Below are 133,088 nucleotides of genomic sequence, written 5' to 3' on the forward strand. Positions count from 1 at the left end.
ATTAGACAGATGACTACTGATTAAAAAAACTAAATGACCAATAATTGCATAAAAGTTTCTCGCAAGCAGATCATTGAGACTATTTGCAGCTTTTTAAATACCCACATTAGGGCAAATACCCACAGACAAATAAAGTCTCTCAAATGCGCATCTATTAAAAAACGAAAACTGTGTAAGATTTAAGGTTCATTGGAGACTTTCGTGAAGAAAAACAAGCTTAAGAAAGTGTCTTTTAATTATAATTATCGATAAAAATGAATGACGATAAAAAGCCGTACAGTTTTCGTCACTCATGTCGAAAAGGTCACCAAAAAATTTCATGATTAATAAAGTCAATTGGTGCGCGGCTTGGTGGAGGGCTCGACGCCGCGCACAAAAGGAAAACTCACTTAGCATGAAACCCTATCAGTGACGTCTCAATCTAGAAGAACTTTTACTTGATTACAGTTTAGATTGATAAACTTTTATTGCAAACTTTGTAAAGACTGTAACAAATAGTTTTAGTTATACCACATTTGTATAATTGTCGTATAATTTACGAAAAATTACGACAAAAAACATCGCTTTTAAAACTGAGCAACTCGAAACAATTTCTTCCAAAAACTTTTATTATAAATTAAATGCCTATTTGTGTCAAATTTGTTCCGTTTTTACTATCATAATTTTGCAGTTTAATCGTTTAACTACTAGAAAAGTCAAGTTTTTGGCTTACAGAATTGAAAGCTGCCACTGTTCGCAGATGCTTGGATACCCTATTTCAAATCTAATGCCAAATTTGCAAACATTTGCAAACTTTTGCTCAATAATGCCGAATATGTAAAAGTTTTCAAATTATCTCTTCACAAGATCAAATTTGGAAAATTTTGGAAATTAATGTTATGTTTGCAAAAATTTGCAAACGATGGGCTGAGTTTGTTCCGGTCGGGCTCTGCTTAATTTATCAATGTGGGTTATTTTCCTAACCATTTCTCAGAGATTGCTTAATTTAATTGAAAAATGACCAAAGCACACCTTGTAAACGATTTGTGTGGTAAAATCACCTTACAAGGCCAACTGCAAACTATAAGAGACACAAATATTCAGACCTGTTTGCAAATATTAATGCATTATTTTACCAAAATTTGCAAATTTCTTTATAAATAATGGCAAATTTGACATTACGATTAAACTAGGGTAATTCAACCAAATAAAGGGTGAACTGGCCTCAAACAGCAGTCCTGGAATTACAAGTAGTCGACTTAAAATTAATGGGATAATTCAACCCTTCATTGTGAATGGTAGAGAGCATCAAAATTGGTTTTAAAAAACAAGTAAATTCATAATACAAAGTTCCTACTGAACATCTCTAAACTCAGTTCAACTGGGTTTTATTAACTTTTAACCCAACTTTGTTAATATAACTGGAAAAAAATAATCGCAACAAATTGATTGAACGGCAGTGGTTTGCTGCTTGATGAGAGAGACTAGTTTTGCTGAGCATCGATTCATGCATAAAGTCTTAAATTCACTATCTCACTTCTCTAGTGAAATAAAATCTTAGGAAAATTAATCAATTTCGATCAAGTTTGTAGCACTGCCAACATATTTCAAATCTTAATCAATTTTTGAGTTAAACTTGAGAATTCGTGTAGACTTAACTATTTCGCATAAAAACTTAACAAAACAAAATAGAAACTCTTCTATTCTTTCAAAATTGAACAAAAGTTGATTCAAGTTCTGCCTAGACTTAAAAGCTGATTTATGACGTATAAATTTTAAATCATGACATAATCGTTGCTCAGATGCAGTTTTGATTCAAATGATCCAGTTTGTCAAAATCAGCCCCAAATCCGAATTGTCATTAAATGCAGGCCTGCAGTTGGATTTTTTTTAATCTTTAAAAATGTAATTTTAAAGTTATAACCACAACAAAAACGTTTGGTTAAATATTTACATTTTCAAAATCACCTCGTAAATATATGAATCGTTTGGTCTTTATACTTCAGTACAAAAAATTCCTAAAGCATCTTACACCTTCTACATGTATAAGTATCATCTAGAGATTGTAATTTATGACTGCGGCCTAGCAACCAAAGAAACAGCTAAAATTTTACGTATAGTTTCTGACTAAAATTAAATCAAATCATCTGCTAGAATAAAATCTCAATTGTTGATCTGAAAATCTTGTCGGCGATGTTAAACTTCAAAAAGATTGTCGGCGATGTTAAACTTCAAAAAGATAAACGCTCCAAAAAGATTTCATCAAAACATCAGATCAATATTTTTTCAGCATTATTTTTCAAACTTGATCCTCCCCAATTTTTTAGAAAGAACAAGAATTAATGTTAGCAAATACTGCTATTGGTTTTGTTCCTTTTTTCTCCGCCTATTTTGTAAAATTTATTCACTCAAGGCTGTTTCTGAACAGCTCTCAAAATAAACCATTCTATTCAAATTACGCACTCTTAATAATATTATACACACAAAATTACATGTTCCATATCCCACCATAACTAATATATGAAGGCGCATCTAATTAATTAAATTCAGAGCAAATAAATGCGGGAAAATACATGGAAAACAAACAGACGAGGGAAAAATGAGTTGAGCCAACAGCAAACAAATTTGTAAATATCGGAGAGTATTTTGAAAGAAGAGTGCAAATATTCGAAGCCGATCATGCCTAAAAATAGTTTCATTGTTGCCGAAATTTCTATAGAATTTTATGCGCTGCTGATTTTTACAACGGTTAGGCTGACACTAGACATTATCAGGTCAACTTCAGTAAAAAGGAAAAATTGTGATGCTCCTTGCTAATATATGAATCATTCTCCTGAAAAGATCTTACAAACCTTGCCGTGATTCCATGCGCCCATTTTTCATATTCAAATTGATTGAAGTCTTAAAAATAAGTTATGAAACGTTTGAACATATTTGGACTTTTTCCTAATACAGAAGAGTTTCCCGGAGTTTCCCTCTCCAATCAAGATAAACAAAATGTACAAATTGTATAAACAACAATTGAGCCCTAAGAATGGCAAAAAATGTCATCAAAGTTGATCAAATTCCCATTTTTTAACTTTAATCTCCAATCTTAAATTGATCTCGCAAATTATATTTAAAAAGTTTATCATAGCGACAAAAATTCAGATACGTTAATCAATTAACAATAATCTTCTGGACAGTAAAATTAACCATATATGATCTGGACTTCCGTACACGTAGATAAACGCACTGATTGCTTAAAGTGATGCCAATTACCTGTGTTTCATGTTTGAGATTGTTGTCTCATTCAGTTACTCATTCAGTTAAAGTATTCATCACCTGCCAATTCTGGCAAGATCTTAAATTATCCCATTTTTTGCTCAACCAAAATAAAAACGTCAAAACGTTGTTCAATATTTTGAATATTTTGCATAATCAGAATAATTCATAGCCAAATTCAGCTTGATTCTTTGTTTAAATTAGCCCAAATCGGACTTGACTTGTGCATTTTAGAGTAATATTGAGTCAAAATCTGAGAAGTATATTTATGTGAATTAAACCATCAAGTTAAATATCCACATGCTTTTAAATTTTAAATAAATTAAAAAAAACTGTCAGTATTTTTTATTATATTAATCTTAAAACTGTGGCTGTTCGTTCTTATTTGTAAAACTAGGATTTTAACGCTCCTATTCGTCTGTTAACTGGTATTTTCTTGTGGTGATCGATAAAAAACTTGGTTTAAAAAATTCTGAGAAAAGTTTCCCTGAAGAGGCCAATTTGTTCTATTTTTGAACGCTTTTCAGGATCAAAAATTTGTTAATCCCCTTCGTTTTCGCTCTCTTTTTTGAATAATTTATTTTGTTCTCTTGCTCTGTAACTTTTGGGCAACTAGTAATCACTTTGAAGTTTTTCTATTATTCCACAGTGTCTTATATCTGTTTGAACTTTAACTTTTTTTGAGCTAACATTCTAGATAAACAATTCAGCTGGCCAGACACGATCTTTAATGAAAAGATCAGGGGATTGGTAAAAATCTATTACAACGAAATCAAATGAGTTGAGATCAGATCAAAAGTCTTTTTGTCCAACTATTTTTTAATAGCAATGAGTTTTAAAAAAGCGAGATTCTGAGAATCGTTGCACCGATTTTTTTTTTAAAAAAAGAAAAACTGATCGGACTATTTCTCTACTTTAATTTAATTAATGTTTATGATTGTAGTTACATTTCTTTGTTTTATTTGCTCTAATAATGAACTCTCTTCTTAAATTGGAAAAGCATTTTCAACGTAACATAAATGTACTATATTAACTCAATTTGTCAATGTTCTTGGTGTAAACATAACTTAATTTGCCAAAAAGCTGAGGCAAAATTATGAGACCCTTACTTATAATAAGTAAAAATCGGTCTAAATCCCTTTCTGAAAATTTCCGGCCTAAGTATTATTCGGTTTTCCTTTAGACAAAATTCAACTCTTCAAACAAACATGAAACGTTGAAAACCTGCAGTAATACATTTGTGTTGTATATTTTTGAATGGCTACATTTAAAGGATACAAAGACCTATTTGTAGTGTGCATTCATATAATTATTTAAGCCATTGTAGTTCCTTTGAAGTGACATTTGTCTAATTTGTAGAGTGAGTTAAGACATCTCATTTTGATAAGCAGCCAATCAGTTTGAAAAAGGTACAGTATCAACTAACCGAAAAGAGTTTTAACCGAATTGTAGAAAATTAACAAATTGTAAGAAAACTGAGACGACACTGAAGTTAATCAGATTAGCAAACTATCTAAAATTAGCACTAAATTTATCCCCAATAAGATAATAGGACAATTAGAAATTGTAATATTGCTTTCCTGGAACTCAAATTCAGTTTCCTTTTTTTTTCTTTTAACAAATCTTGCTATAGATTTCTGATATTGGTTATAGAATCACAAATAATGGGCTACCTCTATACATCAGGTTAAAAATATATTTGATGCGATCATGTTTGATAATAATTTTGATAACCATTTATCAAATTCAATACTTATATTGAAAAACATATATTTTCTTTATCAATTGTCGTAATTTGAGCCGAAAAATTTTGCTGTCACTTTCAAAACTTTTTGATTAAAGCATCAAATATTTTTGTTATCAAAATCATATCAAAAATTTTCGAATATCAATAATTTTGGTGTCAGAAATAATTGTGATAACAGAAATAGTAGAAACCTTGCTTTTAATAAAATGCTATTTTTAAAAAAGATCGGCTGATGGTTGTTTTCGGCTAATTTGTCATCTTTGCATATTGCTAGCATAACAGTGTCAAAGATAGGAACGGCTATTAAGATCAATGAAGGGTGGCTCTCTAAAGAAAGGGGTTTTAAATTAACCCTTTCTCTTTCATTGTCACGACACAAAACAAATGACATTTATGAATATATAGATTTCAAGGCAAACACACACCGACACTTCAAAGGAACGCCTTTTTCACTAATACACACGAATAAGCTCTTTTCACGTTTTGAGGTATTTAATCACAAAGGAACGTGTTGAAAAGATTAATCTGCTCTGAGAATTTGCTTGAAACTTTAAAAGGGTGGAATTGGATAATTTCAGAGTAAGCTAATTATGAAAAAAGCAACAATTGAAAAAATTTATTGGTTCTCTTTGTAGGTTAAAGACTCAAAAATCCAGTTAAAAAAGGTGCCGAAAAAACTGTGTACAAGAAAATTAATGTAAAAGTTTGTTTCCGAAATAAAAAGTGTTTTTATGTCATGCTGCTGCGCTTTTGTGAACATGCTGCTATGACATATTTGTTCCAGATATTTTCATCAGAATATTTGGGTCCGATAGGAGGAGGAGGTAAAAAGCGACCTAAGTTATAAATTCAGCAAAGTGAAAAGGGAGCACCATAGTCTGATCAGAGACCAAAGTCTGGACAACGTCTGGATAAATTTTGCACAACATTCTAAACAAGGGTCTCATGAAGGTCTGATCAAATACTAAAGTCTGTCTTACGTTGGTCGGATCTGAGCCGCAAAAGAGCGTAATTGCAACGCAATACGTGTGGTTTTCATTTGACGTATGCTTTTACTGCTGTTCTTGTTGACTCGCAAACAAGACTGAAAGTAGTTCGCAACAAACTTTGAGAAACAGTTGCAAAAGGACATTGCCAAAACAGCAACAAGGTGTGTTTTTTATTCAAGCTAAAATTCAGTATTATGTAAATTAATGGTGTAATTTGTACACATTTTTAGTGACTTGAACATGTATTAGAGAATGGTATGATCAGAAGTAGCGTTGGCTGCACTAATAATTGTATCACAAATAATTGTGTCAAAAAAGTCACCAAAAGATGGGCTGCCCAAAGATATGATAAGATGCCGTTCCGGTCTTGCATTGTCTGATTAGCGCACAGAGACGGCGCACAGAGATTTCACTATTTTTGGTTTGGACGATGGCCTAATCAGAAATTATTTCAGCGCGGCACGGTAAGAAGACAAATTGAAAAAAGAAGACTAATTGATAAGACAAATTCTGGAAAAAGTTTGGTCATAGTTTGCTTGAGTTTCGCACCCCAACCTGGACATTTTTCTAGTTCTAATCCACTTCGGTCTAATAACACAAATTTTAAACTTGCATATATCGCGCCGAAAAAAAAAGAGAGAAAAGTTCAAACGTTAATAAAATCCACGTAAGACAGAGACAATCATGGTTGAAAATGGAGCAAAAAATTGTGACAAGTTTTTGAAAAATACTGCTTAGGCAGTTAGTGATTTAGAAAGAAAAAATAAGTAAGATTTTTGGATGATTTATTCAAATATTTCATGACAAACTTTGGTTTATGCTAGTGTACCAAAATACTTAGTAAGATTTTTTAAAAAAAGCAACGAAATGCTAGTAAAAGTTTTAATAATTGCCAAAAAATGTCCACTTTTGTACTACTTGCTTCAAAATTGTCATAAAAGTTCAGGTAGACTCAGACTGGGAGCTTTCCTTAACCATTCCATTGAAATCTCGCTCTCTTTCTTTTAAGAAATTGCTGGAATTTTTTGGTTTATGAACAGTTACACTTACATTATCTTGAAAAAACAATTTTTTTCTGCGTAAATTTGTCAAAGTGTCTAAGTAAACAAAAACGTTTAGGGTGTTTGGAAATCTAATAAACTTTCAACAAACAAGTTCCCGTTCATCTGATTGTGTCAATTGCAACCCAGCACATAACTAAAATTTTGTCTAAACTCGGACGGTTTAGGCTTTTTGACAAGAAATCTTGTTCCATTTAATCTTAAACTCTTCAAATGTTGTTTTCTAAATGTAAAAAATCAGAGCACATGTTGCTATTTAAATTCATTTGGTATTTCTCTAAAAAATATTAAAATTTTTAAACTCTAGCAGGCAAAAGCCAAAAATAATGCCTTTTTGTATATTAATTATTTGGGAGTCAATTTTTGATTTCATGGACCACCTGTTGAGAAAATGAAACCTTAACCAACAAAAGTTGGACGAATTGCTCTTGAAAGACTGGCGAGGTTATCAATTTAGGAGAGAAGTAGGCTAGAAAAACTTTTCATGTAAAAACTCCTGACTTGGGAGGTGTTCTTACCCGCGATCTCCCGGATAATAGTCGTTAATAAAAAGTCCCGGATATCATTCACCAGTAAAAATTGCGCATCGGTAAACAAAAACATCTTTTTTTTCTTCTGGATGATTTTTCACCGTTTGCGCACAAAGCTTTAATGTTCATTAACTAGTTGGAAAACTGTAGTTTTTTTGATTTTTGTATTAAAAAATTTGAATGCGTTTTGAAGTTATATTTGATATTTGCATTAAACTAGGTGTTTGTGGCCACATTTGCTGCCATTGTGCTGAACAGTCTTTTGCAGAGAGTGCCAGACTTTAGTAATTATAAAGAAAATTAGGCAAAGCAGCAAGCATGTTGAAAAAAATTTGACCGTCGGAAAAACTTCATCGAAGAAAAAATGACACTACGTTATTTTGCAGAACTTAGTATCAGCTTGCCTCAAACCAGAACCGAGCGTTTTTGGTTGAGGAATTTTTTGGTTAAATCCGAAAACTAACACCTGAATTGAACAAGTCTCAAGCGTTCAGTTTTTTTAAAAAAAATACCTCTCATTTTTTGCTGACATAAAACCCATGCAGTTTTTATCTCTAGAAAAGAACCTTAGAAGATACTACGAACAAAGTAAAGCAGTTATTCAGGAAAATAAGAAAAAAATAGTTCGAAACAAATATCAGTTTATCAGAAAATAGGAAAAGATTAGCTAGAAAAAAATGTCAATTTACCAGAAAATAGAAAAAACTTGCTTGAAAAAAGTATCAGTTTATCAGAAAATACAAAAAAAACTAGTTTGAAAAAAATTATCGGTTTATCAGAAGAAAGAAAAAAAACTAGTTTGAAAAAAAATTATCAGTTTATCAGAAGATAAAAAAACTAGCTGGAAAAAATATCATTTTATAAGAAAATAGAAAAAAAATAGCTTGAAAGGTATTATTTAATCATATCAATTGGCGTTCTCAAAATTGGTTCAAATTTTAAAAACCAAATTTCATGAATTTTCATACTCGAGTTCCTGAAATGCAAAACGGGGAAAAATTTATTGATGTGATCTTCAATTGCGTGCGACACTTTGACCCGCCCCTAATTCCGGTCAGTTTTTGGTAAAACTGGAGTAATAATATCCAGGCTGTTAAATGGTACATTACTTACACCGTGTGACCTAGTTAATCAGTCATAACTGATAGCTTCCCAGTACTAACTAACAGACTAGCGCATGCGCAAAAAAAGAACTCAGGTAGTCGAAATCATCAAACTACATTTATTAAATGAAATAAACATTCTGACATAGTCATTAATCAGTTGTTTTCTCGTTTTCATTTTTTTTCAAAGAATAACTGTTAAAATTATAACCACAGACAAATTTCTAGAAGCTCTTAATCAAATAGGTTGAAAAATTCGATTGGTCGGCTCAAAACATGAACAATTATTCACAAACACAGAGGAGAGAATGTGTTTATAAAACCATAATTTAAATTTGAAAATATCTACAAATATCGCTTTTTATTCTGAAACCTCAAAGCTTTGATATGTTTCCTTTAATTGGCTCTAGTTTGAAATATGCGCTGCCTTTTCAAAAACATTCCCTTAATATTACTGATAAAACTTTTCAAAATTTACCTTAGTTGAAAATCTGATAGTCGGTTTGAAATCAATTTCGGCTGTTTGAACAGTTCTGTCAAAGCATGCAATTTAAGAAACTAGTACTCTATATATGCAACTACTCCTGGACAGGGAAGAAGAGTTAGATTCCATTATATTTGAATAAATAGCTGGGAAGAGTAATCGAGTGTTCAAAATTGGGTTAACTAGTCTATACCCAGATAGGATGTACCAAAGTAATATTCCCCAATTACCCCTGCATTTATTCTTAGGTCTTAAAGTTACCAAATTGGGTTTAATTCTGAACTGAAAAAGTTTTATAAAGCGTTAGATTCCATTAAAAATGTTTTTCGTTGATCATTTCTCATTCAATTTGTAGAATTTGAAAATTTTGGGATATTTGAGAGTCATGAAGCTATAAACAAAACTACATACTTGTTCTGCGATAAGGATGAATAAATTTTAAAACGATTTCGTCAATTCTGGCCTTGTTTAGTGTTAGCTAATTGGAACAATAATCATATGAAAAATAAACGGATGATATTTTTATGTGGTAATAGTGTTCAGGGTCTTTTTTCATGTGGCCTGTTGTCATAACAATGAGTAATTTTTTGTTTGCCTGGGTTGTCAATCAGGTACCTTTCATTGATTTCATACTAGGATTATATATATATATATATATATATATATATATATATATATATATGTTTATATATATATATATATATATATATATATATATATATATATTTATATATATATATATATATATATATATATATATATATATATATATACTGTAACAAAATAAGGTCATATATAATTTCCATGATTATCTGTTAAATCAAATAATTATAAAAAGGTCATAAATGGTTTATTTGGTTTTTTGAACGCTTGTTAGAGTTAAATTGTGAATTTAAAACTTAATTTTCCTGCAAGAATTTTATATGATCCCCTTGGTTTGAACTTTTGAAGCATGACCATGACTATGTACAGGGTCAAAAATACCTCTTAAACTAATATTAGATTATCTAATCTGTAGTCCAAGTAATATTGTGGTAACGTAAAGCCCATAAAGGGGGTGGTATTTTACTAGGTACCAGTGTGCGCAAAGGGGGGCAAAAGTTGAAAAGTTCCCTTAAATGTTTACAACATCATCATTTTATCATCTGTTCCAATAAAGATAATTCTCTTGGTCGATATAATTTCACATAAAATGGCCACTTTCGACGAACTCTCAATCTTGCAAAAATTGGCCTTGGTTTTCTAATCTTTCTGTATTATGACAACCCTGGACAAAATAAATTTGTACCAAGAGTAACAACCAACCACGATTTGAATTCGATTTGCAAAACAGATACTTCCAACAATATTAAACAAATGATGACCACAAATCGTAGGTAATTACCACAAAGCACTCAACTCATTGGTCACTACTTCCCAGGTTGAGGTGCTAGACCGAAAGTCGATATGTCCAGACCGAAATAAACGCACAAAATGGGGTGTCGTGCGTTCAAATTTACACGGCCTGGAAACACAAATGAACGCACGAAAGTCTGGATATAGGTATTTTGAACGCACGAGAGTATTAACATAGGCAACTTTGAACGCAAAAAAAATCTGGGCATAGACAGCTTTGAACGCATGAAAGTCTTATGCTTTGCAAATTAAAAACCCACAAGGAAGTTCGAATTGCTGGCAATGAAAATCTTGTAAGCGGGTGCTAAATTGAACATACAATTTTTTTGTGCAATAATTTTTAATTGGAAATCAAGACTAGCCAGTGTAAATTGGGACATGGACAGTATACTAGCCATCCACGAAAAAAAACCAAATTTTCCTTAGACTGATTTAGCGCTGATTTTCTCGTTCACCAACCTCTGGCCATGCAAATGAATGGGTTTTTAAAACTAATGATGCAATTAAATGATCAAAAAATGAAATTGATAGCGTTAAGTGGAACCTAAAATGATATCAACTAAAATGTTATCAACCGCATAAAATGCATTTTTTACTTTGTTTGGCTTTCTCTCATTCTTCACTTGCAAGAACAGGACACATTACCTCAAACAGTTTTGTTCAAGAAGGAAGCGAGTGTGTTTTCATTGGTGATTTGGGCTGAACTTTTTATAATAACAATGATCGTTTATGAACCAAGATTTTCTAATTGTAAATTTTTTCTCTTTAAATTTTTTTTTTAAATTGAATAAGGTATGATCCGTTTTGCAATTCACTTTCATGAAGGTTAGATCTATTTAATTCTTTCTGCTCGTGTTTAAGACCACGGCCTAACTACTTCTTTGTACCCGTGCTAAGCAGACGCACACAAAAAGAGCTACATTTCATTTCGAACTGAAATTAGGTAAGCGTTTTTTGAATGAAATGTAAACTCAATTGAGGATAGAATTTAGCTGAAAATGGTTCGATCTCGGACATGCGTTTTGAATCTATAAACCAGTTACGTTGTCATCGAAAGCTCTGATCTACGCATTATCACAAAACAAAAATTATGATTTTTACTCAAGGCCGTTTTGCTTTGGATTCATAGCCTTTTTAAAAACTTTTGAGACAATTAATAAGCAATTTTTTTTTAAAATTTTAAGCATTTTAAAAAAAAATATTTTTAAGCGATTTTTGAGACGTTCAAGCGATTTAATTGATTGTGCAAACTTACAGTTGACTCTGAGCAGAGTAGTTTGCATGATTGAGCCTGCTCTGTTTTCAGCGTGACATTCATACTGATCAGCGTCTTTCACCCTGACATCAGCTATGATCAGAGTGCCATTGTCCTGAATCTGCACACGATCAGCTGAAAAGATAATAAAGCATGGTGACGTCTTAACAAACAGACGTACCAAAATGTAGAAATTTCAACGAATGTGATTGGTTGAGAAATTTAAAACACTGTACCTTTATGCGTTCAATTAGCCTAAATTGGACATAGCCTAATGCTAGATTATAATTTTTACCGCATCTGGCCATGCCTCGCGGGCCATGGCCATGCCTCAGCGGCCCGTGGGACTTGATATGTATCTATCACAACCGAACTTGAGACCAGTTTCCCTCAAAAAAATTATAATTTTGCCTTTTCGGCTTATCGCAATTTCTGAACTATTTTACGTTAACGCGCATATCCTATTTTAAAACATGGAGAATTTGTTGAGCAATCAGCCAATCAGAAAACATTATTCCCATTTTCTCGATTGTGATTGGCCAGCAATAAAATTTCTATATTTTGGTACGTCTGCCATTTTCAATCGCGCCATAAAGCATAGTATGAACATAACTTTCATTTTTGTCGGGCATTAAAATAATAATTCACTAATAGTTAAAAATGTGGCTCAAATGCGAATTAATTTGCGCCTTTTCGGTTCAGAGGGTCCATATGTTAGCAAAGTATTTTGCTTAACTTTGTTGAAACTATGTATAAAAAATTGAGAGAAATAATTTGACTTAATTTCGAATAAATAACGTTAGAAAATTTGTACCGAACGCGCATGATTGCACAAGAGCCCTTCGTAACACCATAATTGTGACGGGTATCACAGACACGGAAATATTTGCAAAAGAGGTCAAAGTTATTGACAATGACTTTCCCGAAAAGACAATTATAAACTTTCAAAACAGCTTTCAGAAAATCACAAAATCTTTCAGAAAAATATTGGACAAATTGAAAAAGCCAATACTAACTACAAAACAAACAAAGCTGTTGCGCAATTTCATTTCAAATTGTAAGTTCTAACTTTTGCGTAGTCTGAAATTTAGTCTTTTGATTGCTGTGAAGAGAATACGATTTTTCAAATTATTTTTCCACAATTTATTGCAAAAATTGTTTTGAGTTTCTCAAACTCTTCATTTTAAAATAAAACAATATGAAAAGTCAATTGAAATATAATAATATAAACACTTAAAGAATTTTGAAACAATCATAAACTATGAAAAAAAATTATTAATTTTTTTTGTAAAATAATATCTGGGAGGACCAATGTTCTTAAAAAATACTAGAGAGAGCTATGTAGTTTAAAATTATCATGGGCAAATCATGTAGTTTAAAATTTTTAATTGAATGCTATGAAATCAAAAGTCTTTTTAGAAAAACGGTTTTTAAAAGCAGATACTATCTTTCTTTCCCCGATAAGTTCTGCGTAGCTAAATGTACACGAGAAATTTTAAGGGCATCTTTATATGTTTTGCCATACCAAGCGGCAAGGTTAATAAAATGACGAGCAAGAAAAAATTGTTTTATGCGGAATTAATTGATTAAATGATTTTACCTTTAAAAGAGCAGAAAAATACTGGGAATAACAGAAGGAAATCGGGTAAATATATGACAAAGGAAGAATAATAAACTTTGTAAGTTTTGAAATTCCCTAAAAACCTTTAATTAAAAAGTCAACCGCTGATAAGCGTCGAAGATATTTCATCGAAATTATACTTCGGAGTCACTATAGAGAACTGGATGCTATTAAAATTGATGAAAGCGAATAAGTTAATCAAAAGTTGAAAAATGAAAAAATAAGTTAATCAAAGTTTCGAAGTAATTGTTGCTAAAATATTTGAATTTTAAGTTCCTGTATAGAACGATTGCAAATAGTTCAAAGGTTTTAAACTTTCAGTTAAACTTAGAGTTTTATTTTCAGTTTTTACAATTTTTGCATTTTTTGCATATTTTTTGCATTGATAATTTTCCATTGTTCTTTTAGTAGAAAATTTGTTGCAACTTGTCCAAAATAAAATAAAAATTTCAATTGTTCCAGCTTCTATCTTGATTGAGATTTAAACTTGTAAACTAATTTAGCTGTCACAATTTGGCGAAAATACGTACAAGCCAAGCAATAATATGAGTGCTTTTTTGGTAACAATTCTGACCAACAATCGAAAAAGAAAAGAAAACGCAAACAAACCAGTTAAATAATTCGATAATAAGAACATACCCGGCAGATTGCCGGAAAATAGCCGCCGTTGATTCCAGTAAGCAAGATTGGGATTGAAATAACAGAAGATATTGAAAAAAAAAAAGATTTTTGTACAAAAACATTTTTTAAGTCCGATTTATTTTGATGGCATTTCGTAGTTGAACATACTTCTGTTTCTTAGAGAGAGGCTACAGGGGCTACAATCAAAAACAATAAGCAATAGAGATGGTAAATAAGACTTATAGGAACGACGTTCAAATAGCGGGCATCTAAAATTGGGCTTTATGGGTTTATCCCGTTTCTATTTCTGATATCCATTTTTGTACTAACTCTGTTCATTTTGAATTGCTTTGCTGAGCAACTGATGTTCAAAATCACTTTTAGCAGAATGAGAGAAGAGAGAAACTAGCCTAGAGAAGTCAAAAAGATTTCACGAAAAGGCGGCAAAATGAGGTAAAGCGAAACATTTTTTTATTCGACGAAGTAAAAAAACATAGCAGGACAAGTCCTGAAATACAATTCAAAGAATTGAATGAAAAACTTAAAAGTACTCTGACTGACCAGCAGATCAATTGAAAAAAAGCCAGCCAAAACACAAACAAAAATCGTATTAAAAAATTGAGAAACTAAAACAAACAAACTAAACAAAAATATACTCATTACTAAAACTCTTGAAGCTTTTTTCCCTTAGGCAAAATTTCATCCCTTTAAAAATACATGTTTCAAAAATATGTTTAAGACCATATTTTGTTTTTGAAATCGGTCCAGTATTATATCTGCATGACCTGAAAAAATTCATTGGCCCTTGAAGATCGATTAACTCAAAAACGACCGAAAATTATAAAAAATGAAATCGATTGCAATATTTTACTGAAAAATGCGCTATTAATATTTTCAGAACCTTTTCTGTGTCTCTAGAGGCTATCCATTGACCCAATTCCAAGCATTAAAAAATTAATTGGCTCAAACATGGATAGGCAAAAATTTTTAGAAAAAATCTCAAATTTCAAGAAATAGAAATTCGTTCTTAAAATGTTGAAAATCGTTCAATTGCCCCCTAGCCGCTATCTAATAACCTAATATCAAACCCTGGAAGAGGTAGCTGACTACTGAGGCAAGAAAAACTGAATATAAAACAAATCTTTTGAAAAGATTTAAAAATTGCAAATTTTATCAAAAAACTTTTAAAATTCGAAAAGCTAAATTGTTGATAACAAAACTATTGAAGCCAACAACCATTCAGTAACTTTTAATCAGACAGTGGATTAGGTTTTCTGGCATTTGAAAATGGGCAAATATCAAAAATTAACAAAAACTTTAGGAAACCTTGATAAACTTGCAAATTTTATATGAAAAAATGGCAAATTTCGAGACATTAAAATGTTGAAAACTAATTCATTATTACTAGAAACCATGCAGTGCTCTATTATCAATCCACAAAGGAAATTTCCTGGCCCTTGAAGCTGAAAAAACTCAAAAAATGACAAAAATTTTCAAAAAACTTGAAAAAAATTGCAAAAATTAGTATCATTTTGCATGTTTGTATTTGTAGTACCAAAACATATAGCTCATTAAATGGTCATAACAAGTTATATTGGCTCACAAAAAGCCTTCATCCTTTTTCAAAAACTTCAACAAAAGACTAAAATAAAAAAATCAAAAAAATTACAAAAAACATGAAAAATTGCAACTTTTTGGAGCCCAAAAACACCTAAAAATGACCTTTTAACCTTGAATTAAGGTCATTCCAGCAGCTGCACCACTCTAAGCACTTGAAGGGCTACTGAAACTCACTTTGGGCCTCTAATGCAACTTAATGCCTGCTGGGCTTTACCTGTTTATCCCGTTTTGAAAGATCAAAGTCATTGAAAAATGTGTGAACACATCTTAAAAAAAAAAACACAGCGCCCCAATACAATTCAAATTCTTTGAATTGTAAAAAAAAGGAGCGCTATAATAGCCGGCTGAGAAGATGAGGGCGGCTATTAATAATATATTGATGATGGACAGAGTTCAATAAAAGTTCTAGGGAAGGTACTCTAATGAACAGCTAAATTTTTTGTTCTGTCAAATCTTTAAGTACAGGCAGAAACTAATCGGTTAAAAAAATGCTGTCAAAAATTGATTTGAATATAAACTTTAACGTCCTTAGCACGATGAGGAAATTAATGATGTTTCCGAATAGCAAAAACTGGCAAACGGGAAAATATTAGCATTCAATTCGAAAGAAAAAAAATGCTTTCCAAAATTTTACAAAAATAACTCTGAAGCTTTTCTTCTGTTAACGCACGAATCGGCTGCAGTGTAACATCAACATCGAGCACACTGCAAGTTATCTGAAAAATGATTTCATGAGAACAAATTCCACGTCTTAATCAACGTTTTTTTGGCCACGAGCTCTTGGTTCACTTGAAGTCTAGCACGTCTTGCTTCAAATCATAGAAACTACCATGTGAAGGTTAACTTTGATCAAGCCGTTTCAGTCAAAAGCAAGTCTTGGTCAGTAATTGACAATTTTTGTATGTCACGTGCAATTTTTTTCAAGCCATGTCTCTTCAGTGCCAGATTTTCATACATGCATGTTCAGACTTAAAAATTTGTTAGGTATGTTTTTCAAGTAAAAATTCGACATTGCTAAATTCATTTTGAAATGCTGACTTAAATTTCTAACCACTGCCCAGATCTCGATTAATGCCAGATTTTCTCAATGAAGTCATCGAAGGCACTAAATTTCACATCAGTTCTTTAAGTTATTGATTTGGTGTTGATTGAATGTTTAAGTAACAAGAAAGCATGATTTTCAGCTTTGTTTAGTTCTTCGCGCGGTTGAAAGATCAACTAGCTGAAAGCGTACAAACATCCGTTGCAAAATTACTTCTTGAAACAAGTTGAAACAGAAGCAAAACAAAAGGAAATTTTTCATATTGTTCGAAATAACTTCCCGTTTCAAATAGTATTTGAGGAAAAGAGTGCACGCTACAAAAGAAAACTATATTTAGACTCACATTTTCTATTATTAACTCAGAGAAAATTAACTTAATTTTCAAAGCTTGTTGTAAACTTTGGTTGAACAATCCGATTCAAATAAAACATCTAAAAACCACAATTGCGAGCTTTTTTTGAATTAACACTAGCAGGCCCGCAAAAGCATCACCAGAAAATCATCTAAAAGAATAGAAGGTTAAAAAATCGGTTTTTTGCATCACCTGGGGCTGGAACCTATGCCCCTCGTTCAAAAGCAATAGGTATTACGTTTCGTCACCGATGTGTTTAGTTTGAGTATATTACACTACGTGCCAACAATTTTTTGTTCAACCACGTTTTCTGCTTTACCATTTTGCATATTTAAGGAGCGCTAAGACATGTACAGATAACGATACTCTACATGGTGGCATAGTGTAACTCATGTTCTACGTTAGGCTGCATGTATAAGGAGCGTTTATAACATGCGATGAAACGGAGCTTAAACATACAAAAGAGAAAAGGGAGTAGAAAGAAACGAAAGACAAAAGACAGGAAAGAAAGAAAATGAACGCAGAAAAAAAGAACAGGAAAGAGATAAACAAAAGAGAGAAAAGGAGAGAAAATAGAAAAAAAACAGAACAGAAGAGAAAAGACAGAGAAATGAAACACAAAAAAGAAATAATGAAAGTGGTAAAAGAGAAAAACAAACGAAAAAAACCAAGACAGAAAAGAAAAAGAGAACAGAAAGAGTAAAGAAAAAGAGAAACGAAATCGAGAAACGAAAGACAGAAATGAAAGAAAAGGAAAAAAGAGAAAAAGCAAAAGAGAAAATAGAGAAAAAGCAAGAGAAAAGAGAGAAGACAGACAAAGAAATTCAGAAAATGAACAAAAAAGGGGGAAATAGAAAAACAAAAGAGAGAAAAGACACAGCGAAAAGCAAAGAAGAGAAAAGCAAAGAAGAGAAGAAAGAGAGAAAAGAGAAAAAAGAAGAGAAAAGAGACAGGAAAAAAAGAAAAGAAACGATACAGAAAAAAGAGAAAGAAAAGAAAGAAAGAAGATAGAAAGAAAAAGAAGGCAGAAGAAAAAGAAGAGAAAAGAAAGAGAGAAAAGAAAGAACAGAAAAAAGAAAAGCAGAAAAGAAGAACGGGACACAAAGAGGAAAGAAAGAGAGAGACAAGAGAGACGAAAACGACAGAGAGAAAAGAGAAAAGCAAGACAGAAAACCGAGGCATAAAAGAAAGGCAGAAAAGAAAGAAACGCAAGAGAAAGGAAAAACAGAAAGAAAAGAGAAAACAAAAAATTTAAATAAAAAACGAAAAAGAGGATCGAAAGAGAGAAGAATGCGAAGGAAAGGCAAAAAAAGAACAAAAGAGAAAATGAGAAAAGAATGAAAACATGAGAAAAAGAAACAAAAAAGAGAAAGCCAGAATAATAGAAAAACCAGAAAAGAAACGAGAGAGAAAAGTAAGGAAGAGAAAAGAGCAGAAAAGAGAGAGGGAAAAAAGAGAAGACAAAAACAAACGACACAAAGAGATAAGCAAAGAAAGAGAAAAGCAAGTGAGAGAAGAAAGACTGAAAAGAAAGAGAACAGCAAGAGATAAAAAGAAGGAAAGAAAAGAGAAAAGAAAGCAAAAGGAAGGAGAAAAAACAAGAGGAAAGGAAAAAAATCAGAAAAGAAAAGGCAGACAAATGAAAAAGAAAATACAACACGGAGAAACGAAAGAGAAAATCAGTTAAGAAAAGAAAAGAAAAGCAGGAGAGAAAGGAAAGAAAGAAAAGAAAAAGAAAGGCAGATAGAGAAAAGAAGGAAACAATAGAAAAAAGAACAAAAAAAGAAAAAGAAAAGAAGGACGGAAACAAAGGACAGAAAAGAAACTCGAAAAGCAAGACAGAAAACAAAGAGAGAAAACGAAGAAGAAGGACTGACAAGGAAAAAAGCAAGAGGTTAAGAAAAAACAAAGGAAAGAAAATAACAAAAAAGAGTAAGCCAGAAAAAATAAAAGAAAAAAGGGAAAAGAAACGAGAGAGAAAAGTAAGGAAGAGAAAAGAGCAGAAAAGAGAGAGGGAAAAAAGAGAAGACGGAAACAAAAGACACAAAGAGAAAAGCAAAGTAGGAGAAAAGCAAGTGAGAGAAGAAAGACAGAAAAGAAAGAGAAAAGCAAAAGATAAAAAGAAGGAAAGAAAAGAGGAAAGAGAAAGGAAGGAGAAAAAACAAGAGAGAAAAGGAAAGAAATAAGACAGAAAAGAAAAGGCAGACAAATGAAAAAGAAAATACAACACGGAGAAATGAAAGAGAAAATCAGTTAAGAAAAGAAAAGAAAAGCAGGAGAGAAGGGAAAGAAAGAAAAGAAAAGGAAAGGCAGAAAAGGAGATAGAGAAAAGAAGGAAACAATAGAAAAAAGAACAAAAAAGAAAAAGAAAAGAAGGACGGAAACAAAGGACAGAAAAGAAAGTGGAAAAGCAAGACAGAAAAGAAAGAGAGAAAACGAAGAAGAAGGGCTGACAAGGAGAAAAGCAAGAAGTAAAGAAAAAACAAAGGAAAGAGAAAATAACAAAAAACTAAAGAAAAAACCGAAAAGAGGAACGAAGGAGAAGAATGGAAGAGAAAGGTAAAAACAAAAAGAACAGAAAATCAGAAAAGAAGGTGAAAAAATGAGAAAGTAAACAAACAAAAGAGAAGAAAGGCAGCAAAAGAAGAAAGGCAGCAAAAGAAGAAAGGCAGCAAAAGAAGAAAGGCAGAAAATCAAAATCCAAAAGAACACAAAATAAAGAGGGAAGAGCAAAGAAACACAGAAACGAAGACAAGAGAAAGAAAACCAAAAGAGAAAAAAAAGAAAAGAAACACAGTAAAGAAAGAGCAAAGAAGATAAAAAGATAAAAGAAGATAAAAAGAGAAGTCGAAAGCGGAAGAGAAAAGAAAGCAAAGAAAAAGGAAGAGAAAAAGACAGAAAATATATAGGTAGTGATACGGAAAATAAAGAAAAAGAGAGTAAAGAAAGCGAGAAAAACAAACCAGAAAAGAAGAGAAAAGAGAAAGAAGAAAGAGAAAAGCAAGCGAAAAAGGCACAAAGAAAAGACGGAAAAGAAAGAGAAAAATAAACGATACGGAGAAAAGAGACAAAAGAAAAAGATAGAGGAAGAAAGAGAAAAGAAAGAAAAGGCAGAAGAAACACAGAACAGAAAGAAAAAAGCAAGAGATAATCGAAATAAAGGAAAGAAAGAAGAGAATCGACAGACGGACGAAAAGAGAAAAAAATAAATAGAAAGCAAAAGAAAGAAACAGAAGGGAGAAAAAGACAGAAAAGAAAGAGAAAAGCAAGACCGAAAAGAAAGATAGTAAAAAAACAGAAAGGAACGACAGCAAAGAAGAAGCTAAAGAGAAGCGGAAGAGGAAAAAGAGAAAAAAGAATGAGAAAAAATAAACTAAAGAGAAGCGGAAGAGGAAAAACAGAAAAAAGAATGAGAAAAAGAAACAGACAAAAGAAAGAGAGAAAAAAAAGACTGAACAAGAGAGAGAAAAGACAGAGACACGAAAGAAAGAAAAGACAAATGAAACGACGGAAAGAAAAAGAAAGAAAAGAGAGAGAAAACAAAAAACAAGAGAGAAAAGAAAGGCAGAAAAGAAGAACAGAAAAAAGAGAAGGAAGAAAAAAGAAAGACAAACCAAAGACAGAAAAGACAGACAGGAAATACAAAAAAGTGTGAGAAATGCAAGAGAGAAAAGCAAGAGATGAACGAAAGAGAAAAGAAACAAGAGAACAGACAGAAAGAAGAAAAAAGCGCGAAGAAAGATAAAAGAAAGAAACAGAAGGGAGAAAAGAAAGACAGAAACGAAAGTCAGAAAAGAAAGCGAGAGAAGAAAGACGGAAGAGAAAAAACAAAAGAAAGGGAAAAGAAAGACAAAAGGTAGACAGGAAAAACAGAAGAGAGAAAGAAAATCAAGAGAGAAAAACAAGAAATAATCAAAGAAGGGAGTAGACAGACAGACGAAAACAAAAAAACAAATAGAAAGATAAGAAAGAAACAGAAGGGAGAAAAAGACCAAGTAAGAAAAGTAGGAGAGAAAAGAAAGAGAAAGGAAAGAAAGAAAAAAGCAGGAAAGCAACAGAGATGAAAAACAAAGGAAAAAAAGATACGAGAAACTAAAGAGAAGCGGAAGAGGAACAAAGAGAAAAAAGAATCAGAGAGAGAGAGAGAGAAGACAGAAAAGGAATACAGAAAAGAAAGAAAGCAAAGCCAATGAGAGGGGGAGAAAAGAAAGAGCGAAAGAAGAAGTACAGAAAGAAAAAGAAAGACGAAAGAGAAAAGCAAGAGAAGAAAGACAGAAAAAAACAACAGAAATAAGCACAAAAGAAACGAAAGATAAAAGCAAAAAAGAAAATTAGAAAGGAAAAAAGATGCGAGCAACTAAAGAGAAGCGGAAGAGGAACAAAGAGAAAAAGAATGACAAAAGAAAAACAGAAAAGAAACAGACAAAAGAAAGAGAAAGAAGACTGAAAAAGAGAGAAGACAGAGAAACGAAAGAGAAAAAAGACAAATGAAAAAACAGAGAAGACAAACAGGAAATACAGAAGAGAGAGAAAAACAAAAGAAAGAGATAAACGGAAGATACAAAAGAAAGAGGAGGACAGACAGAAGAAAACAGAAAAAAGCGAATAGAAAGAGAAAAAAGCAGAAGGGAGAAAAGAGACAGAAACGCAAAACCGAAAAGGAAGCCAGAAAAGAAAACGGAAGAGAAAAAAACAAAAGAAAGCGAAAAGAAAGACACAAAAAACAGAGAGGAAACACAGAAAAGAGAATGAAAAGTCAGAAATAATCGAAAGAGAAAAAAGAAAGGAGATAATAGACAGACAGACGAAAACAACAAAAAATCGAATAGAAAAAGGAAAAAAGAGAGAAAAAGACAGAAAGGAAAAACAAAAAAAAGAGAAAAGCAAGAGAGAAAAGAAAGACAAAAAAAAGCAACAGAGAAACGAACGACTGAAAAGCAAAAGTGAAGAGCAGAAAGGAAAAAAAGATACGAGAAACTAAAGACAAGCGGAAGAGGAACAAAGAGAAAAAGAATGAGAAAAAGAAAGACAGATAAAAAGAACAGAAAACAAAGAGAGACAAACAGAGAAAAGAAAGATAGAAAAGAAAGACAAAAGAGAGAAAAGACAGAAAAGAAAGAAAGGAAAACGAAAGAGAGGGGGAGAAAAAAAGGGCGAAAGAGAAAAGAAATACAGAAAAGAAAAACGAAAGAGAAAAGATACAGAACAAGACAAAAGAAAGAGAATAGAAATCGCAATCTTTGTTTAGAATTTAAAAACGCTACACAAAATCTTGACCGTGTTGCAATTCTATAGAGGTAATTCAAAATTTCATCATCATTTTTCATCATTTAATTGGAAAATTTTTCATCTTCGATTTCATTTCGGACTTCATTTCATTCAAGGACCGTTTTCGTGTGACAAATTTTTCGGCGATGTAATAAATTTTTATAAGCAGGTTTTCAGTCATTGACCTATTTTGGCACAGGCAGGTTTCCGGACTAGGACAGCTTTTTGGTCAATGACCTACTTTTGCATCCACGGCTAATCATTCATTGACCTTTACGGCATAGGTAGCTTTTAAGTCACTGACCTATTTTTGCATCCGCAGTTTTTCGGTCGTTGACCTTTTTGGCACAGGCAGCTTTTCGGACACTGGCAGCTTTTCGGTCAATGACCTATTTTTGCATCCACGGCTAATCAGTCACTGACCTTTACGGCATAGGTAGCCTTTCGGTCAAAGACTAATCTGGCAATAGCAAGCATGCATGCAAAACGATGTGGCGCATGGTGTTCAGTGGTTCTCTGTCGACGTTGAATTAATAGCTGCTGAACAGCAAGGGATTTAGCCTAGTGGTTTGCGAACGTTTTTATACCCTGATCGAACTCAACAGACACCGGTTCGAATCCACCTCGCAGCGCTCAAAATGCATGCAAAACACTGGGCTGCATGTTTAAGGGACGCTAAAACATGTGAAGATTAGGAGCTTAAACATGGTGACATAGCATTTGAGTTAGAATTAATATATAGATTACATATTTCTACCTGTAAGCAAAAAAAACAACTTTAAAAAAGTCGCTGAGATTTAAAAATCAAATAAAAGAAAAAAGTATTGTTTTTAAAATGCATAAAAATTCAATTTCGATAAGCATCGTTCGTTCGACTGAAAACCATTAGGATTGCGACAGTCATATGATCAAAACAGCTGACTATAACTGCATTTTTACTAATTTTTACCTACTTTCTCACCAGAACTATTTACAAAAACCATTAGCTTGAAACACTAATGTGCAAGTTTTACAATGCCAGATCTCGGCAAGGCCAGTTTCTCCTGTATACTTGGCCGGATCTTAAAACTTGAAAATTTGTGTTTCAAGCAAACTTACGCGTGACTCCGCTACGGTCACTTCGAAATTCTGACTTGTATTACGAATCGCTACATGATTCTTGAAGACTGTCAGGTTTTCTCAATGAATTTAGCAGAGTCATATAACCAATAAAACTATCATTACTGTATCTTTCCGCAGACACGTGTACACAACTAACAAGAATGATAATTGTGGCGACATTACGTAATTTGTGTCATATATTTCTCCCCCCGTATGATACCCAAGGTGGTCTGATCAATGCTCATTTCCCGAGTCGAAAATGGAAGTTAATCTTGTAATATCTTGCAATATTCTTGCAAGATTCTCACAAGACGTTGTTAAATCTTACAAGATTCTTACAAGATTAACTTTTTCTTACAAGATTGAGTGGGGTCTAAAAAATGAGGGAGGGTAGCAATACAGATGACTAACTAACATGATTGTATCTTTCCATAGACATGTGTCCGTTCCCAGTAGTAAGAGGGAAAGGGCAGTCCACCAGCAATGCAGTTCACTCTCACAGTCTCACCTCTCAATACTTCCACTGTTTTCGGAAGAGCACGCACAAAGTAGGGTTTCTCTAAACACGTGAGCAAAAATCAAATAGCCCAATTATTCGCAGATTTTTATCTTTTAAGATCTGAATTTTAAAAAATTATTGTAAAAGACCTGACAAATTGTCTTATACGGTTCAATATTTGCCAGGAACTATATAGGAACTATCAGGAACTATATTTTTCCAACAAACTTTGTCACAAATCAAAAGTCACAGGAAATTTAAAAAGTTTTTACCCTCATTAAAATGTTGAAAACATTAAATATGTCGGAGAGAACGGGAATGAATTATTGCCGAAAATTGCCACTGGAATGTCGGGTGTATCATTTAAATCATCAGCGTATATTTTTTAAAGTTTTCTTTACTCAATACTGGATTTAATTAAAACAAAGGAACTATGCACAGGAAACAACTTAGAGTGACTCTCTGAAGAGTTAAACTGGAGTATAGTACCTTGTATTTTCAAAACCATTATTCAAAAAAAATCCACAAGAAGTTATATTTTAGGACAGTCGTATATTCGATAGCATTCCTCGCACCTACCTGAAGAAAAGGTTCAAAAGACGGTTCAAGATAAAGTGAAAACTTTCATTAAAATTATCAAAAACTGCATTTTCTGCTGCTTTTACCCCAAAACTGTGATGAAGACTTCTAGAAGAGTGAGCATAACAGCAAAGCAAAAACAGCAAAGTAAAAATAAATATTTAGTTGCAGGGAACCAAAAAACTTTACAAAATTTTCAAATTTCTTTTTTTGCTCTTTTTAACATCGAAGACGGTTTACGTTTTCTCCAATCAAAAAGAACATCAGGTATTATTTGTACACAGACAACAAAGGAAACTGTCTCTATCAGTGTATGCCTCAAAAAATACTAATGAGAACAAAAAACTAGCTGCAAAAAATTCGATGGCTAGTTGTTGACCCTTTGTTGAAAACTGGACAATAAGCTAATAAGGAGAAATAGATATAATTCGTTGAGGTACTTTCACTGCGGTCATTTTACTTCTTGATACCGAAATTTTCATTTTATTTTTAAGCCCATTGGTTTTAGTAAAATCAACTTTGAAGTTTTTGGGTGAAAATTTTTAAACATTTTTTTGCTTTTTGAAGGCTGGTTTTTTGATTTTTTTAATAATTTAGTTAGTTGTATCCCCATTAAAAAAACTGGGTAATTACCGGGGGGCAAAACTCCATTTCGTTGGTTTTTCGCACTTGCCTGAGCATCCATACTCAAGAATATTGCTGTTTTTCGCAATATGTATTAAGATAAGGAAAATAGGCGACTGCGAATAAATCTGAAGCGCTCAAATTTTGAAATATAGGTCGGTAGTTTTGGCTTTACGGTGTACGAAAAATAGCGACAAATGTATTGACCCCTAATCAATTGATCAGGGGTATTAAATCTTTGATGATCATTTGGTTCGGTGCGATTAGTTGTCAATTTTTCATTGCTATTGTCGCTTGAATTCGCAGTCAAAATTAGCGACGAAAGAAGGGCAATTTGGTCGGTGATATTTGCATTGTCGCTGATTTCGGCGAATTTCATTAAACTGCGAAAAACCAACGAAATGCTGAAAAAAATACCAGTTTTCTCTGTTTTTAATTCCTAGACGAATACGTTGACCTCTAATTTTGCGCTTCAAAGAATGTTTTTATGATAATTCTTTAAATAGATGACATTTGGCCCTCAACTCTTTGATTTTGAGATATTTGTTTTAAAAACAGACGTGCTAACGATTTGTGGGGAAACGCAAAAAAGAGCGAAAAGATTTAGAGGTACTTTGACAGCTGTTATTTTGTTTCCTATCCACTACCTTAGGTCATGACCACAAAAAATTTGCTCCTCATAGCTTTAAAAATTAGCAAATTCGGGGAAAAGTATTTAAAAACAAAAAAAGCCATAATGTCACTCCACCTCGTTTTGGCAGCCCGTAAAAAATTGACAGAAAATTTTTATAGAGAGGCTCATTTTAACTCGTCCACATTTATCGTGATTTTTTGTGCATCTTTTCAACGCTGTACATTTTTATTATCTCATTCTGAGCAGCTACGGTTATTTTCGTCAGCATTATATGCCATGAACTGCCGCATTCTTTTTATAGAATTATCTGCAAAGTTTAGTCTCTTTATAATGTTCCTTTTCTCCTTGAAACAAGAAACTAAAAATACTTAAAAGTATACCGCTAAAGCATGAAATATTTTTAGTTCACAAAACTGTTCATCTTTCATATTTCATTCATCGTGAACAAACTGCTCTTGAAGATTTCTGGCTGAATCTTGAAGCAGGAAGAAAGAACTTCGAGAACTCTTTGAGAAAGCTTGAATGAGAAAGACACACAAGGCAGGTTTTTACAAAAGAGAACATTTTTGGCGACTGGGTGGGGAGGGGAGGGGGCAGAGATATGAATTAAACGCACTTGAAAGAACCAACTATTCAGCATTCATGGATCACTGGAAAGACTTTTTAATAGAATAATAAGAAAGACTTGAGTTTCCTAAGTATTGCCCTGCAATTTAGGGGAGGGAAATTATTAGTTGATAGTAGTTAATAACGGCAAAAGTAAAAAGAGCATAAGAACATTACACAGTGCATATGCGATTAAAGTTTATCTGATAAGCGAAAATTGAATTTAAAAGTTAGACAGTTGGTTCAATGCAATCTCATGTTGAAGTTGACGTTTATGGAGAAAAATCTTTCTTTCGCGTTCTTTCTCTTTTCTATTTCTGAATAATGATGACCACACTTGCTGTCTCGTCTCTTGAGATTTAAAAAGACTTTTAAAATTTTGCCTAATTCATTTAAATAAAAAGAAATCTTTCCCTTTTTCTTTCAAGCTCGCCTTTTCTTGTTGAGATAAAAGAACATTTTTTGTTCGTTTTTCCTCTCTTTCGTTTTCCGTTTTCTGGCGGCTAATTGAAGTAAAAAAAAGTTCATTCAAAAATGGCATCAAATTTGTTCCTTTCAAGGAAAATGTAAACATTTTCCTTAATAAACGGTTAGAAACTGTTTCAAAATATATTGTCAGTAGTTTTTCAAAAAAAAAATTAAGATTTCATTCATGTTTGCTATTATTAAAAAGTATTTCGATAGAAAAATAAACTCATATAAAAACATGAGTAATAAATTTGAATGCTGAAATCAAAATGAGTTCCTAATTTTGCATTTTTCATTTTGCATAATTGAGATAAAAATTTCTTTGTCAATTTCCAAACTGAAGATCAAAATTAACGCTTAATTACGCATTATTTAACCCTGTCAAAACATCCCATTTTGTTCCTGTTTAATAAAATTTCATAAAAATTGGATAAAACTCAAAATGCGAATTACCAAACAATGACTCACTAAATCCTCAATACCTGTCAATTTTCATTATTTTAATTCAAAAGTTGAAATTGAATTAACTTCAATTTATTTCAAGTGTTCACATGAGCGTGAAGGACAATTTTTGTCTTTTTGCTCTTTTTGTTCACTTTTGTTCACACTTTATCTCTTTTCTGCTCAATTGTCTATTCGAATGACATTTTATCCTCTAAAGGGGATATTGCCTCTTTCCTCAAAATCAAGATCTATTTCCTCTTATGGGCTTTTCGAGAGCTGAGTTGAAGCTAAAAGTTGGTCACTGACTTAAGTTGAAGGTTTTTGTGAACATTGATTGACAATTTATTAAAAAGATTAACCTGTGTGATGTAACTTTATTATGTAATAGATGACGTAACAAGTAAGCAATGAAGTTTATTTTATGTAACAAAAAAGTTTTCACAATTTAAACTGATTGCGTGCGCAACTAAATATAAAAAATGTCCGCTAACAAATTTACGATAATATTAAGTTTTATTTGAATAATAAGCCAATATTTCCAAGCTTATAGCGGGTGCAGATTTTTTTCGACCCCCAGTGTGCTCGTTTCAATTTTTGACTTCATGATTTACTGTATTGACACGTGCTCTGTAACTGGAGAGCACATAAAATACTGGAGGAGGGAGGGAGGGGAGGGGATGGTTATTCGAGGTCACAACATCTATTTCAGAATTATTAATTTCTACCTGTAGTAAGAAATTGTTAAGCAATCAATAGTAAAGCATTATAAAAAGAAGTATTTTTTAAAAAAAATACTTTTTGGGTTTTGGTGGGACTCGAACCCGCAACCTATTAAAATTCACAACTAACCATCGACGACAACATTGAAGCCAGCTTGAGCTGTAGCTTCAAACTCATCGTAAGTAGCCACACAGTAGTAAAGGCCGGAATCTGATTGGTCAACTACCATTAATCCTAATCTCCACTCTCCATTCCATTTGCCGCTAGAGGGCGGGTAAACTTCGTACTTGTCTGAAACAAGCAAAACATGACGATTAATTTCTTCTAATTTGAAAAATAATTGAACAAAATAATTGCAACGGAAGATATTTGAAATAAACGTAAAATTCGATGTTAGTAATTCTTTGTAGACTACAATTTTAAATCTGTCAGATTTTTGACCTAAGTCGAGATATTCGCCGTTTGAAACTAAAGAAAAAAAGGGGAAAGTGTTAAAAACAATAGTACTGTCCATTTTAGTATGATAAGAGTGGAAAAATTGGAATATTGGTGAACTCAAAGTGAAATTTGTCAAATTTCCACCCTTCCACTCTTGTACCTGACATCTAAAGGCAAAAAAGATCCAAAGCCTCTACCCGGGTAACACAGGAGGAAATGTTATTCAGAAAAAGACCATCCTCTGATCAGACCACATAAAACGCAAAGGTGCACGGTCTGGATCTTAAAAAAATACCCCCAAATCATGACAATAGTCTCACTGAATTCTGATCAGAAACGATTCGAGTTCACAAAAGTGTGTAAAAGAGTCGATTGAGAACTGAAAGAGTAGGCTTTAATTGCATCAAAGTCTGACGACCTCAAAGCTCGAAAATCTTGAAAAACTTTTTAGACACTCTTTTGGTTTTGTTTGTTTGTTCCACTTGCGGTTCAAGTAATTTCAGGTTAATTAAATTTAGGGATAGAAATATCTGAAAGCCACCAAACTTTAGTTGTGGTAATATATATCTGATTGGTTTCAGGTAGAGCTACCTGATATAATAAATTTTCTCGCCAAACACGGTGTTGCTTTTTTCGCTTAATTTTTGTTGCAAAAATAGAATTAGTTTTGCTCATTAAACATTTACAAATTACTGAGGAATCAATACCATATAAAAAATGCCCGTATGCATATGAAACGATAAATCCGAGCAATTTAAAGATTGAACCAATTCAGAGGTAATTAAAAGCCGTTTTCGTTTATCATTCGGTTCGCATAAAATAACAAAAAATTCTCTTTATTGATACGAAATATAGAATTTATTTCTTTGCTTCTGAAGTATAATTCTGTTCAATTATGAAAGACTTCAATATCAAAAGCGAAAAACACGAGAAACTTAGAGTTATGAAACGCAAACGAACATTTTTTGAAAAAAAAATTAAAACTTGGTTTCTCTAGGATTCCTTTATTCTGAAATCAAAAGTAAAAAATAAAAGCAATCTGCAAAACTTGTTGATTGTGTTTGAGTTGATTTGTCAAAAAAAAGAAAAACGGCTGTGGATACATAGCTTTTCAAGGAATTTGAACATAAGAGTTTGCACAAATTTTGTTTAATCAAATTTGTTGTTAACAATGGAGAATTTTTGTTAACTCTTTTAACGATTTTTGCAAACGGGTGCCTTATTATTTGAATTGGAACAATTAATGAGGAACAAGAACTACAAAAAAAGAAATCAATATCTTTTAATTATTTTGTTCTCTGAATTAGCATACTTTTCATTATCAAAGTTTTTATGCTTTTGCCCCTGATCCCAAAAAAATCCCTCAATTTGAAATTATTGTAGAGCTTTTTTTGTTTGCTCCAAATCTAATTGCACAATCTAAAACAATTGCTTATTTTTATACTCAAAAAACCATCTCCTTAAACAGAAATCAGCGCACATGAAATGGGGCTCAGTGTTAAGAAATTGCATGAGGTCTTACAAGTTTAGAAAGTCATTTCTTCGCAGTTGAAAAAATTTTTTGTCTAAATTTTGCAAACAGAACAAATTTAAAGTTATTTGTATAAAAGTCTATCATTAGCGTGCCTGGATGATATTTTCAGAAGGAAAGTTAACATTGCAACTTTACACATATGACATGATGTAATTTCTGGCCTATTTAAAATTGTTTTTCAAGTATTAAAATACTATGTTTTCTGTGGTTTTATTTATTACGTTAACGGCTTCGATGTATTGGAAGATATTCTAAATAAAATTGTAAATTTTCCGGAAAATTTTTGTAATTGTGACATCCCAATCGAATTATGATGGACAACCCAAGGTATTCTTTCTTTCGTATCATTCAGATTCTGCTTAGATGCAAATTATTTCATCTTTAGCCAGAAAATATCCAATTGATTCCATTAAAATTGCTGTGAGTAAAAATCAAAACTACTAATCATTTCTTTTTTCAGTATTGAACCATTTGAAAAATTATGATCAAAATTTATGTTTTCAGTGACAGTTTAAGAAATGAAGACAAAAACAGTCAAAACATCACTAAAATTTGTTTGTCGCATTTCTTATGAAATTTAAGTAATTTTTAGATTTTACGCTTAATTGCGGCAAACTTTTTAAGCAAATATATTAACTGGGTGTGCTTCTGTTCTTGTTTTTGCTACTACTCTAATATTTGTTCAATTTCTAATGATAATAATAAACCAGTTTCATAACTAAAATTTCAAACTTCTTTTTGATAAATATCGTGATGCAAACGGGTTATCTTCACCATGTGAAGTTATAATAACAAAACCAAAAAAAATTAAAAATAATAACCATACGGTAATAATTCCGTCTAAAAAAGACTGCTTCAGTACCAAAGCAAGCATCTGAAAATGATAATTCAGTTCATTTCAAAAGCTCTTAAATTATCATAACCTAAATTGGATCTTTTCCCTTTGTGCCCCCCCCGCCCCCCAGCATGTTATGCAACCCCCAGTTACGGAGCACGTGTCATTACATAGTAAATCATTAGGTAAAAATATGGCACGTGCGTCTGGGGGTGCAAATAATATGCACTCGCTAAGCTGGGCGGGTGGGGGGGGGGGGGGGCACAAACGGAAAAATCCCCAAAATCATAGTACTCTAATTATTTAATATTCTACCCGTATTTTAATGTAACCTACCGCCATTCAATAATCCTGAAAATAGAAAACATTAGTTCAAATCAATTGACCTTCAAACAATTCAAAACTGAGAAGTTTGACAAACAGGCTAATTAGAATGCAAGCAAATATGACATTTATACTCTTTGCGTGCAAGCATTGGTTAAATCGTTGACACCCCCCCCCCCTCGGCTCCCACCTCTCGCCATCAATTCAAGACTATTTTAAGTAATTTTAATCAGTATATGCTTCAGCGAAAAAGATAACAAGGGTAACGATTAAATCTCTATTTAGGTTTCCCTTAATAATACCCAGAAAACTTGACACTTTCTAAATATTCAAGATTAATGTTACTCAAAGGCGCATTGTTTGAAAATTAAGCAAAGGAGGCTAAAATGGGGGGGGGGGGGTTAGGAACCAAATTTTGTAAGAAACGACAAAAAGTTGAATTTATGTGAGAGCGTTGTAAGGTTGTGATTTTTTTTAATTCAGCGGAAAAAGCTTACATAATAATAATAACTCAATATTTTTGAAAAGTGCCTAAATTAGTTAAGAAATGCGATATTTCAGACCATTTAAGAGACGATTATGAAAGAATTTTGCGGTCAGCAGTATTTTTCATCAGCGCATATCATCTCATTTCTTTCATAACATCTGAAAAAAGTTACCAATGGTGAATTTTGATCGAATGAAGTAGCAGCTTTGAAACACGGATCCAAAATTCAGTTTGGAGTTTAAAATTTTGCCTTTTATCTTTCGGTTCACACCTTTGAAACCCAAAAATGTCAAAAAGTTTTAATGATTGACTTTCACAGCTAGACACGAAACAAATTCTCGTTCAAAAATGTCGTTGCCGATATTTCTATTCTACTCAAAACATGTAGTTAAAGCTAATTAGAACAAACGCAATTCTGTCAAAATGGCGTATTTTGAGCCAATTAAAGCTACAAATTTGACATAAAATACGGACAAATAGTCTTTCGCTATTATCTGTTGTAAAACCAGGCTTAAAAAGGAAGCTATCAAGATAAAATTCCGGTCGGGGACATTTTGTGCGCCCACAGTAAGGCGTACAACTAAGGAAAAGTTGGTTTGATTGACGCGTGAATGAAACTGGGAAAAGAGCAGTCAAAATACTTTTGCGCATTTCAAGTTATTTCACGTTGTTCTTTTTGCTGTTCAGACCGATTAGATTGTGTTCATGCTTTGATAGCGATTCCATTGTAGCCGCGAATTGAAGAATTTGGGATTTTAATGGATTTGAAAGAGCTTAGACGCAATTGATTTACGCTAAATCGCTCCAGTTTATAGGAGACGTTATAATACTTGTTAGTATTTTTGACTATAACCAAACTGTCCCAAATAACAATGACTTTAGAAATGTGTCAGCTTAAATATTCATTTACAATACAAATAACGTCTGAGAAGTATTTTTTAAGTTTTCCTAATTTGGGAAAACAGAAAAATATTTACAAGACACAAAAGGGTGGATGTGGTAAAATGAGCAATGAGCCGCTACTATATTTAAAACAGCGCGATGCATTTTCGGAATTCAATTTTAATCAAAGCCCAAAAATAGAAAAATATATTATTGAGAAATTGCTTAGCAAAAAAAAACAATTTCTTATACCATAGTACTTTTTGCTGCCGAAATCAGCACCTCCTTTTAAACTTTTTCCGCACTGCAAAAACTTTTCTCTCGGAACAGTGAAACAAATCAGTGAGAACAGAATAGAGAGAACCGGGCTCTCAGTCGCTTATTAGCAAACTTTTTTTAGCAAAATGACCCATCAATTCACATCTTGACTTGTGACCTTGTGATTCATTATACACGAAGAACTGAAAATTTTGCTCCGACAAAACTGGCAATTTGCAACGTGCGGACCATGCCGACAATCTCGTACGTAATAAACCGAACATAGAGAACATAGCAATTTTTTACGTTCTTAGACTCGAACCTATCGACATACAATCTAAACTCGGGTCTAAATTTTCCTTATATCTAAGTCAAAGGACACCATCGAAACCAATGAGATCAAAGCTTTTGTAACATTTGAAAAGGAACTGTTGATTTATTTCAAATTGGTGTCGTTCTTGTTCCGTACTCTGGATAACGAAATTGTCGTGGTCGATGACACTGAACAAAAGATTTCAATAAGTTGAAATTCGAATTAAATTTTGAACTGAAATGTACAAAAATTAGCTCATATTTAAAGGACAGAAAAATTAGCCTTTTTCAAAATATACGAAGAAAAATTAGATTAGCTGAAAACAAAGTACTTGGTTGGCATGTAAATAGATCTAAATTCAGAATGCCGGCATGATTTTCTATTTTAGGGGTCTTGATCAAAATGTTACATTCATGGTTATACTAATTCCTTCATGGGAGTCTGGAAGAATTAGGGTTTCACTCACTTCATCAGTTGGAGGTTAGAGGAAGTTTCAATGAACTCTGAATCAAGTTTCTATGGGCAGGTGAATTTTACTTCTGACATCTGACTGATAGGTCAATAAGATAAAAATAAATAATATCAGGGCAAAAAATGAACCCAGATTAGTTTTATGGCCATTGCACATCAACAGAGCTGTAGATTTCGTCAGGAACGTTTTTCGTTTGTGTTCTGAATGTTTAACAAAGATAACTTCTTAATTTCTGTAGGCTCTTTCGAAACCATCTAATCACACCCACAATAGGTTCTCCAAATCTATCTGACTGCTTTCATCTTCTTGTCGAAGTTCACGAAGCCTCTGATGATTCAGGTTGTGGTTGCTCTACAGCTGACTTTGCTGTAGAAGCATATTCTTATTGTGTTGGTCGCACATCTGTGATTCTGAGTGAGATGTGGTACTCTCAACTGGTGATTGAGTTTCCACATTGTCCTCAACTAGTCAGACAATTTGATTGTCGGTCGTTAAAATAGTTAGATTTGAGTTTTCGGGATTCTTGAAATGTGTTCTAGCCTCTTCTGAAGATGAAAGTCCCAGGCTTTTGTCTTTTGATTGGCCTTAAATAGAAAGGGTTCGCCTCAAGTCAAAACCTGCTTGTAGTCTAGCTCTGCGTTCCAGAGTTGTTCAACTGGAGTTCAGCTTCTCGTTTTTGAAACGTTGCGTTGTGTCATCAGTGTGCCTTTTGCTTGAATGTCCGAAATGACGTGTTGAGATTAGGACTCAGCTTCAACTAGCCCAATGGCGCTTGGATGATAGACAAGTGATTTCACTTTTTTTTATTTCCCATTAATTTTTACCTCTGTTTAAGGTTGCCACTACCAATTCTGGACCATTATGAGATACTAAATTCTTAGGTAATCCAAATCATGCAAAAATTTGACTGTGGTAGGATAAAATTTGGTCGTTTCGGACATTCTATGTGCCACTGTTTAAGCTTCTATCCGAACCAAACCCACTTCAACAATTACTAAATTTTTATCTTTGTTCTAGTGTAATTCCAGTCCATCTGGAGCGCATGCCAAACGCCGGCTGCTTGCCACGTAGTTTTGACCTATCGAAACCGACGCCCATCAGAGCTATTGCCTATCTTGGGATTCTATTGCAAAGTGATATTTGAGTGGTTCGTGATCAGTGTTTAGGACAAATCGTCTTCCAAGCAGAAACTGTTTCAATCTTTTGACCACAAAGACAATTGCCAAAGCTTCCCTCTCTGCTTTTGAATATTTTGGCTCTGCTGGAATCAGTGTTTTCTGGACATAGATTACTTGGTGTCTTTCTGGCCAAAGAACACCGCCGACTGTTTCTTCAGAGGCGTAAGTAGAAACTGTGACATCTCTTTGCGAATTGTAATTCTGTACACGGGAGATAGCACATAACTCATTTATTATGTTGATGAAGGTTTTGTTTGAGCTTGCTGCTCTTGCTATTCGATAACCTAACCAACTATTAGAGTTGTTTGTTGTTAGTTGGTGTTTTTCAATTTTGATATTTTTGACATGTTTGGAATATGGCTCTAATTCGTCCTCAGAGTTCGAGTATCCAAATAACTCTCCCTTTCTCTGGTTATGGAAATAGTGCTAAAAATTTTTTTAAGTTAGTCCATTGCAAGCAGATCAACTTGTATTTATTTGCAACCTATTTCTTTCAATTTGCAATTTTCAAAGAAAAATCGCAGAACTTATTTGGTCTTAGAAACCTCACTGCGTTTAATTAAAATATTCGATTGTTCGGTATCTCCTCTCTGCATTCAGATACAAAATGGTTATCAATGAAGAGTTCTTAAAGTTTTGAAGTTTTTCAAAAGGAACATATTTTTTCAGTTTGAACATATGTATTTAAACGGAACAGAGCTTTGCAAAATGAACTGAGTTTTTTGAAATGAACAGTTTTTTAAAAAAGATATTTTTAAAATGAACAGATGTAAATAAAAAGGAAGAGAGCTCTTTTTAATTGAACATATATCGATATGTTTAAAAAGGATATCTAAATTTGTCAAAATTTATACTTCAGTTGGAGTTTTCACTGTTGGATTATACTAAGCAGACACAAAATGTTGATTTTTATTGCTCATTTCATCATTCATATTTATATGATAGCGTTATCGCAAGTTCAATTTGAATAAATTAGTTGCTTCACAGCGCCAAAAATTTTTGTGAAACCTCACATTTTACCAGAAAACTTTTAAATGCTTCAATCTTGTTTTGATCAAGTTGACACAAAATTTTTCCCAATTTCTCAAGAGCTTCAAACAATAGAGGAAGCAATTAGCTGTTGAAGTTTGAAAAGAGTTCAAAGTCTTTTCAAAATTGATGAAAAGTATTTGAAATCACTCCAACTCTTGCCTTCCATTATTGACTTCCTCCTTTTAACAAGATATTGATTACTGCTTTTTGTATTCAAATTCTCTCACTTCATTCACTTGTTTGTACTTGTGTTGAAAAAAATGGATAAAGATATTTTCTAAAAGTATTTTTTAATTTCGTTAACGCATTCGAAATTTTTTTCTAGCCTCCCCAGTTAGACGATTGAAATATATATTTTTTCACTTTTTAAACTAGATATCTAGTTAAAGACAAGTTTCAACGCGTTACTCGATCGTTATATCCAATATTAGCTCAGCAACATTTTCGATAACTAATCATTTTTTTGAAAATTTATAAGACTATAAGCATTTTGTATAATTCGGGAAGAAAGTTACTAAATTATACTTCAATCTACTGATACAAAATAAAAACAGAAATACTATATATAAAGACAATTTTGGGCAGGGAGTGATGCGTCTATTCTATAGCTGATGGTTAACGTAGAGTTGAAGAGGGGGGGGGGGGGGGGGGGGGTTCGGTCATTATAGTTCGGCGATGCTTATTTTTTTCTGTTTTCAAGACGTGAACGCTAACATGCACCTTACTCCACACATTTGTAAAGTATGGCGATTGGTGGAAACTGGTTAATGGAATATTTTGATTATAAAAGTGGAATGAGGAGGGGGAGGGGTGGGGGAGGTGTGTGGGGGGGGGGGGGGGGTCTGGGGGGTAAGTTCGCCTCTTTGGCTCTTTAGCTAATTGAGGTCCCTCTACTTAGAAACCCTTGTGTGAACGGATAAGCCACATGCTGGGAATTTTTCAGGCAGTGAAAAGGCTTACTTCCGTTCATGTGAACAGATTTCAACCTAATTGCTATTATATTCATTCTATGTGTCATTTTGTCAATCTTTTTAAGTTATACTCTGTATTTTATAGACTCCTGTATATAGACTTCTGTATTATATAGACTCCTCTATATAGACTTCTGTATTATATAGACTATCATATATACTCTGTATTATCTAACCAAATATCATGAAATCAACTGTTTTTATGCCTATAGATTATATCGCTTAATTATTTTGGGGAAAATTACGCCGATCAAAGATTAGGAAAAATGGAGCGTATAAAATAATACCTATCATTTTAGCGAAACAATTAAATCTGTTCAAAATAAACTTTATAATCTAAGCTTTTACAATATATAGCTAAAATTGACAAAGAGGTATTTGACAATGAAAGGAAAGACTAAATATGAAAACCTATTTTGGGCAAAAATTGATATAGGTCTGGGGTATAAAGTTGGGTGGGGTGGTTATGATGGAGTGGGAGGGGGTGTGAGGTGGTGATTAATAATCGGTGGGTGTTTAAAAGCAAGCCCATTTGACAAAAATATCAAAGCGAATGTTTTGAGAAAACTTGTTCACGACAAAGGCTATTAGAAACGCCCACTTGTTAATCCACACATAATTTACATTTATCAGAGTTTTATGAGGTCACTTCTAACAAAACATAGCTTCAATTTCCTTGAAATAAGACTTTAAGGTAGAAAAGGGGAACAGCTTTTGAGCAAATATTTTGAGAAAAGTTAATCCGTAAAATTTAAGGGTCTATATTATTGATCGGAGTTTGGGAAAAGATTCAAATCGGGTTCAAAGAAGCATGATAACTTTGAATTGTTTAAGATAATTGTTCGTTTTCTAAAGCCTTTTCTCAATGGCAAGTAAAACTCTTACAAAATCCATTAAAGAAAAGTTAGTCAGCTAACTAACAAAACGAAATCCGAAAACCATGACACGATAGAGAAAATGATTAATAAGTAGTAAAAAATACAAAAAAAAGAATATGGAAAGAAAAATTCAACCAAAAACCAAGTTAAGTTCTTGAAGCTAGTGAGGAGTAGGTACAAATTTTTGTCTGCAATATTTTTGGAAATATGTTCTGGAAAACAAATTTGGAAATAGAACCAAATTTCTACTTCTTGAAAATGAAATTCTAACTATAAAATGTAAATTTTAATGAATTTTATTTCTATCCCGGGTCGAGTACCGAAACTTAAATTCTAAGAACTTGAAAGTTTCCTACAAGTTCTTACAAGTCGCCTTACAAGTTTTTCTGCAAAATATATTAGTTCTTATAAAACTATCAATCATCGTACCTGAAATTATACGAGAAAGCGATAACCGATCATCTTGTCAATATATTGAAGTTTCGGAAAAAATAGCGAGTTTCGACTCATCTTACATTAATGGTAAAAAAAATAGAATCTGTTAATTACTTTCAGCTTTTCCAAGTAAGAGTCGAAAATACTTTGAAAATATTAATTCCAAAAAATTGAAACCTTTTCCTTGTCGTCAAGTCAATTCAGTGAAGCTGTCTAGATTTTGTATGTTCTTCAATGTATTACTTTACAATATAATATTGAATTTTTTAAAAATATTTAATTACAAATTGCAACCTTTTTTTTGTTTTCGCACTTTTAAAAACTGACTGTTAACTTTTTCATACGGCCAATAAGACTTTTGTTTTTATTAATGAAGGAAACCAATGTTCAGATCCCCTAGAATATGAGTTCACTTGCTTGAAATATTGCTCGCAATTTTAGAAAAAAAAGCAACGGTTAAAAAAATTATTCTCAACAAAACGTGCTATAGGCGAAAAATTACAACAGGCAAAGAATGCACAAGTTTAAAGGAAAAAATGTGCTTTACAGAACCTGGATTCTGATAGGAGGTTCTAAACAGTCAAACTAAGAAAATTTAGCAGTAATTATAAAGATCAAAAACAAAATGCAATCTCTTTTATTGATTTTCAAGATTGGTTATAAATTTGACATAAAATTTGGCCAAAAACAAAAAACAGGTCATTAGTTTTTTACCTGATCATGCTAATGCTGATATTATGGGTGCTGTCGAAAAACCAATTGAACGAATTTTATATAAGAGAGACGAATCTGATTTATTTCGGTCAACTTGCTTAGTTTCTATTAATATAGGATATTTCAGACAACAAGAACAAACTATGTATTTCAGTTAGACATAACCTTCAGTCTTCTGAAGTTTTGGGCAGAGTTTTTGTTCAAATTTTTTTTGTGATGTATGAATCAAACCAATTAATTGCTAAACAAAACTTCAACAAACTGTTTTTGTACTGATTTTGTGTTTATTTAGCACTAATAAAAAACGTTTATTAATAATTCTGATGTTAGCTTTTAGGTTGAAAACTCTTAGTTTCTTTTTCAGTTTCATCCGATATTGCTCGAGATGGTGTTTTTAAAAAATACTGGATTTCCTGTAATTACAGTTTTATTATAGTTCCATAAAGTGTACATCATTTCCCGGGTCAAGGCGTCAACGGTCAAAACTTAAAAATGCAACCAAAAAAGCAATGAATGAGATGCATGGTTGTAAGATATGCCGTTTTTAGCGTTGAATGCGATGAAAATAAAATTCCCGTTCAAAATCCAACGCCCTACGTCAATTGACCGCCAGAAAATTACTGCAAGTTTTCTGCTGTAATTTTCTTTAAAAAATGCTGTTTTTAGCAGAAAAATTCACTGCTAGGAACCGACAAAAATTTGCCGCTAAAATCCGCCAATCCTGAAATTATCGAACGCATGTGTTTTTCATAAAGGTGAGTGAATCTGATTGAAATTTAACAGCAACAGCCTAGGAGTTAGTGATTGGTGGTGGAGCGGAAGATGAAGTGGCTGACAAGCAGGAGGATAGAATGGGAAAACCGGATTCCAATTTTTTTGGTAAGAATTGCGTTGAAACCAAAAATTTCCGTGCTAAAAGCCGCAAAATTTCAGCGCTAAGAACCGCAATTCCTACAAAAATTTACCGCTTTCACCGCATTCATCGCTAAAAAGATGCGGGCGTCTTGCGGTAACTTTTTCAACTGCTGTTCACCGCATTTTTTAAATTTTTTTCTCGACAAAATCTCGACCAGGTTTTTACAGAATTATAAAAGTGTACATTGAAAAACACTAACTAATTGTTTACCAAAAGTATTTAGAAGCCGATCTCACTTAAGCTTCAATTCTCAGCAATGGTTAATGGCTAGAAGTTTTACTCCATGCGATTATGTAGCAAGCATTAAAACAATCACTTGCACATTTTAAAATGCCGAAAGTCTGCAGTGCCAATAGTTAAAATGCCAGAAGTTGCTACATAGCCAGAAGTTGACATCCGTTGACTTTCGTCATTTTAAAACGTGCGCGTTTCGTGTTTTAAGCATGGTTAAGTGACTCTGCAGAACTCACTTCGAAATTCTGACTCAATATCTTGAATCGCTTCACGGCTCTCGATTCACGGCTCTCGATAAACGCAAGAAGTTCTCAATGACTTCAAGCAGAGTCACTTAACCATTACATAAAAAAATATATCTAAAAATCTTTTTGGCTGAGCACATTGTCAATTTTTAATGTTTTAAATAGACTTATTGAACAAATAATCGTGAACAAAGTTTCAACTTTCCAACCCCATATACCATTTTTTAAAATATTATGCCCCATATACAATTTATTACAATATTATGCCCCATATACAATTTACAATGTCATGCAGCACGTTGATATGAAACAGTAGCACGTGCGCGTGCACTCAAGGAGCTTAAGAGTTATATTTTTGCCCATTAAAACAGTGGGACAAAACAGATTCGAATTTTGTTCCGACCCACTGTTGTTCCGACCAATTGGGTTTTGTTTTTGTTCAGACAATTTTAGCCGATCGATATAATATTCGTAGAGAGTTGTGAGTGGTATCATTAGAAAGCTCGTCAAGCGTAGAAAATGAAATCTTCAATTTTCGTTTTTTTTTAAAGTGAGTTATCGAGATTTAGAGTTTTCTGAATAGTAGACATAATTCAGCTGTTTTTGTTCACATTTTCGGTATTTATGACAAAATTTTCGTCAATTTTGCTAAATTATTTTAAAATTGTTAACTCTAGTGTTATAAATTTTATTTCTAAAGGTAGATGAGGGTCGCTGAACTGTTTTATCCGAGTCTTTTGTCCAGAATTTAATTTAAATTTTTCCAAAAACTAAACAATTTTTCGTCAAAAATGGGAGCAAAATTGATTCCTTAGTGCACTTGCTTTAAACTTGCTGGACGTAGAAACCTTAGAACTCCAACGAAAAAAGAGCTAGTTATTCTCCTGCTGGCTTTCAGAGTCTTCTGGAACTATTACTTTGCCAGAATTTTGCAAATTTAAACTCCATAATTATACAAAAAAAATGCATTATATTATTTTTGACAAACTGTAAAGCTTTGCATAAAAATTGATCTATTTGCCAAACATTCAAACAACTGAGTTTTTTGTAAGAAGCGCAGCAATATCTGGGCTGGTCTGGACCTCACCATATCCTTACGATAAGAAAAATTTCAATGGAGCGTGACCTTTTTTTTTTCAAAACACTTCCGCTATCTAAATGTTTTTATGAAAATTACTGACAAAAATTTCAAATCAGAGCTCATTAATCAAATACACTATTTACAATAAACACGGCCCAACGAGATTATTTTATGACTTCTGAGTTAAGCTCATGAGTTTTGTGGATCTGACCATTTTTTTCGCAAAAGTTTTTGGACTTCTTGAGTTTTGCTTTCATTTGTTTTAATTTTGTAGCCCAATGACTTATTGTCCCCAATCAAAGATCCTGTTAGCGTCTTAGAAGGTTTAAATGACCCAAGACATCTCTTTTATTTGTTATCTAACGTCTGTTATGAATTTGAATACAATTTTTTAAGGAAAATATTGGTGATTTTTTGAAGTTTGTCACCATTTTATCTTATTTCTCTCAACTTCGTTTACAGCCTCAGAAGAAACAGACAGAACTCAATTTCCTGTGATAATTAAATTAATGCCGGTATCAGTTTCATTGTCAACTAATGGTTTCTTTGTTTTGACACTACGCCTTTTCAACTTTTTTTATTTTTGAGCATAATTTCTTATTTTATGAGTTCATTTTGTTTCCTTGTCGATTCATCACTTTATTGACAAGTCCAATTGAAGAAATTCAATTGAGGGAAAATTCACAGAGTTCCAAAAAAGCGTATCTGGATAGGTTAAATGTTTTTATTGAAACGATTATGGTTTTTGGGCTGAGACAGTGTTATCTCACAAAATTTTGTGGATTTCATTTTGTTTTTGACTATTTTTGTCTTTCTTTTCGTTGTTGTACGCCATATAGCTGATAACAATTTTTGTTGTCATATCTACATAGTCCATTTTATAAGGAAGACTCGTTGACGTTAAAGATGAGGAGAAAGTAACTGTTTGCAGTCCTTGCAGGTATTATCCTTTAATTATAGTACCTTGAACAGTGTGACGTCGTAAAAATTGTTTGAAGTTTTGGCTTTTTTTACTGTTTGTTGTTTGTTTGTGGGATCGTGACGGAGTCTCAATATTAACAAGCCCAATTGGCTTCCTGATGTGTTGTATGCAACTTAGTCCATCGCTCTTTGTTGAAAGCTTAAGTCTGCTTTGACTTTTGAAAAGATTTATTTTCGAAATATATATGAGTTTTCGATCTTCCTCATTTTTTAAATAGTTTTTCGGTCAAATTTTTGCCCCTTCTCTGTAAACACAGGTCACAACTCGTTTCCAGTGAGCTATAAATTAATCTTTATAACAGTTTTAATTTCAAAGATTGATATCTCAGCTTTTGTTACTGCTGTTACTACGAAATTTCATAAAATGTTTGAGATTTTTATCAATTTATACATCAAAGTATTTTTGCTTTCTTTTAATAACAACTTATAAAATTATTCTAAGGTCCACTTAGTTTCAAAATTTTGCGCAATTGAACAATGGATAATGTCTGAATTGCTTCCTATTGAGATATAAATGAACATCTTAGTGATTTCAGTTGGTATCTGATGACATTAATAACTGTGAAATTAAAGGTTTTTTAAAAAAAGTATTTTCGAACTTCGCACCTCTTTGCTCTTTTTGCCAACCTGTTATTCAGTGGCACTGAGTACATGTCCCGTATCTTTTCTAATGAAGTCTAGGTTAAGTTTTTTGTTTAGGTTTTATCTGATACGAGTCTGATTTTGTGATGATTTTAATTATCATAGACATCGAGTTTTGGTCGTAATTAATGTTTGTTTTTTTGTTTTTTATTATTGTCCTTTCTACTAGTCCTATTATCAACAACTTTCCTATCTTCTCATCATTTGGTAGCCAATTAATTCAAGAATTTGGATGAGCGGGGTCGGAACATTATGTGCGTACGCACATCACCGAGCCGCCTTGTTGTCTTTATTAGCGTCTGTGAACCAATCAAAACGCGCTTTTACACTCAATATAGCTTGTATATCCTTATAAGAGTACGGACAAAAATCATAATACCTTATACCATTTTAGAGGAGTAAACTAATGACTATAGATGTTCCTGGGAGGGATCGATTCCGAAAGTTGTCGTCAATATTGTACTTACTGGAATCGGGAGATATAGAAGGTGCCACTGGTGTTGACCTTTTGAATGCCAGAGCATTCTTTGAGTTCCTCGGATCCTGAAATGAGGCTGTGCAGCTGAGATTGGCAGGGTGACCTTTCGTCACATATTGTGTAGACTCTGCTTCCAACTCTATCGTATCTGCAAACAAATTAGCGTCTTTCCTATTACGCCCCCCCCCCCCACCACCAAAACATAGCCCTCCCTCATTATGATATAATAACCATGATTTCGGGGGGGGGGAGCACGTGCATTACGTAGTAATTCATTTTTTAAAAAAATGGCACGTGTGTCAGGGGGTTGCAAATAATATGCACCCACTAAGCTGGGGGCAAAAACGGAAAATAGCCATTTTTTTTTTCACCGCATTTCACCGCATTTCTTACGAAAATTCACCGCTTGGCTTTAGGTGTGCGGGAACTTACATGGAGCAGTTAGAAACACATCAGCATAATCAGATGGAAGGAGAGTATTTCTACAAATGTACTGTCCCTTCAGTCTCCCCATCACATTACTCCCTCCCCCTCCTCCCCCTGAGTCACGTGACCTGTCCCCTGTCCCCCCTCCTCCTCCTCCAGCAGACATATCACTTGAAATAGGCGGTCTGAAAAGAAAAACAATCAATTCTGTGTTTCACCAAAAAACCGATGATATTTTTTAATAAAACTAATTAACCCTTATTAAACAGATAACATCGCCAAGTAAACCATTACTCAAATCAGTGTGTTCTGCGTAAAAAGAAAAAAAGCAGAAAAAAAGATGAAATTTTTACAGGAATAAAAAAAGTCAAAATGTCTTTCGTTGTGAATAATTTTACTCAAATTAATCAAAGAAAAGGCACTGGATTTTAGCTAGGAAACTCGACCATATAATTTTGGTTTTGCAAGACTTTCTAAATCGTCTCATAGGCCGAAAATCATTAAAGTCCAAACCTGAATATTGTTATAAAATCCTTCAAAATCTCAAAGAGAGCTTGAAATATTCCCCTTAGGTATGAAAAACGTCAAATCTTAAAGAGAATCAGAAACAAACATAAAACAATTGATCAAACGTTTCGTCAGAAAGCATTCAGAAATGAGTTAAACTACACCTCGATGTGTAAGCATTTAACATTTTGGTAAGACTATCTAAGTTAAGACAGTGTTTGTAATTAAAATAAAAAGGAAATATAGAAAATGTTTAAATTTTGTGGCAACCTGCGTGATTCTTCCACACTGATGACGAGTGTCTCTCCTCTATCTGTCAGTCCAACCAGTCCTGTCTTGTTTGCTTCCCAAGGAACTTCCCACCTCAAGAGGGCGTCCGTATCACCTGAAAAAGGCGGAAAAGTTTGAAAACTTTTGAACACATATCTAAATGTTGTTTGTTACTGCCATGGGAACGTTTGCCTGGGCAACTAAAAAAGACACAAAACAAACTGAACAGTAAAAATTATAACTGCACTGCTCATTTAATCATTTAACCACTTTTGCATGCTCAAAATGCGCGCATTTAATTAGGCTCAATTGCGGATTAGAGATAATTTGAATGCGAATAATAGATACCTAAATTGAGCGGAAACATACTACAAGATTTGTTACCTACTTTTTGCACCGATTGTTCTTTTATTTCGCAAAATTGGCGGAACCCCCTTTTGCGAAAAGTAAGATACAAAGGATGTCATCTAATTTCGTTCGCTTTATGTAACTAATTTTCGAGCCAATTCTACTAAGGCGGAAATTTTGGGGTATACCTCTGCACTGTAATGATGATATAACCAGTGTAGTTGTTATACAGCATCCCTTAGCACGTTGCAGAAGAGATGCAACCAGACAAAAATCAGTCGTGATCAGATTTCAGGGAGTTTTTATTAACTTATTATTTTGTTAAAAAATTTTTTAAATGTGCAACCAGTAAGTAAGTTTTCAGGTGTAAATTTAAAACACCTGAAAAATCTCCACTGTAACACATTTATTTCAAATTATCTAGAAACAATTTTTTGGCGAAAAGTGCAAGTCAATAGAGACGTTAACCAAGACTTTAATTTCATTGTTCTCTGAGGAAAAATACCAGTTGTAAAAAAACGAAGCGGAAGAAATCCAGAAACAACACGAAGAGTCGTCTCGGTCAGCAACTACACTTCCAGAGAACCAGTGCACCTCTTAGTAAAAATAAGGATAAAATGAAAAGTTAAATAATCTTGAAAATCAGCCCGGAAACAAACTAATCCAAATAAAGTACAAAAAAAATTATTTCTTGTATAACAGATCTGCTCGTAAAAACCAAACTAATTCTTGATCAAATTGAGAATATTAAAATATTCACAACAATATGAAAGCTTTATTAAGCTCAAAAACTTCTCTAATTTTGAAAGAAAATCGAAAAACTGTAAGAAATTGATCAAAAGGTACAATTTATTTGTGATTCTGATTGAACATCAAAATGCTTTATGCTGACAAAGTTGTACTAAATTGGTGATTAAAAAAATCTTTTGCGCCAAAGTTGTCTTCAAGATCCCAAAAGAGGCAATAAAACAAAAACTTTGGGTGAAAAATCTATATATATATATATATATATATATATATATATATATATATATATATATATATATATATATATATACATATATATATATATATATATATGTGTGTGTGTATGAAAAACCTCCAAATAATGATACTACTTCTATCAGGGACCACGGGTAAAGAACAAAAAGCCTTCTCGATTCGTAATCGGCAATTTTGCTCAAAATTTAAACAACTCGTTTTTCACACATTTCGCTTCCTGCTTCAAACCTACTCCAGTAAAATTGATTTAAAAAGACATTTTTATAATATTCCTAGTCGAGTCGTAAAAGCTCCTCTAAAAGCCATAAAAAGTCAGAAATATAGTAATGCAGATGACTCATAATCAGCCAATTGAAATTTAATTTTCAGACCTTAGGCGAAATTAAACAGGTAGGCTCGCTCATCCAATAAAAACGTAATTCATAAGAACTAAGTCAAGGTTGAAAAACAACAAGGAGGCTCGGTAATGTGCTTTCGCACATTAAATTGCGACCCCGCTCATCTACATTTTTCACTTAAATGTCTACCAAATGAGGACGAGATAAAAAATTAACATATCGACATATCGTTCAACAAACTACTAAAAGAATAAAATTATCTACTCTGTGGCTACCATAATATGACTACCAGAAAAAACGGCAATAAAAATCAAATAGTTACAAATATTAATTACGACCAAAACTCCTTGTCCGTTTTTTGAAAACCACTAATAACCAAATCAAAAGGACATCAGATGAAATTTGTACTAAAAAGATTAACCGGTAATTTGGAACAAAATGTGGGACTTTTCCTCAATGCGACTCGGCAACAAGTCGACTAGAAATGAGCAAAAGCGGCAAAAAGTTATTGAAACGTTGCTTTTTTTCAAAAAGTATTAAATTCGAATTGATTGGAAACAGTAAGCATCAAATGAAATCATTGAGAGAGTCTTTTGTACCTCAATAGAGAACGACTGAGGCCTTTCATTATCCAGGATAGCTCATACGACTACAAAAAGAACGACAAACACAGGCAAAATTTGTACGAAAATTTATGCTCGAAAACGATGTCACCCCAATCAATAAAATATTACGGTGATCACTAAAAACGATAAAAAATCTTCGTTTGCTTTTTTTGCAGGTTACAAAACTTGTAATTCAAATGACGCTCAGTGTTGTGACAATGGGAAAAGAAAACAAAAACCTATAAAAAAGGGGCAAACTTGTAAAACTCACGAAAATTGGTTTTATGAAAACTGGTTGTTCCAAGAAGAAAGACCATTTGAGGAAAATAAAACCGTTATAAAGTGCAAATTGTATTTCAAAAGATAAATGATGTGAATTGTATATAGAGAAGCTTAGCTACTTTTTAAAAGAGATAAAATTGGCAGGTCTCAAAAATCTATCCCTTTTTTTAATAAACACATATATTTTCAAAATGCATAGCCGACAAAAGCTTTCGACTAAAAGAATAGACAGTTTGCCTTGCAAATACTCGTAAAACTAATTGCGACTGTAATTAATGAGACTAAATCAAAAGACCATAAAAAACATTAGAAACAATCTGAACTAATAAGTTTCAAAAACAACTTTACGAAACCACAGTTTTTTTTGAAGCCATTAAACTTCTAATATATTAACTGCGAGAAAATGACATCTTCATTTGCGTCCACTTTGATCATCATAACATCTTTTTGTAAAAAAACTATCACAAAAAGACAACAATAAGAACCACAAAAACTGAAAAGTATCTAAACTCCACAAAACTCTTCTTAAACAAATTGTCTAAGCCCTGGAGACATCATTTAAAAAGTTTAAACAACAGAAAAATTATTGTTTGATTCAACGAAACATTAAAAGAGCTATAAATAAAGAGGCTAATTTACGAAAATGATACAACATTGTAAAATACGAAAAAACGCAAACCAAAACAAAAAGGGATAAGTTGAAGAATACTATTACTCTTTTTTTAGAAATTTAATTCGAAAGTCAAAATAACCATTAGCTATCCACCGATATCTAATATTATCATTTGTTTATCTATGATTGCCTACTGAGACCTTAAATTACACAACATTTGGCATATGACAACAAAATTTAACAACAAATAAGGGGCAAAAATAAAAAAAAAACTCTACCAATTTCTGCAAAAGAACGGTGTCGCAGCCCTTCAAACCATATGTTATGAAAACAAAAAATATGTTCAGTTGCAAATGTTGTTAGGCTTTTTTCAGTTAGATTGTTAAATAATGTGACTATTTACAAAAGAAACAAAAACAACAGCAAAAATGGGCAATTATGCACAAAAATCGGAACATTTTGAACGAAAACTCGTAGTACCAAAAGCAAGAAAACATTCTGTTAAAACAATCGGCCACAAAATTAGTTTTTATTCCATAATGAGGAAAGGGTGACCTGTACTTCCTGAGAATAAGCAAAATGTTGAGTAAAATAAAACAAAAAAATGACAAGATCAAAAAAATCACAGAAATTTCCTCAAAACAAATACTTTCAATAACATAAGAGACATTAGGTAACAACCGAAGGAATAGAAAGGGTTCGCCTGCACCTCTTGTCTAAGCCCTGGAGACATCATTTAAAAAGTTTAAACAACAGAAAAATTATTGTTTGATTCAAGGAAACATTAAAAAGAGCTATAAATAAAGAGGCTAATTTACGAAAATGATACAACATTGTAAAATACGAAAAAACGCAAACCAAAACAAAAAGGGATAAGTTGAAGAATACTATTACTCTTTTTTTAGAAATTTAATTCGAAAGTCAAAATAACCATTAGCTATCCACCGATATCTAATATTATCATTTGTTTATCTATAATTGCCTACTGAGACCTTAAATTACACAATATTTGGCATATGACAAAAAAATTTAACAACAAATAAGGGGCAAAAATAAAAAAAACTCTACCAATTTCTGCAAAAGAACGGTGTCGCAGCCCTTCAAACCATATGTTATGAAAACAAAAAATATGTTCAGTTGCAAATGTTGTTAGGCTTTTTTCAGTTAGATTGTTAAATAACGTGACTATTTACAAAAGAAACAAAAACAACAGCAAAAATGGGCAATTATGCACAAAAATCGGAACATTTTGAACGAAAACTCGTAGTACCAAAAGCAAGAAAACATTCTGTTAAAACAATCGGCCACAAAATTAGTTTTTATTCCATAATGAAGAAAGGGTGACCTGTACTTCCTGAGAATAAGCAAAATGTTGAGTAAAGTAATACAAAAAATTGACAAGATCAAAAAAATCACAGAAATTTCCTTAAAACAAATACTTTCAATAACATAAGAGACATTAGGTAACAACCGAAGGAATAGAAAAGGTTCGCCTGCACCTCTTGAGGAAGAAATTTAGATCACTGAGTGGTTAAACTTAAAAATCACACCGCCAAAAGAATAACAATTGAATGCAAAAGACAAGAATTCAGTTAAATTTTATTAAAACTCTTCCTCAATGCCATAAAAACTTTGTATAAAAACTCGTAGTACCAAAAGCAGGAAAACCTTCTGTTAAAACAATCGGCCACTAAGTTAGCTTTAATTCTATAAGGAGGAAAGGTTGACCTGTACTTACTGAGAATAAGCAAAATATTAACTAAAATATTATAAACAATTGACAATTTCAAAAAAATTACAGAAATTTCCTAAAAACAAATACATTCAATAACATAAGAGAAATTGTGTAACAACCGAATGAATAGAAAAGGTTCACTTTTACCTCTTGAGGAAGAAATTTAGGTCTTTGAGTGGTCAAACTTGAAAATCAGACAGCCAAAAGAATAACAGTTGAAGGCAAAAGACAAGAATTCAGTTAAAATTTACTAAAACTCTTCCTCACAGCCATCAAAACCCTTTGGTTCTCTGAAAACAAACTGTATCTACATTTGGCCCCAAATTTACATAAATTGGAGTTGTCATTAAGGGAGCCCTTAATAGAAAATATTGTTAGTAGTTGGCATGAAAAAAACAAAAGCAAAATAAAAACCAAAAAGTCTCTAATTCTAAGAATCCATGATATTATCGAACCTCTACCTGATTTTGTCGCGCGCCCAGCAAACAGACCAAGTGTTCAAAAGTGTTGGCGATTTAGACCAACTGTTGAGTGGAATTCTTCAAATATAAAAAAAAAACAACAATGCATTTTGTATAATTATCAAGTTAAATCTGCAAAAAACTGCAAAATTTTATTTAAAGGAAGACTTCCATACGGCGCCTAAATGAAAATAGCGCTCATTTTGAGATTAGGGAGTCTGTGGATAAGGTTTCTAGGTCACTAACTATGGCAAACTTTAACAAAGTAGGCCAAAAAAGCATATTTTGTGCCAATTTTGATGAAAAAATTTGAATTTTGAAAATTTTATCAACAATTTTAGCCAAAAAAAACCTCAATCAAACAATTCAGCAACGGTTTTCTATCTCTAACGGTAATAACATTCTGCCGTTGAAAGTTTTAACTTATTTTGAACTATATTAGCGAAATTGTGCCAAATTTTAGCAAAAATTACTGAAAATGTGAGCAAAAACAAGCGAATGTCCACAAAACTTTAAACATCGATAACTCCCTGTAAAACACGAAAATCGAAATCTTTTTAATTCCGTATTCTACGCTGGACGGGTTTTTTAAAGATACCACTCACATTTCTCTACGATGAATATATCGGTCGGCCAAAATTGACTGAACAAAGAAAACCCAGTTGAGTATATAGTTCCTCCCTCCCCACTAAAGTGGGGGTCGGAACAACTACTCATTAACTTTATATTTAGCATCCGGTCGCAGCCGGATGTTAAATATATTGTTAACATCTGCTTGCAGCTTTCAAATTTGCGTGCGAATCAGAAGAATGGAACCGCTCGGGCAAATATAAACTCCATCCCAACGTTTCTTTGGAAAACTGGAAAGCATAAAAAAAATTGATTATTTTTTGCCACGTTGTTTGATCCAAGGTTTTAGTTCCTGCTGGCTGGTTATAAGCAAGCTCCGAGTCCTATTCAGTTTTGATTAAAAGATTTCACCATATTTTGTATCATTGATGTCTGCTCTGATATTATTTTAATGTGCCTTGTCCTGATTAAAGTGTTATGTCTAGGCAAAATTTGAGTTAAGTTTGTTTCTTGGTAAGTCTTGAGCAAAGTTGCCAGTATCATATTTTTTGTCTTTTTAAATAAGGTACGAAAATTATCTAGATCTTGCACTCAGTTATCTTCAAATTGAACAAAACCATTTGCTTAAGCAGCGTTTCTTTTTGTAAAATTGCTTGCAAAATCTCCAAATTATTTGATAGAATTTGCGACTGTTACTGAGTCTATGTTCTAAACCTTTCAGATCTGTGGTCTGAAAAATAAGTTCAAATCACTTTTTTTAAAAAAAAAATCAAAATTAATTGGATTTGGGCAATATTTCTATTTATCAATTTCACGATTCAGCAATTGTTTTTGGATTTTATTCCAGCATTCAGGCATAAATCTCTTTGGGGTTTTCAGTGTAGATATCTCACTATATTGCCAATTAAACAAGTTTCTTCGATTATAATTCTCTGTACAGTTGGAAAATATTTAGAACTGTTTACGGTCCAATTTTACTTAATCTTTTGATTTCGTATTTTACTCGGAGGGAAATGGCATGATCGAATTTGACTCAGAATATTAGTGCTTTTTGTTTTCGACAGGACTGTTAAAGCTAATGTGAAATAACAGATTTTTAAATTTCCAACCTGTCTTTTTTTCTACTGCGTTTAAATTATAGTTCAGTCTCTCTCATTTTTTACCTCTAAAAATGAGTTCAAACCAAAATGAGTTCAACTCGAAACGTCTTCCGATTTTGGCATGACATTTAAAACTGCTGTGAACAAAAAAAACTTTTTCAACCGAATTCATCGATTATTTCAAACAATTTAATCATTCATTCACTTTCCATGCCTTTCAGCCAAAATGTCTTTAAAAGGTCAATAATTTAGCAGAGTAGAAAGACGGGGGAAAAGAGCATTAAATAGGATTAACTATTCCATATAAACGAGTGGAATCCATTGGGGTGGAATGGAATAAAATGGGGAGAGACAATTTTACACACCCCCATTAATGAGGATTAGGCTTGCGGCTGGCCCTAATTTACAAGTCTTAATGCCAACGTAAAAATGAATTATTTTGGGGTGGTAGTGGTTGGGGGGGGGGGGGGGGGGGGGGGGTGAGTGTAAAATGTGATGAGAGAGAAATAGCAGTAGAAGGGGGGGTTGAGGGGTAGGGTATTGAGGTTAATGGTGGCTGCAAATTCTATCAATCATTCTCTTTTTTTTTGCAAAATACAATTTCCTAATTTAAGCCTTTCGGCTTTTGCCGTTCAAGATAAAAAAGAATTTTGCATCATTATGTAATGATTTTCTTTGAAGTCAATTTTACGATTGACAAAAAAGAAAAATTGTCGGTAAAGTCGTGAAATTTGTTTCCTTAGGTATAGACAGATTAGATGTCGGTACATTTCTGGTAAGAGAAAATTCCCATAAAATTAAATTCAGCGTATCTTATTTTGGTGCAATTTTAGTTAAGTAACAAGGTTAAATAGTTAAACCTCGATCAACCGCACTGACGAACAGCACTTTGGCTCATCTCTGTTCTCTTGCCCCCCCCCCTTTTTTTGGAAACACGAAAAAAGAAAATTGAGAAAAATCTAGACACTCCAAACTAAGCTTAGTTTGGAGTATGTACGTTTGTAGGCTAGCTTACAATTATAGTTATGTTTCTCTATCTTTAGCCTACAAGACACAGGTGTGTTTTTAAGGTTACTTTTTAATTAATCTGTTCTCGAGTTTCATTATAACCGATTAATTTTGCTCTCAAATATAAAGTTGCATATTACAACGCTGCGAAAGTTAAAATTAATCGAGGTTAGAAATATCTCAAGTTAAATTTAGCTACAGGTATTTATGGATAAAAGAAATAAGTCAGTTGAAAACAAAACCTGGCTGCTTTAAGATCGTATAGACATCACAAACAAAAAATTTTGGATGTTCAATTTACGAAGTGAAGCGTTCATTATTAGATTTTTACCAGCCAGCAGTTGATAAATTCAATTTGTGGTTCCCGAGAAAATTGAGCAAGGTTAATTTACTCGGACTGTTTACTTTTTACCAACAGAAAACAAAACAAGAAGCAATGCATGTATTCGTCCTAATAAGAAGAGTCCAAAATAGTCCGAATTTGCTCAACTTTCTCCTGCTATCATTCAGATTAAAATGAATAATTATTCATGAACTTTCTCTGTTTTCTGCACTATTGAACATGTAATAACGTCTAAAATTGAATGCAATAAAACGGAGGTATTAAAAAAATATTTCTAAACAAATTGAGCTCCCATTTATAATTGGCACTACTCTTGTTATCAGTATTTTTCAAAACATAACGTATGCTAAATTTTCTTAACCATATTTGTGCATTTTGTTTGAAGCGCAAGAGTGCAAAATTCTTTTGATCAGTTTTTTATTATGCATTTTCATAACCATGCTCAATGCATAAACCAGCATTTCTTTCTGTCTTATAAAATTTTTCTTTTTTGGGTTGGAGCTTTATCTGCGAGCGCACATTGTCGGTCCTGCTTGATTCATTTCCTGCCCTCCACAGTCTCTTAAACTCATACTACCATTCCAAACTTTGTGTTGACGAACAGCAATGTTCTCAACATTGTAACATAAAGTTATTTCTGTTTTTTTTCTGGTTTGTAAGGTTTGTAAAGAAAATTTTGAAAAAGGTTGAAACAAAAGGAAGAACAAGTTATGCCTGAGAAACGGTATCTGGTATAAATAACTAAAAAACTCGATTTAATTTCGTACGCAAAATGAATTTGCCTTAATTTATAACATAAATTTAAAAAGGGCCTAGGGTTCTTCATGTAATCAAACTCAATTTTTCGACATACGATTGGATTATACCGCATAACATCTATAATCTCGCAAGATTCTTTCAAGATCAAGCAAATAACCGACACAGATGCTATATGGTGACCTACTGACCTCTGCAGTAAAGCGGGAACATCTGATTGTAGTACTGTGACAGTTTGACCTCTCTGACCTCTACGTCCCACTTGTTATAGATGGCCACTTCACTGCAGACATTACTCACAATTGATAACAACACTCCAATTGTGACCACACCCATAACTTTTGGGTCAGGGTCTGCAATCGTGATCATCATCTTCATTTGTCGGTTTGTATTCAACGGCGGATGTTAAGACGTAATTGGTCAATCTTTTAACTAAAATGTGAATTTTACGATAAACAAATTTCGAAGTTATAGACTATATAGAGAGGTATAAATATGCGGCGTCAATGAAAAAGCTGAAAAATGGGATCAACTAGATTTGGAAAACAATCCAATTCATAAAAGCGAACATTGTGAGTGTTTGAGAATATATTTTTGACGGCAAAAACGTCTCTTTAAGTTGAAACTCGTTGAAATCAAGTAGGAAAGAATGTTTTCTGTAACCACGGATATTCCCCTTTTCGGTCAAACGCAAAAATTGTTTAACTTAAAACATTTTTGTTAGAGATTAATAATATTTAAAAATTGTCTATGGCGATTCAGATGACGTTGAAATTTTATTCAACCCAACATTTTGTTTTCTGGTGAATAAAATTAAAGAAAAAACAAAAGCTGCAAGACACCGGAATCGATTCGAATTTAAAGTGCTATTCTATTTACTAATGCTAATCATCTTGAACATAAAAAGAGAAAAAACAAAGAGAAAAAAAAACAGAAAAATAAATCAAGATCTGATAGCATTTCCTGAAATCCTTTATCAGTTGCGACTCCAAAACAATGATTTGATACAAAAAAAAACCATTTTCATTGTTCAAAACAGTTATCTGTTTTTACGGAAACAACCATAAACTGACAGAGCAGAACAAAACAAAATTTCAAGCAGCGTAATTGGAGGAAAGGAAAAGGAAATGAAGAACAAAAATTCAAAATCAATTAAAATTTTTACAAAATTGTCTACAAAAATCAATTTTTCGACAAGTGACCACAATACAGCTTTTTAAAAATTGTCTTCGCCATCAGTGACCCACAAAACACTTCTACTTTAAACAACAATGCCAAAAACAACTAAACAACACTAGGCAAAAGGCAAAAAAGGACTGAAAAGATATTTGAAAGAACATTTCCGTTGTTTCATTGCAAAACTGCACTACCTAATGCTCAATTACTTTTTTCCCAAAATTTGAGCCATTGAAAATTTATACATAAACAGGTGATCAGGAAAATTTAAAATGAAAACGCCAGAATAGAAGAGAGAAATAGTCTAAAAAAGTTAAAAAACAGTCAATGAGAACAAAATCTGATTCAATCTACTGAGTTTTCTTTATCAAAAACAAGTCGGGATTAGCACAATCATTTCAAAAAAGTCAAGAGAAATCGCAAAGTAACACATCATACTACAAAAACTACAAAAACTGCCAAGAAAGAGTCTTGAACGGCAAAATAACAAAATATGGATCAAAGTTTAAAAAGTTTGTTTTACGCTTGAGAATGTCATAAAGTTTTCTACACGTGCAATTTTTGGTTTAACAAGCAACTTATAAAACGATTAGTCCAAAACAAGCAAACAATAAATAATTGAACGCAAAAAAAGTATACAAAAAGGCTAAAACAAGAGGAAAAGTCGGAACTTTAACAAAAAACTCAAACTGTTAGCAATCAATTTATAACTTTACTGCAAAAAATAAGCAATTCCATTTGAATAAAAATTAACTCCCTTTGATATTGATGAAGTATACAAAAACTGGAAAAAATCGTCTCATTCATTCAATTGGCATAATTAGATCAAAAAGGCATTTAAAAGAAAATGTTTGCTTCCAATGGCCAAAAACGCCTCTAAACTTATTATAACAATTAAAGATATTTTTTAAAAATTCAACTTTGACCAAAAAAATTGCAGTTTTCGCCATAATCGCATGACACTCTTTCGTATCACTACGTTTCCGGTTTCTGGCCTCAATATTGATTCAATCCATGCCAACAAAGTTTGTCTTCAAAAATGTTTACAAAATTGTCTTCAAAAATCTATTTTTCGACAAGTGACCACAATACAGCTTTTCAAAAATTGTCTTCGCCATCAGTGACCCACAAAACACTTCTACTTTAAACAACAATGCCAAAAACAACTAAACAACACTAGGCAAAAGGCAAAAAAGGACTGAAAAGATATTTGAAAGAACGTTTCCGTTGTTTCATTGCAAAACTGCACTACCTAATGCTCAATTACTTTTTTCCCAAAATTTGAGCCATTGAAAATTTATACATAAACAGGTGATCAGGAAAATTTAAAATGAAAACGCCAGAATAGAAGAGAGAAATAGTCTAAAAAAGTTAAAAAACAGTCAATGAGAACAAAATCTGATTCAATCTACTGAGTTTTCTTTATCAAAAACAAGTCGGGATAAGCACAATCATTTCAAAAAAGTCAAGAGAAATCGAAAAGTAACACATCATACTACAAAAACTACAAAAACTGCCAAGAAAGAGTCTTGAACGGCAAAATAACAAAATATGGATCAAAGTTTAAAAAGTTTGTTTTACGCTTGAGAATGTCATAAAGTTTTCTACACGTGCAATTTTTGGTTTAACAAGCAATTTATAAAACGATTAGTCCAAAACAAGCAAACAATAAATAATTGAACGCAAAAAAGTATACAAAAAGGCTAAAACAAGAGGAAAAAGTCGGAACTTTAACAAAAAACTCAAACTGTTAGCAATCAATTTATAACTTTACTGCAAAAAATAAGCAATTCCATTTGAATAAAAATTAACTCCCTTTGATATTGATGAAGTATACAAAAACTGGAAAAAATCGTCTCATTCATTCAATTGGCATAATTAGATCAAAAAGGCATTTAAAAGAAAATGTTTGCTTCCAATGGCCAAAAACGCCTCTAAACTTATTATAACAATTAAAGATAATTTTTAAAAATTCAACTTTGACCAAAAAAATTGCAGTTTTCGCCATAATCGCATGACACTCTTTCGTATCACTAAGTTTCCGGTTTCTGGCCTCAATATTGATTCAATCCATGCCAACAAAGTCTGAGATCTTGGTGTCTTGCTAGTGATAAAGTAAAATCCAACTGCTATTTCCCCTTTGTTTAGTGACAGTAGCCAACTTACTACGAGTTTTTGATTTTTAATTTTTATTTTCAGATGTCTTTGAGTAGCTATAATTTGAGCAAAAATTGATATTCGATTGGCAAAATTTGATTTGCATTCCCAAACAAAAGTGTGCTACAAAAAAAACTATTGATAGCGAATTTTTTCAAAAAAAGAGTACATAAGGGCTCAATTTGTTTTTCTTTTCTACACCAATCGGTAATATTATGCCAGTTTTGATTTTTTTTTTCACGAAAAAATTCTTTTTGTATTCAGTAAAAATTATTGTACCAGTATAAATATTTCTCAGCAAATAGGTGAATTTTGGCTTTCAACAAGAGTATCTACTTCAATTTTTAATAAAAGAAGCGAGTTACGGCAAAATTTAAGGAAAAACTAAGATGGCGAAGTCAGAAAAAAAACAAAACGTGTATTTCTCAGCAATTGCGGGAGAAATTATGCATGTTTTTAAGGACAACTGTTTTCTGACTGACAAATTGACAAAACAGATGCCTAATATCGCTGTGCAAGTTTGAAAAAACAATTAAATTATATCTTTTTTTTTGTTCCATCTATCTGTAGTAGTACAGATAGATAGAGTAAGAAAGATCTTTTCAAATTTGCATATCGATATAAGCTTAACAATGCAACCGTTTAATGAATTTATCTCTTGTGTGTTTCATTGTAAAATGAAAAATTGCTTTTTTGTAATAAAATTGAGATAATGCTGGTTTTGACAACTCATATGTTCATAGCATCTTACAATCTGAAATAGAAAGAAGTTTTTCTGCAGTATATTTCTGAAATTTTTTGAAATTTCACCAACTTTAACTGCGTCACAAAAACGTTTGCTATCTATCTAGCTATGTTTGGTTTTCGAAAGAGATACTAACCAAAGACTGTTTATTGTTACTGTCACTAATGAACTCAAAGTTAACTAAAATTATCTTAGAAAAGCTAAAACTTAAAAAATGACGATATTACAATGTTTAAAGAATTGTGTAATTTTGAAGCCGCCAACCTTAAGGCTGTAAAGCTCCCAACTTTTTAAAGTGGAAAATGTGGTTAATAAACGTTTCGCTAACATAAATAAAAAGATAATTTACAACACAGAATTTAAACCACTAAAGAAAACAGCGCCCTCGAAAGATCAAAAATACAGAGTTCAAATTATAGGATTAAAGAACTGAAGAACAAATTAGGAGGGTAAGCCAGGGTGAAACTGGAACTGGGAAAAGTTAAACTTGGCTAAAAAAATAATAGCTGAGTAATATTGAGAGCGAGTTAATGTTGACATTTTAATCTGATGTTATTGCCAGGAATGGTTCCAAATTACTATTCCTATTACAACCTTTATAAAGCGAAGATCCATTTTAATTTATAGCCAATATTTCAAATTGATTTCAGTCTATTATAACCAGCCTTATAACTATAACTAGTATTTCAAATTGATCTCAGTAATGTCGATAGAAGAGACAACTATTATAACCACTCTTATTATAACTGGTAACCTTATAACTAACTAACCAACTCAAGGCTAACTTGACTGGAAATATTCGAGGAAGGGTAACTTTGTGGTGTTAATATTGTTCAGTTTTGTTTTTGAGAGTTGATAGGCTCAGACATAATTTGTAGTTTATTCGAAATATTCTTGTTCATACGGAGCCGTTTATACGTAAACAGGTAATATTGAAGATCAGCTTAAAATCGGGATAAAATAACCGATGTTGAAATTAGCAGAACTGGTGTTTTCAATTGCTTTTAATTACATTTAAAGTCAATTCTTCACAATGATTGCATTTTAATATAAAATTAAATTTGTTTATCCGCATTTTTTGAAGCACAGATCATTCATGCTTCTGAATAAAAAAGTTTGATAAATCCACAAAAATAAATTCAAAAATGTGTTTTGGTTTTGAGTTGCCTTAAAGTTCCAAAACTATTTGATTTCAAATTTAACTTCAAACAATTTTGAAAAAATTCCTTAAATCATCAAAACTGAGCGTAAATTTTTTAAACCTGGCCAAAATTTTTCCACGAAAAAACTGTAAAAAAAGCAAAATAATCTTCTCGGAAAAATCCCAGAATAAACATTTAGATCAAAACTAATACCGACAGATCGAAAACCTGATCATAGACACATTTTATCACCTATAACCAATAAAACTGAGATACTAAGATTTCTTAACCAGTCAAAGTCGTTTACGATCTTTAGCACCAATCGCAAAATCATAAATGGCAACTCATAAAATTTTAGAAACCATAATAGGATTGTACAAACGTATGTAGAGAGTATGGTTTGATCTGATATGTAAAGCTAGTTTCACAATCAGAGTATAAAAAAATTGGCTATTGTTTTTATCGACCGTTTTCTCAGGTTATATAACATCACAAACAATTGATGTTTGCGCGCCTATAAAGTGTTATAATATTAAAAATTATGATTTTGCTGGTCTAAGTTTTCGAAAATCTATAATTAGTAAAACAATTGTTTATGAAAAAAAAACGAGTTAATCTGTTTATAAAAAATTTTTGAAAACCAAAAATTTTGTTCACGGGTTGCAAGAAAATGATTGCTCTGTTTTTTGTTCTGTAAATTTTCAGCTTTTAAAACCTCGGCTATTAATCGGCTAATCATCAGTTTTAACGCATGACTGGTTAAGAGAGATAAGTGAAATTTTATTTGAAGTGAAACTAACGCCGCTCTCAAACGACAATCCTCTCTTAAGTTGATATGAAGTCAAGTCAAATACTGAGTGAGTGATAGAGAGAAAGAGTTGTTGAACTAAACCCCCCGTAGATTTTGCCCAATTTAAGCCACCTTTGATCCCGACAAATCCCCCATTCTCTAAATGGGAAAAGGGCCCTACAATCTGTTCCCCATAAACCCAAATCCCGGTTCCATTTCCACGTGTTTGCTTCCCTGCTTACCCACAAACAAATAATGCGTGTGTATTGTGTGTAGTAAACAACAATATGTTTCTGGAAAAATTTGGTTGAACAAATTTTGGTTTCTTTTTAGGGCTCTATATTTCGCTCTTTTCAGTATTATTTACCCAACAACCCCCCCCCCTTCCCCCCCCCCGCCTCCCTACTGCTTAATGGGTCTACAACCTATCGTCATTACCGTAAATCATTCTAGAGCATACGGCTCCAAAATTGGGCAAATATAATTAGGAAAACCAAATAAGTCTTCTTACCAATTTCATTTAAAGATATTCACAAATAAAGTACCATAAGAATAGAAAATAAAAGTAATTTATGCGCACAAGATTGTAAAATTATACTAAGGAAAATTAGAGTACTACATCATTTCAGTTTCGTAGCTGCAACTGAGAAGTAATGACAATATAATTTGTTCAAATTATTGTAAAGTCAACTGTCAATCCTAAATCTTGAACTACGTACATGGAATCATGTACGGGTTCTAGACATCTCCGAATGGTTGTCTTGTAAGATCTTACAAGGGTTTGACAGAATCTTAAAAAGGATGTATCGTCTTACAAGATTCACATTCGTCTAACAGGAAGGGTATTTTGAAAAACACAACAGGAAGTCACATCTCCCCAAACCGCAGAAACCATGGCAGTAATTAAACAATGAAAAAAAGCTTGTTAAGAAATATTTTGAAGCATTCTACATCTTGCTAACGTCTTCTAACGTTAGAAAGCTACAAATGTCAACATATCTTTGCACTCGCTAGAGTTTCGTGTGAGCATCAAACACAAGATGCATCAAACACAAGTAACCATTATATGTCAATATAAATAAATTGGTTAAAGTTGAAAAGCACCGTTAAACGAGATTTAGCAGAAAATCATAAGATCAATCACAAATTATCATGTAATCTGGAGAAATGAATGCAGATGAAAAATTTTTACACATTTAATTTTTTTAGTCCATTGTTTAGCTAAAAACAGTGTGAAGAAATTTTTTTGTCTGGGTTATTTTGGAAGTACTAAAAAATCATGAAATTGAATCTTTCTTTTGAATTTTATGTTCTGTAAAACAAAATTACCATACCTGATCTTAGAATAATGTTGATGTTTTCATTAACACATCATGAATAAAGTCGCTAAAAAGTCCTCTGTTACTAGATTTTTCAAACATTTTTATGGTACAATGAATAGGAAATGAATATCGTTACCATTTCTCGGAGAAATAAAAAAACTCTGGCTTGAGTTGACCATCTCTATCTGTCCGTATAATATTGGTTTTTTCTTTAGCACCTTCACTCGATTGAATGTTTGTATGTCTGCATGGCAATGATGACAGGAGTATTAACTCATCAGTTACAAATTTTTTAAAATACTTGTATCATTTTAACTTTTTTGTCAGCTTCAATATCAATCTTCAGGAGAGCAATTTCTCGTCAAACATTTTGTTGAAAATTTAAAAAAAAATGTATGTTTTACAAAAAAATAATTAGATGATTTGCTATTTTAAAAACAGCTTCCTCTTTGACGTTTTTCGAGTAGATTAAAACAACCCTCTTTCAATAGGACCAGCACGTTTGGTTGTTAAAGAAGATTCTATATGGATTGCTTCTATGCTGCTAAATAGATCTCTCAAATTAAACGAGTCTACTTAAAATTAACGAGTCACACAACTTATCGGAGTGCAATTTCTGTCCTAAAACTGTTCATTGTCAGATAAAATGTATATAATTTTTTCAGCACTTGAAATAGGAAATGATCGCATTCAAAAATTTGAAATTATGTTTTTTGTTTCGCACACTTCTTTGCGGTGTTATAATTGAAAATTTAAGTTTGAAATTGAGCAAAAAATTGTGAGCGTGACTGTTGCTATCGAAGTTATTGACACTATTGTACTCATGAAATCATCAGGTGGTGTAGGTCCAGCTTTGTTTTCATGAAAAATATCTATAGTGTCATTCCGCTTAGAACGACCTCCATTACACTTCAAAGGCAGACATGAATTACTTCGGTCAAGTTTGCCCGAAAAAGTAACTATATTCGTTTTTGCTAAGTTAACACATAGGATTTACAGGAACTTTGCCGAATTGGGTTACATTCAACAGCTAGGCTATTTTGAAGGAAAATTAGAAACCCAACTCGGTAAAATTGAAAAATTTAAGGATTGCGGAACTCAAGCAACAAATCTCGTAGCATGAATTCCGTTTTTGCACGTAACTCAATTCTTTTCAAAATTTATGTTTTAAAGGTTCAAAAAAAGGTTCACTTAAACATTCAATTAAGTAAGCCACTTCTCAAGTCACTTTTGTAATTGGCTGAGTTTTACAGTGTTCTGCTGTCAATGTTTATTAAAAGTTTTGTCATTATTTTTGCGTTGTAAAATTGAATTGTATGAAACTGTGATAACAAACAGAAATGATTAATAAAGATTGCTTGAATTGCTGTAATATTTTTTAAATTGATCATGAGTATTAAAAGTAAATCTCTTTTGTTAAATTTATGCTGGTAAAATTCTATGCGTGAAATGAAAACCGGAAAAATTTAACACAAGCAATATATTTATTTTCGACGAAATCAGGGATTCTTTAGCAAATTCTTTTAAGTTTATATAAGTTTTTATAAAAAGTTTTGCAATTAATCCTTACGAGTCTCGATAGGAGCTTTGTAAAATGCCCAACTTCTCATAAAAAAAAGCCCAAAAAAGAGTAAAGAAGCAGGTGACCTGATATTTTGTTTCCAAGAACTCATCAATTTCTTACCCAGATAATTCGAGTTCTTTTTTCCACAAGATAGCTTTCTGTAATCAAAATGAACTTAATCTGTTTTCTATCAGTCTGTTAAACAAAATTTTCGAACTGAGAATGCGCTAAGACGAAATATAGTCGAGCAAATAAATTACGTACGAAAGAAGTCTGAGCTTTACTCAGTTATAAAAAATATGTTTCTAAAAACCTGAAGATATTTTCACAGTTTTAAAAGATTTTACACCACCTGAAAATTATCCTGGATCAGGATAAAAGTTAATTCCTGACCAGTAAACATTATAAACCAAATTTATAAACAGTTATAAACATTATAACTTACCAGTTTGACTAGTTAAACTCACCTTGAGATTATTCAACTTTGTAAGCGAACAACTCAAAGCGTTAATTTGTCCTTTCTTTTGATAAATGTCAGTTTTTTTTCGTGGGTGACGTAAAATTCCAGCAGAAATGAATCATTAAAAGTATGGACAAATTACAACTTCCTTTTATTCTGGAAGAAATTTCAGCTAGTTGTGGAAAACTGACAGTTAGTCGAATAATGAACTCATTTTTAAGGGATTTGGTATTAGAGAGAATTAGAGTAACTAGCACAGCTATACGCGTTTTTCCCTAATCAGTAATTCCCCTTTACCGGGAGAACTGGTAATTTTGGTAAGATTTAAAAAGAGAGAAAAAAGGGAATGGTTATAGGGAAAAAAGGGAAAAGGCGGCCCTAATTGAACAAAAAATGGGTGTATTTAAGTAAGATAATGGAATTGAATAGAAAATCTAAATGATTTTTTCAGCCATTTTTCACTCAATTTCATCGTTAGAAGAAACACAAGCTCAAATCTGATTGGCTAAAAAGTCAAAACAGAGACAAGAAGTCGTCATTTTTTTATTATTTAATTTAATCGCAGTCTTCTTAGACTAAAAAATTAACGCTTTATGAATTTTATGAATTTTGACAGCCGTTTAAATTATAAAACCCGAATTATATACATTATAAAACCCCCATTATATACATTTCGTTACAGCTTAGTCTAGTTATAATCTGCCATGACGTAAAAAGAGAGTTATAATTTTTGTAATTTGAGGTCATTAAATTATAGATAAGCGTGGAATGCATACTATGAACAATGGATATTTTTGGAAATAAGGGTGCATTTATTGGGGTGTATGTTGACAATTTTACGATTTGTCTTTTCTCTAGTCTGTGAATGACATTAATGGTCCGAGGGAAGATTTCCAATAAAGCACTGGAAATTATGTCAATGAAAGTCGCTTAGGAGCATCAGGAATACGAGATGCTTCGGTTTAAAAATTAAAGTGATCCTGAAAGTTACAGAAAATTTTTGGGCAGTTTAGTCCTACAAAACATGATAATAGGAACCCAAATTTAAAGAAAAGCAAACGCAATTATAAATTTTGAAAAAAAATGTGATAGGAATGATGATAATGAAAATTATTGATATCACTTTTTTTATTTAAAATTGGAGAATCGAAGTTTTGCACAATCGGGGTTGATTAAAGATGATTATAAATGGTTCAGCAAAGAAACTTGCTTATTAGTCATTTTGGTTGAAAGAAACTATGATTTGTTTTTGAAAATAAGGACAACATCAATAAAAAGTACTACACTCTGAAAAACTTATGCGGGTAAAAATGCCCGCACTGAGTTTTTGGTCCAGTATTTTTCGGGTTAACAGACACTGGAATCTCAACTAAACCGACATTCAGGTAAATTTTTACGCAAAGAGCTTCAGGTATATTTATATCTAAGCAGACAAATTTTAATTTTTTTGAACAGAAAAAGAAAACCAAAAATTAGGGGCCAATTATTTCCCCTGAAAATATTAAAACAGCCCAACAATTGCTCAGAGAATAATTCAACGTTCCCAGTCAATTTTGAATTATTATCTTGCGAAATCTTGCAAAATTCTTGCGGACTTTATATCGTCTTGCGAGATTTTCTTCCCAAATAATGAAAGATCTTATAAAATATCCATCTGTCTTGCAAGAGTGGTCCGCGATATACAATAACTTTGCAAATATAGAGATAATTTAAACATGTCAGGACAGGACCAGCATGAGCCAAGTACGTCGTTTCTCAAAATGTTTCTTCTTTATTTCAGAAGTTTACTACCAATACGGGTTATTTTGTAAACAATTTGGAATGAAAAATTCGGTTCTGGAGTTCACACGAGGATAAAGAAACAAATCAAACCTTTTGAAAAATTCTTTTTTGTGTGTATTAAGTGCTCAACGGATCAATAAGATTTTTGCGTAGCTGGTTGATTCTAAAAAGTTCATTATTAATGCTCATTTATCTAATTAAATTTTGTGTCAAATTATCTCTTAAAACACACGCAACTAAATCTTCGACAAATTACGCTCAAAATGCAATATAAGGATCTTTTTACAATTAATGATCACAGAAGTCGGTTGCAGCGAACTTGCAAGAATCTTGCTATATAAGCATTCGTCATGCATTATCACGTAACATAACCATCGCTTTGCAAGATCATGCAAGATGACAATTTATTGCAGGAATTTTGCAAGATCTTGCAAATTAAATATCTGGGAGAGAAATATTAAGCTAATTTTGCCAGATTGTAACGCATAGTTTCAATAAAAATCATGATTATGTAGATCTGATAATTTCAGGAGAGCTCCGATAAAAGTTAGTTCGGTATGCACGCCCAAATATGCTTTGATTACAGCCATCTGGGCTATTGAGAGGTAGAATCTCGTGCACCCCACTCCCTTTTTATTGCACTTTCATTGACTAATTGAGGCTAGTTGTTGTTACTCAGGTCAAAAAGCCAATTCTGGCTGGGTTTATAAGAATTAGGGGTTAAAATTACTAACAACCACGAACAACAAACATTTATTGCAACTTTTCTCAAGTCCACCATTGATTAACGAATACAGCCTGGGAAATTTGTGGGATGTCATATAAGAAACCAATTGAAATAAAAGCGCAACTTTGTTGGTTTTACAGAACGTATTCAAAAAAATCTGCAAAGAATTAACCCAGTCCAGTATACCGGACCAGAACACCGGACCAGAAAGACGAAAATAGATTTTAGTCTTTCTTGATTTAGATTTGAACACTATAACGGTTTGGACTGTTAAGTTTAAACCTGGGAAATCTTTCTGCAAAAGTTTTGGATGTTTTCATAATTAGTCACTCGTTATGTTAAATTTTAATCCCGGCAACCCGTGCTGAGGAATTTTGTTTTCCAATTGTAAGAAACCGTCGTTTTTTAATCGTTTTCCTTATACAAAAACGATTAAAGCCCTTACGTGGTAATCGTCGTTTTGTTCGTTATTTCGTCGTTATTTTTATGTAAGAAATTCGTTTAAATTCACTCCTGCTACCTGAGAATTTTTTCGATAAATTGATTGAACTAGATTAAAAAACTTCTTTGGCGCAATGACCAATTTCTATTCAAAAGGTGGCTTTATTTTCATTTTAAAAATGCGACAGAAGTTTTGAATATTGATTTTCGATTAGAAAAGAAAAAATGAAGGTGTAAAGAAAAAAATCTCTGATAGATGTATCTGTTTTTATCATCTCTTGTCATTTCCGAAGACTCTCCTAAGGAACCCAACAGTAACCACAAGTATTTCAGAACAATTAATTTGAACAATTTTTGGAAAATGTAAAGAGTCTTTTCTATCTATATAATTGAAATAATTGGTAAATTCATCCGGCAATGAAATCGAAAAATGAATTCAATTTGGAAAAAGACGAGGATACGAGTTTATTGAACAAGAGTTTTCTAGACCTTATTTACATACACATAAAATTATCTATACAAATAAATATATGATTTATAATTATATAACCATTTTTATAATTTATAGTTATATATTTTCTTGTTTTGTGTTTCAATCATATCACAGATTCTACGGCTTTTCATATCAATGCCTCTAAATTGCGTGTAATCAAAAGTTTTCAGTAATCTTCGCGAAATTATTGAATAAACTCCTTACTTGATATCAAATCTGACTTTTGCAAAAAAATATTAGGACCAACCTAATTTTTTTACTCAATCAAAGAAAATACAATAAGACTTTTAAATCACTATTTAAAAAACAGACCATTGTTCCGACCAGATTCTATTTTAGGAACTCTCGGCCATAACAAAATTACAATTTAATTATATGTTTCTCTTCAACAAATGATTGTGATCAGAAACTAAAACTTATTGAGAAAGTCTGGGAAAATTCTAAAATAAAAATAAAAATAAAAAATGTAAAGGGCTCTATTGATTCAATTTCAAAAAAAACTGTAGGGTTACTGTGGATGAAGTAACCTTTGCTGATTACATGCGTTTTTGAATATTGAGTCCTCGAGAGCAGGGGAAAGACTAAGAAAAACTGAAAAATTTCTTTTAAATTCTTTAATTATTCATCTAAAATTCTTTGATAAAAAGACGAATATTAATTGGAAACTGTTCAATGCAGCTACATTAAGGAAATTTTTATTTAGATTTTCATAACATCACAATACGAAGCTGAACAGAAATAATTTGTTAAAAGTCAAAAGATATTTGAAAAAAGATTCCATTAAAAAAAATTTCGGGTTGACGATATATCTTATGTAAAATTGACACTAACAACGGCTCCAATTGACTAGAACATGTTAGCCATTCTGATTTTTCATGAAAGAATATATGAATAAAACTCAGAGAAACAATTCTCATAAAACATTCACACCATAATGAAAATTTTTGCTGCTGTGTGCTTATGCTCAACAGATGACGGATATCTAGGCGACAATTTTTAAAGTGTAAAAATACAGTTTTCTAATCCTAAACTCTAATTGTTACAAATTTTCAAGAAATGGATGATAGTGTTTACAATATTATCTGAGCCTGATCCTTTTTGCCTATTTATTTTGCTTATTTAATAATTTTTTTACAGTGGCATAGAAGAATGAGAAATCGGGGTATCAATGACAATCAATCATTTGCGGTATCAATGACAATCTTTCATACGAATGATAGGATCAGTTAATGATCAAAAAGATCAGAATAATATCTTTAAAAAATTGGGGCCTACTTTTTCTGAAATATTTTTCTACGTTTTTTTCTTGCTTTTCACGAATGCTTCATTTAAGAATGCTGCATTAATAATATGTCGCTTAGTCGACCTCTTCAATATTTGCAGTCTTCTTCTTTGTATTTTATTTATTCCGTTACTAATACTCAGAAGTAGCAATTTTCTATATTTTACAAAGCGGAAGAATTGACCAAAATTTTGCAAAAAAATGAAAACTTTAAATTTAAACTCTCGACCAGCAGCGTATTTTGAACAAAGTTATAGTTATATTTCGCTAGATAGTTAAAAAGTATACCTATGGTAAAATTTATTTCCCTTAAAATGCCTGTATAGTATGAAAAATATCTTCTAACTGTTTTGAAGAAAGAAAAAGTTTTCTGGCACCAATTGAAAACGTTTCAATACAACAAAGACCTTTCCTATTTTTTTTCACTTCTGTTTTTACTATTTTAAAAAATAGTTTTTGCTCCATGTGGCAAAAGCAGCAAGGTTACCGCGGACATTTTTTCTGTATAGATGTATATTTTGAATGTTGAGGCCCCTCGATAGCAAAGGAAAGACTAAAAAAGAGAAAAGATTCTTTGAAATATGTTATTTTGTTCACCGAAAAATTTTCGCTGAAAAGACGAATGAAAGCTGGAAAAAGTTTAATGCAGCAACAATAAGGAAAAAATTCTTAAATAATTAATTCCCTTCAAATAATTCCCTTTCTGGTTCATGGCCTATCTTAGTTAAATTTACAACTAATAACGGATCCCATTGAATATAACATGCTGGTCCTTTTGGATATATCAAGACAGACTATATGAATGAGAATCAAAGAAACAATTCACAAAGAAGTTCACAACTTATTTTGAAAATTTATCCTGATGTGTGCTTATGGTCAACAGATGACAAACATCGTGGGGACAATTTTTGAGCCGTAAAAATTCAAGTTGCTAATCTTATATTTTTCTTGTTTCCAGTTACATGAAATGGACGATGGGATTGGGAATTTTATCTGAGCCTGACCCATTTTTGTCAAATTGGTTTCAGCTATTCCTAGTTTTTTTGCAGTCGCATAGAAGAATCGGGTCGATAACAATATTTTGAAAACAAGATAAAATCACTTAATGTAATAGACGTCATCAGACTAAAATCTCGGAAACATAGCCAACATTTTCCGGATCTTTTATTTTTATTTTCTTCTAGCTTTTCACAAACGTTTTAATTAAGAGTGCTGCTTTAATAATATGCTATTTGTTTAATCTTTCTATAGTTTTTTGGTGCTCTTTTTAGCATTTTATTCCGTTACTCGAAACAAAAAAAAAACAATTTTCCATAATTAGCCAAGCGAAAGATTTTAACAAAATTTTTCAAAAAAAGTAATGAAAATTTTGAAACTTTTCAAGAACTTTAAATTAAAACGTTCGAACAACCGCATATTTTGAACGAAATGTATACTTTGCTAGACTTGAAAAGAGAAATGTACTTATGCTTAAATTTATTTCCGTAAAAAAGCCTGCATAGTATAAAAAATACCTTTTAGCTCTTTCGAAGAAAGGTTAAAATGAGATTTTCTGGAAATGTGGACGCTTCAATTCAAGACTGATTTTGAAATTTTTTCTACTTTGGTATTTATTAATCGCAAATTTTTTTTGCTCCGTTAGTCTTTTTGTGTTTGAGCATTAAATTTAACCTGTTCAATTAAAAGTTTCTGAAAATTACTTTTCTAAATTCAAACAATCTACCTTAATTTTGCCCTCTTTACGCCTTGTGACTGAGAAGGCTAATCTTTCCGACTCTTATCTGCTTTTTACTTAGTTTAAGGGAAATGGTACTCTTGACTTTCCTTCAAGACCTCCAAATTTGTATTATTTTTAAATCTGGAGGCCATGACGTTGTGCACAAATAAAAGAAGAGCACAAAATTCCTAATTTGTTTCAAAAATGTTTCTCGCGTTTAGCTTTCTATTTCTTCCAAAAAAAACAAAGCAGCAACTTTTCTGATTTATGATACTCAGCATTTCTCTAATAAAAGTGTATCACTGTGTTGAGTGTATAACGATATTCCTCTTAAATCAAGTTTTTTTTGTTTTGCTTTTTGTTTTGTTTTTCAAATATTTTGACGGGCGGTGGGAACAAAACGTACGATCTTCTTTTACCAATACACATTACCAATTCTCTTTGTTTTATTTTATTTTCAAAACCCAGGAATAATCATGGGTCGTTTTACATTCATTGTTACAATTTTTCCAAAACGGCCAGTTTTTTCTGCAGTAGGTGGCAGAGTCTTTTCAACCGCACTTCGAATTTAACCATTTTTATTATTTCAATTTTATTTTATCTGGAATTGGAGGCTATGAATTTGACTCATAAGGCTGATTAAGTTTTTAGAATACTTCCCGGACTTGGGTCGGTGTTCAAATCAGCTCTGAATCATAGTATTATCATTCTGATTTTTATTATTAGCAGAGTTCTGATCATGGCACTTTTAACTCGGTACATCATGACATTTTCATCTCGTTTAATGCCATTTATCTGGCCATCATGACTTATAAACTGCATTTACTCTGGCCATCATGACTTATAAACTGCATGTATTCTGGCCATCATGACTTATAAACTGCATGTATTCTGGCCATCATGACTTATAAACTGCATGTATTCTGGCCATCATGAGTTATAATCTGCATGTACTCTGGCCATCATGACTTATAAACTGCATGTACTCTGGCCATCATGACTTATAAACTGCATGTATTCTGGCCATCATGAGTTATAATCTGCATGTACTCTGGCCATCATGACTTATAAACTGCATGTATTCTGGCCATCATGACTTATAAACTGCATGTATTCTGGCCATCATGACTTATAATCTGCATGTACTCTGGCCATCATGACTTATAATCTGCATGTACTCTGGCCATCATGACTTATAAACTGCATGTATTCTGGCCATCATGACTTATAAACTGCATGTATTCTGGCCATCATGAGTTATAATCTGCATGTACTCTGGCCATCATGACTTATAATCTGCATGTACTCTGGCCATCATGAGTTATAATCTGCATGTATTCTGGCCATCATGAGTTATAATCTGCATGTACTCTGGCCATCATGACTTATAATCTGCATGTACTCTGGCCATCATGAGTTATAATCTGCATGTACTCTGGCCGTCATGACTTATAATCTGCATGTACTCTGGCCATCATGAGTTATAATCTGCATGTATTCTGGCCATCATGAGTTATAATCTGCATGTACTCTGGCCATCATGACTTATAAACTGCATGTATTCTGGCCATAATGAGTTATAATCTGCATGTACTCTGGCCATCATGACTTATAATCTGCATGTACTCTGGCCATCATGAGTTATAATCTGCATGTATTCTGGCCATCATGAGTTATAATCTGCATGTACTCTGGCCATCATGACTTATAATCTGCATGTACTCTGGCCATCATGAGTTATAATCTGCATGTACTCTGGCCATCATGACTTATAATCTGCATGTACTCTGGCCATCATGAGTTATAATCTGCATGTACTCTGGCCATCATGACTTATAATCTGCATGTACTCTGGCCATCATGAGTTATAATCTGCATGTATTCTGGCCATCATGAGTTATAATCTGCATGTACTCTGGCCATCATGACTTATAATCTGCATGTACTCTGGCCATCATGAGTTATAATCTGCATGTACTCTGGCCGTCATGACTTATAATCTGCATGTACTCTGGCCATCATGACTTATAATCTGCATGTACTCTGGCCATCATGAGTTATAATCTGCATGTACTCTGGCCATCATGACTTATAATCTGCATGTATTCTTCAAGAACAAAAACTATGTTAAGCCTTAAAAATTTTCAGAATTTTAAGAGTATTTGTTCAGAATTAGCAATCTTTTTAGATCATAACTTTGAATTGAAATTCTAGCATGGCAGATTTCGGACTTCAAGCACAATCGATAATTCTTGAATCGACAATAAGTTTGACGTATCTCTTCATAAAGTTTCTCTGATAAAAAACGGTTGATCGGGTATATTAGTTTGACCAGGACGTAACCAGGAAATTACCAAGAATTAGTTGGGATTAAGAATTAGTAAAGCCAAATTGTTCGAATAGAAATAGTTGTTAAACACAATCGTTCTCACTTCTAACACAAGATTAGTTTCGGCGCAAAAATCAACCCGTTGTTCTTCCTTGAATTACTGAACTCATTAATTAAATTTATGAGAATTGAGTTGCTGCTTTGGAGCGGCACTCCTTTTACACAAGTTCTATGTGGCTTCAGATATGACATGCTAGAACAATTTATCAATCAATTTTTTGTATTCTTGTAAAAAAAATGAAAATTTTTAATCTACGTGGGTTTTAATTTCGCATTCTTGATAAATCTTGTTAACATTTTGTCAAATTCTAGCAAAATCTCATAATTGAAAAGAAAATTTCATTAAAAACAGCCAAACATTTTGTTATAAAGAGAACTGCCAAAAAATGCTGAGAATCTCTTCAACTTTAAAAATGAAGCAAGAGTCGAAACTTTGAATCAGATAAAATTTTGACGGTGAGTGCTGAGTTTGTCTGAAAATTTTTCAATTGGATCTCTTCAACACAAATGACAGCTCGTACTTTACTCCTTGTTAGGCATACCATGACTGCAAAAAATATATCTGAATTAAAGTATTGAAAAACGTTGAACCAAAAGTTGACTACATGTTGACGTTTGCATACTGCTTGTAAACAAAAACAAATTTCACGCTTGAAAATTTCCTTCTAGCTGCGCACTAGTGATTTAAGAAAACATTTTACAACTGGCTTTTTTACAAATAAATAGTGTACTTATGTTTCTTTGGTTTCATTTTGTAAAAGATAGATTCAGTTTTCATCTGCAAATAAAACAATCTACAAAGATTTGAGTTAATATAAAACCAATTCATTTTGATCATCTCTAATTTTGAAGCCAAAAAGTGTCGTAATAAAGAATACGATTTGATTTCTCTGACTTCGTACATGATCCTTGTATTACCGTTAAGAAATTGAATTTTAATCTGACAAGGAGGCTCGGTAATGTGTGATCGCACATAAGGTTCCGACCCCGCAGTAGTAAGGTGTCTTACTGGGCACGCAACGGGGGGGGGACATTTGGGTGTTACTGTGTTCGCAACGGGAGGGGGGACACGAAAAATTTTTTCGAAAAGTTGATAGTTTTTGGCGTTTTGGGTTGCAGGTGTTAATGTTAATTTTTTGTGGACATCATTTTACCTGGTACTAAGATTATATCAAATGTTTTATAACCAAAAACTGTCATCAATAGGTTGTTGACTGTTTGTAGTATTCTTTGTGTCTGTTACTATCAGTCAGTACTCTCAAATACTCTTATAACCCTTTATTTGATGATGCATGAGAATAAAATATAGTAATAGGCAAGGAGGTGAGTGGTTGTTGCTATGCATGTGTTGTTGTTATAACTCTCTGTGTCATCAATCTATTTTTAGAATATAATGTATACTATGACTAACTACTATAGTCACTTCCGAAGGTCATTATACACGAGTAGTTGTCGTATTCCATTGTGATTGGGAGACCGATCGACCGAGAGTGTCTATGATTTATTTTTGAATAAGTTTACATGTTCAACTGTCTGCATTGGGTGGTTTTGTTATTACAGTTTAACACAGTACTTGTATAGCAATAGAGCAAAATTAAAAGAACTTGTTTGAGTTTCAGTTTGAGTTTGAGTTTGATTTGTAAACAAACTATGCCAGCGGTTGACGATTGTTCCTTCTTTTTTTATTTTTTCTCATGACAGTAGCGGTACAGAAAGACGTTTTGTAGCTGTCAGTGTAAACACTTGTTTTTATACTTAAAAAAAATAGACATTAAGTAAGTAAATAATCTGCTTATGTCTTGCGCTTGAACTAACAGATTTAAATATAATTGGATAAAAACGTCCGGGAAAACATATTGTACTAGCAAACTTCCAAGAGTCCTGCCATGAAAACATATTGAATTTGTCATTATGAAAATGTTTTTTTTCAGAACATACTTTTAGCCATCAAATGAGAGAACACTAGAGACGAACAAACAATTAAAACATCAACAAAACAACGAACAATGTTTTATTGTATTATTAGTAGTTTATCAAGGTTGAGCAAATGCAATTCAAAAGATTATAACTGTTTGAGGTTTCAGGAGACTAGTTTAGAGTTTACGTTTTTTTGGAGCAAGACAAGAACTGACAGGCTGCGTTTCAAGACTGTTGGTTGCCACGAGCCTACTTCATTCGGGTGTTTTGATTAAACTTGTTGAAATTGTTGTAGATGTTATCGAGTTTTCTAAGTTCTTGGTTGTTGAATCTGGAGTTTCAGTAATAGCTGGAATTTTCCAAAAGTTTTCAATGAGCTCCAAATCCTGCCAATATTCTTCCTGATTTTCGTAGATAGGTACTTCTTGAACATCGTAATCATAGAGAATTCTTCTAATATCATCTCCCAGAACGTTTGAGTCAAATATAAACTCACGAGTACAGTCCGCAACGAATTCCAGAGTATATTGAGCTCCCTTAAATGACGCTTTTTCACATCTAAAAGACTGAATGAAATCGAAAGTAACAACAGGTAATGCCATGTGTTTCACAGTTTTACAGTCTTTGCCTTGATACTCTTGCTGAACAATAACAATATTTTCTTTTTTTAAAGTCTCGTATGCAATTGTTCGACTGCTGGAAGAATATTTTTCTTTTAGTATAATTGCAATGGGAAACATTTTAAGATTTCAGTGATATCTTCGTCTGTTTACAATCGTATAAGTGGCCTTGAATAAATTGATGAAGACTGTAAAATATACCAAAAAAAAGACTGTTAGAAAAATCTAAGAAGAATATGGTAAATATAATGAGTTAATTACTGTTGACGTAATCTGATTAGTTGTTATCAACAAGAATTATCAAAGCTTAAACCTATATCAATACAATTTCCAACGATTGAGACAGAATATAAATATTTTACTTATAAATATTGAATCTAAAGAATCTGGTTTAAGCGAAGAACTGAAAACTCATTTTGTGGGTGGTCTGCTACCGTAAATAGAAGTGTTTGTGTTCTACAAACATTTAATTATATGGACGAGAAGATATTTTCTTTAGTGTCTGCTGTTTTTATGCTACATGTACTCAGATTATCTAAAATAAAGACAGATTTGAAAGTATCCGTGTAATCCCAGCCAGTTCTTATCGTTCCGGAAAGCTATTTTAAGAATCAATATAGAACATTTTAAGTGGGTTGTTATTTTATTTACAATACCTTATGTTCAAACTGATGCTATAAAACAGAAATAATAGACAAATTCTTCTTTGTTGTGTTTGACTTTCTAATGAAAGAGAGTTTGTATAAAAATGTCACTGTTTTACGAATGAACGAGGACAAACATGAAAAATGTTTTAATTACTTTTAACGCTTTCAACTGCAGCAGACAATTAGTTTTGTAATCTGTTCCTCTATGAATTAGATTGATTTAATTTTTTCATAGAGAAAATCAAAAATGTCTATTTTTTTCAGATTCAGTCGACTTCAATCTAACTCGGAATGCGTCTTGATAAACCAATAGTTTGTAGATATTATTTGAAAAACATTCATGAGAAGTATTTGTTATTAGCCACAACATACCCAAACAATTCAGTAAGACTTAACTATTTCTTAGCAGCAAGTGAATACTTTAGTCAAAAGGAAAACTTTGACTATGATAATGCTTTGAAACTTCGACCTTACGGAGGACTTATTGGAATAGATAACTCTTCTTTAGATTCATACCTAAACAACTCCAAAATTCTACGATTACACGCAATTTTGCATGACGCTGGCGGTTTCATCCAGGAGCTCTACACTGAAGCACCCGGCTACTCGTACATGCTTCCCTGGAAGCTTAATAGTTGTTTCACTGGACATCTGACAGGAATTCTTTTTTGTTTGTATATTAAAGTTTTCCACTCAAAAATTTATCACTTGTTGGAATGTTAAGCAGTAAAACAGTTGTGTTAGACCTTGAAGGTTTCCGTCACAGGAAAGAAAAATTTATTGTTAAAGAGTTTGGTATATGAACTGAAGATTACAACGATTGTGTTTTGTTTTCACCACCATCAAAATTTTCCGATTTGACAAATCCGCAGAAAACTTCAATCAGTTGGTTATCTAAAAACTTACATGGCTTAGATTGGAACTCTGAAAACTATCCTTACATTTATCTAACACAAATTGTCCAAAGCGTTCGCTTAAGAAACCCAAGAGCGGTTTACTACGCTAAAGGTTTTGAAAAGTCTCAACTTTTACCGGAGTTGCTCGATTGTCCAGTAATCGATTTAAATACTCTGAAGTGTCCTAAAATATCTTACAGTTTTTTTTACAGTTAACTGTGGGAATCATAGCTCAACACAACGTGGTATCTTCAACAATCATTGTGCATGGGAAAGAGCTTGTTTCTATTTTGACTGGTTGACAAATGAGAGAGGAATTGACGAAAGTGGAAGCACCCTTGTCAGCGAATTCGACTATTTGCGCCTTGATCACGAAGGAGGGGACACTGAACCTTTCAATTTGCAAAGGAGAAGCGATAAAAAGTGGTACTCAAGTTCGTCAGAAAAAAGTTGTAGAAAAAAGGGTGTTATTGACAGAGGAGGAAATTCGTTCGATTACACACTTGGTTTTTTACATCGAGCCTTTCATTCAGTGGAGAAAACAAAATGTCAGATTCTCAACGCAAAGTCTCGCCTCCGAAACTTCTATTGATATCGAAACATCCAACTGGTAAAGAAGTAGATCAAAATGACAAAATGCTGCCTGAAGAAATTCAGGAACTCCTGAACACGGACAAAGTCAAAAAAAATTGTGTACTATGAAAAAACTAAAAGATTACCCGCATGTTTCATGGTGCACATGAATGAATTTTTGAGTGATTATAGTTGTTATGAACTGTTCTATGTAAAACATTAAAAAGTACAATAAATTTTCATTTTATACACATTTTCTTTTGTGATGGAACAAGTAACAGTTGATCAAGTTGTGCAAGAAACTCTTTTCGAAAAGCAAAGTAGTAGAAAGTCTACTTGGAAATTTTGTAACCAGATAACATTACCACGGTCGGAAGTTGTGTTTTTTGTTCAAATGTTTGTAATTTTGATGCTAATAGTTCTTTGCATTGTGAAATTGACTGTGCTTAAACCAACTTGTGAGGAAACATCTAACAGGAAACAGAAAATATTAACAGGAAACACCTTTTATCCAAAATTTAAAAATGTTAGTTTTCTTTACCACGAAATGCAACCAATATACTCACAAGTTGACCAGCATTCAAACATTGTTTTCAAAAAATTCACAAACTTGGAGTTTTTGCAAAATACTGAAAATTGTTTGCTTATATTTGATGATTCTTTGAAGAAATTTTTAATGACAAAGAGTTTGTCAAGCTGGCTACCGCAGGTCGACACAAGAACAATAATGTCATTTATGTGAAACACAATCTTTACCAGCAAAGTAAATGGTCACGAACAATAGATTTGAATACAACTCATATCATTTTGTTCAAATCACCACGTGACGTTCAGCAAGTCGAGTTTCTCGGTAAGCAACTGAATCTTACTCATTTTTTAAAAAATTGTTATGAAATAGCAACAAGAGAAACAATTGGACACTTATTGATTGACCTGGATCCAAAAACTTCGGACTGTCTACGATTTTGTTCAAACATTACAGAGCCTGGACCGTCGGTCTTCTACATACCTTCAGACAAAGCCGATATTACTCACATATCAAATGAACGAGAAAAAATTCTTTATACTGAAGCGAATGGTACTTTTATCTGATTCTGAGTTGAGGAAATTTCTCCGCACTTACGACGACAATATTGTATTGGTACTGTGTGAATGTTTTTACAACGTAATCAGAGGACATGTAAAAGTTCAGATTAACGATTTGGAGCAATATGAAAACGTGATCAAGACTATTCTTCGTAAAAACGTTTCAGTTGAAAAGAAAAGAGCCATACTACTCACAAAAACAAGTTTTGATTTAGTTCGGCTCATTATTCATTTTTGCTACCAGTATTTGAGTCAATAATAAAAGAGAAGAAAATGACAACTGTTGAGAAATTTATTTTAATTCCCAAAAATGTTTATATGAAAACTCAACCATACCAAACCCGGGTCTTAGAGAATCCTGACATTAAACACAAATCAGCACAGCTCTCTATTATAAATAGAATGAAACCAAAGGAACACATTGAAGCACAGTTCAATGACAAACTGTCGGAACAAGACTCTGGTGTTGATGATGATGAAAATCGGCTCAAACATTCAAATAGACGGGCAGATCAGGTCCTAAAAACATTGTCATCTCTCTTGCCTCATTCAAAATACCTAAAATGTAATTATATTGTAGATCTAATTAAAAAGTCTAATCGTGTGCTCATTGGTGAAGACGAGAAGTTACTCATTGACAACAGTCCAACTGACATAAACGCATTCACTTTCTTGTACAATTTACAGCAACCAACAAAGAAAATTGACAGTCCTGATTATTTTGAATTATTAAAAGTGTTACAAATAAAGGAAGAACATGTAATTAACAGCAATGCTAAAACTTCGATCAGGAAAAGTTCTCCAGAAACCGCAACAAAAAGAAAAAAAATCGTCAATAAATCACAGAAACAAAAACGTTCAAAGTTTCAAAAGCCCCCAAAACAAGACAACCAGAAGCAGCAACAGACCAGCAGAGCACTACTCACCGAAGACGAAAGCAGTAGTGACGAAAAAGAAGAGGAAGGTTTCGAAACTCCGTACAAACCAAGTGCACAGAAGGAAAAACAATGGGAATCTTACGACGAGTGAAGAAAAATTGCTGCAGTCAATTTACACAAAAGGGCCAGCTGCGTTTGGAAGCGTTGAAAATTTACAAAAAAACACAAAAATTACAACCTCGCAAAGTGAAACAGTTTCTAGAGACCAAGAATGCTCACACAAAATATAAGGGCTTTCGAAAAAGTTTTGCACGTTTGAAAGTTATTGCATATGACCTTGATGAAATTTGGTCTCTTGACTTGGCACACGTGGACAAACTGTCAAAACAAATCGCAGGTATTAAGTACTTATTGATTGCTGTTGACTGTCTTTCACGCTATCTACGTGTCGAACCACTCAAATCAAAATATGCAACAACAACAGCTGAAGCCTTCAAACGTATGATTAAGCATAAACAGCCGAAAAAAGTTTGGGTGGATGCTGGAACAGAGTTTAAGGGAAACTTCAAAACACTTTGCCAGAGGAGAAACATTAAAATTTATCAAACTTTCAGCGAAAAGAGGTATGCGTTTGCAGAAAGGAACATCCGCTCTTTAAAGAATATTATTTACAAGTATCTGGAAGAAAAATGGACATATTCATACATCTCTTAATTGAAAAATTTTGTGCAAACAATAAACTCACGCATCAACCGTGTAACAAAAATAGCTCCGAACAAAGTAACCAAAAAAGACGTTCCTTATCTGTTATCATTAAATGCAAGTGCATCCGAGAAATTAGTTAGTCGACCCAAATTTCGAATTGGTGATTTTGTTAGAATTTCAAAAATTGATTTACCCTTCCGAAAAGGTTACAAACAAACATTTACCGACGAAGTGTTTGAAGTTTACGATATTCCAACAATAAACCCTCCAACATACAGCCTAATTGATTCGAATCAGAATCCAATCAGTGGTAAGTTCTATCAATTGGAACTAGTGAAAGTTGCTGACAACAGCGAAGCGTTCACAAAGCATGCATGAGTTTACCATACAATTAGTTTCATCAGCTTCCATGGACATTTTCCAGAGAACACTTTGGCTAACTTCAAAAACTTTCTCATTGAAGAAATCAGTCTGCAAGGTGATTGGAGAGTAGCTTTGAGTGAAATTATCTTCCCATCCAGAATCAACCAGGTTAATAACACTCGAATCATAAAGTATTCCTCTGAAGGTAACAAAAACCATCAGAGAAGTATTCCATCTGGTGCTGTTTCAAAACCATACAAAGGGGAGACAGTCTTGATCAATACTGGAAGCTATGAGAACTTGGAACACCTGATAAAAGCCATCAAGACAGCTACTGGTCTAACTAAATTCAGTCATCAGTACAATAAAATCACAGGCGTTTTGGTTTTGTTTTTTGGTAAAAATGAAGGAATTACATTTCCTGACGAAGAAATACCAAGCATTCTGGGCTTTGAAGGAATCAAAGATGGGTCAGGTACTCATATTGGTTATAAAATGATAGATTCTTTTGACAATTTGGCACTGGGTGACGGAGAAGCAAAACTTTTGTTGCTGATTACCCTTTTGATCTGCTTGCAGGAAAACAATTGATATTTGTATACAGCAACATAATTGAGTATCAACACATTGGAGACACAAAAGCTCCGCTGATTCGTATCATTGATTCAAAACAACGCCTGAAAAACGGTAGCCTTTGTGAAATTGAACCTACGCATAGAATAGTTTTTAGCAATTTGGAATATAAGAAATTGTTGTCAAACAATTTTCAGTGTATTGAAGTTCAGTTGAGAACCGAAACTGGCAAATTTGTTCCATTTACGGGAACAGGAAAAGTTATTCTTACTTTAAACTTTAAAAAATTTAATTAAATGGAAGCTTACTATCAACAACAATCAGTTTCACCATACTTTGCAGGACACTATCGTCAACGAGGCAGTGGGTTCGGGGCTTTAGCGGCTGGAATTGGTAGGGCGGCCATACCAATAGCTAAAAAGTTTTTGTGGCGTGTTGCTAAAAAGATTGGAAGAGAACTGTTTGTAGAGGCGGCACCAGAGATTGTTGACGTTGTAGCCAAAAAGAAGACTCCTAAAGAAGCACTCAAGTCAACTGTTCAGAAAACGGTAAAGAAACAAGTCGGTGGCTCAAGAGCCCGAATTGGAGGTGTTCGTGGTGGAAATGTTTATAAAAAACAGAAACAGAGCGGTCCTGTCAAATCCCGAAAAATCATTCAGAGAAAACAGCCGTTACTGAGAAGTCGGTCAGATTTCTTTTCCAAAGTGAAAAATGAATACTAATTTATTGCCAGCAGAGGCAACACACACAACTCTAGACTTGTTTGAAAAGCAGCCTCTCCTAATCACCTTTGACAATGCTTTTACCCAAAAGGTTGGTCCATCATACTCACCGGATGGTCCAATGCTGGAATTCGAAGTTGTTGGCGACAGGAACAACTTTATTGGTTTGCAAAAGTTTCTACTTGAAATAAAATGCAAAATCACGAGAACCAATGACGCCGATTTGAGAACTGGTACTGATGCCAAAAACACAGATTCGCCGTATTTTAGCAATAACGCATTACACTCTCTGTTTTCAGAGTGTACAGTTTCGGCAAATGGCGTTAAATTGTCAAATACAAACGGCAACTACGCACACAAGGCTTTCATAGAAACAGAATTCTCATCCGGAAGAACAGCAAAGAGCACATGGTTAGTTTGTCAAGGCTATTATTATGAAGACGAACCGGCTAAAATTGATGAAGCTGACAACAGAGCTACTGATGTTGCTGCGCGAAAAGCTTTAGTTGCTGACTCTCTGGAATGTTCTCTACTTCCAGTGATATATTGACCTGTGACAAACATCTTCTCAGTGGTGCTACACTACGCATCTCCTTCAGAAGGTCTCCAAACGATTTTACCGTCATATCCGAATCTAATAAACATTACAGAGTAAAAATTGGTGAAGCAAATCTGTACGTGCGCAAAATGACCGTGGCTGATCATGTGTTGTCTGCGATAGAAAAAACTTTGCTAAAAACACCAGCTGTCTATCGGTACACGGAGGTGTTGCCCAGAACTTTTCTTGCCACTGCTGGCATCCGCAGTTGGAGTCAAGAAGACATCTTCTCCAAAGAACCAGTTCGAAGAATGATTATAGCAATGTCAACCAATCAATCATATTTAAGAACTAACAGAACGAATCCTTTCCATTACCAGAAATTCAATTTGAATGAAATAGTAATTTATCGAAATGGACTACCGGTTGTTGGAACACCAATTTCAACAACCTCAGATCAACGAGTCTACTTCAACACGCTTGAAGCTTTAGATTTTCTTGATAAAGGTGGTCATGGCATTCCCCTAGCTGATTATCCAAATCACTTTATTTTGGCCTTTGACCTTACTTCAACACAGGAGGCTTCACACGATTTTATTCATCCTGAATTAACAAATTGTTCAATTTCAGTGGAGCTCACTTTTGGAACACCTTTGGGTGACAACGTTGAAATTTTATTCCTAGGCGAACGAAGTTCAACTTTTTACGTCAACTCTGAACGAAAAGTTACCAAAAACTCGGTTATTACATATCCTGTTGATGGATAATTTTGAGATAACTTATCTAGTAAATAAATGTTTTCATCTGAAGCACAAGTTTTGTGGAGTTTTTGCAGCTGACAATTTTCCAAGACTGCCAGAAAATTGCTTTGCTGTGGTCAATGCCTCAATATCAACATCATCGGGTAGTCATTGGCTACTGATTTTTAATTATAAAAAAAACAATGTACTTTGCTGATCCACTTGGGCAAGCGCTGGATTGCTACCATTTTGTATACACTCGACTGCTGCAGTTCTACTTCGAAGAAGAAGTCGTTCAGTGTCTCAGATTGCAGCCAATTCAGAGCCCAAACTCCAAACTGTGTGGACTCTTTTGTATTTATATTGCTCATATTATTTTCACATATAGCTATCCGTTTGTACACTATATGAATGATGATGATTTACTACGATTTGCTAAGCATATGATGTAGGACAAATCAATCAATTTAAATTTTTTAGCATCAACTGTTTTCATAAATTCGTAACTTTTTCCCCTTGAGGCTAGATCACTCATTTTTTAATAAAACAAATAGGATTAATTTTTTAATTCAAATCGAAGGTTACATTTTACATTCTCATTATCAACATTCAGGGAGCCATATCCACTAATAATAATATCAATAATTTTTGAAAATTCTGCATAAGAACTGTTCTGATAAATACTTAAAAATCGGTTAAAAGTACAAGTTGGTAATAAATCAGTTTGAACTTGAACATTCTCTTTGACAGTCTCCAGTTCAAAGATATTTGGAAGCTTTCTTTTGGAGCTATATAAATCTAGCTGATGTTGGTGATTGTAAATGACTGCTTGCTGCAACTTCTCAAAGATTTCACCGTGAAAAGTGATGTTGACAGATTGTGTTTTGTGGAGTAGAAGTCTGAAACATGTGTATAGGCAAGGTATAGAATAGGGTTTTGTAGAATTTTTTTTGAAAGCCTCTGTTACTTGATCCAAAGCTGCAATAACATGATAGTGTTGTTCTTTTATTCTACAAAAGCTGTTATTCTCATGCAAACTGTAAGCAAAACTGTTGTTGATTTCTTTAGTATCAAATATTGGCTCAATTCTGCAGATAAAATAGTGAAATTTCTTTTGAAACTGTCGAAAGAATTCAGGTGTTCGTTCAAACATTGCCTCAACCATTTTCAATACTGTGTGTCGCTCTCAGAACTTTTCTTTGCTTTCTTCTTTGATCGACCACCAACCTGAGTTGAATTAAAGCTATTCGTCTCCGGTGAGAACGCAAACTGATAACGTCGTTTCCTTCCCGTTATCTTATTGTGTTCTTTTTTGATAGGTTGTTCTGATTGTCCGGTCCTTAGTTTTTCACAGAGTGAATTGTAGCTTTGAGATAATTGTTCAAACTCGGCTAAAGATAGTGTTATTCTCTGGTTGAACTTGAAACCATCACTGTTACAATTGTTTCTGTTGTCTTAGGTTTGATCACGGAAGTTATCTTTTTTTAAAAGTTTTACCGTTATATTTGTTCCAGTAGAGTCATAAGTTTTCACACAAGCAACTACATAACGTTTTTCTGTACATGTAATATCGTGAAAAAAGTCAAAGAAGGAACAATCGTCAACCGCTGGCATAGTTTGTTTACAAATCAAACTCAAACTGAAACTCAAACAAATTCTTTTAATTTTGCTCTATTGCTATACAAGTACTGTGTTAAACTGTAATAACAAAACCAGCCAATGCAGACAGTTGAACATGTAAACTTATTCAAAAATAAATCATAGACACTCTCGGTCGATCGGTCTCCCAATCACAATGGAATACGACAACTACTCGTGTATAATGACCTTCGGCAGTGACTATAGTAGTTAGTCATAGTATACATTATATTCTAAAATAGATTGATGACACAGAGAGTTCTAACAACAACACATGCATAGCAACAACCACTCACCTCCTTACCTATTACTATATTTTATTCTCATGCATCATCAAATAAAGGGTTATAAGAGTATTTGAGAGTACTGACTGATAGTAACAGACATAAAGAATACTACAAACAGTCAACAACCTATTGATGACAGTTTTTGGTTATAAAACATTTGATATAATCTTAGTACCAGGTAAAATGATGTCCACAAAAAATTAACATTAACACCTGCAACCCAGCGCAAATTGTGTTTCACACAATTTTAATACTTCAAAATTTTTGAATTTTCCTAAAATTTTTCAAAGTTTTTTTTCAATGATTAGGCCCACCAGGTGAGATGAGGTCAACAAAAAATCGCCTTTGAGACCTGAAACCCAGCGCAAAATTCATTTCACACAATTTTAGTACTTCAAAATTTTTGAATTTTCCGAAAATTTTTCAAAGTTTTTTTTTCAATGATTAGACCCACCAGGTGAGATGAGGTCAACAAAAAATCGTCTTTGAGACCTGAAACCCAGCGCAAAATACAATTCATGCAATTTTAACACTTTGGATTTTTCATTTTTTTTTTTCAAAAATTTTTTTTTACTGATGAGGCTCACCTGGGCTGATTACAAAATGACAACCACTGGAACAGCAGTGCTTTTTCCCGACTAACATATAAAACAAACCAAACCTACCAAAAAACGTCAAAAAATTCAGAAATTTGCCAAAAATGTGTCTTACTGGGCACGCAACGGGGGGGGGACATTTGGGTGTTACTGTGTTCGCAACGGGGGGGGGGGGACACGAAAAAATTTTTCGAAAAGGCGATAGTTTTTGGCGTTTTCCACCGCTCTTGCCAAAACGCCAAAAACTATCAACTTTTCGAAAAAATTTTTCGTGTCCCCCCCCCCCGTTGCGAACACAGTAACACCCAAATGTCCCCCCCCCCCGTTGCGCGCCCAGTAAGACACCTTACTACTCCCCGCTCATCCACAATTTTGGCTATTCCGTAAAGCCAAACATATTTCCGTACAGCCATACTTTGGCCCTCAAAATATATTCAATTGCCCCGTCTTTGAACAACGATAGTGTATAATGTGACCTCTCCTTAATGGAACAGGGTAACAAGGAGACAAAAAAAGAATTACAGGCAAAATTAAATAAAACTTGTTTTTTTTTCGAAAAGTTATTTCCAAAGACATGAAAGCCAATTATTGCAGAGTGAAGAAATTTTTAGGTTCCTTTATTCTTTTTAAAAAAGCCCTTGAGACCTGCAATTATTCAGAATAAATCTTAGTTCTACAAAAAGAAAGGAAAAACCCGTGTCGAAGACAGTAAAGTCATAAATAATTCTTTAAAAACATTAGATTTTGTGACACCGATCCGTTTGACACCTTCCCTTAACAACATTATTGTCATATTTGGCCTGTAATTTACGCGACTAGGTGAAAAACAGACAATAAAATGATCAGAATTGCAAAGTTAAAGTGAGTCTTTTATTTTGGAAAACAATTGTTTTGAAAGTCAAGAAAGCCATCAAATATCTACTAATATCAGAAGATCGGCCCATTTATTTTTCTGTGAAAAACCAATGAAACCGGTCATTGTACAGGAAATTTTATACGACTGAAAACACAAAGTTTAAATGACAGTTAAACACAAACTTAGAAAATTCATTAAATTCTTCGAGAAACTATTGTCAAAGCCTTTAAAACCAGAGTCTATAAACTTACGGTTTTTAATATTATCGATTGTGCTTTAATTTTACCGCCAATGTTGTGACATTTGAACTATCAATAACGTGATAATGTGACAAAACCAGAAAATGTGAAAATGGGCAAATACCTGAAAATAAGAAAAAAAAATTGTGAATTCTACTTGTGTCAAAGCCAGAAAACCATAAGTTAAGGTGTAAAACCGCAATTGAGGTTGAATTTGAATTCAGTAGGAAGAAAAGGCATTCTTTCATTGCTGACACTAAGCTACAAATTAATCAAATTTAGAGAAAATTGGAGGCAAAATTCAAAAAGCCTTTATTTATTTAAAAATCAAATATTTTTAAAATTCTAAACGACCATAAACTTTCAAGTAATCAACTAGATACAGTAATTTAGAGCTAATTAGGAAGCGAATTGGACCTATCCCTACTGAGCATTGATTTGAAACGTTCTGTTGTTTAATTAAAATATAAAAAGATCGAAATTTTCTTTATAAAAAAGACCAACTGATAAAAATCCGAATTATTTTGGATTGTAACAGTCCAACAATGGTCCAACGCTATCTCTGCTAATGCTTTTTGTCCCTTAAAAAAATGTAATTGTTCGATTGTTCATGACATAGATGTTTGCTTAAAAAAACCAAAAGTAGATGCTGCGTTTTTAGTAATCAACTAGTAAAGTTAGCAAAAAACGTCAAAGTGTTAATTACGGAGCACTCGCACTTTGATTCTACAAACACTGTTGTAGTGGTGTTTGGGTTTAAACTTCCTGCAAGTTTAATCAAAGTGGTCTAAAGAAACTTATTTAGTGCTGTTTTTGATGAGAAAGTCTGAATTTTATAATATTTAGCCAGAACTTCTGACAAAAAAAATTAAATAAAAATAGCCCACAATATTTTTTGTCTTTAAAAATAAAATCAATAACACTTTCCTAAAACAATTTTGCAAATATTAGCAAAATTAGCGAACTCTAAATCAAAAAATCCGGAAAAGGTGAATAAAATCAACGGAATTCACTCTATTTTCTCAAAAGTTTAACCCTCGATAAATTCCTGTGAGAAACGAAAATCAATAAAAATATTTTGAAGTCCATATTCTACGCAGAAACAAGCTTTTTATGATACCAGTCTCAAGTCTCTATGATGAATTTATCGATCGGCTAAAATTTTCTGAACAATAAACCCCGTTTGAGTATATAGTTCCTCGCCCACTAAAGTGGGTCGGAACAAAAATCGAATCTGTTCTTTCCCGTCATCTTAGTGGACATATAACTTTTAATGTCCTGGGGCTCACGCGCCCTTGCTACTTTTTTCATAAAACAACAGTCCAAGACTGGACAAAAACAAGCCCTGCTATTGCTGTTCGACCATTAAGAACACTCAAATGTTTCGAACGTTTTAGATCTAGATAATTTACAAAAAATCAGAAATAACTTCTGCGTTTTTGGTAATCATAGAGTAATGTTAGCAAAATATTAATTCCAGAATGCTCTCAATGGAAGTGGAAGTAGGACTAGCTCCCTTTGTAGTTCAGAAAGATTGTGTTAGTTGTTTTTGGATGTGTACTTCCTGCAAATTTCATCAAAGACTAAAAAAAGTTCAAAAGGGCAATTTTTGATAATAAAGGCTGAACTTTCAAATATTTAGCCAACATTTCAGCCAAACAAAATAACTCAAAAGGTCAATAATACCTTGTTGTCTTTAAAAATGAAATCGACACTATTTCTAACTATTTTTATATTTTTTAGCAAAAACTCCGGAAGTTGTGAATCAAAATAACTCATTTCGGTTTATTATTCACAAAAAATTAAACCACGATAACTCGCTCTAGAAAACGAAATTTAAAAAACCTTTTGTTTCTATATTCTAAGCTGGACAAGCTTTCTAATGATGCCAGTCTCAACTCTTTACGATGAATATATCGATCGGCCAAAATTGTCTGAACAAAAAAACCCATTTGAGTATACAGTTCCTCCCCCGTCAAGAGGGGTCGGAACAAAAATCAAAATTTTTGCCGCGTCTTTTGTCCTAGAATACTTGTAGTAACTTATATTGATGAAAAGATAAAATCAACGAGATAAAAAATAGCAAGCCAATCAATATAAACAAGTCGGAGATAGCTTTGAATTGAAAGTAGTACCCTAAATTGTTGACTAAGTTTAAACAATTTGACAAAAACTTAAAGCTAGATGGATCACTTTGTCTTGTGTTCGATTTGTCTCCTTACGATGGAACAAAAAGTCTGTTCTTTTTGCTTCTACGAGACAAATAAAGGGCCTTTTCAACATGGCCCTCTTTGCAAAGGGGGGACAATTTTTGTATACTATTTAAGCTAGCGAATTGCTTACCTAACAGAGACGGATAATAGTTTTCTTTAGTACGTCAAACTAAATAGAATAACAGAAACTGTTCTTCGGCATATGACCAAATTTCGGACGGGTGAGTCTGTGGGCCCGCCTCGCTTCGCCACGATAGCCAGTCCACGATTTTCGGATGACAACCCAGGGCGCAGAGGCATGGCTATGAACAGCGGTCCGCAAACTCTTTAAATGAGACCAGATAATATTGTGGCAGAAAGTTCAGAAAGGGGGATTCTCTATTATATACCAAAATTGGGGGATTGTTGAAAATATGCTAAATAAAAGTTTTAATTTCGTGTTTTCACCAATACTCTGGGTACCCAGAGCATTTTCTGGTCTTAAGCAACCATGAGCAGCAGGAAAAACATTTTGAATATCCCATAACGTTCTGACTTACATAACGGAACTAAAATTGATACGCCTAGCCATTTCCAGAAAACAGCTTAGTAAATCATACATAATTTGACATCTTGTCAAGCTCTCATAAACACTAAAATCTTTCAATATATTGGTAAGATCTTAGCAACCATTGATCAAAAAACCTACTAATGTATTAGACCATAGTATAACATACTTGCAAACATATTGCATGTCATTATAACGAATTGACTATAAAGATATATCTTCGTGGATGAACTTTTCACGCTTCATTTGTGAATGCACAATATATCACACAGCTGTTAACATGAGCAAAAGGCCCTTCATCTGACATCATTGATAACTTATAACTTATTACACGCCGAATTAGTGAAGCGTAATATTTTCTGAACTATATTAATTACAGTTATCTATATAATACTCGCATATTCGTAGCGGAATAAATCAGTACTTTGGATAAATTTTGATTTCTTCCTTGTGTTACTAGTAATTATCATTATTTTTCAATAATTCTGCATCTTTTATGGTTATCATAAGACTGAGTTCGGCTGAAAGATAAAAATATTGCATTTTGTTTCAGCCTTGAGAGCAAAATAAAAATAAACGAATGTTCGAAGAATCTCAAACATACAATTGAGCAAAAAAAATTTTCAGAAAGGTTTGCGGACATTTTTGTCCATTTATGGTTATAGCGTGTCCCATCAAATTAAAATAAGCGAACGTTTCAAAAGCCACAGATTAGAATTTAAAGATCAAAGTTCAAATTTAAAACATGTAGAAAAAATTATGAATTAAAACTTAACGGTGAAAATGTTGACAGTCAAATGAGCACATTGATGCTCAATTGCACGTTTTTGGCGTTTTTCGAACGTTCGCTTATTTCAACTTTGTGGTAGAGACTATGTAGCAAGTTCCATAAAGTTGCAACGCAAGCGAACGTTCGGCATGCAAATGGGCAATGTTTTGTTAGATATCTACATGTTTTAAAATTGATCTTTGACCTTTGAAACCTTAGATAGCGTTGCGATTTCTGGGACTAATTATAGTCCTAATGCGCCATTACAGTTTGACATCATTTCTGAAGTTAGATCTATACCGTAGTTTAGTAATTGTTTTGTAAATATTTACATTACAGTCTGGTTTAGCATTCTTAGGTGTGGGAGAGAACAAAGCGAAATCCATTTCTTCTTTCAAATATTTTCTGCTAGTTCAAAATAATATAATAATAAGAATTAGAATTATTATGCTTATTTATGTCTTCCATCTTCTGTTGATTTCAGCACTGCTTGGTAAGAGCGCTTGTTACTTTTTAATCACAATGTTGCTTCACAATTCGTCGAATTGTTTGTAAAGTTTTTGACCGCTTAACTGAAGTCAGCAATCCTTTTTTGCCTATACTCAGACAAAAAAAATGAAAATATAAAAAATTGGTTACACATTTGTTTAAAAAACAAACAGCAAAATTTAAGCATTTGTTTAGAACCTGGCCTAATTATATTTGTATTATTTGTTTCCTTGACAGAAATAACTTGTGAAGTCTCCCTTGTTACTCTTTGGTGGAAGTATTGATATTACGAGATCAAGTAAAGGCAGAAATTCTCCTTAGAGATCTTTTTTTTTCTGACAGAAACAAATCCATGAACCAAAAATAAAAACATAGCAGGACAAGTCCTGACGTAAAATTCAAAGAAATTTCATTGAGTAAACATAAAATTAGACCTAGAAGGGACTATGAATGGATTGGAAAAACCATTTAGAAAAAAATCCCATCCAAAAAATCGAAAAAAAAGTAAAAACCAAAGTGAAATTGCCGCATGTGAACAATAAGCCACTACCGAGAAAGCAAATTTTTGTTCAAACACCGTTTTCTCACTCTACTTTAAAATTAGAGCGAAAAATATTCACGCCGCAATACCACACGCTTTTTCGCTCCACTTCCTGTTTCGGCGTGACCAAAATCATTACTCCAATTTGACTTAAAAAGTCATGAAAATGTGCGAACAGATCTTAAAAACACAGCCGAAAGAATTCCGGAAATGACTCGAAGGAGAAAATTGTCTATGTTTATGACTCAGCAACTAAAACAACTATTGTGAACCCTGAACCTCTGCAAATGCCATAAAAAATTTGAGGAAGAATAGAAACGGCAATCAAAAAAAATTGAAAAAAACTAGAAAAACTTAAGACTTTTGTTAATAGTACAAGGAAACATAAAGTCGAATAACGTTGCTTTGCAATTAGAGCAATGAAAAACTCGCAAAACAATGGGCGAGTCATAATAGGCAATGAAACTTGTCTAAGATTTAAAAAAAGAAAACCTGCAAAAAAAGAAAAATGGTTTAAAATTTCTCAATTTTCTGTAAACTTTCCTAAGAAAAATATGATATATACCAAGAAAACTTTAGTCAATTGGTATCTAAATATTCTTTAAGTAACAAGCTTTTATTCAAATCCCACTTAAAGCATTAAAACAAAAAACAGGCAAAAAAATCATTAAAATTCTTCTAAAAATCAGCAAAACTGATCAAAAACCTCCAAATTAGCGTTAAACTCAAATTAACTACTTGAAACCTTCAATTCCTATTAAAACAAGTTTTAAACTAATACGATATCGTTATCAAACCTCATAGCCATCAAAATTTGCAAAAAAAACTGCTTTTAAAAGCCGCACGTGATGAAAAGTTCGCTCGCTTAGAGAAAATTTTTTTACACATCAGTTTCTCGCTTTCTCAAAAACAGCGGTATGAAAAAAAACATAAAACACTCCTTTTTCGCTCCACTCTCCATTTTTGTTCAGCACCAAATCACTCCAAATTTTTTCACTCGTTTCATTTCCCGCTTCAAAAATCACTTCAATAAAATTGATTTTTAAAAAAAGAATTCTCCAATACTCCTCTTCAAGTCGTATAAAAGACAGCACACCAATACAATTCAAATTCTTTGAATTGTAAAAAGAACAACGTTTAGTTTATTGGCACCCCCAAAGCAAATAATTTCTAAAATATTTGTGACAAGTAGAAATTATTTTGCCACGTTAAAAATATTTCTTATTCTCTTCCTTAACGTGTTCACTTCTCACAGGTGTTATAAATTTCCGTTAATCACTGAGTTATTTTGAATCAGTGCAAGTTTTAACCTAACTTGATGTTTTTTTTGCATTTCTATTCTCAGAAAAAAACCCGGACTTGATCGTCTCTCAGAATCTGGAAAGTATTGGTTGCTTGTTACAGTATTAGTGCTTCAATCGATTTTTGGCATAAATAACAGATATAAAAATTATTGCGTTATAGGATGGCCCGCTCTACGTGGCAATCACGAAAACCCACAATCAATTCAAAGATTGGTTGCAGTGGTTTTATTTTAGTTCAACAGACATAAATGTTGTATTACCTTAATCAATTATCAGATTGCTTATTTTATCAGAACTCTCGGTGTCACCACGAGCAAAACATTGCACGAAACACACCCCAAAAACACGTGACAACTATTTTATCAACTGAAGTTTTTCGGTCTCATATTGTTGTCTATTTAACTAGCAAGAAAGCAAACGTAGTCAACTTTTCATTAAATTTGGGTTTTTGTGATTGCCACTCCAGATTGGCTCCGATAACAACCATTTTTCAGCTGCCGAATTAACTACAGGCATGTTTTTAATTACTCTCTAACGAAAATTGAGTCCTTTATTGTAAACGTGTGTGTCTTTTTATGCCGAATTTTTAATTGATTGTTTTTGCGCTTTTGTTCTATAACAATTTTAACTTCTCAACTCACTGATTCTCTCATCACATCTTCAGTTTCCTGTTATCCTTGCTCCCATTGTTTGCTGCTAATATGAAGGCGATTGAGCGGATGAGGATCAAAGCGGTTGTAGCTTAGTTGTTAAAATGTCAGACGACAATCCTTGAGGTCGCGGGATCAAGCACCTATGAGCACTTATGAGTTTTTGCACCCAAAAATTTTTACGCTATGCTTCTAAATTATATGAGAGCAATTCATCTTTATGAGAGCAAGTCTTTTGTTTGAGAGCAATTCATCCAATGTTATTCGTGTTAGGTTTCATTTTGTTTCTCATTAAAAGTTTGCTTGTGACTAAGTGCATTTTGAGTTTTTCATAAATATTCAATCATGCAACTGATTTCTTGTTTCTAAATTTTTGCTTGAATTTCAAATTAAAGCTCCTTTGGTTTGATTACAAAACAGAAAACATTTGCGTACATCTTAAAATAAAGAACTTCTTTATTGATTTTTTGCCCAACATATTGAACAACGATTGGATCTTTTTTATGCAAGGTATACAACAAAAAAAGTGCGAAAGCTCTAAAAAACAAAGAATTAATAATAAGGGGAGATAAAAACAAAAACATCAAACATTAAACTTTTCCATCAAACATAAAGCTTTTGAATTCCTGCCAACCAATATCAAAGTGAACGCCCTTAAAAAAACTCCGTTACTGAATCCCAATTTAGAAGAAAAGAGTTTCACAAAAAATACATTCTAGCCTTCAAAAATTGTGACAAACTATATATTTTTTTAGAAACTTATGTACTCATTCAATTTCAATCTGAGATGTCGAAGATTGAAGCAGAGCTTTGATTTTTCCTAACTCATATAATTTAGCAACTTGTCTTTCGTTTCTCAGAATCTGGAAAGTATTGGTTGCTTGTTACAGTATTAGTGCTTCAATCGGTTTTTTGGCTTGAATAACAGATATAAAATTTATTGCGTTTCAGGACGGCCCGTTCTACGTGGCAATCTCGAAAACCCACAATCAATTCAAAGATTGGTTGCAGTGGTTTTATTTTAGTTCAACAGACATAAATGTTGTATTACCTTAATCAATTATCAGATTGCTTATTTTATCAGAACTCTCGGTGTCACCACGAGCAAAACATTGCACGAAACACACCCCAAAAACACGTGACAACTATTTTATCAACTGAAGTTTTTCGGTCTCATATTGTTGTCTATTTAACTAGCAAGAAAGCAAACGTAGTCAACTTTTCATTAAATTTGGGTTTTTGTGATTGCCACTCCAGATTGGCTCCGATAACAACCATTTTTCAGCTGCCGAATTAACTACAGGCATGTTCTTAATTACTCTCTAACGAAAATTGAGTCCTTTATTGTAAACGTGTGTGTCTTTTTATGCCGAATTTTTATTGATTGTTTTTGCGCTTTTGTTCTATAACAATTTTAACTTCTCAACTCACTGATTCTCTCATCACATCTTCAGTTTCCTGTTATCCTTGCTCCCATTGTTTGCTGCTAATATGAAGGCGATTGAGCGGATGAGGATCAAAGCGGTTGTAGCTTAGTTGTTAAAATGTCAGACGACAATCCTTGAGGTCGCGGGATCAAGCACCTATGCGCACTTATGAGTTTTTGCACCCAAAAATTTTTACGCTATGCTTCTAAATTATATGAGAGCAATTCATCTTTATGAGAGCAAGTCTTTTGTTTGAGAGCAATTCATCCAACGTTATTCGTGTTAGGTTTCATTTTGTTTCTCATTAAAAGTTTGCTTGTGACTAAGTGCATTTTGAGTTTTTCATAAATATTCAATCAAGCAACTGATTTCTTGTTTCTAAATTTTTGCTTGAATTTCAAATTAAAGCTCCTTTGGTTTGATTACAAAACAGAAAACATTTGCGTACATCTTAAAATAAAGAACTTCTTTATTGATTTTTTGCCCAACATATTGAACAACGATTGGATCTTTTTTATGCAAGGTATACAACAAAAAAGTGCGAAAGCTCAAAAAAACAAAGAATTAATAATAAGGGGAGATAAAAAACAAAAACATCAAACATTAAACTTTTCCATCAAACATAAAGCTTTTGAATTCCTGCCAACCAATATCAAAGTGAACGCCCTTAAAAAAACTCCGTTACTGAATCCCAATTTAGAAGAAAAGAGTTTCACAAAAAATACATTCTAGCCTTCAAAAATTGTGACAAACTATATATTTTTTTAGAAACTTATGTACTCATTCAATTTCAATCTGAGATGTCGAAGATTGAAGCAGAGCTTTGATTTTTCCTAACTCATATAATTTAGCAACTTGTCTTCCTTATCTACAAGGGAAAAGTCAACAAAATCTGAGAGTTCGAAAAATGTTCATTTGGTTGCACAAATGTGCGATTACTCTATTTTTGTCCAGCTGAGCTATTCATACAATAGTTGAAAAAAATACTCAAGAGTACGTTTTTGAGTCAAGTCAAAGTAATCAAATTTTGATCTTAAATAAACTTTGCTGATTATCAACCAATCTATCCCTAATGCAGACTAAAAAAAGTTGAGGTAATTTTACCTAAAAAATACTAACTCATATTAACCGTTAAGGTAGATTTGCCTTTCTTTAATTCACCTTAACTAACCCGAACTTTACCTGAACTTTACCTCTAAAGTTAAGGCCTCACTACCTTAAAAAACCTTACACTTTACTCTTAACTTGCTTAAAAACACCTTAAATAATTACCTTAACAATAACTTAAAAATTACCTTAACTTTGCCTCAACTCAGCCAGAAATTTACCTTAAAATTAGGGCAAGTTATGGTAAAGAGTTAAGCTAAGTTAGGGTAAAGTTAGGGAAAATTTACTGCCACAGTTAGGGTAACTATTTAAGGTCATTTTAAGGGAAGTTAGTGTAATATTAAGGTCTTTGTTAAGATAGTTAGGCCTTAACTTTTCAGGTAAAGTTCAGGTAAGGTGGAGGTAAAGGCAAGTAAACTGCAGGAGTAAAGGCAAGTATAGGTAAGTTCAGGAACGGGTTGAGGTTTAAAAATTTAATGTAAAATTATCTTAACTTTATTTAGTGTGTGTGAGATTTCGAGTTTAAAATACCAGATGGTTGTTTTTGCGTTAGTCACCTTTGTTAAAAGATTGGCGGTAGCGTTCGTACGAGAATATCAGACGCAGGAATGGAATTCAGACGCTGGCGCGACGTGGCACAGCAAAACATGCCACAATGACAGTAAAATTAGTGAATACGTGCACTTTTTTATGTAAAACCGCAGATCGGAACTTAAGTTACATATGTCAACGCTGAAGGTTGCTACAACCAGGAATTGGAATCAACGACAATTTTTTTGAAAGTTTTGACAACTGATTGTAAATTTTTTTACATCGTCTGATGCTAAGAGAGTCGACTATTTGTTTTCATTAAACGTAGGCTTATGTTGACCCAAAGAACAGTGTCGTACTATTGCAACTGGTTCAATGAAGTTGTGACATATTTGGCTATTTTATTTGAAATTTTGGTTTAGTCAAACAACGATACCTTCTGGTCACACTTTTTTAAGAAAGAGATTTTTCTGTTTCCTTTTCCTTTGAGCCAAGATACGCAACTTAGGAATGGTATTTCACACACAAAGCGTACAGAGGGAACGAGTGAAGAAACAAACTAACTTTGTCTAACATTCGGTTTCGACAATGCTACAAACCGATATAAGAGGCACACCCAAACAACGTCAGTTAAATAAATAGGAACGCTCAAATCGGAATTTTGAAAAGTGAAAAAAAGGAAAAGTAGTCTTGGAATTATTAACCCATTTGCTTCAATAAACTGTTTGTTTCTTACGTTAAATTTCCATTGTAAATACCTGATGCAGACCTTGAAAGTGTTTTACGTTTTGCGTTTGCCTCTGATGAACGTCCTTGTTCTCAAAAAAATTTTTTCGCCACAAAAAATGCACAAGTATAACAGCTATTATCAAGCTGTGTGAACTTCTGGGCACCCTTTAAAATGCCTGTTCACGTTGAAATTGTTCTAAGTTCTTGGTAGGTTGCCGAATTAAGTAAAAAGGTAAAAATTAAATATTATGAACAACTTGAGCTCAATTTAGAGACCGGAAGTTGAAAATCTCTGATAAAATAATGCATAGAAATCTAGCATTGGAAGTTACTTATTTTCGGGCCGGTAATTAAAGACACAGATTTTGTGAAAACTGGGAACAGGAATTTTTTACAGTTTTAAGGGTTTGAACTCAATTTTTAAGTCGATCTCTTGCTCTTTGATAGCTTAGTTTAAAGTTATTGAATCTTCAATCTAAAAAATGAAAACCGATTTTTTTCTTGGAGTCTTTGCTTTGAAATTTCGTAAACTTACAGCTCAATCACCGCATTAGCAGCAACATTTTCAGCACTTAAATTAAATATTTTTTAAATGTTTTTCCGTTCCATAAGCTTTACAGTTAACCGTACCTCAAAAAACCTGCTGCGTTTCAGGCGAGTCAGCTTTGGACTCCGAAATATGCAGAAAACTTCCAACACGTGATCAGATTAATTCCATGTCCAGATTCTCCTACTGGGCACCAGAGTGTGTGTCATCTGCTGGGACCCATCTGCCGAGAGGGTGTCCTTCGATCGATGATAGAACAGACTGGACGGATGAGCTAGCAATTTTGGTGGAACCATACAAATGTATCGTTCATGCTTGTTCTTCTGACACTGGTGAGTTAAATCTGATATCAAGTTCGCGTGCGAAACTGAAGACAAATTTCAATCGGAAAGTTTTTTTGGGGTTTTTCCCATTTATAGCCCCCCAACTTAGTGGTCAGATAACCTACAACCCCCCCATCATGGTAAATATATTGGGGGCTATAATTTCATGGGGGATATAATGGTAAAGACACCCGTTTTTTAGGCTTTTATGTCAAATGACTTGAAAAGACTATCTTAGGATCACATAACTGATTTTCCCAACGATTTGAATAGTATCAATCTAGCCGAGAATGGTAACTCAAGGCGAAATAAAGTATATTGATCTAATTGTTACAGCTATCTTTGTCACAGCTCTAAAATTTTGCTCAGTTGACTAAATGAGAATCAAAATCTTACTCTAAATATTTGCAATGTTTTTTTTCCTGTTTAGTTCATACGAATTGAAAAACTAGTTTTGAAAATTTGTACTTTGCTGGGGAAGATAGACCACTTACTGCTTCCGTCGTTGTCATCATCCTAAATTATTTCAAATAACTTTCTCTTTTTTACGAAGTTTTTTTACTCTATATAAAATCAAAACTTTGTTTATTGGCAAACTAAATTAAGTTTGAGTTTCGTTTTCATTCTTCTATGACGTCATTGATAGTTTACCTATAAAGATCTTTCTTCATAACATGTCATTAGCTATTTCTTGAAGAACGCCATGGTTTAGAACGCCATGGTTTAGACTTCATTTAAACGAAATATTGTTTGATAGATAGAAAAGAACCAAAGTAGATTTGTCGGGGGGCTCTCTGAGTAACAATAAGCTATAAAATTATCAAAGAACGTGATAAGTCCTAAATTGAAAACTTTGTCAACAAAAATCTGAATTGAATTCTCATAACTATCAAGGTTGCGAAAAGTGACCAAATTCACCAGTGACCGAAAGTGACCAAAATGAACCTCAGTCACACAAAACAATCAGAAAACAGTCAGCCAAAATCAGATTATAACTTGTTCAGTGAGAATGTTTTTTGCGTGTAAAAGAAGACCACGAAAAATCAATTAAATTCAACTAAGTTCAAACATAATGACATTAAAAAATTAAATTTGTAGGAAAATTGTTTCAGCATGATTTTCTGGAACATTATTATTATTATGAAGAAGCAACATTTAGATGCTAGATTCCTGCTTAAGCAATTGTCACTTTGCTAGGAATCTGGGCAACAAAGGTTTTTCATGGTACTGAAGAGTTTAATTTTGCAGCTGCAAAAAACTAAGTTTTGGTTTCACAATCATCTGACGATTTTTTTTGACGTCATGGACAGAAAAATCCAGATAGAATTGAGCCATGATCAAAGACTACGTTGTTCATGATCAACACTACAGTACTTGTTAAAAAGGCAGGCCAATACCGTGCAGCACTTAAAACTATTCCTTCTTTTGTTCATATGAGTCCTCATTTATCAGATCGCCTTTCATATCTTGATCGCTATCCATGGTTTATCTTGGTGGTTCGTCTTCTTCTGAACTAACGAATTCCCGTACTGTGCTCTTTGCTGTTAACAATTTGTGTGGGTAATATTAAATTAAAGTCAATTAACTTAATACAATACTTCAATCGACGTAACATTAAAATCAACAAATAACAAAAAATACAAATAAATGCAACACAAGCTCCCAAAAGTTGGTAATAACTTACTAATTAATTTAATCTCTTATCAGCTCTCTATGTATAGCAAAAACCGCTAGTACAAAAGTAGCTAGTGCAATAGCCACATAAGCTAAATCAAAACAACTGGGTTATTTCCTCCGTCAATGACCAAAAAATGAGCCACAGTCTTGCAACGACAAAAATTGGGAGCCTCTCCCTCGATCAATCAGGCAGTCTTTTATTAACATACTCACGTTCAGACATTTCTGCGCTGCGCTCAGTGCAAGACAACTTTTTAATTAGCCGAGCCAGCAACTTGTTTGTGCAAAAAAATAGCATTTTATAGCACTGGGATTTCAGCTTTTTTAACTGCTATTGGCCGGTAGACACATGACTTCGATTATCGTTCGGTTCCATTTCTAGTCTTCATTTTTGAATCCTGCAAAACTCCAGTATGACAAATTGGGTTAAAGAAAACTCCAGATGAGCCCTCAAGTCAAGGAAGTCTTTTCATAGTTGCTTTGAGTCCAGTATTGTAATTCCTTGGCATTTTTGATCCAGAAAGATCTTTTGATGGCACTTTTAAATCGAGAATGGTTTTTCATAGCTCGAGGCCTAGACTCGGGCATTTCATTTTTTGTTTGCCCACTACAACCAACTACAATATCCAGTGACTTATGGTCAAAGCAGTGTTCACACTTTGAGCTCTGATCAGACTTTGGTGCGGTTTATGTTCGTTTCTAGTCCTGAACGCCTGATCAGTTCTTAATTCGACCATTGTCCAGACCTCTGACAGGCCATGCATTATCCATTTAGAATTGGTCTCACTTTAAATTCGACTAAATGTAGTGTGATCAGATTTTGAACTCATCGAAAAAATCAAATCTGTTTGGGATACCACAGTTTCCTTTATGACATTGTGTTGTATCATATCACACTACAGTGGAACAAAATAGCACAATCGCTTGGGGGGGTAAAATTTCAATGAGCACAAGCTGGGGTCCAAAACAGAAGAGATCCGAAAAAATCTATCCACAGAGTTAAACAGAAGTCTTAAACGTATACTGCTCAATTCGACCAATACCATTCGCTTTCGTCTATTTTAGTAGACGAGTCTTTGCAACATTGCTCCCAAAAACTCCTCAGCCAGTTTCGAAATGTCCTGCAGTCCAGACCTGATGATTTTGAAAAACAAGTCACGAAAGCTTGCAAGTGCAACTACCAGTCAGTTACTGAACTGCGGCGACATACACACCTGGGAACAATTTCGGTAGATGATTTTAGTCACGCGTACAACTGTGAAAAGAACAGTGAGGAAAAGGCGTGTGTTAATCCGATTGTCTACTTGGAAGAACAGAAAGTGTGTCTGGCCCCAAAAGAAGGTTAGCAGACCCGTACCTAACTTTCAGAGTAATTCAGTATACTGAATCAGGAAGTTTTTCAGAAACAATTCAGTACTGATTCAGAGTCTGTTCATATGTCACATTTGGCTCTGAAAATCTCTGATTCAGACTCTGATTCAGACTCTCAATCAGACTCTGAATCAGACTCTGATTTTTCTCTGAATTAGGATAAATTCATAACTAAGTTCGTGAGCCAAGCCAGGTTTTACCATTGCTTTTGCTCTCAGGTCCTTAAAAATACAAATTCATACAATACCTGTAGAAATTGATGAAATCTATATAGGTTGTCGGAAATTTTCTCAAGTCAAGTTAAAGACTGACTTTTTGAGATTTTCCAGTATGTTCTGTGTGGTTTAAAGCCTCCTCCTTTTTCATTTCGAGCAGGGAACCGGCAGTGGCGGAGTTACTGAAATTAATTATAGGAAAACTTATATAGCATAATAAAAAGCCAAGCTTGTAAAGTTTTCCAAAACAAACTTCTTTAAATAATGAGAAATTTTTTTCAAATAATCACATTCTGACCAAATCATTTGCAGATTTACTGTTCAAATAGGCCACACAACTGGTTCTGAACCAAAAATGCCGGAAAATTGCAATATTTCACAATACCAATAAAACCTATTTTTAAAAAGGATTATAGAGAAAATTGCAAATTCTTTAAATAACGACAACTTTTTTTTTCAAATAATCATATTCTGGCCATTTCTTTCGCAGTTTCACAGTTCACATAGGCCACACAACTGGTTCTGAACCAAAAATGCCGGAAAATTGCAATATTTCACGATACCAATTAAACCTATTTTTAAAAATGATTATAGAGAAAATTGCAATTTCCTTAAATAATGACAACTTTTTTTCTAATAATCATATTCTGGCCATTTATTTCGCAGTTTCACAGTTCACATAGGCCACACAACTGGTTCTGAACCAAAAATGCCGGAAAATTGCAATATTTCACGATACCAATTAAACCTATTTTTAAAAATGATTACAGAGAAAATTGCAAATTCTTTAAATAACGACAACTTTTTTTCAAATAATCATATTCTGGCCATTTCTTTTGCAGTTTCACAGTTCACATAAACCACATAACTGCTTCTAAACCAAAAATGCCGGAAAATTGCAATATTTCACAATATCAATAAAAACTATTTTTAAAAATGATTATAGAGAAAATTGCAATTTCTTTAAATAGAAACAACTTTTTTTCAAATAATCACATTCTGGCCATTTCTTTTGCAGTTTCACAGTTCACATAGCCCATAAAACTGGTCTTAAGCCAAAAAAGCCGGAAAATTGCAATATTTCACAAAACCAATAAAACCTATTTAAACAATTAAAGAGAAAATTGCAAATTCTTTAAATAATGACAACTTTTTTTCAATTAAACATATTCTGACCAAATCTTTTGCAGATTCGCAGTTCACATAGCTCATACAACTGATTATATACCAAAATGCTGGAAAATTGCAATATTTCACAATACCAATAAAACCTATTTAAACTATTATAGAGAAAATTGCAACTTCTTTAAATAATGACAACTTTTTTCAATTAAACATACTCTGACCAAATCTTTTGCCGATTCGCAGTTCATAGCTAATACAACTGGTTATATACCAAAAATGCCGGAAAAATGCAATATTTTACAATAACAATAAAACCTATTTTTAAAAATCTGCACAGACGAGAAAATTACAACTTCTTTAAACAATGACAACTTTTTTTTTGAAATATACGTATTCTGGCCTTTTCTTTTGCAGATTCACAGTTCACATAGCATATACAACTGGTTCTAAAACAAAAACGCCGAAAAAACGCAATATTTCACAAAACCACTAAAGCCTTATTTTAAAACTGATTTAGAGTAAATTGAAACTTCTTTAAATAATGACAACTTTTTTTTTACAATATACGTATTCTGGCCTTTTCTTTTGCAGATTCACAGTTCACATAGCATATACAACTGGTTCTAAAACAAAAACGCCGAAAAAACGCAATATTTCACAATACCACTAAAGCCTTATTTTAAAACTGATTTAGAGTAAATTGAAACTTCTTTAAATAATGACAACTTTTTTTTGAAAATATACGTATTCTGGCCTTTTCTTTTGCAGATTTACAGTTCACATAGCCCATAAAACTGGATCTAAACCAAAAATATTAGAAAATTGCAATATTTCACGATAGCTGTAAAACCTATTTTAAAAATGATTATAGAGAAAATTGAAACTTCTTTAAATAACGCCAACTTTTTATCAAATAATCAGATTCTGGCCAAATCTTTTGCAGATTCACAGTTCACATAGCCCATACAACTGGTTCTAAAACAAAAACGCCGGAAAAACGCAATATTTCACAATACAACTAAAGCCTTATTCTAAAACTGATTTAGAGAAAATTGCAACTTCTTTAAATAATGACAACTTTTTTTCAAATAATCACATTCTGAGCAAATCTTTTCCAGATTCACAGTTCACATAGCTCATACAACTAGTTATATACCAAAAATGCCGGAAAAATGCAAAATTTCACAATACCAATAAAATCTCTTTTTAAAAATGATTATAGACAAAATGCAACTTCTTTAAATAGTGACAACCTTTTTCAATTAAACGTATTCTGGCCTTTTCTTCTGCATATTCACAGTTCACATAGCCCATACAACGGGTTCAAAATCAAACATGACAGAAAACTGCAATATTTCACAGTACCAATAAGACCTATTTTATAACTGATTACAGAGAAAATTGAAACTTCTTTAAATAATGACAACTTTTTTTTTCAATTAAACGTTTTCTGACCATTTATTTCATAGATTCACAATTCACATAGTCCATACAACGGCTTCTAAACCAAAAATGCTGGAAAACTGCAATCTTTCACAGTAACAATAAAACCTATTTTAAAACTGATTATAGAGAAAATTGCAAATTCTCTAAATAATGTCAACTTTTTTTCAAATAATCCCATTCTGATCAAATCTTTTGCAGATTCACAGTTAACATAGCCCATAAAACTGGATCTAAACCAAAAAGCCGGAACATTGCAATATTTCACAATACCAATAAAACCTACTTTAAAACTGATTATAGAGAAAATAGCCAATTCTCTAAATAATTTTTTTTGAAACTTTTTTTTCAAATAATCACATTCTGACCAAATCTTTTGCAATTTTACAGTTCACATAGCCTACACAATTGGTTGCATACCAAAATGCCGGAAAATTGCAATATTTCACAATACCAATAAAACCTATTTAAACGATTATAGAGAAAATTGCAACTTCTTTAAATAATGACAAATTTTTTTTCAATTAAACATATTCTTACCAAATCTTTTGCAGATTCGCAGTTCACAGAGCTCATACAACTGGTTATATACCAAAAATGCCGGAAAATTGCAATATTTTACAATAACAATAAAACCTATTTTTAAAAATGTGTACAGACGAGAAAATTACAACTTCTTTAAACAATGACAACTTTTTTTTCAAATATACGTATTCTGGCCTTTTCTTTTGCAGATTCACAGTTCACATAGCATATACAACTGGTTCTAAAATAAAAACGCCGGAAAAACGCAATATTTCACAATACCACTAAAGCCTTGTTTTAAAACTGATTTAGAGAAAATTGCAACTTCTTTAAATAATCACTACTTTTTTTCAAATAATCACATTCTGAACAAATCTTTTCCAGATTCACAGTTCACATAGCTCATACAACTGGTTATAAACCAAAAATGCCATGCCAGAAAATTGCAATATTTCACAATACCAATAAAATCTATTTTTAAAAATGATTATAGACAAAATGCAACTTCTTTAAATAATGACAACTTTTTTTCAAATAAACGTGTTCTGGCCATTTCTTCTGCATATTCACAGTTCACATAGCCCATACAACGGGTTCAAAACGAAACATGACAGAAAACTGCAATATTTCACAGTACCAATAAGACCTATTTTATAACTGATTATAGAGAAAATTGAAACTTCTTTAAATAATGACAACTTTTTTTCAAATAAACGTTTGCTGGCCATTTATTTCAGATTCACAATTCACATAGTCCATACAACGGCTTCTAAACCAAAAATGCCGGAAAACTGCAATCTTTCACAGTAACAATAAAACCTATTTTAAAACTGATTATAGAGAAAATTGCAAATTCTCTAAATAATGTCAACACTTTTTTCAAATAATCACATTCTGATCAAATCTTTTGCGGATTCACAGTTAACATAGCCCATAAAACTGGATCTAAACCAAAAATGTTAGAAAATTGCAATATTTCACGATAACTGTAAAACCTATTTTAAAAATGATTATAGAGAAAATTGAAACTTCTTTAAATAACGCCAACTTTTTATCAAATAATCACATTCTGACCAAATCTTTTGCAGATTCACAGTTCACATAGCCCATACAACTGGTTCTAAACCAAAAAGCCGGAACATTGCAATATTTCACAATACCAATAAAACCTATTTTTAAAACTGATTATAGAGAAAATAGCCAATTTTCTAAATGATGCCGATTTTTTTTCAAATAATCACATTCTGAGCAAATCTTTTGCAATTTTACAGTTCACATAGCCTACACAACTGATTGTAAACCAAAATGCCAGAAAATTGCAACATTTCGCAATACCAATAAAACCTATTTTTAAAAATGATTATAGAGAAAATTGTCAACTTCTTTAAATAATGACAACTTTTTTCAAATAAACGTATTCTGGCCATTTATTTAGCAGATTCATAGTTCACATAGCCCATACAAACGCTCCTAAATCAAAAATCCCGGAAAACTGCAATATTTCACAAGACCACAAAGCTATTTTAAAAGAGAAAATTGGAATGTGGCCAATGAAATGTGACCAATACTTTTTAAAAAAAACAACTTCAATGCAGACTCTAACAATCTGACAGTCAAGAAAAGTTATAGAAGAGCAAAACTGATCATTATTGATTATGTACATGTCTAGAACAGCTTTAAGTTCTTGTCCGCGAAAATATTTTTTGTGAAGTCAATTTTCCTCTTTTCTTTCTTTTTAGTTTGAACAACCGTTGAGGACTTTTCAAACGCTGGCTCTGCGCACGCTCCCATCAACCCGACTACAATCCCATGCGTAGGGTTGGCTTTCATCTCCTCGTAAGTCTTCCGGCAGTCAATAGGAGTCAAGAAATTGACCCATCCTTCGAATTTCCCTTTTTTCGGTTTCTGTTTTTTGAATTCAAAAAACAGACAGTATGAACTCTCGGGTACAACTTTTTCAGTTCCAACTTTGTGGATCCAAATGTCTCCTTCTCTAAGGTTCGAAGTTACTGAATTTGAAGGATAACGGGTGATGTAGAATATTGCCTTTATCTTTTGATGGTTTTTTCGTAAGCTGAGGGCGATTCTCCTTTAAAAACAACAGATTAAATGGTTTTGAGATAAAAACAACCAAAACTTCTGTTTATTCGCATAAAATAGGGCCCAAAGAAATGATCCCGAACACAAAATCTCGGAAAAACGCATTATATAACAATATCATTACGACCCGTTAAAAAAATCATCATAGAGAAAATTGACACATCTTTAATTAATGCAATTTTTTTTCTCAAATAATCAGATTCTGACCACATCTTTTGCAGATTCACAGTTCACATAACTCATACAACTGATTCTAAACCAAAAATGCCGGAAAATTGCAATATTTCACAATACCAATAAAACCTATATTTAAAGATGATTATAGAGAAAATTGCAACTCCTTTAAATAAAGACAACTTTTTTTCAAATAAACGTATTCTGGCCATTTTTTTGCAGATTCACAGTTCACATAGGCCATGCAACTAGTTCTAAACACAAAATGCCGGAAAATTGCAATATTTTTCACAGTACCAATGCCTTATTTTAAAAATGATCATAGAGAAAATTGCAACTTCTTTAAATAATGACAACTTTTTTTCAAAAAATCACAATCTGAGCAAATCATTTGCAGATTTACAGTTCAAATAGGCCACACAACTGGCTCTAAACCAAAAATGCCGGAAAATTTCAATAATTCACAATACCAATAAAACCTATTTTTAAAAATGATAATAGAGAAAATTGCAACTTCTTTAAATAACGACAACTTTTTTTCAAATAATCACATTCTGGCCATTTATTTTGCAGTTTCACAGTTCACATAGGCTATGCAACTGGTTCTAAACCAAAAATGCCGGAAATTTGCAATATTTCACAATACCAAAAAAACCTATTTTTAAACTGATTATAGAGAAAGTTGCAACTTCTTTAAATAACGACAAATTTTTTTTCAAATAATCGCATTCTGGCCATTTCTTTCGCAGTTTCACAGTTCACATAGGCCATGCAACTGGTTCTAAACACAAAATGCCGGAAAATTGCATTATTTCACAGTACCAATAATGCCTTATTTTAAAAATGATCATAGAGAAAATTGCAACTTCTTTAAATGATGACAACTTTTTTTTCAAATAATCATATTCTGAGCAAATCTTTTGCAGATTCGCAGTTCACATAGCCCATATAACTGGTTCTAAACCAAAAATGCCGGAAAATTTCAATATTTCACAATACCAATAAAACCTATTTCTAAAAATGATTATAGAGAAAATTGCAACTTCTTTATATAACGACAACTTTTTTTCAAATAATCACATTCTGGCCCTTTCTTTCGCAGTTTCACAGTTCACAGAGGCTATACAACTGGTTCTAAACCAAAAATGCCGGAAAATTGCAAGATTTCACAATACCAATAAAACCTATTTTAAAACTGATTATAGAGAAAATTGCAAATTCTCTAAAACATAGCCGGCAAATTCCCGGAAAATTGCCGCGATAGACGCTCGTGGCCTTCCGTGAATTGAAACAACTAAAGAAATTAGATAGACAGATCGACCACCATTCCTTTAATAGAACACTAGACTTTTTGGGTTAGATTCGGACAGTCAATTTTTTGACACATGCGTTCTATAAGTAAAAAGCCCTTAAAGAGCTATTTCGAAATTGATATTCAAAATCAAAAATATGCAATTAAAAACAATATAGTTGACTGCAGACCAGCTTAAAAATTCATCTATTGCACTGACATTGATAATATTAAAAAGATATCTCCCATACTTCTAGTCGTAAAAATAGCTCCCCGATGCAGTTCAAACACTTTGAATTGTAAAGTGACAGAGAAATAGTACATTACAAACACTTTGGGCTGTAAAAAGACAACGCTCCAATGAAATTCAAATTCTTTGAATTGTACAAAAAACCACGAACACAGCAATAAGCTCCGCTCAGCTTACAGCTTTGCAGCTATAAACAATTTTAATCAGAGAACAATGTTTCATTCTGTGCACGGGCTTAAACATGGCGCGTGTCGTCAATCGTGGGCCACCCTAAACTGGCTCTTTACCAAAAAGTTCTAAACAATGAACTGGCATTGCAGGTCTGCCGCAATTCAGCCAAGTGCACTTATCCGAACTTGTTTTGAATAACTTCAAATAAACTACTTACACTTAACACCGAACTACATAATACCAATACATCTTTCGGATCAAAGTTGCAATAAAAAGAATTACCGGCAAATTGCCGGAGAATGGCCACCGTTGACCTGTTTGACGAAAATTGGGATTGAAGCAAACAGAAAAAAAAAGAGATAGAAATTGAGAATATTTCTAAGCGACAAAATGTTCTTATCTGTGTGCTAATTTTACAAATTCAGTTAGATTCTAAAACTACACTTAATTCAGCTTCTCGACTGAAATCTATCAAGCATATTACTTGTAACAGCTAGCAATCGCTTTAATCATCTTTGATAACCTAATCCACTATGACTTAATGACCAGTCTTTATACGTTTATCCACTTCTTTTGATTATGCACATTGGAAATTCTCTAAATAATGCCAACTTCTTTTCAAATAACCACATTCTGAACAAATCTTTTGCAGATTCACAGTTCACATAGCCCATACAACTGGTTCTAAACCTAAAAAGCCGGAACATTGCAATATTTCACAATACCAATAAAACCTACTTTAAAACTGATGATGATCATAGAGAAAATTGCAACTTCTTTAAATGATGACAACTTTTTTTCAAATAATCATATTCTGAGCAAATCTTTTGCAGATTCGCAGTTCACATAGCCCATATAACTGGTTCTAAACCAAAAATGCCGGAAAATTTCAATATTTCACAATACCAATAAAACCTATTTCTAAAAATGATTATAGAGAAAATTGCAACTTCTTTATATAACGACAACTTTTTTTCAAATAATCACATTCTGGCCCTTTCTTTCGCAGTTTCACAGTTCACAGAGGCTATACAACTGGTTCTAAACCAAAAATGCCGGAAAATTGCAAGATTTCACAATACCAATAAAACCTATTTTAAAACTGATTATAGAGAAAATTGCAAATTCTCTAAAACATAGCCGGCAAATTCCCGGAAAATTGCCGCGATAGACGCTCGTGGCCTTCCGTGAATTGAAACAACTAAGGAAATTAGATAGACAGATCGACCACCATTCCTTTAATAGAACACTAGACTTTTTGGGTTAGATTCGGACAGTCAATTTTTTGACACATGCGTTCTATAAGTAAAAAGCCCTTAAAGAGCTATTTCGAAATTGATATTCAAAATCAAAAATATGCAATTAAAAACAATATAGTTGACTGCAGACCAGCTTAAAAATTCATCTATTGCACTGACATTGATAATATTAAAAAGATATCTCCCATACTTCTAGTCGTAAAAATAGCTCCCCGATGCAGTTCAAACACTTTGAATTGTAAAGTGACAGAGAAATAGTACATTACAAACACTTTGGGCTGTAAAAAGACAACGCTCCAATGAAATTCAAATTCTTTGAATTGTACAAAAAACCACGAACACAGCAATAAGCTCCGCTCAGCTTACAGCTTTGCAGCTATAAACAATTTTAATCAGAGAACAATGTTTCATTCTGTGCACGGGCTTAAACATGGCGCGTGTCGTCAATCGTGGGCCACCCTAAACTGGCTCTTTACCAAAAAGTTCTAAACAATGAACTGGCATTGCAGGTCTGCCGCAATTCAGCCAAGTGCACTTATCCGAACTTGTTTTGAATAACTTCAAATAAACTACTTACACTTAACACCGAACTACATAATACCAATACATCTTTCGGATCAAAGTTGCAATAAAAAGAATTACCGGCAAATTGCCGGAGAATGGCCACCGTTGACCTGTTTGACGAAAATTGGGATTGAAGCAAACAGAAAAAAAAAAGAGATAGAAATTGAGAATATTTCTAAGCGACAAAATGTTCTTATCTGTGTGCTAATTTTACAAATTCAGTTAGATTCTAAAACTACACTTAATTCAGCTTCTCGACTGAAATCTATCAAGCATATTACTTGTAACAGCTAGCAATCGCTTTAATCATCTTTGATAACCTAATCCACTATGACTTAATGACCAGTCTTTATACGTTTATCCACTTCTTTTGATTATGCACATTGGAAATTCTCTAAATAATGCCAACTTCTTTTCAAATAACCACATTCTGAACAAATCTTTTGCAGATTCACAGTTCACATAGCCCATACAACTGGTTCTAAACCTAAAAAGCCGGAACATTGCAATATTTCACAATACCAATAAAACCTACTTTAAAACTGATGATGATCATAGAGAAAATTGCAACTTCTTTAAATGATGACAACTTTTTTTCAAATAATCATATTCTGAGCAAATCTTTTGCAGATTCGCAGTTCACATAGCCCATATAACTGGTTCTAAACCAAAAATGCCGGAAAATTTCAATATTTCACAATACCAATAAAACCTATTTCTAAAAATGATTATAGAGAAAATTGCAACTTCTTTATATAACGACAACTTTTTTTCAAATAATCACATTCTGGCCCTTTCTTTCGCAGTTTCACAGTTCACAGAGGCTATACAACTGGTTCTAAACCAAAAATGCCGGAAAATTGCAAGATTTCACAATACCAATAAAACCTATTTTAAAACTGATTATAGAGAAAATTGCAAATTCTCTAAAACATAGCCGGCAAATTCCCGGAAAATTGCCGCGATAGACGCTCGTGGCCTTCCGTGAATTGAAACAACTAAAGAAATTAGATAGACAGATCGACCACCATTCCTTTAATAGAACACTAGACTTTTTGGGTTAGATTCGGACAGTCAATTTTTTGACACATGCGTTCTATAAGTAAAAATCCCTTAAAGAGCTATTTCGAAATTGATATTCAAAATCAAAAATATGCAATTAAAAACAATATAGTTGACTGCAGACCAGCTTAAAAATTCATCTATTGCACTGACATTGATAATATTAAAAAGATATCTCCCATACTTCTAGTCGTAAAAATAGCTCCCCGATGCAGTTCAAACACTTTGAATTGTAAAGTGACAGAGAAATAGTACATTACAAACACTTTGGGCTGTAAAAAGACAACGCTCCAATGAAATTCAAATTCTTTGAATTGTACAAAAAACCACGAACACAGCAATAAGCTCCGCTCAGCTTACAGCTTTGCAGCTATAAACAATTTTAATCAGAGAACAATGTTTCATTCTGTGCACGGGCTTAAACATGGCGAGTGTCGTCAATCGTGGGCCACCCTAAACTGGCTCTTTACCAAAAAGTTCTAAACAATGAACTGGCATTGCAGGTCTGCCGCAATTCAGCCAAGTGCACTTATCCGAACTTGTTTTGAATAACTTCAAATAAACTACTTACACTTAACACCGAACTACATAATACCAATACATCTTTCGGATCAAAGTTGCAATAAAAAGAATTACCGGCAAATTACCGGAGAATGGCCACCGTTGACCTGTTTGACGAAAATTGGGATTGAAGCAAACAGAAAAAAATAAGAGATAGAAATTGAGAATATTTCTAAGCGACAAAATGTTCTTATCTGTGTGCTAATTTTACAAATTCACTTAGATTCTAAAACTACACTTAATTCAGCTTCTCGACTGAAATCTATCAAGCATATTACTTGTAACAGCTAGCAATCGCTTTAATCATCTTTGATAACCTAATCCACTATGACTTAATGACCAGTCTTTATACGTTTATCCACTTCTTTTGATTATGCACATTGGAAATTCTCTAAATAATAAAACTTCTTTTCAAATAACCACATTCTGAACAAATCTTTTGCAGATTCACAGTTCACATAGCCCATACAACTGGTTCTAAACCTAAAAAGCCGGAACATTGCAATATTTCACAATACCAATAAAACCTACTTTAAAACTGATGATAGAGAAAATTGCAAATTCTCTAAATAATGCCAACTTTTTTTCAAATAATCACATTCTGACCAAATTGTTGCAGATTCACAGTTCACATAGCCCATACAACTGGTTTTAAACAAAAAAATCCGGAACATTGCAATATTTCACAATACCAATAAAACCTATTTTAAAACTGGTTATAGAAAAAATTGCAAATTCTCTGAATAATGCCAACTTTTTTTTCAAATAACCACATTCTGAACAAATCTTTTGCAGATTCACAGTTCATATAGCCCATACAACTGGTTCTAAACCAAAAAGCCGGAACATTGCAATATTTCACAATACCAATTAAACCTACTTTAAAACTGATTATAGAGAAAATAGCCAGTTCTCTAAATAATGCCAACTTTTTTTCAAATAATCACATTCTGAGCAAATCTTTTGCAGATTCACAGTTCACATAGCCCATACGACTGGATCTAAACCAAAAATGCCGGAAAATTGCAATATTTCACAATACCAATAAAACCTATTTTAAAACTGATGATAGAGAAAATTGCAAATTCTCTAAATAATGCCAACTTTTTTTCAAATAATCACATTCTGACCAAATCTTTTGCAGATTCACAGTTCACATAGCCCATACAACTGGTTTTAAACCAAAAAATCCGGAACATTGCAATATTTCACAATACCAATAAAACCTATTTTAAAACTGGTTATAGAAAAAATTGCAAATTCTCTGAATAATGCCAACTTTTTTTCAAATAATCACATTCTGACCAATTCTTTTGCAGATTTACAGTTCAAATAGCCCATACAACTGGTTCTAAACCTAAAAAGCCGGAACATTGCAATATTTCACAATACCAATAAAACCTACTTTAAAACTGATTATAGAGAAAATAGCCAGTTCTCTAAATAATGCCAACTTTTTTTTCAAATAATCACATTCTGAGCAAATCTTTTGCAGATTCACAGTCCACATAGCCCAAACGACTGGATCTAAACCAAAAATGCCGGAAAATTGCAATATTTCACAATACCAATAAAACCTATTTTAAAACTGATGATAGAGAAAATTGCAAATTCTCTAAATAATGCCCACTTTTTTTCAAATAATCACATTCTGACCAAATTTTTTGCAGATTCACAGTTCACATAGCCCATACAACTGGTTTTAAACAAAAAAATCCGGAACATTGCAATATTTCACAATACCAATAAAACCTATTTTAAAACTGGTTATAGAAAAAATTGCAAATTCTCTGAATAATGCCAACTTTTTTTTCAAATAACCACATTCTGAACAAATCTTTTGCAGATTCACAGTTCACATAGCCCATACAACTGGTTCTAAACCAAAAAGCCGGAACATTGCAATATTTCACAATACCAATTAAACCTACTTTAAAACTGATTATAGAGAAAATAGCCAGTTCTCTAAATAATGCCAACTTTTTTCAAATAATCACATTCTGAGCAAATCTTTTGCAGATTCACAATTCACATAGCCCATACGACTGGATCTAAACCAAAAAGCCGGAACATTGCAATATTTCACAATACCAATTAAACCTACTTTAAAACTGATTATAGAGAAAATAGCCAGTTCTCTAAATAATGCCAACTTTTTTTCAAATAATCACATTCTGACCAAATCTTTTGCAGATTCACAGTTCACATAGCCCATACAACTGGTTTTAAACCAAAAAATCCGGAACATTGCAATATTTCACAATACCAATAAAACCTATTTTAAAACTGGTTATAGAAAAAATTGCAAATTCTCTGAATAATGCCAACTTTTTTTCAAATAACCACATTCTGACCAATTCTTTTGCAGATTTACAGTTCAAATAGCCCATACAACTGGTTCTAGACCTAAAAAGCCGGAACATTGCAATATTTCACAATACCAATAAAACCTACTTTAAAACTGATTATAGAGAAAATAGCCAGTTCTCTAAATAATGCCAACTTTTTTTTCAAATAATCACATTCTGAGCAAATCTTTTGCAGATTCACAGTCCACATAGCCCATACGACTGGATCTAAACCAAAAATGCCGGAAAATTGCAATATTTCACAATAACAATAAAACCTATTTTAAAACTGATGATAGAGAAAATTGCGAATTCTCTAAATAATGCCAAATTTTTTTCAAATAATCACATTCTGACCAAATCTTTTGCAGATTCACAGTTCACATAGCCCATACAACTGGTTTTAAACAAAAAAATCCGGAACATTGCAATATTTCACAATACCAATAAAACCTATTTTAAAACTGGTTATAGAAAAAATTGCAAATTCTCTGAATAATGCCAACTTTTTTTTCAAATAACCACATTCTGAACAAATCTTTTGCAGATTCACAGTTCACATAGCCCATACAACTGGTTCTAAACCAAAAAGCCGGAACATTACAATATTTCACAATACCAATAAAACCTATTTTAAAACTGGTTATAGAAAAAATTGCAAATTCTCTGAATAATGCCAACTTTTTTTTTCAAATAACCACATTCTGAACAAATCTTTTGCAGATTCACAGTTCACATAGCCCATACAACTGGTTCTAAACCAAAAAGCCGGAACATTACAATATTTCACAATACCAATTAAACCTACTTTAAAACTGATTATAGAGAAAATAGCCAGTTCTCTAAATAATGCCAACTTTTTTTTCAAATAATCACATTCTGAGCAAATCTTTTGCAGATTCACAGTTCACATAGCCCATACGACTGGATCTAAACCAAAAAAAAATGCCGGAAAATTGCAATATTTCACAATACGAATAAAACCTATTTTAAAACTGATGATAGAGAAAATTGCAAATTCTCTAAATAATGCCAACTTTTTTTCAAATAATCACATTCGACCAAATCTTTTGCAGATTCACAGTTCACATAGCCCATACAACTGGTTTTAAACCAAAAAATCCGGAACAGTGCAATATTTCACAATACCAATAAAACCTATTTCAAAACTGGTTATAGAAAAAATTGCAAATTCTCTGAATAATGCCAATTTTTTTTTCAAATAATCACATTCTGACCAATTCTTTTGCAGATTTACAGTTCAAATAGCCCATAAAACTGGTTCTAAACAAAAATCGTGGAAAAATTCAATATTTCACAAAACCACTAAAGCCTTATTTTAAATCTGATTTAGAGAAAATTGCAACTTCTTTAAATAACGACAACTTTTTTTCAAATAATCATTCTAAGCAAATCTTTTGCAGATTCACAGTTCAAATAGCCCATAAAACTGGTTCTAAACAAAAATCGTGGAAAAATTCAATATTTCACAAAACCACTAAAGCCTTATTTTAAATCTGATTTAGAGAAAATTGCAACTTCTTTAAATAACGACAACTTTTTTTCAAATAATCATTCTAAACAAATCTTTTGCAGATTCACAGTTCACATAGCCCATACAACTGGTTTTAAACCAAAAAATCCGGAACAGTGCAATATTTCACAATACCAATAAAACCTATTTCAAAACTGGTTATAGAAAAAATTGCAAATTCTCTGAATAATGCCAATTTTTTTTTCAAATAATCACATTCTGACCAATTCTTTTGCAGATTTACAGTTCAAATAGCCCATAAAACTGGTTCTAAACAAAAATCGTGGAAAAATTCAATATTTCACAAAACCACTAAAGCCTTATTTTAAATCTGATTTAGAGAAAATTGCAACTTCTTTAAATAACGACAACTTTTTTTCAAATAATCATTCTAAACAAATCTTTTGCAGATTCACAGTTCAAATAGCCCATAAAACTGGTTCTAAACAAAAATCGTGGAAAAATTCAATATTTCACAAAACCACTAAAGCCTTATTTTAAATCTGATTTAGAGAAAATTGCAACTTCTTTAAATAACGACAACTTTTTTTCAAATAATCATTCTAAACAAATCTTTTGCAGATTCACAGTTCAAATAGCCCATAAAACTGGTTCTAAACAAAAATCGTGGAAAAATTCAATATTTCACAAAACCACTAAAGCCTTATTTTAAATCTGATTTAGAGAAAATTGCAACTTCTTTAAATAACGACAACTTTTTTTCAAATAATCATTCTAAACAAATCTTTTGCAGATTCACAGTTCACATAGCCCATACAACTGGTTCTAAACCAACAATCCTAGAAAAATTCAATATTTCACAATACCAATAAAACCTATTTTAAAACTGATCATAGAGAAAATTGCAAATTCTCTAAATAATGCTAACTTTTTTTCAAATAATCATTCTAAACAAATCTTTTGCAGATTCACAGTTCACATAGGCCATGCAACTGGTTCTAAACAAAAAATGCCGGAAAATTAAAATATTTCACAGTACCAATAATGCCTTATTTTTAAAATGATCATAGAGAAAATTGAAACTTCTTTAAATAACGCCAACTTTTTTTCAAATAATCACATTTTGACCAAGTTTTTTGCAGATTCACAGTTCACAGAGCCTATGCAACTGGTTCTAAAGCAAAAATGTCAGAAAACTATAATTTTTCAGAGTACCAATAAAACCTTTTTTTTAAAATGATGATAGGGAGGAAATTGCAACTCCTTTAAATAAGGACAACTTTTTTTTCAAATATCATATTCTGATCAAATCTTTTGCAGATTCACAGTTGCAATAGCCCATACAACTGGTTTTAAACAAAAAATACCGGAAAATTGCAATATTTTACAATGCAAACTAAACCTATTTTTAAAAATGATTATAGACGAGAAAATTGCAACTTCTTTAATTAATGACAACTTTTTTTTTGCAAATAAACAAATTCTGGCCATTTCTTTTGCTGATTCACAATTCACATAGCCCATAAAACTGGTTCTAAACCAAAATTGTTAGAAAATTGCAATATTTCACGATAGCTGGAAAACCTATTTTAAAAATGATTATAGAGAAAATTGCAACTTCTTTAAATAACGACAACTTTTTTTCAAATAAACGTTTTCTGGCCATTTAATTCATAGAGTCATAATTCACATAGTCCATACAACGGCTTCTAAACTAAAAATGCCGGAAAACTGCAATATTTCACAGTACCAATTAAACCTATTTTTAAAAACAATTATACAGAAAAATGCAACTTCTTTAAACAATGACGACTTTTTTCAAATAATCATATTCTGACCAAATCTTTTGCAGATTCACTGTCCACCTAGCCCATACAACTAGTTCTATACGAAAAAGGCCGGAAAAAAAGCAATATTTCACAATACCAATAAAACCTATTTTAAAAAATGATGATAGAGAAAATTGCAACTTCTTTAAAAAATGACAACTTTTTATCAAATAATCATATTCTGACCAAATCTTTTGCAGATTCACAGTTCACAAAGCTTATACAACTGGTTTTAAACCAAAAATGTCAGAAAACTATAATATTTCACAATACCAATAAAACCTATTTTTAAAATTGATGATAGAGAGAAAATTGCAACTTTTTAAAATAATGACAACGTTTTTTTCATATAATCATAATCTGACCAAATCTTTTGCATATTCACAGTTCACATAGCCCATACAACTGGTTCTGAGCCAAAAATGCCAGAAAAACTCATTATTTCACAATACCAAAAAACGTATTCAGACAAAATCTTTTGCAGTTTATTCCAATTAGTAGGAAATTGAATCCCACTTTCTTAGAATCATTGTATAAAACGTATACCTAAAGACCCGAGGAGCTCTCGGAAGGTCGAACAGACGCTTGTTAGACTTGGCGCTTGTCAAGTTTAACTTTTTCCTGAGGGAAAGTCAAAGAAAAAACAAGCTGTTTTATTTAACATAGAAGATCTTTAGATTCACTCCATTAAAACTAACTTTTATCAAAACATTTGTCACCTAGTTCAGGCTGCTTTCATGAATGGTCAAATGAAGAGCAAAGTTTTACAACCATTGATTCAGAAGCAGGTAAATTCGGCAACCGCACACGAAAGACTTTCTTCATACTTTCCAAGTCTATGAACAATTCTTCACAAGTCTCTCGCACGCGAAAAAAGAATCCCTTCAGAGTACCAACTTCTTCCAGAGTTTGGTATTTTTTAACAATCGCTCTAATTTTAAAGTTGTAGAACTCAGGTATTGATACAAAATACATGATTTGGCCAAAACATACTTCAGAGCGGTAAGAGAAAGAGACAAAACTATTGCAATCACCCTGCATTGGCGCACGAGAAAAGCATGGCGAATCAAACTACACGTTTCGAAAAAACTGTCTGTTGTAGAAACGTCCGTTAGAGTAGCAACGCCTTCCTTCACGTAGCGAATCAGTTTCCTTCATTCCATGATCTAAATGACTTGTTTCCAATTCTTCAATGCCAGAAAGTTGATTCCAAACTCTCTGTACATCGGGGCTTTCAATTGTTGTATCATTGAGACGACGCAGCTGAAGAAACCTGTGACAGATGATTTCTATTTCATGATGGGAACCTGTGAACAATTCTCCTAAAATTCGGTTGGCTGATTCGAAACTCATTGCAGAGCAGCATAACAAAGGTCCGAAACGCTTTACTTGATCTGGCAGATGACGCAGGGAATGAACATTTATTGTTTCGATCCTTTGGTTTCTTTGAAAAGTAGCAATCACGTCTTTACAAAATTCGTTAAGCAAATGGCCTGCCAAGCATATGCTCCTGGAGGAAGAAGATTCCATCAAAAGCCTCACTCCGAAAACAAGATTCATCAATTCGTTATACAACGGTTGCCCAATAGTTTCAAAAAAACAATAGGTCCAACATAAAACATCCAATTGAACATCTCATTGGCTTTGAATTGTCCAATATCGTCTAAGCTCCTGATTTTTCTAGAATAAGCAATTTGTTTCTCTGGGGCACGCTAGATTCTTCACTCGTTCGTTTATTTGCTCCTTTTTGGGAAAACTCAAGCCCCGTAAAATGAGCTTTAGAAGATCAGGAAAGATGCCTAAGAGCACGCAATGCATATTATCTATCGGAGCTGCTAATGGTAAGCCTTCTACAATAGAGGAAAAAGCACTTCGACCTTTTACACCTGCTACATTTCTTTCTTCAAAGCTACTCCCATATTCCGCAAGAGTGACAAAACTATCATTTAATTCAGGTTCCCGAACGTCACCCTGTTGATCAAGTGGGTAGTATGCATGAGTGCGTCCAATTGTCACGCCTTCAGCGAAACAGTAATTACATCCAAAAAATCCAATGAACTGATACATATTAAGAACATGTGCTTTCGCGCATAAATCTGCAACTATAAGAACAACTTTCAGACTGGCACATAATAAAACATCTTCAGAAATGACAACATCAACAGGAGAAACCAATTCCGCACGCAGATGTGGCACAATTTCATGCCAAGGAGGAGTGTGTGAGCCAACAAACAATGCAACCAAAACAATATTTGATTTAGACATTCGCAATTTGGGAGGCAGGTCACCAATCTGCAACCAAATTGGCCAAACTTCTTTTTTAACGTTGATTTATTTATATTCACACCGTCCGTTGAAAGTAATAAATACAGCACAAAAGAACCACTTTCATCGATTTTTACAATAGGAGCAGTTTTTACAGTCAGATGGGCACCTTCAATTTGTTTTCTGAAATTTGCATAGTTTAGAATTTGATCTAAATTGCGTCTGACTATTTCGCTGATTTGATTTCGAAAGTGTAGAACACAAAAAGAACTGGTTTCAGTTTTCTTTAGAGTTCGAATTGACGACTCAAAATTGGTTTTCATTCTACGAATGAAAGACTGACCAGACTGAAGGCCATTATCTTGGGGAAACAATATTTTAAAGATAGAAAAAAGGTTAACAGTTCCTTCATCCGTTAGATGTAACTTAGCCGAAAGCGATTCGATTAGAGAAGTGGCGTCTGCTACACCAATGGAGCTCTTAGAATACAGACTTAGAAAATCTGCCAATTGCGAGTTTGATGAAGAACTGAAAATAAAACTTTCGTCACGAGAAACAGACGAAACCGAGCAATGAAACGCAGCACTGTATTCAACCGGTGAAGAGGCTCGCATTAAACTTTCTGGCACCAAGGTAGTTGAATTTTTTTGTGTTGACGGTTCCTCAGTTGGATTCACCTCATCAGTATTTGGGTTCACCTCAGTATCAGCAAACAGTTGAACAAAATCAGGTTGAAATACTTCATTATGAGGCAAAATAAGCTCTACAGAATCCGCTTGTTCATGTTCGACAATACAATTCCCCTTGTCTTCATTTTCTAAATCACCGATTGGATCTTGAGTTAGTGTGTTATAGAGTTGAGCCAATTGATTCTGTCTAACTCCTCGCCTTCTGGGACTTCGGAAAAAAACTGTGTTGAACTCAAAGCGCATAAACAATTTCTCGCGCAGTCTCTTCAATCAATTCGAATAGCAAGTTAGCAAACTGATCAACAGAGTCCAAACGTATGTTCTCTCACGTCAAGCAGAGGCACTAATTTTTCTCGAAGAACTCGTCTCCGTATTTAACAAGAATCTCAGTTTCTGGGTAAATCTGCCGTTTTACTTTGAGCTGTACAATACCATTGCTACTCGAAAAGTCATACTCACAGTTGGGGTCGCAGTCCGAATTGACGAACCGCATCGGACTCACTAGCAGAAGATGTTCACCGGTGCGAGAAGAGCGCATTACAGACCACTCGGTGATGCCATCCGGTACTGGTTTTACAAAACCAATTGGTTTGCCACGGAGAACCTGCTTTGCTGGCAAAACTTTGGTTCCATTGTAAACCAATCGATAACCACCTTATCTATCGTTCTCAATAACAAACTCTGGATCCAGATTCCGATAAGACTCGCAAACAACTCTGTAAGTTTCTTTCCAATCTTCAGCATATTTAATTCTTTGTTCAAAAACTCTTTTCGAGAGAGGTAGAACAAGCTGTTCTGCAATGCGGAAACACTTTTCAACGTGTTCCTCGACTGCCTACATATCGCATTGCGCTAGAATTGGCCAATCTATTTTTTTAGGCAACATAAAAACATTAAAACAAACTTTTATATTAACCACAACTAATAACCACACCTAAGATGATTCTCTCAGCTAATTTTCTGAAGAAAAAACAAATATTTAAAGATAAACTGAAATAAACGAAAAAGTCCATCAACAACCATGTTTAATCTATCCGTAGATCATGATGATCAAAAGACAGCAGAGCGAGAAAAAGAAGCTGGATAGTACCTTACAAAAGAAGAAACAGGGAAGACATGCAAACTCCGCATAACAGCAGTAAATTAAACTGCATCAAATTGCAATGGCACGATCTGGATACGAAAATTTCTCTGCAATAACGCAGTTGACAAAATCTTGGAAATAAATAATACAGAAAACTAAAATTATTAAAACAAGAACATACATTGAGTAGACGACAAAAGCATAAATATAAGCACGGAATGTACAAAAGTATTGAATAAACATATGAGCATACATAGGTAAAAAGCAGCAGACAATTCATTGAAGCGTTCATAGTAGCAAAAGTATACATATAACTCTCATAATCTTTTTCAATTGTCTTCGTTTTCCTCGCTAATAGCAGGGTTGCCGAGCAAATCATCGTTCAGACTTTCTCTACCACTCCTCCTTTCAAACGATCGCATTTCATTTCCGATGTTATTGACACTGGTCTTGGCCAAATTATAGACCCCGAGCCAGCTTTCACCATATCTTCGCTGGAAGAGATCTAAAAGAGGGTATTGGTCGTTTGATCAATAAATTTGATCGATACAGATCTAATGATCGATGCAATTAACAATTTTGAGAAATCAAAAAATAAATTTTAATAGGTTGTTTATTAAAACATTATAAGGAACTAACGAACCTTTCAGCTGTCCTTTTCGTTCCGGAGAAAAATCAGACCTTTGAACGGCACTAGCACGTACTCCTTTGGATCTTGGTGACAACATGTGGCTCTTTATTTCCTCACTACCCCACAAAAACTTCACCGCATTCCTTGCAAGTATTCGGGGAGTTGAACCCCTGACCTGCATCAAATCGGAGCCACTATTTGGACCTTTGAGAACTAGAATTTTGGCTGAAGAGCTCTCCTGTTCATGTGAGACAGGTATTGGCATTGAAATTCCAAGTTTCGCTATTTGAGAGCTCTGTTAAAAACGCTCTGCTTGAAAAGTTTAAAAAAATAATGTTGACGATAGACATGACTATATAACTATTAGAACAATTGCTGTAAAACCTATAATAGATGAACCTATGGAAAAAACCAGTTCCGTTGCTAAAAACACCATATACTTCATTTGGTTGGAAAACTGCTGCAGCTGATTGTAGTTCCGGTTTTCCAGTGCCCGGACTGAGGCATTCAGTTCGTTCACGGTGTTGTTCAGCAAATTGATTGTGTCAATCTGCTTTTCAGTTGCCTCAAGCTGCTTTCTTGAAATTTCCCGCTGCATGTTTTTCTCAATCATCTCCTTGACCTCATCTGGTTTCATTGTTTTGCCTCGCTTCGGTTTTTTAACATTGCCAGGAGTAGAGCTAGCTCTGTTTGCCGATGGAGATGGACCGTTCTGAACAAAAGTTTTGCGCAAGCTCGTTTTGACGCTCTCCTGACTGCCCTCGATTTTCAACAGCATCGTCAACGAAAACCAGTTTTTTCTTAACTGTCTTCTCGGGCTCCTGGCTAAGAACAGCTTCGTTTCTTTCAAACACAGTCAAGTCAGGATCATCTGGTATTCCTATCGAAGCGTTAAAATTTGGGTCATTCCTATTCTTCTGAATGTTTTCACAAAGCATTCTCTCAGCTTCAAGGATGTATTCTTCATGACCCATGCGTTTTACTAGCGGATTCCAGATGTAGGACCCCGTATTTGGGTTCTTACTGCGGTCTTTGAACTCAATGAATTCCCCTTGCTAAAGCAAAATAAGTTATTTGATTTCCTAAAGGTTAGATTGTTGTTGGAAAGCATCTCACCTGAACGTTCAGTCGTTGAGCCATGGGCATCCGAACTGCGCTGTGATTTGCACGAATGGAGCCACATTTGCCATTTTCAAACAAAATAAGCCACCATTGATTTTTCAGTTTGTTGAAAGCGATCTCATTTGCAGATTCAGCTGTGTCCCGGTCTGCTTGACTTAGGCCTCTAGTTTCTCGCAAAACTCTCACACAATCGCTGTCCTAAAAATTGAAAAATCAACTGGATAGAAAGATATCGTTAGGGCGATTCTTCAAATAGAACATTCAGGCTTACTAGAAACTTTCAAAACAAAAACAATTACAGAAGTTACCTCGGTACTCTGACTTAATCCAACTTCGGCTTGCGGAGGTCGGTTCTCTCGATCAACGTTGCCATCACATGACTGATACAATGCTTGTTCGGCTGACTCTCTCTGCTCGAACTGTCCGTTGGAAGCTTCTCCTCTTTCAAGCCCGACAGATTTGTTTTTTCACAAATTGTGCCCAGGATCTCTCACTTTTGAGATGAGGACTGTCCTTTTCAAACCTTTCGAGTTCTTGGAAAGCGACATTCGCAAAAATTTTTTGAATTGATCAAAAAATCTGAAAGTAATGACATCATTACAAAAACTTATTGCAAAACTGATTATAGAGAAAATTGCAATTTCTTACATAATGACTTTTTTATTAACAAATAACCGTATTCTGACCAAAGATTTTGCAGATACAAAGTTCACATAACCCATACAGCTGGCACTGAACCAGAAACTCAAGAAAACTTCAATATTTCAAGATAGCACTGAAACATAAAATCGAGATGACCTTATTTTAGAGATAAAATATTAAATTCGTTAAATACTGACAACTTTTTTTCAAATACAAGTGTTCTGACCAAATCTTTTGCAGCTTCACAATTCCAAGGCCAATGCAGTTGTTGCCAATACCATAACCAAAAATCCCGGAAAACTGAGTTTTTTCACAATACCACCAAAAGCTAATTTAAAACAGATTATAGAGAATGCAACTTCATTTAAAGTCTACAACACTTCAATTAAAGACTGCAACTTCTTTAAACAATGACATCTTTTTCTTCAAATAAACGTAACCTGACCAGATACTTTGCAATTTTACATTTTGCATAGCCCACACAGTTGAATGTTAACTGGAAAGGCCGGGAAAAATCAATATTTCACAATACCAATAAAACATATTTTAAAACTGATTAAAGAGAAAATTGCAACTTCTTTTAATAAGGACAACTTTTTCTCACATATAATTATTCTAACCACGACCTTTGCAGAATTATATTCCAAATAGCCCATAAAGTTGGCCCTAAACCAAAAAGACCGGGCAATTGCAGTATTTTCTTATACCACTAAAGCCATTTTTAAAACTGATTATAGAGAAAATTGCAACTTCTTTAATGACAACTTTTTTTTCAAATAAACGTATACTGACCATTTCTATTGCAGATTCACAGTTCACATAGCACATACAACCAGTTCTAAAACAAAAAAGCCGGAAAAGTTCAATATTTCACAATACCAATAAAGCCTTATTTTAAAACTGATTATCGGGAAAATTGCAAATTCTTTAAATAATTACGACTATTTTTTTTTCAAATAAACGTATTCTGGCCATTTCTCTTGCAGATTCCCAGTTCACATAGCACATGCAACGGGTTCTAAACCAAAAACGCTGGAAAATTGCAATATTTTACAATACCAATAAAACCTATTTTTAAAAATGATTATAGAGAAAATGCAACTTCTGTAAATAATGACAACTTTTTTCAAATAATCATATTCTGACCAAATATTTTGCTTATTCACAGTTCAAATAGCTCATAAAACTGGTTCTAAACCCAAAATCCTAGAAAAATTCAATATTTCACAATACCAATAAAACCTATTTTAAAACTGATCATAGAGAAAATTGCAAATTCTCTAAATAATGCCAACTTTTTTTCAAATAATCACATTCTGAGCAAATCTTTTGCAGATTCACAGTTCACATAGCCCATTCAACTGGTTATATACCAAAAATGCCGGAAAATTGCAATATTTCACAATACAACTTAAACCTATTTTTAAAAATGATTATAGACGAGAAAATTACAACTTCTTTAAATAATGACAACTTTTTTTCCAATATACGTATTCTGGCCTTTTCTTTTGCAGATTCACAGTTCACATAGCATATACAACTGCTTCTAAACCAAAAATGGCGGAAAAACGCAATATTTCACAATACCACTAAAGCCTTATTTTAAAACTGATTTAGAGAAGATTGAAACCTCTTTAAATAATAACAGCTGAGAACAGGCTACTGTTAATACACTACAGGCTAAAAACCTAATGCTGTTCTACTGCTATTACGCAGAAACACATTTATTTATTTATTATTACCAATTAAACTTATTTTTAAAAATGATTATAGAGAAAACTGCAACTTATTTAAATAAAGACAACTTTCTTTCAAATAATCACATTCTGACCAAATCTTTTGCAGATTCACAGTTCGCATAGCCCATTCAACTAGTTCTAAACCAAAAATGCGGGAAAAATTCATTATTTCACAATACTACTAAAGACTTGTTTTAAAACGGATTATAGAGGAATTTGCAACTTCTTCAAATAATGAGAACTTTTTCTCAAATAAATATATTCTGCCCAAATCTTTTGCATATTAACGGTCCAAATAGCCCATACAACTGGTTCTAAAGCAAAAATGCCGGAAAACTGCAATGTTTCACAGTACCAATAAAGCCTCATTTTAAAAATGATCATAGAGAAAATTGCAACTTCTTTAAATAATGACAAATTTTGTTCAAATAATCACATTCTGACCAAATATTTTGCAGATTCACAGTTCACATAGGCCATACAACTGGTTCTAAAGCAAAAATGTTAGAAAATTGCAATATTTCACGATAGCTGTAAAACCTATTTTAAAAATGATTATAGAGAAAATTGCAAATTCTCTAAATAATGCCAACTTTTTTTCAAATAATCACATTCTGACCAAATCTTTTGCAGATTCACAGTTCGCATAGCCCATACAACTAGTTCTAAACCAAAAATGCGGGAAAAATTCATTATTTCACAATACTACTAAAGACTTGTTTTAAAACGGATTATAGAGGAATTTGCAACTTCTTCAAATAATGAGAACTTTTTCTCAAATAAATATATTCTGCCCAAATCTTTTGCATATTAACGGTCCAAATAGCCCATACAACTGGTTCTAAAGCAAAAATGCCGGAAAACTGCAATATTTCACAGTACCAATAAAGCCTCATTTTAAAAATGATCATAGAGAAAATTGCAACTTCTTTAAATAATGACAAATTTTGTTCAAATAATCACATTCTGACCAAATCTTTTGCAGATTCAGAGCTCACACAGGCCATACAACTGGTTCTAAACCTAAAAAGCCGGAACATTGCAATATTTCACAATACCAATAAAACCTACTTTAAAACTGATTATAGAGAAAATAGCCAGTTCTCTAAATAATGCCAACTTTTTTTTCAAATAATCACATTCTGATCAAATCTTTTGCAGATTCACAGTTCACATAGCCCATACAACTGGTTCTAAACCAAAAATCCTAGAAAAATTCAATATTTCACAATACCAATAAAACCTATGTTAAAACTGATCATAGAGAAAATTGCAAATTCTCTAAATAATGCCAACTTTTTTTCAAGTAATCACATTCTGAGCAAATCTTTTGCATATTAACGGTCCAAATAGCCCATACAACTGGTTCTAAAGCAAAAATGCCGGAAAACTGCAATATTTCACAGTACCAATAAAGCCTCATTTTAAAAATGATCATAGAGAAAATTGCAACTTCTTTAAATAATGACAAATTTTGTTCAAATAATCACATTCTGACCAAATATTTTGCAGATTCACAGTTCACATAGCCCATACAACTGGTTCTAAAGCAAAGATGTTAGAAAATTGCAATATTTCACGATAGCTGTAAAACCTATTTTAAAAATGATTATAGAGAAAATTGCAAATTCTCTAAATAATGCCAACTTTTTTTCAAATAATCACATTCTGACCAAATCTTTTGCAGATTCACAGTTCGCATAGCCCATACAACTAGTTCTAAACCAAAAATGCGGGAAAAATTCATTATTTCACAATACTACTAAAGACTTGTTTTAAAACGGATTATAGAGGAATTTGCAACTTCTTCAAATAATGAGAACTTTTTCTCAAATAAATATATTCTGCCCAAATCTTTTGCATATTAACGGTCCAAATAGCCCATACAACTGGTTCTAAAGCAAAAATGCCGGAAAACTGCAATATTTCACAGTACCAATAAAGCCTCATTTTAAAAATGATCATAGAGAAAATTGCAACTTCTTTAAATAATGACAAATTTTGTTCAAATAATCACATTCTGACCAAATATTTTGCAGATTCACAGTTCACATAGCCCATACAACTGGTTCTAAAGCAAAAATGTTAGAAAATTGCAATATTTCACGATAGCTGTAAAACCTATTTTAAAAATGATTATAGAGAAAATTGCAAATTCTCTAAATAATGCCAACTTTTTTTCAAATAATCACATTCTGAGCAAATCTTTTGCAGATTCACAGTTCGCATAGCCCATACAACTAGTTCTAAACCAAAAATGCGGGAAAAATTCATTATTTCACAATACTACTAAAGACTTGTTTTAAAACGGATTATAGAGGAATTTGCAACTTCTTCAAATAATGAGAGCTTTTTCTCAAATAAATATATTCTGCCCAAATCTTTTGCATATTAACGGTCCAAATAGCCCATACAACTGGTTCTAAAGCAAAAATGCCGGAAAACTGCAATATTTCACAGTACCAATAAAGCCTCATTTTAAAAATGATCATAGAGAAAATTGCAACTTCTTTAAATAATGACAAATTTTGTTCAAATAATCACATTCTGACCAAATCTTTTGCAGATTCAGAGCTCACAAAGGCCATACAACTGGTTCTAAACCTAAAAAGCCGGAACATTGCAATATTTCACAATACCAATAAAACCTACTTTAAAACTGATTATAGAGAAAATAGCCAGTTCTCTAAATAATGCCAACTTTTTTTTCAAATAATCACATTCTGATCAAATCTTTTGCAGATTCACAGTTCACATAGCCCATACAACTGGTTCTAAACCAAAAATCCTAGAAAAATTCAATATTTCACAATACCAATAAAACCTATGTTAAAACTGATCATAGAGAAAATTGCAAATTCTCTAAATAATGCCAACTTTTCTTCAAGTAATCACATTCTGAGCAAATCTTTTGCAGATTCACAGTTCACATAGCCCATTCAACTGGTTATATACCAAAAATGCCGGAAAATTGCAATATTTCACAATACAACTTGAACCTATTTTTAAAAATGATTATAGACGAGAAAATTACAACTTCTTCAAATAATGACAACTTTTTTTTCCAATATACGTATTCTGGCCTTTTCTTTTGCAGATTCACAGTTCACATAGCATATACAACTGCTTCTAAACCAAAAATGGCGGAAAAACGCAATATTTCACAATACCACTAAAGCCTTATTTTAAAACTGATTTAGAGAAGATTGAAACCTCTTTAAATATTAACAGCTGAGAACAGGCTACTGTTAATACACTACAGGCTAAAAGCCTAATGCTGTTCTACTGCTATTACGCAGAAACACATTTATTTATTTATTATTACCAATTAAACTTATTTTTAAAAATGATTATAGAGAAAACTGCAACTTATTTAAGTAAAGACAACTTTCTTTCAAATAATCACATTCTGACCAAATCTTTTGCAGATTCACAGTTCGCATAGCCCATACAACTAGTTCTAAACCAAAAATGCGGGAAAAATTCATTATTTCACAATACTACTAAAGACTTTTTTTAAAACGGATTATAGAGGAATTTGCAACTTCTTCAAATAATGAGAACTTTTTCTCAAATAAATATATTCTGACCAAATCTTTTGCATATTAACGGTCCAAATAGCCCATACAACTGGTTCTAAAGCAAAAATGCCGGAAAACTGCAATATTTCACAGTACCAATAAAGCCTCATTTTAAAAATGATCATAGAGAAAATTGCAACTTTTTTAAATAATGACAAATTTTTTTCAAATAATCACATTCTGACCAAATCTTTTGCAGATTCAGAGTTCACAAAGGCCATACAACTGGTTCTAAACCTAAAAAGCCGGAACATTGCAATATTTCACAATACCAATAAAACCTACTTTAAAACTGATTATAGAGAAAATAGCCAGTTCTCTAAATAATGCCAACTTTTTTTTCAAATAATCACATTCTGATCAAATCTTTTGCAGATTCACAGTTCACATAGCCCATACAACTGGTTCTAAACCAAAAATCCTAGAAAAATTCAATATTTCACAATACCAATAAAACCTATTTTAAAACTGATCATAGAGAAAATTGCAAATTCTCTAAATATTGCCAACTTTTTTTCAAATAATCACATTCTGAGCAAATCTTTTGCAGATTCCCAGTTCACATAGCCCATTCAACTGGTTATATACCAAAAATGCCGGAAAATTGCAATATTTCACAATACAACTTAAACCTATTTTTAAAAATGATTATAGACGAGAAAATTACAACTTCTTTAAATAATGACAACTTTTTTTTCCAATATACGTATTCTGGCCTTTTCTTTTGCAGATTCACAGTTCACATAGCATATACAACTGCTTCTAAACCAAAAATGGCGGAAAAACGCAATATTTCACAATACCACTAAAGCCTTATTTTAAAACTGATTTAGAGAAGATTGAAACCTCTTTAAATAATAACAGCTGAGAACAGGTTACTGTTAATACACTACAGGCTAAAATCCTAATGCTGTTCTACTGCTATTACGCAGAAACACATTTATTTATTTATTATTACCAATTAAACTTATTTTTAAAAATGATTATAGAGAAAACTGCAACTTATTTAAATAAAGACAACTTTCTTTCAAATAATCACATTCTGACCAAATCTTTTGCAGATTCACAGTTCGCATAGCCCATACAACTAGTTCTAAACCAAAAATGCGGGAAAAATTCATTATTTCACAATACTACTAAAGACTTGTTTTAAAACGGATTATAGAGGAATTTGCAACTTCTTCAAATAATGAGAACTTTTTCTCAAATAAATATATTCTGACCAAATCTTTTGCATATTAACGGTCCAAATAGCCCATACAACTGGTTCTAAAGCAAAAATGCCGGAAAACTGCAATATTTCACAGTACCAATAAAGCCTCATTTTAAAAATGATCATAGAGAAAATTGCAACTTTTTTAAATAATGACAAATTTTTTTCAAATAATCACATTCTGACCAAATCTTTTGCAGATTCAGAGTTCACAAAGGCCATACAACTGGTTCTAAACCTAAAAAGCCGGAACATTGCAATATTTCACAATACCAATAAAACCTACTTTAAAACTGATTATAGAAAAAATAGCCAGTTCTCTAAATAATGCCAACTTTTTTTTCAAATAATCACATTCTGATCAAATCTTTTGCAGATTCACAGTTCACATAGCCCATACAACTGGTTCTAAACCAAAAATCCTAGAAAAATTCAATATTTCACAATACCAATAAAACCTATTTTAAAACTGATCATAGAGAAAATTGCAAATTCTCTAAATAATGCCAACTTTTTTTCAAATAATCACATTCTGAGCAAATCTTTTGCAGATTCCCAGTTCACATAGCCCATTCAACTGGTTATATACCAAAAATGCCGGAAAATTGCAATATTTCACAATACAACTTAAACCTATTTTTAAAAATGATTATAGACGAGAAAATTACAACTTCTTTAAATAATGACAACTTTTTTTTCCAATATACGTATTCTGGCCTTTTCTTTTGCAGATTCACAGTTCACATAGCATATACAACTGCTTCTAAACCAAAAATGGCGGAAAAACGCAATATTTCACAATACCACTAAAGCCTTATTTTAAAACTGATTTAGAGAAGATTGAAACCTCTTTAAATAATAACAGCTGAGAACAGGTTACTGTTAATACACTACAGGCTAAAAGCCTAATGCTGTTCTACTGCTATTACGCAGAAACACATTTATTTATTTATTATTACCAATTAAACTTATTTTTAAAAATGATTATAGAGAAAACTGCAACTTATTTAAATAAAGACAACTTTCTTTCAAATAATCACATTCTGACCAAATCTTTTGCAGATTCACAGTTCGCATAGCCCATACAACTAGTTCTAAACCAAAAATGCGGGAAAAATTCATTATTTCACAATACTACTAAAGACTTGTTTTAAAACGGATTATAGAGGAATTTGCAACTTCTTCAAATAATGAGAACTTTTTCTCAACTAAATATATTCTGACCAAATCTTTTGCATATTAACGGTCCAAATAGCCCATACAACTGGTTCTAAAGCAAAAATGCCGGAAAACTGCAATATTTCACAGTACCAATAAAACCTATTTTTAGAATTGATTAAAGACGAGAAAATTACAACTTCTTTAAATAATGACAACTTTTTTTGTCAAATATACGTATTCTAGCCTTTTCTTTTGCAGATTCACAGTTTAAATAGCCCATACAACTGGTTCTAAAGCAAAATTGCCGGAAAATTGCAATATTTCACAATACAAACTAAACTTATTTTTAAAAATGATTATAGACGAGAAAATAGCAACTTCTTTAAATAATGTCAACTTTTTTTCAATAATCATATTCTGACCAAATCTTTTGCAGATTCACAGTTTGCATAGCCCATACAACTGATTCTAAACCAAAAATGCGGGAAAATTGCAATATTTCACAATACCAATAAAACCTATTTTAAAACTGATTATAGAGAAAATTGCAAATTCTCTAAATAATGTCAACTTTTTTTCAAATAATCACATTCTGATCAAATCTTTTGCAGATTCACAGTTCACATAGCCCATACAACTGGTTCTAAAGCAAAAATGTTAGAAAATTGCAATATTTCACGATAGCTGTAAAACCTATTTTAAAAATGATTATAGAGAAAATTGCAAATTCTTTAAATAACGACAACTTTTTTTCAAATAATCACATTCTGGCCATTTCGTTTGCAGTTTCACAGTTCACATAGGCCACAAAACTGGTTCTGATCCAAAAATGCCAGAGAATTGCAATATTTCACAATACCAATGAAACCTATTTTAAAAATGATTATAGAGAAAATTGCAAATTCTCGAAATAATGCCAACTTTTTTTCAAATAATCACATTCTGACCAAATCTTTCGCAGATTCACAGTTCACATAGCCCGAACAACTGGTGGTAAACCAAAAATGCCGGAAAACTGCAATATTTCACAGTACCAATAAAACCTATTTTAAAAATGATTATAGAGAAAATTGCAAATTCTTTAAATAACGACAACTTTTTTTCAAATAATCACATTCTGGCCATTTCTTTCGCAGTTTCACAGTTCACATAGGCCAAACAACTGGTTCTGAACCAGAAATGCCGGAAAATTGCAATATTTCACAATACCAATAAAACCTATTTTAAAAATGATAATAGAGAAAATTGCAAATTCTCGAAGTAATGCCAACTTTTTTTCAAAAAATCACATTCTGACCAAATCTTTTGCAGATTCACAGTTTACATAGACCGAACAACTGGTGCTAAACCAAAACTTCCGGAAAATTGCAATATTTCACGGTACCAATAATTCCTTATTTTAATAATGATTATAGAGAAAATTTCAAATTCTTTAAATAACGACAACTTTTATTCAAAAAATCACATTCTGGCCTTTTCTTTCGCAGTTTCACAGTTTACATAGGTCACACAACTGGTTCTAAACCACAATTGCCGGAAAAATGCAATATTTCACGGTACCAATAATGCCTTATTTTTAAAATGATTATAGAGAAAATTGCAACTTCTTTAAATAATGACAACTTTTTTTCAAATAATCACATTCTGAGCAAATCTTTTGCAGATTCACAGTTCACATAGCTCATACAACTGGATCTAAACCAAAAACGCCGGAAAATTGCAATGTTTCACAGTACCAATAAAGCCTCATTTTAAAAATGATCATAGAGAAAATTGCAACTTCTTTAAATAATGACAAATTTTTTTCAAATAATCACATTCTGACCAAATCTTTTGCAAATTCAGAGTTCACAAAGGCCATACAACTGGTTCTAACCCAAAAATGCCCGAAAATTGCATCATTTCACAATACCAATATAACCTATTTTTACAAAATATTATAGAGAAAATTGCAACTTCTTTAAATAATGACATTTTTTTTCAAAAAATCACATTCTGACCAAATATTTTGCAGATTCATATTTCACATAACCCATACAACTGGTTCTAGACCAAAAAGGCCGGAAAAAATTAATATTTCACAATATTAACAAAACCTATTTTTAAAAAAGATTATAGTAAAAATTGCAACTTTTTGAATAATAACTTCTTCAATGACCAAATCTGACCAAAATGCCGGAAACTAGCGGCATATTCTCAGTTAATAAGGCCCATAGTAATGATCCCAAACCAAAAAAAATCTTATACTGCTAAAGTTACTACTTTTACATGGCTTAATAAAAGTCCATTAATGCTACCGAGAAAATGCAGGGGTCTCCCGCGCTGTAACTCGGCAGCATTAGTGGATACATGCAATGCAAATACATGAAAACTGACCTTTTCCGGAAGATCGTAGTCGAAGATCTCAATAGAATCTGACCGTTAATATGCGGGTATTTCACTAAGACGAGGAATTTTGAAGCCCTTTAACGAATCAGCCATAACTAAAAGCTCATCTGAAAAGCATATCAATTATCATATTGTGTATTGTGAAGTCATGCCATAAGTCACCAAAAACGTTCACAT

General features: G+C 32.8%; 2 protein-coding genes across 2 annotated transcripts; one reads left to right on the forward strand and one right to left on the reverse strand.

Annotated features, from left to right (window-relative positions):
* Positions 1-11,807: 11,807 nt before the first annotated feature.
* LOC142354898 (hemicentin-1-like) lies at positions 11,808-63,456 on the reverse strand (the record flags this gene model as incomplete). The annotated part of the gene is made up of 9 exons (XM_075407234.1): positions 63,062-63,456; positions 53,890-54,130; positions 44,538-44,652; positions 43,767-43,945; positions 43,324-43,482; positions 31,150-31,164; positions 28,136-28,297; positions 23,848-23,991; positions 11,808-11,942 (listed from the first exon to the last, which is right to left on the reverse strand). Coding segments are annotated over exons 2-9 (1,096 nt in total), but the record flags the coding sequence as incomplete, so codon positions are not given.
* Positions 63,457-88,878: 25,422 nt separating this feature from the next.
* LOC142354899 (uncharacterized) lies at positions 88,879-105,128 on the forward strand. Its single transcript, XM_075407235.1, has 5 exons — positions 88,879-89,150; positions 89,508-89,781; positions 96,721-96,945; positions 99,679-99,954; positions 105,032-105,128. Exons 2-5 carry the CDS (start codon positions 89,736-89,738, stop codon positions 105,034-105,036), a joined length of 552 nt encoding a protein of 183 aa, XP_075263350.1. The 5' UTR covers positions 88,879-89,150; positions 89,508-89,735; the 3' UTR covers positions 105,037-105,128.
* The last annotated feature ends 27,960 nt before the right edge of the window (positions 105,129-133,088 follow it).

The sequence above is a fragment of the Convolutriloba macropyga genome, unplaced genomic scaffold, assembly GCF_964194025.1.
Source record: "Convolutriloba macropyga unplaced genomic scaffold, txConMacr16.3 SCAFFOLD_442, whole genome shotgun sequence".
In the NCBI taxonomy this organism is placed as follows: domain Eukaryota; kingdom Metazoa; phylum Xenacoelomorpha; order Acoela; family Convolutidae; genus Convolutriloba; species Convolutriloba macropyga.

Excerpts from the sequence above, each read along its gene's own strand:
- LOC142354899 (XM_075407235.1), top strand. The coding sequence starts at position 89,736 with ATGCTTATTTATGTCTTCCATCTTCTGTTGATTTCAGCACTGCTTG. Across the intron at positions 89,782-96,720 it reads GTTGATTTCAGCACTGCTTG|GCGAGTCAGCTTTGGACTCC; the intron begins GTAAGAGCGCTT and ends GCTGCGTTTCAG. Across the intron at positions 96,946-99,678 it reads TGCTTGTTCTTCTGACACTG|TAGACGAGTCTTTGCAACAT; the intron begins GTGAGTTAAATC and ends CGTCTATTTTAG.